Raw genomic sequence first — 125,434 nt, forward strand, 5'->3', positions numbered from 1 at the left:
GGGTGGCTTTTCCTCCCCTGGCATATTGCTGGTCATGCAGTTGAGAAGCCCCCTGACCTTTCCTCCCTAGAGATAACATCTAGGCCTCAGCTGTATTTCGGCTCCAGGCCCAGAAAAGCAGCAAAATCAGGGAGGTGATGCCAGAACAAGCTGCGATGACTAATGACCCCCTTCCCTGGAACCAAACAATCAGTGGAGATCACAAATCTGAAAAAGCACACCTGGAAAAGCTGATGAATATTTTACTGAGATCCTTCCCTAAGACCTCCCCGAAACTCCCAGCCTTTAAATTTTTTATTGATTGATTTGAGGGGGGACATCAATTTGTTGTTCCACTTATTCATGCATTCAATGTTTGCTTCTTGTATGTGTCCTGACCAGAGATCAAACCTGCAACGTTGGTATATCGTGATAACGCTCTAACCAACTGAGCTACTAGGCCAGGGCTAAACTCCCAGCCTTTAAAATCCTCAAACCCTCAAGACTAGGGCTCATCTTTCTTAAAGCTTTGAAGTTTTCAATACTATTATGAATGTTAAAATAATGAAAAATTTGCTTTATGTACTTATCTTGTAAAGAATAAGATATGGCCCAGCCGGCATAGCTCAGTGGTTGAGCTATGAAAAGCAGCAAAATCAGGGAGGTGATGCCAGAACAAGCTGCGATGGATCCAGGAGATTGTGGTTCAATTCCCGGACAGGGCTCATGCCCGGGCTCGATCCCCAGTAGGGGGTGTGCAGGAGGGAGCTGATCAATGACTCTCTCATCATTGATGTTTCTCTCTCTCGCCCTCTCCCTTCCTCTCTCTGAAATCAATAAAGATACATTTTTTTAAAAGAGAAAAATATATATATAGTTTTTAATTCAAGTTGACATACCATATTGTATTAGTTTCAGGCATACAGCCCTGTGATTAGACATTTAAATAACTTACAAAGTGATCAGCCTGGTCAATCTAGTACCGCCTGGCACCATACGTAGTTACTACAATTATTGACTATGTTCCCTATACTGTACTTTACATCCCCAGGACTATTCCGTAACTACCAATCTGAACTTCTAAATCCCTTCATCTTTCTCACCTGAAAGCCGTCTTCTAATTGTCCAGTCCAAAGGATTTAGTCCCCACCTTGACCTCTTGGGAGCATCATCGCTGTTACACCATTCTAGAAGCCCGTTCCGTTACTCCTAAGACACCAGTCTCCCCTACTTTTCCTTCTCTGACCCGGTCTCCAGTCTCTTTCCCTTGCGCCAAGCCTTAAAGGTACCTGGTTCACAGGAATTTCAGCCTTAACACTTTTCTTACCTTACTTGACAGACTTTCTGGGGGCGATCTCATTATCCACAGCTGTAACTACTGAACCCACAATAGTGGCCCTCACCCTGCCCTGAACTTCCAGGTCCATAGTTTCATTTGCCTACAAGTGACCCCACCTGGGTGCTCCAGGGGCACGTTGCAATCACATGTTCCAGTCTTAACTCAGTGTCTCTGCGAGAGGCAGCCCCAGTGGTTTTCCTTGTTTGGTAAGCCAGTCACCAAGTCATCCCTAGACTTCATCTCCTCCCTGCCCTAGACTTCATCTGTTTCTCACCCCTGTGGTTTCTGTCTCCCTCACAGTTCTTAAGCCCGTCTCATTTCCACCTTCACTGCCCCCGATTCATTTGCCTGGGAGGCAGCGCTGAGGGACAAAGGGGACTGTGCTCCGAATCCCTGCGTGGGTTCCTTTTACATAAGCGCCCTGCCCGGCCTGTCCTGCAGAGGCTCGGCCCGCGCGTGCTCTGCCTGCCTGCACTGCTCTCCTTCTATCCTGTCTCCAACCCATCTTCCATGCTGCTGACAGAATGATCTTTCAAAACCTCAATACTGAGAGTGCGACCGGTCAGCTTAGTCTTTCAAAGGTTCCTCAGAGCCCTCAGGATCAAGTCCAAACTCCTCTGAAAACCCTTCATGCGTCCTGTCCCTTCCTGCCCACAGCTTCCACCGCATCGGCCCTTGCCCTCCCCTCCCCGTTTCTGGGTGCCCTGCACACAGCCTTCTCAAGCGTGGTGGCAGTTACTGTTCCTAGGACACCCCTCCCTTCCTTGCCTTGCTGTTCTCTCTCGGAGGACACCTTGCCTCATACCTTTCTGCTGGGAAATCACCTTGTTCAAAAAGCCCCTCCTGCCCGGCCAGGTGTGGCTCAGCGGTTGAGCATCGGCCTAGGATCCAGGAGATCGAGGTTCGATTCCGGTGGGCACATGCCCGGGTTGAGGGCTCGATCCCCAATGACTTTCTCATCATTAATGTTTCTGTCTGTCCCTCTCCTCTCTCCTTTCCTCTCTCTGAAATCAATAAAGATATATAAACATTAAAAATAAAAAAGCTTCTCCTGACTTTTCCAGGCAAGTAGGTGTTTCCTGGTCTGTGTTTCCACAGCATCTTGATCGTATCATGATTCTATATTTATTATCAGATATTGTAAGTATTTGTGTTTATACAATGCCTCACCCATTAAATTGTGACATAAAGCCTGGGACATAACATGTACTAAACAAATGCCTACTGAATAAATTTTTGAAGTGATTCAGTTTTAATTCATATCTTTTTGATTGCTTAAAGTAACAGTGTTTAACATAACAAAAACAATACTACTTTCAGGATAGCATGCTCTTTGAATCCCTTTTAATAATGACAGTTTATATTTGAATAGTACTTTAATTTTTCTTTTTTTTTAATATATCTTTATTGATTTCAGAGAGAAGAAGGGAGAGGGGGAGAGAAAGATAGAAACATCAATGATGAGAGAGTCATTGATCAGCTGCCTCCTTCACGCCCCCGACTGAGGATGGAGCCCGCAACCCGGGCATGTGCCCTGACCGGGAATCAAACCAGGATCTCCTGGATCCTAGGTCAATGCTCAACCGCTGAGCCACGCTGGCCGGGCAGTACTTTAATTTTTCAAAGTACTTTCCCCCAACACTTTATTATGAATATTTCCAAACATATGGACAAGAAAAAGAATTGTAAGTGAACATCTATTTATCACCTAGATTCCAACTTAACCTTTTGTTATTCAGGCATACCTCCGAGATACTGCAGTTTGTTTCAATTTGTAAAAAAGAAAAAAGCAACATTTGTGAAGCCCTATACAACAAAGCACAAAGAACCTAGGTATGCCAGTATTTGCAAAATGAGCTAATTTTATTATTACCTGTTACTTCTAATGACTAAGGTATCATTCTACCTGTTTTATAAGTATGAGACTAAGAGAGTTTAATGACCTGCCAAGGAACTTGCCTCTCAGGAGTTGTGATCTTGGGTCATCTGACTAATCCACTCCTTCTGGGCACTGGGTATGTTGATGTAAGAATGTCTGAACCTGTAGAGGAGTTTATGAGTCTGTTTGAACCAAACTGACAACATATGCTGGGGAGCAGGATTGCCAATGCTCTGGAGATGAACAGTTTTGCAGTTTCTTTTATGCATTTAAAATTACGGAGGTGGTGAAATGCTAAACCGGGATAGGACAACAGGATAGTTAACAAGATTATGTGCTCTCTCCGAGCCAGCCTGGCTCAGCGGTTGAACATCGACCTAGGATCCAGAAGATCAAGGTTCGATTCCAGGTCAGGGCACATGCCCAGGCTGCAGGCTTGATCTCCAGTGGGGGACGTGCAGGAGGCAGCCGATCAGTGACTCTCATCATTGATGTTTCTATCTCTCTTTCCCTCTCCCTTTCTCTCTCTGAAATCAATAAAGACATATTTAAAAAATAAATAAAAAATTATGTGCTCTCTTAAGGGTGGTTGGATTTATTTCAAAGGTGTGTTAACCTAGATGCATAGAAACAATGACCAGAGTTTGTTTACGGCAAAGATAAACCTTTTATAAAAAGTTATGTGCCTGGGGTATGACTACCCACCATGACCTGCCCAGTTAGGAATTTATGATCAGATCACCCTGTGAGGTCACTTTCCATATAACCCAAGTCTGAAAAAAATAGGAGAATCAGCAAAATCATGGGACAACCAACAAGAAAATGTTTGTAGCTCATAAGTAATTCAGAGAGGTATCCAGTCTTGGGCTCCCTCCCCCTCACCCCGCTTCCATTCCTGGCTAGTCATTTCCTGCCTCATCTGAGATGTTTCCTCCACCCATTCTTTTTCAGTACCAGAAGCAGGTCTAGAATATCTTTCATCTCAGGTGGTCTACTCTTTCTTTTCATGTGCCAGAGTTACAAGTCCTCCAGTGAAAGCAGGGCCCTAATCACATCCTTGCCCAAGTCACAGAACATAGCAGCTCACCTTTTCCTACCAAATTAAGCCTATTTTAATCTCTGCCTTCCACAATGTAACCTACCCAAGCATCTGTCTTCTTACTTCTTAGCTTCCACCCTACATAACTGAAAAGGAGTTGTTTCACCCAAATAATACCCAGGGCTTTCCGCTTCTTTCCTTTCTTCGTGTGTAAATCACCCCACTCCCCACCCCAATTCCACACGTGTAAATTTTAGACCTCCGCGTTATGGCCCAGCTCAAACGCCCATCCTTCTCATGAACCTTCTAGGAACTCCGGGCCCGTTATAACCCCTATCGCCAAACTTGTGGCATCGATCTTAATCTACCTTGTGGAGCCTAATGGTCTCATTTCTCTTAGCACCTTCTGCCCGCTTTGCCCGAGTGAAGCATCCCGGAGGAAAGGGGCACTGCCATAGTCACCGTCGCCCCCACACAGTTAGCGCTTTAGGGTGCTCAGTTTCGTTTAACGTAACATATTCCGCCGAAAGGGTCGGGAGCGGACGCCCTTTGCTGTATTCACACACACATTCACACGCACACACATGTGCTGTCTCCCGGGCACACACACGTGTCCCAGAGCCCTAGCGCTGGGACGGACTGGGAACTCCCACCCTGAGGGCGCCTCCATTCCAGCTGGCTGGAGGGGAGGCTCATTTCTTTAAAACCGCCCCGTCGGATACCTGTGACCTTGGACCCCCTACAGCCTTCCCTCCACAATGAGCTTATGATCGTTTTCGTTTCAAAATAAAATGCCCCGGGTTTTTGGAACCCGAGCCTAGCCCCGCCGGGCTCTGCGCCCACGGATCCCCCCCGGGTCGCAATTGGTAGCGCCCGCCTTGTCCGCGCGCCGCTCACCGGGTACGGTCCGAGGCTCGCAGCCCGCAGCCCCCAGTCCCGTCGCTGCCTTCGCCGCGGCAGCTGCGCTCCAGCCTCTCCCGCGGGCTCGCCTGCCCGGTACGGTTCCCAGGGTCGGAGCTGGGCGAGGAGGAGCCCGGAGCCTCCGCTCGGACGAGCCGAGAGCCCGCTGCGCCCGCCCGCCCGCCGAGGCCGAGCCCCGCTCCCAGGGCGCGCGGAGCCGCGGAGGCATGTATCAGAGCCCGCGGCGGCTCTGCTCCGCCCTGCTGCAGAGGGACGCGCCCGGCCTGCGCCGCCCGCACGGCCCCGGCCGCGGCCAGCGCCGCCCGGCTTCCCCGCGGGCGGCCGCGCCCCCACCCGCGTCCCCCAGACTCCTGGCGGCGGCCTCGGGCGCGGCGGCGCCGCCTCCGCGGACAGGTGAGTGCGCGGCGGCTCGGGCGGAGGGCGCGGGCCGCGCCGCGCGGAATGAATGGGCGCCGGGGGCGGGCTGCGGGGCGGGCTGCGGGGCGGGGGGCTCTTCGCTCGGCGCTGCCCGCTCGCCTTTCGGTGCCTGCGGCTTGCATCCGGAGCGTCGTGTTCGGGCTCATTGTGGTGGACCTTTGGATGCGGTGCCTTCAGTATTTCTCCGCCTGGATCTACCTTGAATTTCCCCCTTTCTGAGGCCAAAAATAATTTGTGTTGATTTTACTTATTTCGCGAATTATGCAAAAAAAGAAGTCACTGAAAGTTATACTTATTTGACCGTGTGGCTTGCATGCCCTCGATGTTCAGGTTTTTGGGGGTTTTTTTAAATAATTATGTTAACAATGTACTGTAGCACGCAGTCACTCGTTTTACATTTATCTGGATTTTTTTTTTGGAGGCTCCGCCAATACTTACGTCATTCTGTGTCCTATATACCTCGGTGAAGATCTTGTAAAGGTGTGATGTCTTCCTTCTCCAAGAGCCAATTTTATACATCACATACCTGGGACTTTTTTTGCCACCTTGGTTTCTGCCTGAGGACACACTCCTGTGGCCACAAGTTACATACAAATTAATCATACTTTTAGAATGAGTAAGTTCCTCTTTCAAACTGGCAGTTACTTCATCACACTAAAAAGTGTATTTGGGTTGTGCTCAAGTTAGGCTGTTGCTGTTTGAGACATTTATGTGACCATCCTACATTATAAATATCTACACTTCACTCCCAAAAGTTTTGGAATCATGTAAGGTCAAACTGAAAGAATATGCTCAGTGTGGCTTTCTTGAATTAATGAAAGTGATAATCCAAAATGTGATTGAAGCCAAGACTTGAAACTCTATTCAGATTATTGGCATATGTTATGCTGAGGCACACATTCATTTATTTATTTTTGCCATTCTTTTTTTTTTTTCCCCTCCATTGCTTTTTAGAGTGGAAGGGAGAGGGCGAGAAAGAGAAACATCGGTGTCAGAGAGAGACATGGATCGGTTGCCTCCGGCAGGAGCCTGACCAGGGCCAGGATCAAGTCGGTAACCAAGGTACGTGCCCTTGGTCAGAATCGAACCCGGGACCCTTCAGTCTGAGGGCCTACACTCTAACCACTGAGCCAGACTGGCTAGGGCTATTTTTGCCGTTCTTGAGGACCCAAAATTACTAAAGACACAAATTTATTACAAAGCTAACTATGAGTTTACCTATTTGTAGAACGTGAGCAGTATAATTATACATTTACAGGCTGAGGGATACTTTTAAAATTAAGACGTTAAATTGGTAACTGAGACTCTAAACTCTAGATTATTCTTTAAAAAGGGTGAACTTGACCGCAGTTCAGATTTTCCCCCAGTTCTATAGGAATTTGACACACTGAAATAACTGTTAGAATGGGCACCACCATGTAAGTGTTTTTTCTTGCTGGAAATTTTCAAGAGGAAAATTGTTAGGTTTGGGGTGGGAGAAGGAAAAGAAAACCAGTTGGTGTCTTCTGTACTGGCTCATATCTTCAATTCCCTCTAAGTCCCTCTGGGGAGAGTTAGTAGGTCCATCTTGGAAACACAGATAGCTTGTGTAATACAGATGTACATAGCTGTGTTGTTACCTGAGGGAAAAAATGGTCAGGTCAGCTAGAACATTCAGAATGTCAGGCTGTTGGCACAGAAAGGTGTTTAATGAACTTTTTGAAGTCCTCTGAAATACCCTAGTTTCACAGATAAGTTATTATGGTCTTTAAACTATTGTAGACAATTAACTACAAAATCTAGGCAATCTTCCTCTTTCGTACACTTTTAGGGTCATCTACTTGTTAGGACATTGATTGGTTTAAGGGTTTCACTGTCCAGTAAGACAAATGAGATTTGCAAAATAAGTAACTAATGAGATTAGACACCTTTTATTCTAAGATAAAGGTTTACAAATGGTGCTAGGGTGTGGGAGATGAGGAAGTCCTTTCAGCAAAGACCATCTTTTCAGGCTCAAGTGTTTTCCATGATCATGAATGTGTTTTTCCTAGGGAGAGGCTCACCCATTGCAGCCCACAGTTGGGCTTTAATTAGAAGAAAATAAGATAATCAGTTAATCCACAAGTATTGAACACAGTACACTTAAATGGCAAAATACTGCATTGTGTCTCATGACTATTTGCAGCAGCAATGGACAAAGAGAAATCAGTGTGGCTGGATTTGGGGGGGAAAACTTTGCTTTCAATAGGTGAAGGGAGGAAGAGGAGACCTCACTGTGCCTGAAGAACGTGACAGGTATGGGAGCAGTAATGTAAGCTCCACTCCTTATTTCCAAAGGTACTTATTCCTGGAAAGTTTGAGGAAACTGGGAGAGGATTCTGGGAAAAAGTTAACCTCTTCAAGAGATCCCAGAGGAAGAACAAAAGCAGACTTGAAGAAAGGGAAGGCATTGGTGTATTTATGGAAGTTCAGTGAGAAAAAACCTGAGATGGGAAACCAGACAGCAATGGGTCTGGGCTGTCTGTCACCACTTGAGCCAGTTAAGCAAAGACAGTTGAATCATATATAAGTGTTTATTCCAATATTGTGGGCAATATAGGAGAGCAGTAAGGTCATTCACAAAAATCTGCTCTAACCACCCCACCCCCAAAGCCAGTTGCTTATATTGGGTAGAAGGACAAAGAAATGCATTTTTCTAATTGGAACAGAACAATCACAGTTAACAGAACATGATTAATAATTTCTTATAACTATAGCTAACAGTAATGGTCAACAGAGCATGATCAGGATGTCTGCCCCCAACAGAGGGACATTGTAATGGAAATGTATCAGTGTGGCTGAACAACTTATGGAGTAACTAGGTAGATAAATTTATCATGGAGGTTTCTGTGATGTCTACTGAAAGAGAAGTAAGTGGGGCAGTTATATTCTGGTTTCTTGGAAGGAGGAGGAGGGAGGGAGGCCTTTGCTGTGAGGAGTCACTACTCTAATCAGAATATATAGGACCTTGGGACAGTATGGATAGACCTGGAGAATATTATGCTAAGTGAAATAAGCCAGGCAGCGAAAGACAAATATCACATGAACTCGCTTATACGTGGGATCTAAAGAACTTAATAAACTGATGAACAGAATAGATTCAATGACATGGAAGCATAGATGAGACTGACGAATGTCAGAGGGATGGAGGAGGGCGGGTGGGTGGAGGAGGAAAGAGTAACCAAAGAATATATATGCACATATGCACAACCCAAGGACAGGGACAGTGGTGGGGAGAGGGACTGGGGAGGGGAAGGGACAGGGTGGAACAGGTCATTGGGGAGAAAAAGGGACATCTATAATATTTTAAACAAAAATAAAATTAAAAAATATATATATAGGACCTTGATAACCACTTGAATGGTCATCATACTTTAGTAAATAGAAATTCCAAAGATGACATCCTTGGGTGTTTGGCTACATAGGAGAGCCACCTGTGCTTTATCAAAAAGCAGCTAAAATATTTAGGATTTATTTTTATTTTTAGAAGAGGGGAAATCATACTTCCCATAGGAAGAAGTAAGACCTCAATTGAAATCTTAGCTGGCTGTCCTGTTGTCTCTGCATGGTCTCAAAGCGACACTTGAAAACATACCAGCCACCATGAATTTATTGACAGGGATGTGGGCAGGAGAGTGCCTAGGGGAAAGAGAGCTAAAGAAAATTATTGCCATCAGATTTGACTGATTCTGTCAAATCTTTTTTTCTCCTTCCGCTATCAAAAAATGGGTGGGCCCTACTCAGATCTTCTGAGTTTTCATATCCGAGAATGGCGCCTGAGCATCTGATGTACAGCCCGGTGGACAGCCAGGGAGGACACTTGTTTTACTAAATGCTTAGATGCCTGATAGAAGTTTCTCACTAAGTTTCTTATTTTTATGAGAAGTCAATGAAAGTGAGTGCCCCCAAGTTGCAGGCAGCCAAAATTATGGTAAAGAATTACTGCAGTGGGATGTCTGAGAAGTGCCTTAGACTTGTCACACCCTCCCCCACTGTCTTCTTTCCCTTTTCTTTCCTTTCTCCTAATTCTTTGTACTTCCAGTACTTGGGGCAGGGCCATCTGACAGGCTGCCCATCTGCAGATATGCAGATACGCTCATGACTCATATCATAATGCTTCGTCCAGGGCGGTGTGCAAAGCAGATTCTAATGATACCTTGGATATATGGTTTTGTATTTCCTTTCAATATTTTGCTTTCATGGATGCTAACTGTCATGGAGGGACTGCCAAAGGAAGATGTCATCTTTCAAATTATAGGTCAGATTTTATGGATTTGGCTGACATGTGCTCTACAATTTCTACCATGATTTTTTTTTTTTTTTTTAATTTTATTTATTGACTTTAGAGGGGGCGGGAGAGAAACATTAATTTGTTGTTTCACTTACTTATGCCTCCATCCATTGGTTGATTCTTGTACGGGCCCTGACCAGGTATCAAAATCATAGCCTTGATGTATGTGTGAGGCGACGCTCTAACCAACTGAGCTACCTGGCCAGGGTCTAAATAAATTTTTTTTTTAAATTACAAAAGTAACACATGCCCATTAATAACAGCCTTTTCCTTCAGAAATTTAAATCTCTTTGTATGTATTATCTCTAGAAGCTCACAGGATTTTTCTTGTTCTTGTCCAAAATTCCATCAGAATCAGCATCTCAGCATCGGTGAGCCATCTAAAGACGTACCATTCTTTCGCACAAGAAAAATGTCTGTTATTTCTTGGATTATTTTGCCTACTCTATTGTCTTGTTCTTGTGTTCTTAAACTCTGTTAGACAGATTGTTGGCCATATGGATCTATCCTCTGTCTCCTCTCTCATTTTTTCATGTCTATCTCCTATTATGTGAGATTTTCTGAACATTTCTATTTCACAGTCATTTTAAATTCCTAGACATTTTCTGGGTTTCTGATTGCTCCATTTTTCATAGAAGCCAATTCGTGTTTTGTGTCCATAATATTCTCCTGTATTAATTTTAGTAGGTAGAGATGTGTGTGCCTGTTTCTCAGGCCTCTCCTGAAGGCGGGAGAGGCTGTGCAGGAGGGTGGACAGCCAGGCTTTCCATCCACCTGAGTGAGAGGGAGCGGGCTGGAGACCTCCACCTCGGCCGGGGCAAGGAGGGCTTCTTTCTGTGTTCTCCTATCTGTTTAACTCCTCACTCCCCTTTCAGAAATAACATCCCTGAGATCCAGAGTCAGCTCGCGGTCTGCTTCCCACTGAGGCCCTTCCACAGTAGGCAGCCACCCTGCCCCTTCTTTCTGTGGCAGAGGAGTGGTGCTACTCGCCCAGCTGATCCACATGCCATTCTTGAATGAACTGTCCTAACACTTGGCCCTCAGCGTCTCCTGCCTTTGTCTCTCTTGACTCAGCTTAGTTTATTGAATCTTCCTTTGGAAGAACCATGTTTAATTTACCTCTGGGAGTTAGGAAGTAGTTCAGGCTTTGTAGGCCATGGCTTGCCTCTGCCATTGCAGCGTGGGGGCAGCCACAGATAACTAACCCATCAGCTTTATTAGACACTGAAATTTGAGTTTCATAGAATTTTCACATCATGAAACATTATTGTTCTTATGATTTTTTTTTTTCTTTTCAGTATTTAAAGTGTGAAAGCTCAGAGGCAGCCAAATGCACAGACAAGCACTGGCCAGATGTGACTCGTGGGATGTAGTTTGTGAACCCCTGATCTAGAGGGAAGAACTCTGTACTACTGTCTGCAAAATACTCCTTTTAGCTTTCATATTTACATTCACACCTGTAAAAATGGACCATTTCCTTGAGTCTCCCAGGAATGTTAGTGGTGGGCATCATGTCCTAATGCAGGCCTGAGGTCCAAGTAGACAGCCATTGTCCCACCAGTGTCGTCTGGTTTCTGCCTCTTCACATTCCACTGCAGAGCCTTATTTTGCTAGAAAAGCCCAACATGTGCAAATGATTGGCTGGCCAGCCGACGACTGAGCACCAGCTAAAGGTTCTAACCAAGGCCTTTATTGTGGGGGCATTTCTTCCAGAGTAATATTTTCTAGGTGAATCTGGCAGGACCGAAGGTACAGCGCAGCCTTTCTGGAAAACACTTTGGCCGCCTTGCCTGTTCTGTGACTGCTGCCTAGCAAAGAAAGGTCGTTGGGATTGTCGCTGTGTCTAGGTGCTTGTATTTTTAGACACGTTAGGTTGAGAGTCATGACCTTTACTTGGTATCTCTAGCAGTGCCACGCGGGGCATTACACTGCTCTGTACACTCTGTGCTGTGCCAGCCGGTGTGCTGTGATGGCAGTGACGTCAACAGGAGGAGGTGGAATTCGACCTCTGTTTATTCCTGTGCGTGTCCCTGGCCGGGCTCCACTGCCGTCGTCCTGACTCGGGGCCGGCCGAGATCTGCTGAGCGGTCCAAGGTGCACGCAGCCTTCTCCGGCCCCAGGTGCCTGGTTATGTAACCCGGAGAAAACTGCAGTCTCTGAACCTGTCACCACACCTGCGAAATGGCGAACACAGGACCCGCTTTGCCGGATTGTTGGGAAGAGGAATGAAAGTACGTGGAAGGAGTATGGCACGTGCTAGGCTGTCAGATGACAGCAGCCTTCTCCTGAACCCCAGAAAGTGAACTTCACTAGGTGGAACAGAATAGCTAACATTTAGCTGACCACTTTGGAAGTGCTGGGTATAGTTAGTTTAACCGAATTTTCACAGCAGCCCAGTGAAGTAGGCTGCACACTGATCTCCAGATGAAGAAACTGAGGCACAGAGAGGTAAATAAGTTGTTCCGGGAATGCTATTAGTGAAAGACGGAGCCAGAATTTGAAACGAGGCAGCCTAACTTGAGTCATGTCTTTGAATGATTTGCCTCTAGAACTGTAGCCTGATCTTGCTGAGAAAAGTCAAAGCTTTGGCCATGAAGCTTTCACTTACTAAGGACTGCAGGAATGCCTGGCACAGTCTGTTACCAGTACTCAGTAACAGACATTTGAAGACTGGTTCCCTGACTAAAATGTCTCACTTTTACTTACCAGAAAAGGGTGTCTTCCTAAGTTGGCACTTAGAATCCAGTCTCTAGGATCCAGGAATTAATGTACTGCAGCTTCACACTCAGCCCTGGGATGGGTAAGCAAGGTAAACAGTCCCTGCCCTCTTGGAGCTTACAGTCTAGGGAGTAAAGGACAGGAATTGTTCAAATATCAAGAGCAACATAAGAGAAGCAGACAAGGTGTCAAGGGAGACATGGGCATGTTTTGTTTGTTTTTTAACTATATCTTTATTGATTTCAGAGAGAGGAAAGGAGAGGGAGAGAGAGAAACATCGATGATGAGAGAGTCATTGATTGGCTGCCTCCTGCACGCCCCCGGCTGGGATGGAGCCTGCACCCGGGCATGTGCCCTGACTGGGAATCTGGATCCTAGGTCGATGCTCAACCACTGAGCCACGCCCAGCCATGGGCTTGATTCCTAAAGCTGTGCAGGCAGGGGGGTTAGGAATCTTGATTGATTTCTGCAGTGTTTTAAATAAAGATGCCACAAATCCAGTATCCAGGCTGCTTTATGTCAGTGGTTATCTTGTGAGAGCCTCGAGGGTGGCCGCGTTTATTCCGGAGCCCGCCCTGAGGGGCCTGCCGCTGGGCGGGATTCGCCGGCCGCGCTGGCTGAGGCGGCTCAGCGCGCGGCCACCAGGTGGCAGCACAGCACCGCTCGGGGGCGCCTTCCTGTGACGTCTGTCGTTTACAGTTTTTGTGCACTTTTACCCGTCAAGGTTTCCGTGGGCCCGCGGCGGGTCAGCTCCGCCGCGTCCCGGGTGTGTACCCAGATGACCTTGGCTCTGGTTGAGTTTTTGGTTTTTAATTCGCGGTTTTGCCAAGCCCCGGTTTGAAGAGACTAAGCTCCAACTTCACGGTGAGAGAAATTATTCACGGACCGAATGCTTTGGGCAGACTCGGGAAGAAGCAATTGCTGGGTCACTGGAGGAGGGTATGTGGGCAGAGGTCCCTCCGCTGTGATTTGTGGGTGCTGTCAGGGCCGCGGGGAGTGGGGGTCCCCGTCGGTTTGGGTCTCAGCTGATAGGGTTCTTACCGGCATTCTGATCATCAGCCCCTGATCGTTTCCAAACTCGTGCTCAGCCCTCTGGGAGCTTGCCTTGCGGTCTGCTTTTGCTCTGGCCGTGGTGACGGGCAAAATGAAGGGTAACATGTATTCTACATAATCTGAATTCTCTGGCACATCTGTAAGTACTATATCATAAGGGTAAGGAGGGTTTTTAACTCCTATAAAGTAAAAGAGCAGCGAGGAATTAGCAATAACGCACAGCGTGAAGGCATCCAGTGCTACACGTGCAGGGAAACATGCTTCTGGAATTAGGCAGTGGCAAGGGGTAGGCGTGGTGTTGCTAAATGAACAGCCAGGCATAAGAAATAAAGCGATCTTGATCTGCCTGTTGCCTGTATAAATGATATAACACATATCACAGAGAATGATGGCTGATACTTTTTCTCCTGAAGTGGCCCAAGGGAAAAAGTATTGGTAAAAAACCGGATACAATATGGGGTTTAATAGAAAATACCCATATCCAAACACATATAAAATTGGAACCTAGAAGCCAGTATGAGTGCCAGATTTCAGCAGAGGTTTTATCAAGATTTTGTATTTTTCAATCTCTTATCATCAAACCCTGATTATTTATTTATGCGCTCTCACCTCAGGAAATCGGCTTTTGGTGTTGAGCTATTCTGAACCTTTGGCAATTTTTTAATGTCCTACTAAAGCATAACTTCAGTAGAATGGCTTGAAATATTGCAATCAGACGTGTTTATGGGTGAAAAGACTTTTTTTTAATGGTTCAAACTTTAAAAAAAGTGAATGTTTCTAAGAACAGGTGAGAGACAGTGAGACTTGTTACTATTTCCTCATCCTAAAAGCGGCATAATAGGAGTAGCTACCTCCCAGGATTGTGATCATTGAAAATACACTAAAAGCCCGCAGAATCTGTGAATGGTGCATGTATTAAGCATTCAGTAGTCATTAGCTGTATTGTCACCAGCGTCATTCTTAGGATGGGAGAGGGAGAGAAAGGTGCCCCATAATCTTTAGCCTTTTTTTGTTTTCGTAAATGGCCTTACTACATTGCAGTTCTTAAAGTGGGTCTAAGTCTTGGTATTGTGTTAAAAGTATAAAAATAGTATGTGGAGTCTTCATAGTGTTCTTGTTTAGTTATTAATTCCCAAGCCTGGGAATTAATTCATTTGTCAAAGTCTGTATCCCCTCTTGAGATCCCCTGCATCTCCTGGCTGACATTTGAAATGCGTTTGAGATCCACCCATGTTGCATGGATGAATCTTGCAAGTCAACAGCTTGTTTCTTTTTATTACTGCATACTATTGCATTGTATGGGTGTACCAGTCATTTATCCATTTGCACGATGAAAGGCTCCTTGGTTGCTTCCAATTTTGGCAATGATGAATGAAACGGCTTATAAACATTTGCATATGTAGTTTTGCATGAACCTAATTTTTTAGTTCACTCAGGTAAATACCTAGGGGCATGAATTCTAGGCCATATGTTAAATCCATGCTTGATTATAAAACTGCCAAATTGTCTTCTAGAGTGGCTGTGCATGGGAAGTACACTGGAGTTTGTGAATTATTGGTATTCTTTTTCTTTTTATTTTTCCCCCATTGCTTTTCAGAGAGAGAGGAAGGGGGGGAGAGGCATGGATTGGTTGCCTCCCGCCCCAAGTGGGGCAGGGATCAAGCCTGCTACCAAGGTATGTGCCCTTGGCCAGAATCGAACCTGGGACCCTTCTGTCCACAGGCCAACACTCTTAGCCACTGAGCCAAACTGGCTAGGGCGGTATTATTTCTTATTTAAATGTTTGATAGACTGACCAGTGAAGCCACCGCAACTTGGGCTTTTCTTTGTGGGAATATTAACTTAATAACTCCATCTCTTTGCCGCCCTGGTTGAATTAGTGCCACAGATCGGAGGGGGAGGAAGGGCGGAATGTCTCAGAGTAGCGCTGTTCTGACCTGAAGCTCCTGGGCTCGAGGAATAAGCGCGTCCCAGTTTGTTGCATGCCTGTGGTCCATACCCAGGCCACGGGAGCAGCTGGTTTTGACATCTCTGTCCAGGTTTATGGTTGCCTTTTGGGGAGAGGATTTGACAGTATCCTCATGCTGTCCTGCCCGAGTCCTGCTTCATTGGGTTCCCCTCCTGCGTTACCCCAGTTGGCCAACAATAAACATGGTATAATAGTTTCCCCACATGCTCTTGCCTCCATCTCTAGTCACTACCCCATTTCTCTCCTTTAGGGGCCAATTTTCCGCAAATACTTCTCTCTGTCCTATTTCCTCATCTCCCCACACCTCCACCAAACCCCAGAATTCGCTGTTAAAATCACTGGCGTTTTCCACGTTGCCAAATCCAGGTCTGTTCTCAGTCTTCCTTTCCCTTGCACTGCCCTGTATGTAGCACATGATACAGAAGATGACCACCTCATGGCTGAGACACTGTTTCCAGGAAGATCAGGCTCACCTTGCTTTTCTCCTGCTTCCCTGGCCATGCCATCTTTGCAGACATTTAGCCCATCTTCCCCAGTCTGCCCCAGAACTCAATCCTGTGACCTATTTTCTCTCTAAAGTCACTTTGGTGTGCTGTCCACTAACATCTCCCAGACATTGGTTTCCAGTTTGTGCCTTTCTCCTAAACATCAGTCTCATCTAATTACCAAACTCTTCTATTTTCTGCAAACTCACCAAATCTTCCCAATGGGTATTGGCAGCTTCACCCTTCTAGGTGCCCGACTGGCAACCTTGGAGGCAGGCATTTTTTAAAAAATATCTATTGATTTCAGAGAGAGGAAGGGAGAGGGAGAGAGTTGAAACGTGGATGATGAGTTGTCATTGATTGGCTGCCTCCTGCACGCCCCCAACTGGGGAGCAAGCCCACAACCCCGGCATGTGCCCTGACCAGGAATCAGACTGCGATCTCCTGGGTCCTAGGTTGATGCTCAAGAGCGGAACCATGCCTGGCCGGGCGGGAGGCAGGCCTTTTGACATGACTCCTCATGTCCAAGTCATGAACAAAACTTGCTGGCTCCAGTTTCGATTTACTCAGAATCCCACCACTTTGTTACCACTAGTCCAAGCTACCAGTGTCTGTTGCCTAGATTATTATAACTGTCCTCTAATGGGTTTCCTATGCCTGCCCCTACTTCCCCACAGTATAGTGTATTTTTAATACATCAGCCAGTGAGGTTTTTCTTTTAATGTAAATCAGATCCTCACTCCTTCCTAGAATTGTCCACAGCTGCCCATCTGAGATAAAGGCTCAAGTCCTTAGAATGGCCAATGAGGCCCTGCTTGACCGGCTCCCCTGTCCTCACTGACCTCATCTTCTAGTTACTCTGTAAGTCACTCCAGTCCCCTTGCCAAGCATGTTCCTTCCTCAGGCTTTTGCATTTGCTATTCCTCTGCCCAGAGTGTTCTTACACTGGATCTACGTGAGACTTACTGATTTCCTTACCACCTCAGGTCTCAGCTCACATTTCACCTTTCAGTGAGGCCTCGTTGAGCCTATATAAATTAGCAACTCCGTTTGCCCTTTCTCCTTTGTTTTTCTCCATAGCACTTTTACCATATGACAAGCTATCATCTTGTCTGTCTTCCCCCACTACAACATAAGCTCCTTGAGGGCAGAAAGTTTAATCTGTTTCCTGATATATCTCCAGTGGGTTATAGTAGTGTCTGGTGTCGCGTAACAACCTTTAAAACCATTCTTAGCTCAAGGACTGTGCAAAAATGCCTCTGGCTGTAGTTTGCCAACCCCTGCTCTAGTAGTTTCCTCAAGAAGGGCTCCTAAAGTCAACATTCCTATTTTTCGCTGGATATAAAATAAAATTGGGTCACATATAGATGAGCTACATATTATTTTCCTTATAAGTTACTTGCTGTTTTTGCCTAGATGCCCAAGGGACTTTTTTCTCTTTACAGTCCAGTTGGTGTTGGTCATTCTGGGTTGATATTCTCAGGTATGTGGTGTGCTATTTCAGTAAGTAGCTTTCAAGGATTGTTTTGCTTTACAATTTCTTTTTTAGAGTAACAAAGATAAGGCAAAGCTTTGTGCATTGATGTTTGATACAATTTTTAACTTGATTTTTTAAAAATTGTTTTTCCAGCTTTATTGAGGTATAATTAACAAATAAAAAATACATATTTAAGGTGTACATGTTTTGATGTGTATACGTTGTGAAATGAATACCTCAATCATGCTAATTAACATATCTGTCATCATAGCTATGTGTGTGTGGTGAAAACACAAGGTTTACTACTCTTCAAGATTTTGAATATATAATACAGTCTTATTAACTAGTCACCACGTTATATTTTAGAATTCCACAGCTTAATCCATCCTGCATGATTGAAACTTTGCACTCAAACTTTTGATTTATAGTTTTTAGGGTTTCATTTCTATGCATTGGTTTTCCTGCTACAAGAACTGTTATTCATGTGTTGGATCTTCTTTGCTTAACATAAGAACATAATACTTGCCACTTTCTCTCAAATGCTGTATCTCCCCATTTCTCTGTTTTCCCATTATGATTTGGGCCATTCTACCATTTTCTTAATCACCTACCACTCATTTTGCAATAGGGTACAGTTTTGATTTGCTTTCTGGGCATGTCTTTCTGGCATGCTTTCGTTGTCTGAACAGATGTTATTCTGTTCCATATTCTCTTATCTGAAGGTTTTTCTAAGTTTCTAGAACTGTGTGGTTCGGGCAATTTTTCTGGCTCACATAACAACTCAAACCTTGAACTCTCAGTGGACACTTACCCTCCTTTTCAGTCATTTTCACATGCTTGCTTTTTATCACAGTAACCACCCCAAAACTCAGCTTGCACAAATATGTCATCAAAGTGATGTAGAACAATCCTGTTGAAACTGAACTACATTGAGCTAGTAGTTCCTAGAGTCTGGCAGATGTCAAGTATTACTGTTTGCTTCAAATTTAAAACATTCCATTGGGCCCCTGTGACACTGGCTTATTGTTGTGATGCTGATCTGGAGACCACACTTGAGAAACCAGTAAGACTTTAACTACTTTTAAATATATGTATATATAGTAGTACAGAAAGGTCTTCAAAGTTGTACTGCCAGCCAAGAATATTTCTTCCTTTCGACCCTTATATTCAGACAGGCGAGCAGATATATTTGAACTTAATATATTTAAATCGGTTTTGAAACAGGTGTGTGTGTGTGCATTTGTGCATGTGCTTGTGTGTGAAAAAGAACAGTCTTGCTTGCTGATGCATGTACACTTAAATGTTGGGAAAACTGGGGTGTGCTTCTTTGCCTTAATCTAGTTTTCTTACTGGGAAAAAACTACTTTGAGTTGATGAAAAGGAATGGGACCGTGCTTGCATGTTTATTGACCTTGATGTTTAAAAGACGTTTAGTGGTAAATATTTGAATTTTCTCTTATGACCTGCCACAGTGAATTTGACTGACATCTAGTTTCAGATACAGCCCTTTGGGCTGCCAAATAATGTATTGTTAATGTATACATAAAATTTTGTGTCTTTCAAAAGAAGGCAAAGATATGGCTGTGGTAGGGAAATCCAGATCCTTCCACACAAAGGTTCGTCATGCACAGAATTTTGGAGGTAGTTCCAAGTAAAACATGCCCTTAAACTATACCACGGTGAAGAGAAAGCAGCAATCTACTGCTTGCAAGTGAAGTGGCAGGCACAACTTCCCTCATGCTAATTAGTTGAAGGTTGTGCTCTGTTCTCCTTAATGATTTATGATTAAGATAAAAAGCGAAGCACTGGAAAATGCTCAAGACTATGCCTCCAGTACATCTCCTCGCCGGTTCTCCCTCCAGGATCCCAGGAAAAGTGGGCAACTGTCTCTTACCCCCTTGTCTCTTCCAATCCCTTCTGATTTTTAAAAAATCTGGCAATTGATAATAGATTGTCGACTTTGTTGCTCAGTGGGGTTCACAGAAAGCCAGAGCCCTGCTTTACAGTTAACATCTATGAGAAATGGGGTCTGGGTTTAATCCAGCCATTTCTTTCCCTAACGGAGGGATCTGGATAGATGACATGCTAGAGCAGCAGCCTGCTATAACCTAATCTCTTCTCGAGGATTAACATGGGCTTTCTAACATCTGCCTCTTTACAAAACTGGTTTTCAAGTTCTTATTTAAATATATAGAAAAGAATGGGAATTTTGTTTTAGCCATGCTTTCCCAAGACTGTGTTTATAAATTATAAAGACAAATATGTTAGAAGCCGTAAACATCAAGGTGTATTTTTCTCTTAAAAGAATTATCTTAGTTCTCAGAGACCAATTTAAATAGTATTTTCAATTACCTGTCCTAGTAGAAAGGTAGAACATGAAACGCCTTTAACACATCTCTGTGCTAATGGCAGAACTGCCCTAAATTAAGGTCTTTGCTTCTATGGACAGTAAAAGCTTTACCTTGCAGTTGAGCTGGATGAAAATGGAAGACAGGCAGGAAAAGGAGCTGAGTGTGTAATTGTGCTTTCCTTTTCTTTCCTATAGCACGTTCCATGGGAAACGGTACGAGCAGACTCTATAGTGCTCTCGCCAAGACACTGATCAGCAGCCGTGCCTCCCAGCATTCAGAGTATTTGGAGTCAACTGACCCAGAACATCTGGAGCCTATTGATCCTAAAGAGCTCCTTGAGGAATGCAGGGCAGTCCTGCACACTCGACCTCCCCGGTTCCAAAGGGATTTTGTGGATCTGAGGACAGATTGCCCCAGTAGCCACCAGCCTATTAGAGTCATGCAGTGGAACATCCTCGCCCAAGGTATGCCTGATGCTTTTGTTCCTGAGCAGTTAAGTTTGTGGTGACTGCCTTTCTGCTTCTGCACATTCCCGGTGCACCAATGTCTTATGTGGAGGGAAAGGGGTGTGGGCAGATGCAAGTGTAGGATGGTGTGACAAGGACAGTGTGAGCTCCCAGAAAGGCAAGTTAGGAAAGCCAGTCATCAGGTTTTCACTAATAAATCCAGCAACTCAAAATTCATTCCTTACCTCCCATGTTTGTAAGGCCATCCAAGTAACAATGAAGGTCTGTTTCCCAGCACATCAAAATCGAAAGGGCCCTGTCTTACCAGCCTCAGAACTTTCTGTTGTCTCCACTTTTTAGTCCACAGCACTAAGATAGCATTTGCAAGGGAGAAACTGAGTCTCCTGAATGGGTAGCATGGAACTTTTTGCAGGGAATGGGAACCGTGTGTGGGTGATGCTGAACCTGAGTTCTCTTATGGCCAGATTCTCATCCATATACATCTGTATAATTGAAGCCAGAGATGTTGCTTCATTTCTCTGCTCATTAAGATATTAGATTGTTATGGCAGAAAAGAATCCTTTCCTGAGTCTGTTGAATTAAAAAATAGATGTGTCAGTCAACTTCCCGTAGTATATCTCATGTAGCAGTAGAAATTTTAAGAAAAAGGAACAAGGGCCACTTTTTGCCCTAGAAAAGGGCATTCTTGCTGACCCCCCAATCTTTGGTTCATTTATTTTTTTCCAGATGATCGTCCATAAGTAGGAAAAGCTGCCCATTTAAAGTGGGTCCCATCCATTCTGAGTGGTGTCTATCAATTCATGTGGCTTATTAGTCAATGTAGAGTTAAATATATTTATCTCATCTGACATAGTTTAGATCCCTGGAACTGCAAAGAACACCATTTAAAGCTAAAACTTAAAATATTATGTCCATGAAATAGTTTTAATGTAAAAGAAAATCAGTTGATTGCTTCATCTAGATGGTAAGAGGTTTTTTAGTTTGTTGGATTACTGCAGTTTAGGCAGTCACCTGAAGCAGGAAGTGCCGAGAGGGTCTTAAGTCTTATCAAACCCAAGGAGACTCCCAGGTACTTAGAAGTCATGGTTCTGTAGTAGCTGACAAGTGACAAAATTTTTAATTTCAGCTCTTGGAGAAGGCAAAGACAACTTTGCACAATGCCCTATTGAAGCACTCAAGTGGGAAGAAAGGAAATGTCTCATCCTAGAAGAAATCCTAGCCTACCAGCCCGATATATTGTGCCTCCAAGAGGTGGACCACTACTTTGACACCTTCCAACCACTCCTCAGCAGACTGGGCTATCAAGGCACTTTTTTCCCCAAGCCCTGGTCCCCTTGTCTGGATGTAGAACATAACAATGGACCAGATGGCTGTGCCTTGTTTTTTCTCCAGAACCGATTCAAGCTGATCCACAGTTACAATATTAGGCTGACAGCCATGAGATTGAAAACCAACCAGGTGGCCATTGCACAGACCCTAGAGTGCAAGGAGTCAAGTCGACAGTTATGCATCGCTGTCACCCACTTAAAAGCACGCACTGGCTGGGAGCAGCTTCGGTCAGCTCAAGGCTGTGACCTTCTCCGGAACCTGCACAACATCACCCAAGGAGCCAAGATTCCCCTTATCGTTTGTGGGGACTTCAATGCAGAGCCAACGGAGGAGGTCTACAAACACTTTGCTTCCTCTAGTCTCAACCTGAACAGCGCCTACAAGCTCCTGAGTGCTGATGGGCAGTCGGAACCTCCATATACTACCTGGAAGATCCGGACCTCAGGAGAGTACCGGCACACCCTGGACTATATCTGGTATTCTAAACATGCTCTAAGTGTGAGGTCAGCTCTTGATTTGCTCACTGAAGAACAGATTGGGGCCAACCGGCTACCATCCTTCAATTATCCTTCAGACCACCTGTCTCTAGTGTGTGACTTCAGCTTTAATGAGGAACCTGATGGACTTTCATAAACCCTTATGGTTTTTTTTAAATCACCAATCTTAACCAGGGATGTTTCAGGACACTGAAATAGAATGAGAAGTTGCCTAAGGAAGGAATCCCACTTTCTCTCACTTTACTTTCCATGTGTCCAGCATGCCCTTGGGAAGGAATCCCACTAGTTCACAAACCTTTTCCATTAAAACCTGCAGTGAAAAAGGTGTTTTGCACTCCAGTTTTGGCTTGTATTGTTTTCTTTCCCCCTAGCATTACATTTAGATCAATTAAGGGCATTAAATTAGGCTTGTTTTGACGCTTTCAGTTTGATGATGCTATATAAAAATACTTTGAGTCTTCCATAATTAACAAGTATGCAGGAGCAATTTCTCTAGACAGTATTTCAAGTTATTTGTGGTTTTAAATGTCAAGATATGCATGGCAATATTTATTTTTTATATCTTCATGTAAAACTAATAAATTACAGCATAAACATTTTTAAACCATGCAAATCATAAGTTATAGAGTAATTTATAGTAATTTTCTTAAGGCTTTAAGATGTTTTTGAGGTCTAACAAAGTAGTAGTGTACAAAGGAACTGTTTAGCCTGGAGGCCCTGGGTTTATTGTTTTTTTTAAGTGGAAATAGCTGGTCTTGATAAGTTCTTCATAGTAATTCTTGCTGTGCCTCCATGTTCCCCATTATTGTATTTCTTGAAGAGATTCCATGACCGGCCAGTCTTCAATCACATATGCATTTATAGTTTTCCATTGGAATGTCATTCAGTGTCATGATTTGCATTGGAATGTGCTTTTCACAATAGGTTATTTAGCTGTTAGGTGGCAGTGGCTAATAAAGTCAGTGGGACCTTCTTTTCAGAGATGGGAAACTAGAAAGCCTGTTTACGAGGCTGTCATTGCAATTTCCTCAGATAGCCAGGTGATTGGTTCAAAGCGTCTACAAAGAATGTAAAAGATAACCTGGAATTCTCTTTCACTGGGAAAGTAGTCAAGATAACAGGTGAAGCCCCTTCTAAACAAAATCCCAACAAATAACCTATTGGTAATAAATCAATGAGTATGTCTGTGAATTAAAGTTGTATATATTTAGATTAATAAATGGTCTCTTAAAATAGTACTTTTAGTATCTTGTCTTTTTAGTCCCAAAAGAATATGGGATAGATTTGATCTTTTACTACTGTGTGGCCCGCACTATTCATTTACAAACAGATCTTCATTTTTAAAGTGGACAACGGCAGATCTCTAACTGCACATTGAAGGCATCTTTGCTGTGCTTACACTTATGTTATCTCAGTGCCATGGTTCACCCAACTATTCTGCATTGGAACAACTTTTGAAACAAATGACATTTTTCAGTACTGTATACATAAAATGTTGGGGCTACCTGGAAGGAATGTCAAGCAGAAAGAACAACTGTACCGTTTGGTTCAAATCTTAGCATGACTAATAATCATGTTGGTGAGAAACACACTGATTGGAATACTTACAAGTACAAGCATTAACTATTGTTTACCTACCCCAAAGTACACCAACCTGAAGAGATTATCACAGCAGCCTTGAGTAAGCAAATCTGAATGAGAATGAAAGCCAAAGTAGTATGTGAATTTCAAATGTCCACCAATTCAGTCACCTGCTACCTTAATGATAGGGATATGTTCCAAGAAATGCATCGTTAGCAGGTTTTATCATCGTGAACATCGTAGAGTGTACTTACACAAACTGAGGTTGTTATAAGCCATTACACACCTAGGCTGAATGGTATAGCCTATTGCTCTGTAGGGGTGGGGGGAATGTTCCTTCTTTCCTTTTAAGGTTCTTGGTTGAGACATCCTGTAATAAAAGATGAACAGGAGAAAAACAAAGCAAGTTTAATAACATGTATACCTCCCGTATACATGGGAGAGATCCAGGAAAACACTTGTAACTCACCAAAATGGCTGAGGCCACCACCATAAATAAGATCTTCAGCTGAAGACAAAATATATTACTAGCGGTAGGGGGAGTCAGTTATGGGAGGTTACCAGGAAAAGCACAAGTAAGAGCAAGGTTGTCATGGAGGCTAAGGAGTAATGGGTTACTGGCAACATCATTTATTGAGCTAAGAGGAACAGATTTTAGACGGAAGAGTTCAATTGGACATTCAGGAGGAAAAGCCAGTTAGCAATTAGATAATCCCATTTAAGGCTTCAAGTATAGGCTAGAACAATATATTTGTAGTACAAACCATACGCATGAATGAGATAAACATTTACGTTGAGGTGAAATCATTAATAGTAAACATTTAATAGAGTGCTTGCTATGTGCCAGGCACTGGTTCTAAATCTTTAACATATTAACTCAATTCTTACAACTATGAGGAAGAACCCCATAGACATTAAATGGGAAAGCTGAAGGAGAAAGTGAAATGAACTAAGAAGAGTTGGTCAGGCAGGAGATAAACTGCAAGAGGGGCGTTATGGAAAACCAAGAGAATTTTAAGGAGGTTGAGGCACAAGATCATATGAAAAAAATATATAAAAATAAAGTATCTGTTTGACTTAACCAATAAAGTATCTGTTTGATTTAACCCCTCAACAAGAACTGTTTCTAAGCCAGAATTCAGACTTCAAGTTACTCAAGAATGATGGAACAAGGAAACCAAGTAGGTGAGAAAGGGAAGGAGATGCTGAGTACAGGAAGAAGGCACACCTGCCTCCCTCCAGAGATAGGTAACAATACATGCTGGAATAAATAGTCCTATAGCAAGGGTTCCTGAAAGTGGGGGAGTTTACAGCTCATGACCTCCCTGTTCTCTGTAAAGTGGTGTACTGGTCATTTGGTAAGCAGGGTGGTGAAGGCTAGAATTGTTGCTAGATTACCTGAGGAATAAATGGACAGACTGCTGATTAGTCACTGTTCAAAAGCCTGGTGAGGCTGGAAACTAGATTAATCAAGCTATCGTTAGGTAGTTCTCCAATATACTGGACACAAAAAGCAAGTATGATTTACAGTTCAAAAGGGTTGAGATTAAAAGCCATACAACTGGTAATGTCCATCACCAGACACACTCCAGTCAATGTATACTGTTGTCAATATGTTTCCAAATTTAGACCATAGGTATACTTATTCTGAAAGAGGTACACAAAAGTGTTCAGGTAGAGTGGTGGAGGAAGCTAGGTAGCCTTGGTTTCACCTAATTAGAACCAATTAATACAGCACAGGGGAAAAGAACTAAAAATTTAAGTTTCTTTAGCTGTCCTCCACAGAATAACTTATATTCTTAGCAAACGTTAGTTACCAAAATCAATAAATGTCCATGTCCAATATGCTCAGCACTTGGGGAAGGGTGTAGATAAGGTAGAATCTATAATCTTTGCCCTACAACAGTATTATGGAAGACATGACTCAACAAATGGAACTGCAGTGCAAAAAAGAATACAACTGGGGAAGTGGAGGAGCGGGAAGAGCGGGACTTATATGCATATATGCATAACCCATGGGCACAGTGAACGCCTGGGGGGGCAGGAGTGGGGTGGAGAGGGTCCGTTTGGGGAAAAGGGGGAGAACATCTGCAGTACTTTCAACAATAAATTTTTTAGAAAAGAATGCAGTTAATTGCCAAAGCATAGAGTAGGAAATGTTTAAAGAGATAGAATTTGAGATTAACTCTCAAATGGGGTAAGAATCAGGTGAGTTTTTCTTTGAGCTTTTATTAAAGTACCATCAGGAATGTTTATGGAAAAGATAAAAGATTACAAAAGGGAGTGGTTATAAAAATCTTTGTCAACTTTAGTATCAGAAGGAATGTACAATTTAAAGGCCACAAAATATTGTTTCAATTTATTTAAATTTCTAAAAGATGTAAAAATAGACAACTTTTCTTTTGTAGTAGAAAGCATTAAGATGTGGAGTTACACGACCTAGTCTGGTGTGAAATTCAGAAACTCATGTAATCCCTCTGGTACCTCCACTTCCTCATTTGTAAAAGGGCCAGAGTATTACTTGTTCTTCTTAACCCTCAAAAAGTATGATTGAGAAACAAATGGTCTTGATTTAAAATATAAATTCTTTAAGTGTGGCCAACATTAAAATAGCAAATTCATTATGATAAGTAGAACATTATAGTTCACGACAGTAATTAGAAAGTGGCTACTTGCAGGTATTTGCCAAATAGTAACATAAAAGAACAAAACAGAAGTAGGATTTCTTACGCAGTAGTTGGGAAGGAGAAGCAGGACTTCTTAACTAAAATGATGTCTCTACTAGCTTTTGAATAGTTATAAATATCACCAGAGACCAAAATGCAAGATAAATTTCTATATTTCAGAAAACCTACTTGAATACACTTTGAAACAAGAGTACAACAAAATAGAATATACTTCAAATGTTGAATATACAAACTATTATAGTTCAAATCTGAACACTGGTACTTTCCCTCTTAAACTTCAACTAAAAAAAAAAAAAAAGAAAAAAGAAAGAAAACTCCAGGTATTAAGAATTACCTGACAAAAATTCATGCTGAGCCTTAACTTCCAAGTGACAGGAGAACTGAAACTGATGTCTGCACAGATGACAGGGCTAAGTGAGTGACACAGGCATGTTACAGCAAAAGGCCAGAGCCAACTGTTAATTTGTCCACAATTAAGAAACTGACAGACTTAAACTACCATATAAAATGTTACATGTAAATTCTATAACAATACTGTGCTAGGTACAAGATTTTTAAAATTTTTCTTTTAATAAAAAAAGCTTTACACAAACAAGCCATTAGCTTATTTCAATAAAGAAAACCGAAAATTAGTCTAAGGCCTTTGTTTTAAATCAGCTTAAGCTATATGATATTTAAAAAAAAAAAAAAAAAATCGCACTAGATCTTTTTTGCTATCCTCTTTCTGAAGCTTTTGGATCCATTCTTCAATTCACATTCTAAAATACCTATATTAGCAGAGTCTTCACATAGCACCAGTTAAGTGAGTTCTGTGTGAACACAGTAATAATTGCTGGTATGCATATAAAATGCATCAAAAATTGCTATATGTAACAATGAGATCACCCATCCCAACCCCTCCCCACTGAAAACTATAACCTCTTACAGAACATTAGTGTTCCAAGTCTTAGTGTAACTTGATATTGTAGTGAGTTGCTTGGTCCCTTTCAATCCTTTTTATTGATGGGTTCAGTTGTTTCCTACTGTAAGAGGCAGTTTTCTGTCAGCATCTCAATATGTAGTTCATTTCCCACTGAAACATGGGATAGGTAACTTATTTCCAGTAAGTTTGATTGTTTTCCTATATGCATTAAAAATGTTTTAAAGTCTCCTTTTGACTTTTCTTGATGGCATCCCTTGCAAATATTTATGTTAGTACTATCACTAACAGTCTAAAGTCAAGGGCAGAGCTGCTATTTTATTTCTCACATGTCACTAGTCCTTCCGTTTTCATCGTTACAGGAAGGGCAATAGCTGAAGGCGCACTGACAACCACTACGTGGGTCACTGTCTTATTTCCATCTGCAGGTTTTTCTTCTTGTACCAGCTGCAAAGTTTTCACATCATGTTCCTGCTTTATTGCCACTGCCTCTGATTTAACCTCTGGCCCTTTTATGACCGCACTGATAACTCGGGGAGGAGTCTGGCCAGATGCCTGTTGAGCAGGCACTGATAGTCTCATTACAGGTGCACCATGGGCTATGGAAACAGGAGTAAGTGCTCTCACAGCCAGTGGGGTTCCAACGATGTTAATGCTTCCTGACCCAGTCAGATTTGACTTTGTCTGCAGTTGACACTGTGCAAGCTGTGTAGCTGGGATGGTGATAATTTTGGCAGGCTGCATGGTGATTTTTTCTCCATTTTCAGTAGAGGCTGGCATCACAGTAGGGATTGTCTGAATAACTACCTTTGGAGAGGTTGCTGTTGTTGGACTAGTGCTGGTTATTAATGGTGCACCTGCATTAACTGACTGAACTGCCACAGTTGAAATTTTCTGACCCAGCGATGTCATTACAACAGGAACTTGCATTGCCACACGAACTGTCCTAGTAAATTTAAAAAAAAAGAGACTGTATTTAATGCTAAATTAGAAAATGGGTTTCTTGAGCAAAAGATGAATGCAAATACAAAATATACACACTAGTGCTTCCAAATTTTACATATGTACTGATAATCCCTGACATATGGAATATTAACTACCATGAAATAAATATACTTAGAAAACTAAAGCCCACATTAAGTTCCATCTATAAAACCATAAAAACCAATCAGGTTAAATGAGACATCACCTATTTTAACAACAACAACAAAGTACATTTAAAATATCAGGTATATTTTCAATATCCTGACCAACAGTGGGTTGTTAGAATGCTAACATTAAAAAAAGAACATATTTTGCCAAGGAATGTTCTAAAAAGTAAATACAACTGACAGTTTCCCTCACATACCTTGGAGCTGCTGTTGCTGATACAGATGTGGTGGTAGTAGGAGACCTGGATGAAGCATCATGACCAGGGGAAGTGATATTCACAACTCTAGCTACACCCTTCTCTGCTCTGGAGCAGTTTAGAGGAGATGAGTTTTTCCCACCACGAACAGAGGTTGCTTTCAGGAGACTTTCTGCGGACAGTGACACTCGTTCTAACGATTTTTCATCAGTAGCTGCTGCTAAATCTTCATTACACGTTTCACTTTTGTCATCATCTATGACCACTATGTTTTTAGGCATATCCTTGAACTGATATACAAGCCTCTGTCCTTCAACCTTTGCAAGAATACCCCTTTGGTAGTAATATCTGTAAGGGAAAAAGTACTAAATGAATCAAGTGTATTACATTCCCCCCCCCAAAACCAAACAAAACCACCACCATGCAGAATGGATACTAACAGAAACATTCACTTGTTTCTGTAAGATAAGGAGCTGTTCCTGCCTGGATTGTTCAAATGGCTGAGAACCTGAAGTAGGAATGAAGTTGAAACCTGGTGCCATAAACCCTACAAACTTGAGATATATGAAATAGCTATAAGTTCATCCTAAAGGAAGTAATTTAACCTAAATACAGACTATTTTACTGTATTTTATGAACACTGGTAAAAATTCAACTCTGATTTACATAGGTTACAGAAACAATCTGATGTAATGTGGAAAAATTAACTAAGCTGTGCTTAGGAGAGATGAATCTGTGGGATATGTGAATACTGTCACATAAATTATGTAACAAGGACCCTTTATTAGAAGAAGCTATGTACATTACAAGTGTTGGGGTTTCTCAAACTGACAAAACTTAAGAGAAATGTTCATGCCAAGATAAATCCATTATAACAAATTTGCAAGAACTGAAGTAAATTAACAATTTGGAAACTGTTTCATTTGCGTTTTTCTTAAAGGTCTTCAACTTAACTTTATATTAAGGAATAACCCTAAATGCAAAAGCACATTTTCTGCAAAAATGAATTTTCTAATCAAGTTGAAATTTTAGACATTCAGACCAAACACCTCTTTCCCCATCTATATCCAAATCTAAGAAGCTCCTCTGGAATATCCCCCCAACTTAAAAGTTATAATAAATAAGGAATTTTTACAGCTTCTCTTCAAACAGCTGACAATAGAAAGAGATATATAAATTTTGTTTGAAAACTTGTTCCTTTGTGCTCTTACCTCAAAGCTCGTCCCATGGTTTCATAGTTCATGTCTGGCTTGTTCTTATGCTTTCCCCAAAGCTTAGAGACAGCCTTTGAATCCACGAGCTTGAATATGCCCTTTTCTCTCTGAGTCCACTTAATATACCGGGGACAAGTATTTTTATCTTGAAGTAGATCTAAAAGAAACTCCCACAAATAGGTTGTGTTTCCTTTGAAAACAATGATAGACAATGATTAAATTCATTAATATAATTAAACACATAATTAAAAGCAAGTATTTAATTGTGCTGGATAAAAATCAATTAATTTACTATTTGTGAAACACAAATGTACTATGTACTAAGAGTCTGTCATTAAGTACTTGACTATATTTGCAAGTTTTGTAGTGTCAAATAGTGTTGTCTAGTAAGTAATATAAAGTATCTTTCATTATAACAAAATTCATAAATATACTTGTTTGCTATATTTTTAAAATAATATCCTACGTATGTCTCCAGTTATGATACTAATATAATTGAGATCCTATATTTTGTGCTATCGTATATCACCCTATCCTAGATTTTGAGTTCAATAAAGGCAAAGGCATAAAGCATAGCACAAAGTGAACCTAAAACAGAATCATATTAATTTACAGATTTAAACTGAATAAATTTATTTGAACTTGTATATTTTTTATATAAGCTCAAATTCTATGATCAGAATTCATCAAAAGGCACTTATTAATTTATTGAAAAGGGATGGTTTTCCCCACCACACCCCACTCCTCTAAAATCAATTAAAAAAAGAAAAAAGTGCCTTTGAACTACATCACTTTCTACTACTATACATCAAGATATATAGCTGGGCCCGGCCGAGCGTGGCTCAGCGGCTGAGCATCGACCTAGGATCCAGGCGATCGGGATTCGATTCCCGGTCAGGGCACATGCCCGGGTTGCGGGCTCGATCCCCAGTTGGGTGTGCAGGAGGCAGCCAATCAATGACTCTCTCATCATTGATGTTTCTATCTCTCTCTCCCTCTCCTTTCCTCTCTCTAAAACCAATAAAGATACATTAAAAAAATAATAATAATAAAAAGATGTATAGCTGGGACAATGTTATTTTGATTATGAACAGGAGATTAGCAGGTACTATGAGCAGACATAGTATAAGTCAGCAGAGAACTTATTCTGGAAGAACTTTTTATACAACAAAGACAATGCCTTGTACGTAGTAGGGATTTGAATGCTTCCAGATCTGTTGAATCAGACTCATCTACACTCCTCAGGCTATCCTGAACTGTTCTGGCATAGTCATCATCCCCTCCCCAAGTAAAATTAACAAATTCTATTTCTGATTTTAAGGAAAACAGAATTCAGAAAGGGGAGCCTTCTCTAACAGACCAGGTAGTTCATTAAGCCTATGCAGAATTATAATAATTCAGGTGTGTTCTGGCAATCTGGTAACTAAAAATTTATCACTTCCACAAATAAAGGTTTTCAGACCAATATTCAATACTTGGATCACTCTGGATTAATGTACTCAAATTTATTCCATCCTCAACAGGTGGTGATAATTCTATAGAAAAGAAAACACTGGCTGGATTTTTAATTCAGGTGTGATTTCAATAATTTTAACCTTCACATTGCATTATATTGCCTCAATTTTAATAAAGACCAAAATTTTAAAGAAAGGTAATTTTATTGGTAAAAACAGACCATCACAGAGTTTTGCTTCATTGTTAAGCATAAGGTCTTCGAATACCAGAGATACCACTGATAATAGGAATTATTTAAAAAACAGTAATAACTATTTACTACTATTACGTAAGTTTTAAAGTTTTCCATATAAAATGAAAGATAAAACTTAAAATATCAGAAATGAAAATGACCAAAGACAGACAAGGAAATAAAAGTATCCTAGTACAGCTAGCATGGCTCAGTGGTTGAGCGTCAACCTATGAACCAGGAAGTCATAATTCGATTCCATGGTCAGAGCACAGGCCTAGGGTTTTGGGCTCCATCCCCAAAGGGGGGCAGCCAATCGGTGACTCTCTCCGATCAATGATGTTTCAATCTCTCTTTACCTCTCCCTTCCTCTCTCTGAAATCAAGAAAAACACATATTTTTAGAAAAGTATCCTAAATCTGTCCCAAGCTGAATTATTAGTTACTAAATACATTAAAAGTTCACTGTAACTGGATTTTTTTGGTCTAAATTTCTTGGTAAGCTTAGAGACTTAATGATCCAACTATTGAATACTGGTCTGAAAATATTTATTCATGGGAGTGATCAACTTCTAGTTATCAAATTACCAGAGCACACCTGAAACCATTATTAAAATATTACTTGACATCCACTTACCCAACAAATTAGGAGACAACAGAATGTAGGCGGCTTGTTGTTCTTTTTGTTTGTAATGAGAATATACAAATTCTAACGCAAAAAAATGGTAAATTTTTGTTCTGATTCCTGACTGACATGACTCAAATTTGTTGACTGGGAAATTAAATTCAGCTTGCCTTAAATTATTTCTTGCACTGCTTCTATCAGTTAAGAAATTACACATAAAAAATAAGTCTTAGTTGTAAACTTTCAATTCTAAGTGGCTCTACATGAGGACGAGTGCTGTTATATGTACATGTCCTCTAGAACAATGGCTCTTACAAAGGGTGTACATCAGATTGCACTTAGGGCCTTTTCCAAATAAACATAAACACCCACCCCTTTGCACTTCCCCTGTGTATCTATGGGTACGAAAACTCAGGCAGGTAGGGACTGGGCATAGAGTTTGAAAAGCTCCCAGGTAATGCTGATACATCCCTGTTAAGTACTACTAAAGGCAGTACTGCCATATAGGCATGTACTAGAAATAATTTTCTTACAAATGCAAAAATGTCACCTGACTGAAAAATCACCTCGCCTCCAAATTAGCTCTCCCCAAATTACCTTTTCCTTCTCTGGGTTTCTTCTTTATACCCAACTCAGGAGACCCATTGGAAATTGGTGATTGCTGGGTCTTTGGTTTACGGCCAACTGAAAAAATAAGATATTGAAACCATACGTTAAAAATAATAATAAGCATGATTAGCAGTTTCTTTGATAACACATTATTCATGAAACTGGAGACTAATTTGCAGATTAATATATTCAGTATATATAAGAAGTCTCATTTAAGAAGAGCATTAAAAACACTTCCACAATTTTAGATTAGAGCAGTTAGTTGGTAGTGATCTCAATGTATATGGCAAGTCAGGTACTACTAACCTATTATTTATATGGTCAGAGCCTCAGTTTGCTAACCTTTTCCAATAATGTGGCAATGGAAACATTCTACTACAATTTTTTTTTTTGTTTTCTGTTCTACAGTATTGTTAGAAAAAGCTTTACCTAGCTACTGCAGAGGATCTGATAATCTGCGAAGCCCTTTGAGCTCAAATGAGAAAAGGTAAAAAAATATAATTTTAAACACTCTCTCCTGCTCTGAGCCAATCAATTCACCAGAATTTAAGCATAAGTGTTTAAATTTCCCTCAAACATGCAGGTACATTATAACGGTAAGGAAATCTTCCAAGTAATTATGTCACATGTCTAATACATGTTTATGTCCTCACTTTTGTTTCTCCTTGCTTCTGTCAGAAGGCTCTCTCAGACTAACATCCACAGTGAACAGAAAAGTAAGAGCTATACTTCTCTACCCTAAAGAAGGCGTAAGCCTGAAGTGCATTGCATTCGATCCTCAGCACTGATGAATGAATACTGGCAGGTAAACAGAAGCCTCAACAAAGAAGTTGGGAGTATTCACATATATTATCCAGTAGTCCTCCCTTATCTGTGGGGGATACATCCCAGGTGGATGCCTGAAACTGTGGAAAGTGCTGAACCCTCTATACACTCTGTTTTCTCCTATAAGTACATACAGGCCTTTTCACTTAAAGGAAGCACTTTACGGCTTCTCTTTGGCATATCTGAATTGCCAGCATCACTACTCTAGTGCTTTCAGGCCATTATGAAGTAAAATAAGGGTGACTTGAACACAAGCACTGCGATACCAACAGTCAATCTGGTAACCGAGACAGCTACTAAGTGATTGACGGGCAGTGAGCATAAGCAGCATGGAGACACTGAACCAAGGGAGAATTCATGTCCAGGGCTGCACAGAGTGGGAAGGCTCAAAATTTCATCACACTGATCAGAACTGTGCAATTCAAAACTTATGAATCATTCATTTCTTGAATTTTCCACTTAATGTGTTCAGACCTAGGTTGACTGTGGGTAACTAAAACCATGGAAAGCAAAACCATGAATGAGGAGAATACTGTATTTTCAGATAAAATACATACACAACTTGTTTTATTGTACTCAGCTTTATAGCACTTTACAGACACTGCATTTTTTTTTTACAGACAGAAGGTTTAGAGTCAAGCAAGTCTAGTGACACCATTTTTCCAACAGTAACTGGCTCACTTAGTATCTCTGTCACATTTTGGAAATCCTCACAGTATTTCAAACTTTTTCATTATTATTATGTTTGTTATGGTGATCTGTGATCAGTGATTCTTTGATGTTACTATTGTTAATTGTTTTGGGGTGCCAAAATCACCCCCACATAAGCCAGTGTACTTAATAGACAAATGTTGTGTGTGTTCTGACTGCTTTGACTAACTGTTCCCCATCTCTCTCCCTCTCCTCGGGCCTCCCTATTCCCTGAGAAACAAAATATTGAAATTAGGCCAAATAACCCTACAATGGCTTCTAACTGTTCAAGTGAAATAATCAATGCAGCAAATTTTATTTTTGTCTTATTTTAAGGAATTGCCACAGTCACCCTAACCTTCAGTGAACACCACCCCAATCAGTCAGCAGCCATTAACATCGTGGCAAGCCCTCCACCACCAAGAAGATTACAACTTGCAGAAGGCTCAAATGATGGATAGCATTTTTTAGCAACAAAGTGTTTTTTAATTAAGGTATATACTTTTTTTTAAAAGATATAATGCCATTTATTGTGCCCTTAATAGTATAAACACAACTTTTATATGCACTAGAAACTAAAGTATTTGTGTCACTCACTTTATTGCAATACCTGCTTCATTGCAATGGTCTGGAACCAAACCCTCAGTATCTCCAAGGTATGCCTGTATATTATTACAGATTTGGTGATTGTCCATACACCTGGGATTTATGATGTCTCTACTCTTCATTAGCAAGCACTATTTATAGCCAAATAAAGAACTAAATTAAAGTAACTTAATTTATATTTTAAAATACATATATAATGCCCAGCCGGCGTGGCTCTGCGGTTGGGCATTGAACTTGGATCCAGGAGACTGAGGTTCAATTCCTGGTCAGGGCACATACCCGGGTTGCAGGCGCGATCCCCAGTGGGGCATGTAGGAGGCAGCCAATCAATGACTCTCTCAACATTGATGTTTTTCTCTCTCTCTCTCTCTCTCTCTCCCCCTCTCACTTCCTCTGTATGAAATCAATAAAGTTATGTTTAAAAACATGTAAATAAATAAATAAAAATACATAGATACTATGATCTAGGATTCCACTATGATAATTCTAATCAATAAGAAGTATGCTTTGCCAAAATTAAAAGGAAAAGTTCACTGGCCTCTTTGTTAAAAGAGAGCTTAATTTCTCAATGTAAATTAAATTATATTTATATGTACAAACCAATCAGTAATAATACAAACACCTTTACTGTCTCCTAAAGCACAAACTCCACACTTCTTTAACGGACAGGTTAGCCCATAAAGGCTTACTTTATTTCCTTGTAAAGCAGCATTTCCCAAATCACATTACTTGAGAAACAGGCTATTTTCATCAGTAGGAAAAAGGGTTCTATAGTCAAATAAAACTTTTAGAACACTGCATGCTATGTTCCCTTAGAGATTTACAACACACATTAAAAGCTCTGGAAATACAAAAGACCGTGATATTAAAAAATAACCTACCTAACTGTATGTCCCAAATATACTTAAACACAAACAAATAATGATGTTATATGTAATTCTTAAATTAATAAAACCATCCATTTTTAAATACATAAAGTCAGTATTAAAGTGGCAAATTATTTCCTGGTTTATATCAAACCAGGCAGGTTAATTCCACATATCAACCTGTTTATCTAGTGGTCTTGGTCCCCTAAATGATCCCAGCTTTTCATGGCCTTTTCCATCTTCTTTTAAACCTAAAAATTTCTTAAGTATTTTGTCATAGCTCCCATTGGATACAAACAGCCAAAGGCTACAGTGGGCAGTGGGTAAACAGGGCTATTAATATGTATGACTTTTGCTTTTAAACATTTATAGCAAGTAGTGGTTCTTCCTTCTAAATTCTCCCATTCATCTCTCTCTCAAGATACATAAAATCTATATGTACTATATGTGGGAAGGCACTCTGTCTTATTCTTCATTTTATCCCTCAGCAATAAGCACAGACCCATGAATATCACAGGAATTTGAAATACTTTAATAAATAAAAACATTATTTTTAATATGGTTTCCTATATTTTTGCCTTTGATTTTCCCCCCATTCTAAAATGTGAAGAAAGAGGAATCAGATGAGTACCCATTTACATAGGATTTCATTTCAAATTTTACCTTTGATTCAAACAGGAAAAGGACTCACTTGCTGCCCATCTCCTCAGGATGTTGGAGATATGCTGGAGTCTTGTGCCCCACCTACCGGGATCAGGTGAGTGAGTGGAAGTCTCAGCAGGAGACAACTAAGTGGAAATACTCTTTACCCACTGATGAGTTTATTTCACTTATAAGTTCCTACTGGCTATCTTGGTATTTAAAGGCGTGGAGAAGAAAATTGGGCTTTTAGTTTCATGCCCACAAAAGAGTAGGAAGACAAGATTATGAAAAATAAAGAAATATTAAATTTCTTTTAAAAAAGTAACCAAGTACCCAAAAGGACCAAAAATTAAGACAAATGTACCATGAATCTCTGATCTTCCTTCTGTGTGACCAACACCCATTAAAATACCATTTTCAGGCAACTACTTTTAGGGCTTAAATACTAACCCCTTTAAAACAGTATGAACATGTTAAAATACAAAATTAAAATCTCAATTTGTTGATTCTATGAGAATATCTAGTTAAGAAAACATCAACCACATATCTATAGTATATATTTCCTACATCCCTTCCCTTGATGCGTAAAATGATGCCAGAAAAAATTTCACCTACTTTTCCAGAAATTTATAAATATACTTTACCTTTTTTCTTTTTCATTGGTTCATGGCTATCTGGTGATGTAGGAATAGGAGAGGTATCCATTGGTTCAGATTCTTCAGTTGACACCTCCACTACAGTTTCTGTAATGACATCTGGCCTCATAGCAGCATGGATAAATTCTGGAGTTGATACACAAGGAGGGACAAACACTTCCACTATAAAAAAAAAAGTTGAAAAATTAAAATTTCCCACCCCCATTAATGCTTCTTAATGTGGACAATTCAATATTTCGTAGAGGTGAGGTTTACTAATAATTCATTGAAACAGGATAAGAACTTGAAGTTAACTTGATGAATATGCAATATGATCTAAAGTATGTAAGAGCCTGGCTGGCATGGCTCAGCGGTTGAGCACTGACCTAGGATCCAGGAGATTGCGGTTCAATTCCCAATCAGGGCACATGCCCCGGTTGTGGGTTCAATCCCCAGTGGGGGCGTGCAGGAGGCAGCCGATCAATGACTCTCTCATCATTGATGTTTCTCTCTCTCTCTCTCTTCTTTCCACTCTCTGTAATCAATAAATATATATATATATTTTTTAAAGTACGTTAAGTAAATAAAATGCAAGAAAAATCAACTTGAAGGAAATGTTAATCCTCTGGGTAAGAGGGGGATGAGTAGTCATCTTCCGTTCTTCACACTTTTATATACAGATTGGGGCAAAAGTCGGTTTACAGTTGGTTGTAAGGAAAATAATACAATAATTAATAAATAATATAAGAATAAACTCTGTTTTCAGTACTCACAACTGTAAACCTACTTTTTCCCCACCCTGTATTTTCAAGCTCGTTGTTGAAGACTGCATTATTTTGACAACAGGGAAAATATTTGAAAATAAAATGAGTTCTTTAATAATTACTTTCCTTCCATGTACCGGTAATTATTCTCTAACTAGTTAATTCATGCACATAGTATAAAATTTAAAACACTTAATAAATGTGATTTCAGTGATAAGCAAGCACTCACAATTCATTTTAAAATATGAAGAAAAAGAAAATCTGCTCATTACAGCCCAATGAATATCATCTTTAAATATATAAAACTTTATTTAATGGAGCAACCCTGATCTTGGGTCACTAAAACGGTACACATAGGTTGTTATTTAGCCCTCTATTACACACAATAATGTCATTCTGGCTTTCTTTCAATGGGCATAAATCATCAGGATGGCATTTCTATTTCAATTAAGAGACAGTTAATACCTACTCTCATGGATTAACACTGACCAATATGTCCTGATTTTCTTCTCATATTTGTGAATACATAGGATTCCTATTCTACTTTAAAAGTCTGGTTGCTCTTAGTATTTATTGTAAAACCCTGTAAGAAAATCCAAACTTATGGTATCAAGCCAAATTAACATCTGATTAAAATGAGGGCAAATGAAAATTAGGACAACAGAACTTTCAAAGACAAACTTGAAGAAAAAAGGGGCCCAAAAGAAAATGAAAACTCGTAGCCTGAAGGGAGTGTGAGGAAATGCTGGAAGTTTCCTCCTCTTTCCACAATGGACAGTTCCCTGGAGCCACTGCCTATTTATCAATAAATTGAAAGTGGTCATAGGAGGCAACTGTCCCCATCTGCCATTCGCTTAAGGACTGATGTACAAAGGTTTATACATTCACCCAGAGTTAAGGAAACAAGACATGACAGTATAAATTGCAACTTAATAAACTTCTGTCTATCTATAGTGGGCATTCACCTAATACAAAAATTAAGTATTTAAGAATTGGGAACTTTGACAACTAAATATCAATTACTGCTGTCACAGGTATTCATGTATAACAAATCTTGAGAACACCAACAATCCCCTTGTATTTTTTTTTTTAAAAAAGTCATTCTAGATACACGAAGTAGTGACAGGTTTAATATAAAAAAGGGCAGCAGTTCACATACCAGGACTTCTTGAATCCCTCAAGCAGGTAGGAGATTCCATATGAAGCAGGGCTTCAGCAGCTTCAATTGTCTTATCTGTACAGTGTGCATTACTGCTATGAACTGATGCTTCCACTGGGGGGAAAATAAGTTCTATTCAATTAAAAATGCACTTGCACTGAACACATTACTAAATTAAAACACTGCTGTAGAAGACATAAATACAAATTAACTCTCATGTGCATAACTCTGTCACTGATACACATTAGTTTATATAAATTATTTATAGAGATATTTTAAACACCAAAACAATCTAATATCCTCACTTTGTAAAATAAATGTTGATTATAAAGCAACTATTAAGAGTGACTAAAAATTACTGAGAAGTTCTTAAATCTTATCCAAAGGAAAACAAAGAAAAACTCTTGAAATTTTAAACCGGTATCAATTTTAGGCCAAAACTAACCTAGGGAGAAAAAGGATAGTTGTGGATTAACAATCCTATAAAGTCAATTATATATTTTAATATACTGTTACTACAATCAGGGGTAATGGTATCAGAATCAGTCAGAAACACATATTTCTAAGTTACTTTAATGAATTAGTTCAATTCCTACAGACCGTCCTGGGTGAGTGCATTAGCTGCAGCAAAGCACATGGGAATTTTCTTCACAATAACCTTGCTCTCTCTCCTTCAGGACCTCACTGGACTTTGCTGGGTGTTGCCCAAGAAACTTTTTTAAAGTTTTTATGGTGTTTTTTTTTTTCTTTTCATGAAGCTTTCTCTAATTTTACTACCTTTTTAACTCTCTCCTTGCACTTATTTTATGTTTTGCTGATTGAATTATTTGTGAAGCAGTAAAGTGTACAGCAGTGGTCTGGCCTTTCAGGTATAAGAGCTTGGGTTCTAGTCTCTGCCACTTATAATTTCTGTTACCCTAGGCCAGCAATTTAATTTCTTGTAAGGCTAAGTTTCCTCTTTCACAAAGCAGTAGTATTCCTTACCTCATTACAGTTGTAAGAACAAAGTGAGGTGACTCCCATAAAAAAACATACACATAGATAAGAATTCAATAAATGGTGAAAATTTATCACTCCTGTAAGAATATAAACTCTTTGAGATCAGAGGGGCTATATTAATTCATCGTTATATCTATTTTAGTTCCTAACAGAGACTTTTTATACAGTAGGCATGAAAGTATGTCTTTTATGTATTGAAATTAAGAACAACCCAATGACCTTACAAGAAAATGGGCAATTCAAGCACAAACTCAGTATCTTAACAAAATATTAATTTCACATCCCAACTTAAAATGTTGAATGTTTTACTTGGTAAAAGATTCTGAAACATGATTATGTAACAGGTTGTAATCCTCTAAAAGAACTAAAAGGAAATATTTATATAAATTCCATAAAACCATATTACAAATTCACAAGTTCTACACACTAAAGATATAAATCTTTTAAAACTGTTTCCAGGAAACTTTTAATTGAAAAAAAATCTACTTAGTCTCAAAATTTCCCAAATGCTCAGCCTTTAACACCAGGCATTTGGAGAGCGTTTATTAAAAAACCCAGTGACTGTTTTACCACCTGTTGCACATCACCCACACTCTCAACCAAGGTACTGGGTCTCTCCAGTTGCTCTTTCCATTTATGGAAATCTGTTCAAAGCTGACTGGTTCCAGAGAGGCAGCCAAACCTCTAAGTAAATCTATCTTTAGGTGACCCTGCTTACTCTTATCTGCAGCTTCACCGAGGCAAAGGATTCAGTCAGTCCTTCCAGCTCAACTTTAAGAAACTTAGTATTAGTAAGTATAAAATATATTACAATTCTCAAGTATTTTTTTTCAAAGTACCTCCCTATAATACTCACATACACTAAAGAACCCTGGTAACCAAATTCTCAGGTTTTTAAAATTTATACTAGGAACTTCATTCTCTTCAAGGTCTGCTTGTGTTGCAATTTAGCTGTTGTCTTAGGGGCTATTAATAAACCATCCTGGGTAAACTAATTCCTTATGTAATTGCATTAAGACATACCCTAAAAACTACCATATTAAAATTAGAGTTTCAAGCATTTGATAATACAGCAAAAGAATTTTATCAGATTTTCAAGTTATAAACAAAATAAACGTTGCCTAGCAGTCATATATTATGCTGCCGAGTTCTTACAGTTTGGGGTACATTTTCAAAACCAGAATTTTGTATTAATTATGTCAGTGGAAATTACTTTCTTGCTTATTATTATTATATTTCTGACCTCAACATATTATTTATTATATTTTCAAGAAACTTTGTATTTAAGATTAAAACAAAATACATACAAACTTAAGATTTATTCATACTTTAAATTTAGGATGAGAATGTAGAAAATGCATAAATTTTCTATGCAGTATCAATCAGAAGATCTAATACTCTTATGTACAGTCAACAAATGGTTGTTGAGCATTTATCGCAACCCTATGCTGTAAAACTGAGAGACAAGTGTGACTAGATTACTGGCTTCATGAAGCTTAAACTAATAGGTCAGAGAATGACAAAATGTAAATGGAAGTAAAATATTTCAAAACTAAATGAAAGTGCAAAATTAATTTAAAGTTACTCTGTAAGCTAAGTCTGTCAAAAAGAGCACTGATTTCTTTTTTTGATGCTTACTGATTTTGTCATTTTTATATACTAATATAACCCTCAGCACAATTTTAAAAAATGAATACCCAAGAACTCACACTTAGATCAATTTACAATAATGTGCCCATGATAGTTTCCAAGAATATTTCACCCATTTTGTGAAAGTGAGCACTCTCTTTTTTCTTTCATTGACATAAGTCAACAAGCCGTTTTTTATAACAGAAATTTAAGAAATATTTCTCTTCAAGTTTCTTCAAGTAATTAAAAAAAAATTTTAAATACTACTTATTCTCAATAATTCAAACACAACTTAAACTAAAAATTTTGCATAACTCTTAAGGATAAACATGAATATAACAGTGTTGTGCAATCAAAGTAAGCAAACTCTAAGCAAGGGCTGAAAATTCCTTTTTTCGTACTTAAATCCTGACTTACTGGTGTCTTTCTAGAAAAATATGAAAGGAAATAATAAACAACTCATTTTAAAAATAGAAACAATGACGCCAAAAGTAATCTAAGAGATATTTTCTAGTTAACACTAGTAGTTGGTGTTGCTGGTTAATACTCCTTGAAAAATAAATGTTATCAAATAAATTTCAAAACTATCTTAATTTTAATCATAGTACCATTAAATTTGCTTATGCCTTCTTTTACTATTGGTAAGAGTCTTCTTGTTCCATTCCTAGCTTTCTAATCAACTGGTGTTTGTATAGTAGACTATTCCAGACTCACTCAACAGCTGTTACTAAATACCAAACTTGGTAATTAAGTCTGACAAGAGACATACCTCTCAGCTTTGCAAGAGAATGCTGGCAATGGATCTAGTTCATAACAATGTTCTTAAAGTCAAAAATAAAAATTAATAGCAATTTAATTTGAGAGCAATGGAAAAAAATTAGGAAACACTTCATTAGGTGATAGTGGTATTTCCCTACAAGCAAGGTCATTACTCAACTACCAGACCCACCTCTTACCACACCTCGTCCTCTAATGCCCCAAAGCTGTAACATAACAGGTGAGTGAAGAATACAAACAAATGCCATGAAAAGAGGGAAACTGTAAGAGTCTGGGACACTCCATCTTCACCTGTTCCCCTTTGATTTTCTAATCAATAGTTGTGCTATAAGGTTTAAAAGGGAAAGAGAATAAAATTATTTTCTAAAGTAGAGCTGTCTGATAAAAATATAACCTGAGTTACATATGATTTTTAAATTTCCAATAACCACAGTAAAAAAACAGGTGAAATTGATACCCTTCATTAACCCAGTATATCCAAGATATTGTCACTTCAACATGTAATCAACAAAGTTTTCCACTGCTTCAGTTTTTACATTTAAATTTTTAAAAATTAAAAATTCAGTTTCTCACCCACATTTCATATACTCAGTAGCCTCATGTGGCTAGTGGCCACAGTACTAAAAAATGTTGACTAAATAAAACTACTTCAGCTATTATCAAACTTTTTTGGTAAAAAAACCCTTTTACATCCAAAATATTGAGGACTGCAGAGATTTTGTTTGTATAAATAGTCCTACGTGTCTTTAGCCTATTTGAAATTAAGTCTAAGAAAACTTCAAAATACTTATTTTGAAGTTTAATAAACTTCAAATAATAAACTCAATACGTAACTAATATTTTTAGGCAAAATAACGTTTCTAAACCTTTCTAAAACAAATAAAAATTTAGTGAGTAGCTTTCTTTTACACTTTTACAAATCTTTTAAATACATGGTAGAAAACAGCTGGACTACCGAATTTGCTTCTTCATTCAATCTGTTGTAATATCAAGTCACACAGCCTCCAGAAAACTCCTTTGAGCACTTATGAAAGTGAATAGGTAAATAATATCTTAGCATTATTATGAAAACAATTTTGACTTCATAGTTTCCCAGGATCCCTAGGTCAGAAATCTTAGTTTTTTGGAACTGAGCTGTAATTTTTTATCAGATGTAATTAATAAATACCCGAATTCTATCCTGTTTCTATACGTTTTTAGCTTCTAAACAAACATCAATGTATTGATGAAAAATTATGATTCCATTTCCATAAGCACAAAAGTATTTTATCCACTTATACATAAAATATTTCTTTTAAAGTTTTTCATAAATATTTTTTTGCACCTTTTTGAACATTTAATCTACAGGCAATACAAGGAGTTTAAATAATTATCAAGAACATTCTTGTGTGCCTGCTCCTCTCCACCAACCAAATTTGTTTCTGAGGGAAATTTGTTTTATGTTGAATTATCCTGATTGACTACACTGACATGACTCTTTAAATCAGTTTTTAGATGATTTTTGGTACTAATGCTGCACTGTATTCTAAAGAGTAATTTCTTAAACACATTTTCAAGTAAATTTTTTAAAAAATTAATGCCATCCTTTGTTTTATTTCAACATATGCTTCACTTTTCATATCCTGCTGAACTTTTTCCAAATTGATGATCTTTTCAAAACTGATTCCAGATATTCCAATATATAGTAAATTAGAAATACAATTTTCAAGTTCAAATTTCATGATGAACTTTGAAAACCAGACACATTTATTTTGTGAGTGAAAATACTTGGGCTAAATTTCCAGAAAAAATTTCCTCGTTCCATTTAATAACTGCCTTAAAGTAGAACAAAGCTTCTGGTGACCCTACTTCCCAATTCTCAAAAAGAAAGAAAAAATTCAAGGAAAGTATATTTGAGAAGGAGGAGGCAAAAATTTTAAACTGAAAATCTTCCACAAAACCCAGGCCATACGTACACAATACTTTCCCATAAATATTAAGAAAGTGACATTTGCTTTTTTCCTATAGACATCCATTTTTCCCATAATAAGCTATATGTATGTACATACTAGAAATGAGCCTAAATTATTAAATAAACTATATCATAGTCATATTCAAGTTCCAATTTAGCACAAAGACATGCTAAAAGTAAGTAATCTCCCAATTACATAACCTGAGACATATTCATTCACATGGTGTAATGTAAAGAAATCCAAGAATAAGAGAAGCCTCCACTTCCCATTAAATATTTCTGAGCCAATTATAATTTTATAACTTTAAAAGTTATTAGAGATCACCTAATCAATCCCAATGAAGCCTTAAAGAGGTTAAGTCACTAGCACAGAGATAGTTATTAGTGACAGTTAGATGTAGGTCCTCATCTGACTTCAGAGTTAAGGCTCTTTCTCATTTATCATGTTACCAGTGAAAGTTTTATAAAGTATGTCAAGTCTTCACCACAAAAATATTTTGTATGTCAAAGTGATTTTTAATAACTAAGTTTATTTATTTCATTCTTTACTCAAACTTCCTGTGACAGCATAAATGTTTATAACTAAAGCTAAAGTTGATAAAGTTGATAGTTAAGCTTCTAAAGGAGGAAAATAAAAGCAAAATATATCCTCTAGTACCTTAACATATTATAATAGTGGTAACATTAAGTGTTTTATACTTGCTTAGAAAAAAGTTATGCTAACAATATTCAACTTAAAAGCTTATCTCCTCCATAACTTTTCCTTAGTATCAGTTACTCTATACTAATCACCAACCCATTATAGCAATCACTGTATGTATTTATATATTACTTAGATTTTCATCTGTCTCGTCAATTAGACTGTAAAATCTCTGAGGAAGAATTATGTGTAACACTGTTTGACTTCCCTCAAAGGAATTAAAAAGGTATCATTCCTGTCCATTTTACAGTTACAAACATAAACTAGTCTCCCACTATAATTTGAAACTAGCAGCAATAAAAATTTAGATCCCTGGTTCTTCATTTTCTGGGCCACCTTTCCTCCCCAACTTTAACTCACTGAACAAACCTTGGGTAAATCAGCAAACCTATCTCAAGTTTCCTTCTAAAATAGGACTTGTAAAGGAGCTTCAGATTACATGAACATGATTGAGGAAATGATTTGAAAACAATTATATGTAAAACATATTCTTTACAGGACATTAAAATCATAAAGCAAACTTCAATTGTAAGGTTTGTATATACTAAAGAAATGCAGTAGGGCTGGAGGTCGCAATTAACTTAAAAAACACAAAAAAACCTTAAAGGGATATAAAATTTTTGTATTTTCAAACTGTAGGCTGTCTATATGTATCCACTCCAAGCAAACTATCTACAGGTCACATTCAGTTTCACTAATAATCCCAAAAGCCTATGAAAAAAATACCTTCCATCAGCAAAATTAAGCCCTTTACAATTTTCCCCCAAAATTCTAACTGCTGGGGTTATTATAAGGTTCTCTCACTGTGTTCAAAACCACTGGAAACATTTCTTGAAATGTACATGTTTATCATTCACAGAAATATCACTGACCCAATCCATCATGTAAAGCCAAAAATTCCAACCCTTAATTCATATTATGCTATTAGCGGACTGAGCATACACAAAGGAACCAAGTTCTCCTTGTATTCACTGTCTCTTATTCACTAATACTTAAAATTCTTGCTCTGATCATAAAATAACTGTCAAATGTGTTTTAATCACTAAAAATCAGTAAACTGATTTTTTCTTTGGGACCTTTGAAACGTTTAGTATTACATTTTATAGAATAAAGGCTGGTCACTCATTATTTGCTATACAATACATACAGTTACAGTATTCCAGAGTTCCTTTAAAGTTCTTCTGTTAAATTCAGAGATACGAATGTGTTCATGATTCCCCCCAAACGAACAGAATGTTTCACCAACCAAACTAATTTCATGTTCCCTACCTAAAAACAATGGATGGGAAACGGGGCAACATCTTTTACAGCATTACTCTTTGGCATTTCCCATCTTCCAATTCCCATTGATGGCGGTATGAAATAGAACCGGGAGGGAGGAACATGTATGTTTATTATTCCAGTAAGTAAATAGGATGCAAGCACTGCTGAATCGATTATGGGCCCTCGCTAAGCTGTCTATTAAGTAAAGCTGCTGCTTCTATGTAACTTAAGTCCGTGCCCTTCCGCTGCAGCAGTGGCGCTGCACATCCCCCACCCCCGCGGCCACTTCCGTGTTTACACTCTCCTTCCCTCCAATTCCATGCGTACATTGTCAGCTTCACTCCCGCCCAATCTTCATTGGCCCAGCGCAAGCCCGGAGTCCCGCCCCCAGAAATCAACGTTCTCATTTGGAACATCTCGGCGAGCAGATTGGAACCAGAGGCCTGTCAATCCCGGCCGTTCTGTCCTCTCCGAGGCGCTTCCGCTATGGTGGGAGGTTTGGGGGGGAGGGGGAAAGGGGGCAATTCCGTGCTGAGACTTCCCTAGGGCCAAGACTCCCTCCCGCCGCCCCACTCCTTCACATTCACCCACTGTTTACAAAAATAAACCTTCTCTGACGCCCCAACGCTCCAGGTCACGCGTACACAAGATATTCCGTGTCATTCCCATTCTCCCCCCTAAAAAAAAACAACCCACGAGGGAAGGGGCATAAACCTACTTCTTCACAGCCACCCATTAAATAAGGAAAGGGGGGAGGGCCGCCGAGAGAAACAGCATCCCGGGCTACTCCACATTAAGTGACCCTTCCAGAACCGTTACTCCTGAGACTGCACAAGGTGGGGAGGGTCAGAGCATTTTTTTGGCGGGTAGCGGTCTACCGGACATGGCCCGGGGCTGCCTCGTCCATGCGGAAGTCGTGGATCCGTGGACCGAGTCTGAGAAGAACGGGGCGGGGGTGGCGAGCGTTCACCCGGGGAGCCCGCCGCCCCCGACCGCGGGCGGTAGCGGCCTCTCCAGCCAGACAGCGTGGCAGGCGCAGCCGACAGACAACAGCCTCACTCACTTCCTGGTTCCTCGGCAACTGGGGTGAAGCGCACAACTAGTCCGCCCCCGAGTCCCCAACTTAACTGCGGCTCGGCTCCCCAGCACCCGCTGCCAGCGCTCCGCCCGGCAGCTGCCGCCGCTGCCCGCCGAACCCACCCTGAAGCGACAGCGCCAGATTCGAGGCAGGTTACTCTCCAAGGTGATCACTTCCTGATTCGTCGCCTCCATTACTTCATTCACTACCCCCCTTTCCCCCGGCCGCCCCAATGACTGAGGTGGACACTGTACCCCCGGCACTGACCGCCACAGGGGAGTCACCCCGCCTTCTGTGCACCCCTCTCCTGCTGCACCGATGCACAGGAGAAAAGTTCCCCTGTCCTTACCAGCCCGGATGAGCAGATCCAGCTGGTTCGTGGGTCCCTCATGCAGAGACGTCGCCATGTTTATCCCGGGGCTGGAGCTGCTGCTTCACATTGACTTACACCGTGAGCAGCGGCGGCAGGAGAGGAGGCGGAACCCACGGCCAGAGACACGCCGTGCGACCGACACACACTCACGCACTCGCACACACTCAGACGCCCAGATCCTTGCGCGTCCTCCGACAGGAAGCCGAGGCCGGCCCGCCTCCCGCCGCCGGGCTGAGAAACCCCACCACCTAACGGCAGGGGCGGCGGCGGCCGTCTCGGCTGGCAACGCGATCCTTCCGCCCCGCGCCCAGACAGGAAGTCCCGACGCCCGCCCGAGGGCGGCCCGGCCCGGCCCGGCCCGCGGCGAGAGGGACACCTGAGGCTGGAAATCGCCGCGGCAGCCGCGGCCAGGGCTGGGCCCCTGGGCAGGAAGAGGCGCATTTCACGCTCTGCGGAAGAAAAGTCTGCAATTGTCCCCACTCTGGAAAAGAGCTATCAGTCAAATTTTCTTCCTGGAAAAGATCTAATACCTAGCCCAGCAGCTGTAAATAAAGGTGGCTATTTAACTTGTTTTGGCCGTTTTAAAGCTTATGCAACACGTAACCCGTTCACTTGAAAAGGCTGCACTTTAAACCAGGAATACCAACCCCAAAAAGTCATACCCACAAAATATTCTAAAAGCCGTACTCAGAAAGTTAAGGCGCTTCTAACTACTTTCACGGACCGACTGCGTCCTTCTCCTGTTCCAGGCAAACTAAACAGGCACTTATTAGTAAACAACAGCGCATGCCAGCCTCTGGGAGATTCGATTATCCTTCCCCAATCTGCTGTCATGAAATTCAAGTACCCTTTCACTTATATTTGATTCATTTGGGAACGAATAAACGTATTCATTTATAACATAATCTTTCAAAAATCTTTTTGATAGGAACCTTATTACAAATAAAGTCCATATTAAAACAGAATAGAAGAGGGACATAAATTGCCATTTAGTGACTATAAATTTATTAACACAGGAAATCAAACCAGTAAAATGATTCCGATGAGCTTCGTTAAAACAAAAACAAAAGAAAAATGCTTCCCTGGTTTCGGATTTTCACAATATATAAAAAAAAAAAAAAAAAAATTTGAAACAAAATTTGCCCTAAAGTTGTTCCTACACAAAATTTGAGTAGAACAGTGCCTCCTACACAGTAAGTGCTCAATAAGTATTTGCTGAATAAACACAAACAAGATCTGGCAGTTACAAATGAAAAGGTATAATCTTTGTAATCTGAATTGAATGAACTGTGATGATAATCTAGAGAAAAATATTTTTCCCAGTGCTAAGATTAATGCAGTATCATTTTTCAAATATTTGCCCAACATGTCAGTGAAACCAGAATTTACATAGCCATGACTTTTTTTTCATTTCTTCGAAATACTCATTTACTCTTTGGGCCCTTTCCCCTGACCCTACCACCATGATCCCCACCCTCCCAAAACAAGAACCTATAGACCATTTCCAAAGCACAACTTCCCTGAAACCAAATAAGAATCTCTTGCATTAGGTAAACTTGCCAACCATTGGACGAAAGGAACTATATGACTGGAAGCTTTTCTTTTTTATTTCCAGTCAGTTTAAAATAAGGATCATCCATTGATAGGCAGCATCTTAGACAGTTTCCAGGTCTGAGATGATAAGGAACACAAAGGGAATTGCTGGCTTTAGGTAGATCATTGAAATTATAACAAATCTGAATTTCCACTCCTATCAGTTTTTCATGTATTTAGAAGGGAAGAGAGTTATGTAAGCCAAAGGTGGGTTTTTGTGTGTGTGTGTGGTTTTTCTCTCTGGATGTGACAGGTAAGCTTGGCTCAAGAAAGCGCCCTCTCCTCAATGTGGGAGTCAGTTTGAAGCCTGATACCTAACTTTTACTTTGCTATTTGCTTCTTGATCTGTATCTTAAGAAGAGTGTGTGTATTTACTTGCTATACATCCTAATTTTATGTATCCATGTTAGCCTTATATTTTATAAGGAAATAGAAGCTGTTATCTATTCCTGCATAATACTTCACAGGTATTATACACACACATATACTATATATGCATATGTGTGTGGATGATAAAAACTAATGCAGAAAACACTGATTCCTTTATATGTAATGCTCCTGTAAAAACACAGTTTCCTGGACTGTAAATGGAATTCTGCCATGCTATTTTAAGTAGGCTTTCAAAAGACATAAATACTTTTTATAAACCAGTAATACTATACTGGGAATAACAGTAAGGACAGGATGCTGCTGGAAATATAAATTGATACAAACTTTAAGGAAAGCAATGTGACATTGTTATGTCACAAGTATGAAAGAGGTTCATATATTATGACCCAGGAATTTCATTTCTAGGGTCTAGCTTAAGGAAACAAGACATTCGCCCAGCCGGGCGTGGCTCAGCGGTTAAGCATCGGCCTAGGATCCAAGCAATCAGGGTTCGATTCCCAGTCAGGGCACATGCCCGGTTGCGGGCTTGATCAATGACTCTCTCCTCATTGATGTTTCTGTGTCTCTCTCTCCCTCTCCTTTCCTCTCTCTGAAATCAATAAAGATATATTTTAAAAAAAAAAAAGGAAACGACATTCAATGGATTGTTCTTTTAAAAACATGATTGGACCATGTGGTTCAGTAGGTTAGAGCGTCATCCCCTATACTGAAAGGCTGTGGGTTCAATTCCCAGTCGGGGCACATGCCTCGATTGTGGGTTCGATCCCTGTCGGGATATATTCAGGAGGCAACCAATCAATAATTCTCTTTCACATCAATGTTTTTCTTTCTTTCTCTCTCTCTCTTCCTCTCTCTCTAAAATCAATAAATATATCCTCGAGTGAGTATTAAAAAAAACAACACATGTTTGAGGAATTTAACATGTCAAAACATTACAATTAGCCTGGCCGGGCATGGCTCAGTGGTTGAGCGTAGACCTAGGATCCAGGTGACTGGGGTTTGATTCCCTGTCAGAGCACACGCCCAGGTTGCGAGCTCGATCCCCAGTCAAGGGTATGCAGGAGCCAGACATCAATAACTCTCTCATCATTGATGTTTCTCTCTCTCTCTCCCTCTCCTTTACTCTCTCTGAAATCAATAAAGATATATTTTAAAAAAACATTAAAATTATAAATGTATATGATTTAAATATACATGTATTTTTCCACACAATATGACTCAAACCATGTAGCATATGTGAATATATGTATATGTAACATGTATATGTGTGTATATGCACACATCACACACACAATCTGTATTTCTCAAGTCTTCAAAGATTAAGAAGGTATTGATAAGCAGAATAAAAAACTGAGTAAGAATACATAGGTTAACATGGTAGACACTAGAGAGCAAAGTCATATTCTGTTAATAACATTACAGAGGAAATCCCCTATATCAAAGTTATTGCTGTGTCCTGGGAGGAAAAAATAACGTAAAAAATAGCTAACTCTTATTGAAATAAAAGCCACTATGCTAAGTGCTCTATCTTCACTTTTCTCAGTTATTCCTCTCTACCTTCCTATGAAATAGGTATTACTATTGTGCTCATTTTATAGATGAGGAATCTAAGGTTCCTTGACCAAGGTGAGAGTTATGGGAAGCAGGGCCAGGATTTGAACCTAAACACTTCTGACTCCACCAGAGCCCTTACCCTCAAACACTTCCCAACCACCAAAGTAACAAGGCCTGTTTATGTTATAATGCATGTAGTATCTATGGATTTTCTTGCCTGAAAAGTTCTCTTTCAGTGCTCCCTTCAGTAGGTGGAGCCTAATTCCCCCTCTCCCTTTGAGTGTAGGCTGGTCTTACTGGCTCACTTCTAACAAACATAAGAAAGCTGAAGTGATGGGGTGTGCCTTCAGAAACTCTGCTTGATCTCTTCCTTCCGAGTCACTCTCTCAAAGGGAGCCCACTGCCATGTCATGAGTACACTCAAATAACTCCGTGGAGAAGCCCATTAGGTGAGGAACAATGGCAGCCTGCCAACAGTCATGTGACAGAGCTATCTAGGAACCAGAACCTCCAGCCCTAATCAAGCCTTCAGATGGCTGCAGCTTTTTTTTAATTACTATTAAATATATTTTTATTGATTTTTAGAAAAAGAGAAGGGAGAAGGATAGAGAGATAGAAACATGGATGAGAAAGAAACATTGATCAATTGGCTGCCTCTTGTATGCCCCCTACTGGGGATGGAGCCTGCAGCCCGGCCATGTGCCCTGACAGGGAATGGAACTGGTCATCTCTTGGTTCATGGGTAGACGCTCAACCACTGAGCCATACTGGCTGGGCAGGCTGCAGCTTCTTGAAAGACCCTGAGCTAGAACCACGCAGATAAGCCACTCCCTAAACCTTAATCTCAAAACTGAACAATATAATAAATGTTTGGTGTTTTAAGTTGCAAAATTTGAGGTAATTTGTTAATCAGCAAGAGAATTAATACAGAAGGAAGAGCAGTTTAAACTCCCAACTTGTGACATTTCAAAGCTTAGATAAAGAAAGAACAGGGTAAAGTTTGTAAATGACCTCCGACTTTCAACTAGAGTGCTGAGCAGTTCTTTCCATTTCTTAATTTTTTTAAAAATATATATTTTTATTGATTTCAGAGAGAGGAAGGGAGAGGAAGAGATAGAAACATCAATAAGAGAGAGTCATTGATCGGATGCCTCCTGCACGCCCCCTACTGGGGATTAAGCAGGAAACCCAGGCATGTGCCCTGACCAGGAATCAAACCTTGATCTCCTGGATCATAGCTCAATGCTCAACCACTAAGCCACACCAACCGGGCCATTTCTTAATTCTTTATAGTCTGGGCATCAACTCTTTCATCCTCCAACCTCTCCATTTTGAAAACAAATCTTCACAATATAATCATTATCATTAAAGTTTAATAAGACCAAAAATAATTAGATACCCTTGGCTATTTCAATGATTTTATGGTCCTGTAGTAGCCATGGTGGAAAAAATTCTTGGGAGATATATAAATATTACAGTTGTAACTAATACTATATAGGTTTTCAATGTTTTTTTATTTTTAGTTTGCCCTGGTGATTTCATTTGTGTTTTTCCCTTTATCTAGTACACAGAATCAAAAAATGTTATGGTTGGAAAGGAGCCTAGAGACAACATCACCTAGAGGTTTTCAAAAAATAAGGAAACTAAACATCATGATCTCTTTTCCTGACTACCATAAATGAGATAATATATTACACTTTAAAAAGCAAACAGAATTGTGTGCCCTATCAGATACTAGTACAAGCAAGGGACAAAAGAAATTTTAAAGTTTAAAAAAATTATAGGTAGGAATCAAAGTGAGGAGATATTTTATCCATTAATGCTATCTTTTTATAGCTTGGGAGAAGAATGCCAATTTCCTATTTTAGTAGTAACAGCTCTTTAACTACCAATGGTTGAGTCATTTGAGAATCACCAATTTAGTCCAATGCCCTCACTTTACACATCAGGAAACTGAGGCCCCAAGAAGTTAAGTAATTCGACCAAAGTCGCACAGTATCTATGATCTCAAGGACAAAAATTCTACAAAACAATATTCATCTAAAAGACTTAGAAGTTATAAAATGGATGAAAAATTTAATCCATTTTACTGTAACATTTATGAATTGTTAATTGCAAAATGGTTGTTTCACTTTTTTTAAAAATACATATATATATATCTTTACTGATTGCAGAGAGAGGAAAGGAGAGGGAGAGAGAGAGATAGAAACATCACTCATGAGAGAGTCATTGATCGGCTGCAACCCACAACCCGGGCATGTGCCCTCACCGGGAATCGAACCCTGATCACCTGGATCCTAGGTCAACACTTAACCGCTGAGCCACGCCCGGCCGGGCTGTTTTGCTTTTTAATATCAAAAGCTACAGCAATGGTTAAGAGTCTTTCTGAGAAATTTTTTTAAATGGAAAAAAATTTTGAGCAGTGAATGGTAGAAGAACAATATGAGGCAGCCAAACAATCTATGCTTTTATTTTCTTTTTTAATCCTCACCAAAGGATATTTTTTCCATTGCTTTTTCAGAGAGTGAGTAGAAGGGAGAGAGAGAGAAAGAGAGAAACATCAATGTGAGAGAGACAGCTCAACTGGTTGCCTCCCACACAAGCCCTGACCAGGGATCGAACCTACAACTGAGGTATATGCCCTTGACCGGAATCGAACCCAGGACCCTTCAGTCCACAGGCTGACGCTCTAACCACTGAGCTAAACCGGCGGGGGTAGTCTAAGTTTTTTCTGATAAAACCAAACTAACGATGACATTCAAAGTTGGGGCGTGGTGTGATGGACATATTTGGGTGGTGTCAAGAAAACTGAGCAAGAAAAATGTCTGTCAAGAACAAGAAGCTGAATCAAGTGATTTAGGACCATTAAGTAAAGGCTGGCTCACCAACACTGGAAGATAGACAACAGATACAGGAATGCACTCTACAGATTCACAAAGAGAAAAATGAATTATTTCATGTTTTATACTACTGTTCAATTCTCTAGTTGCAGTTTTTATACTACTGTTTTAATGGTCAGGGTTTATAAAATATTATTAAAATAAAGGTGTTTGGACCTAAAGTCACATATTCATTCATTTATCCAAAACATAATTTTCCAGCACTTACTTTAGGTAAGTTTCTGTTGGGGCACCTATTACTACTACACCTGGTAGCATTAAATAACATGACAAAAGAAAAAAAATTAAGCCTTCTCAATTCACATAGAACACTCACTAAGGGTGAAATTGTTGGAGACAGTATGAGATACAAAATAGTTTAGTGGATTTATACTACATTTTGGACCCAGGAAAGTTAAATTATTTATATGTATAAAAAGCCTTTAGAAGGCATGGATTTTTTAATAGGGGGTAGAAAAAGGTAAAATTTTTTTAGCAAAATGTACATTTTCCTGAGAAGGACCATGGCTATTTTAAGATTCTACAAAGTTACTTTATCCTAAGTTATTTTTCCATATGCATTTATGGACTATGAAAACCTTATCATGAATAAGGATCCAGTATGTACCAATTTTGAGACTGATGATCTGGCTTAGGTTCATGTTTTCTGTATTTTACTTAAGTTTTAAGTATATACCACAGGATATACATACTCAGTACACTAAGAAAAATTCCCATTAATCAAATTAAATTTGATGCTTATAGGGAGGGAGACAGGATTATTGTATAGAGAAAGAGAATAAAAATCATCACATTATCAACTGGTAGGACAATTAAGTTGCCTCCATTTTTCACTTTTATAAACAATGTTGCAAAAAATCTTATCTAGGTTTCCTTAAACATTAGAGTCCACAGTATATACCTATGAATAGAAATTTAGTTTACAGAATGCATTTTTAATTTTATGTCACTCTCTCTTAAGTAGATGTGCGAGTCTAAAAATCCCACCAGTGGTATGTGATAGTTCCCATTTTTTTCACCTTCTTATCAATAAAAAATATGATCAGACTTTTAAAATTTTTGCCATCTGTTGGGTGATGAGAAATTTTTCACTGTTGTATTAATTTGCATAGACTTAAAAAGTACTGAAGATAGACTTTTTTCATACTTATTGGCCATTAGTATTTCCCCTATAAATTGCTTATTCATATCATTTGTCATTTTTCTGTGACATCTTTTGTATTACTGATCTGTAGAATGTTAACATATTCTAGATAATAAATCAGATATGTGTTGCAAATATCTTCTGCCAGCCTACTGTCTGGCTTTTAATTTGGTTGGTCTATGGTATTCTGTCCTACAAAAATTTTAAATTTTGATACAATCTAATTAATATATGTTTTCCCTTACACTGTGTGTTAAGTAGTCCTTGGAATAAAAAGGAAATCAGCCCGGCCAGTGTTGCTCAGTGATTACAGCACTGGCTCAAGCACTGAAGGTTTGCTCCCCACCCCAGGTTGGGGTGTGTGCAGGAGGCAACCAGTTGATGTGTCTCTCTCATATTGATTTTTTTTTCTCTCTCTCTCTCCCTTTTGCCCTCCCTTCCTCTATCTCTGAAAAGCAATGGGAAAAATATCCTCAGATGAGGATTAACCAAAAAGAAAGAAAGAAGAAAGAGAGAGAGAGAGGGAGAGAGGGAGGGAGAGAGACAGGACAGGACAGGACAGGGAAGGAAAGGGAAGGAAAGGGAAGGAAAGGGGAAAAGGAAAAGGAAAAGAGGAAAGAAAGAAAAGGAAATCAGCCTTGGATGGGTGGCTGGGTTGGCTGGAGCATCGTCCCATGCACTGAAAGGCTGCAGGTTCAATTCCCAGTCAGGGCACATACCCAGGTTTTGGGTTTCATCTCTGGTGGGGGCATGACCAGGAGCAGCCGATCAATGTTTCTCTCTTTCTTTCTCTCTCTCTCACTCATCAATGTTTCTCTCTCGCTCTCTGTATCTCTAAAATCAATAAAAACATATCCACTGGTGAAGATTAAATAAAATAATAATAATAAAGGAAATCATAAAGTAATTAAGAAATATTTAGAAATTAATTACAGTGAGAACACAATATGCCAAACTATGTGTGGCATAGCTAATATAGTACTAGAGTTCGGGAAATAAAAAGTTTAAAAAATAAAGATGCACAAAATACATTCAACTCATAAACATGGAAAAATTAACAGAACAAACAAAAAGAAACAAGAAGAAAGGAAATAATGAAGAGCAGGAAAAAAAAGGGAAATATAATTTTTTAAAAAAGATTCACAAAACCAAAAGATGATTTTTGAAAAGATTAATAAAACAGATGGACCCCAGCAAGAGATATCAAGAAAAGAAGGTGTAGACCAGCTGCTATGGTTCAGTGGTTGAACACTGACCATAAACCAAGAGGTCACCGGTTTGATTCTCAGTCAGGGCACATGCCCATGTTGTGGGCTCAATACCCAGTAGGCGGCATGCAGGAGGCAGCTGATGGGTGATGTTTCCCTCTCATCGATGTTTTTCTCTCTCTATCCCTCTCTCCCTTTCTCTCTCAAAAAAATAAATAAAAACATTAAAATATATATACATAAGAAGAAAGGTATAAATGTAATATAGAAAAGGAAGTAATAACTGCAGTTAAGATATAAAACCATTAAATCTAAATGAATTGTATAAAGAAACTGTATACATTGTATAAAAAAAAAAAGAATATAATAGTAAGTAGGAAAGAAATTAAAATGTAGTCCAAAATCTCTCCACAAAATAAAATCTCTTAAATGTCCCTTAAGGGAAATTCTTACAAGCTGTAAAATTCAAGAGAATAATATATGAAGGCAACCTGCGTTATTTAGGAGCCTAGTGTGATCTTGACTCTAAAATCAAATAAAGACAACACAACAGAAAATTACAGTTCTTTATCCCTTATGAAAGGCCCTTAACTTAAAGCAAACCACAGCAAAATGATGAGCAACACGTATTCTCAAAGGCAAGGAGAGTCTGATGTCTGACAATGTGTCAATTAAATGACATTAATGAAGGAGAAAAATCATGACTTATCAAATTCCAAAAAAGCATCTGACTGGACTCCACACTTATAACTAACACAAAACCAAAACCAAAACAATCGAACCTACAGCCTTTTAGTGTACAGCAGGACGCTTCAACCAACTGGGCACACTGGCCAGGGCTTGATTTTTTTAATTTATACTTCCAGATTATTTTCTCCTGTTGCCCCTTGTTAGGGCGGTCAAGCTTACGGTATTCCCTCACCTACCCCCAACTTAGTATTTGGAAGCTATACCTTCTATTTCTATTATTTTAGTGTGCTCTAGTTGCTTAAAATAAATGTCCTTCTTTTCACTTCTCATCTTCTCCAGATCACGTTTCACACAGTTCCTGTTTTATTCAAGGGCCACCACAACCTGGTTGCACTGTTTTTCTAGCCTATTGTGTCTCAACCATGTATCTTTACAACGTCTAATTTCAAGTTAAATTACATTATTTGTCAGTCTCCAAATAAAATACAAAATTCCTGGCATTCTCTTCTGGTTCATGATGTCTTCTCATTTACTCCCTCATTCAACAAACACTTGACCGAATACTTGGTATCTGACTCTAAGCAAAACCAGTAAACACAATGGATATAGTCTCTGGCTGTATGAAACACTGTGTGGAAACATTAAACAAATAAGTGCAAATTTAAATATAATAGGGTAAAACGTCATGAATACAAGAATCCAAATAAGTCACCTCTAACTGCCTCCCATCTTTCATTCTATCCTTGAACAACAGTCACTGGAGTACACAAATACCACCAGGTGGCACCAAATCACAGCAGGACCTTAGACTCATTTGGATACCTCAGTGTGAACCCTAGAACCCAATCCACACACACTTCATCCTTCACACAAGGCAGACTATTGATATATGCAATGAAAACATTATAGAAATGTAAAAATAAAAATAAAAATTAGTCTACCTCATCTCCTAATCCCACTCCCAAAGTGTAACTAACTACTGCAAACAGGTTGAGTTCTTAGCACTGTCCCAATTTTCTTTTAAATATGTTTTTTTAATTGATTTTAGAGGGAGAGAGGAAAGGAGAAGGAGAGAGAGAGAAACACTGATGTGAGAGATAAACATTGACCAGCTGCCTCCTGCACAGCCCTCCACTGGGGATCGTGCCAGCAACCTAGGCATGTGCCCTGACCAGGAATCGAACTGGTGACCTCTCAGTGGGTGCATGGGACAACACTCAGCTAACTGAGCCACACAGGCCAGGGCTGGTCCCTGATTTTCTGTGAATAGGAAAAAGAAGTCACTCATGTGTTTTGATGGTACTGTTTCCACACATTAAAAAATAAAAATGGTGAGATTTAGAAATGTTTAATTCTATTTGACTTGCTCCTTTGCCCCTAAACCCACAGGCCGTAACTGTCAATTATGCCCTTATGATGAGATTTAAATATTACCCACCACATTAGCAATAATGCAGTCTGGAACCTTGAGATTAGCTACCATATTTGGCAATTCTTTGTCTTTCCTCACCTTTCCCCAACTATGTCTACTCTATACAAGTATTTCCTTGAATGCTTGCTTTTTTCAACTTAGTTGGCTGGTAAACTCCTTTGAGGCCAGGCACCATGTCTCATTCAAGTTGGGGACCTAGGACAGTACTTTGTGTATAAAAGGTAGTTTTTACATTATAAATATTAAGTTTACCAGTATCTCAACTATACTTAATAACTGTCACATGGAGAAGAATTTATCTGCTGCTACAAATGCTTGAAAAGAAATGATTCTTGAGTTTATTATTTTAGCTTAATTGAAAATATTAATTCAAAGAACAATTTCAAGAGTTAATTTATGTATTCTGATTTGTGACAAAGCAATTCTGCAGTATAGCGACCTTACATGTTTCTTCACTAGATTCTAGGCACCATGAATGCAGAAATATCACCTGTTTTGTCTACAGCTCTAGTAGCCCCATGCCTTAAAGTGTGCCTGGAATATAGTAGATACTCAATGAATGTTTACTAATGAATTAATAGTAGTAACGCATTATATCATCTCATATACCCCTGAAAGAATTTTAATATCTTTTCACCCCCAATAACAATCTTTTGTCATGGGTATGTTTACAATATCAGTTGGGTTTTCACAATGGCAGCAGCTCTCTTTTGGTGCCATCATTCCCAACAGTCTAGGTAATGTTTCTCAAAGTCTGAACCCTTGGTACACAGCATCAGCATCAGCTGGGAACTTGTTGAAAATGCCAGTTCTTTTTTTCTTTTCTTTTCTTAAATATCTTTATTGATTTCAGAGAGAGGAAGGGAGAGGGAGAGAGAGAGAGAGAAAAAAATGAATTATGAGAAAGTCGTCACTGACCAGCTGCCTCCTGCACACACCCAACTGGAGATCAAGCCCTCAACCCAGGCATGTGCCCTGACCGGGAATCAAACCACCATCTCCTGGATCCTAAGTCGATGCTCACCCACTGAGCCACGTCCGGCTAGGCGAAAATGCCAATTCTTGAGTTCCACTGCAGACCCACCAAATCAGAAATTCAGGAGGTGGGGCCTCCAGATGATTCAAATCTATGCTCAAGTTTGAGAACTATCAGCCACAGAAATTTCTGTCACAGGTATAGAGGGGTTCTCAGACCAATAAGAGATCGTAAAATATTAAATAAGCCTTTAAAGAAATATATTATATGTTCAAACATAAGAATGTTGTATAATGAATTAAATTAAGGCAATCAATTAAGGGGCATGAAAAATTACGACTACCTAGTTGGGAGACTTTTGGTTCCTTAGCAGGGAATCTAAGGCTATATTCAATAAGTGACACATTTAAAATGGCTTTCAGATCACTATGATGGATTCATATTAGGGAAAAGAGAAAAGAGTAGGACAGGGTCTGGAGGAGGAAAGGATGAAAAGGTGGATGAAAGTTAAAACAATAGGATGAGACCTGGGAAAAATGTTTTTTAGATTCTAACTGAAATTTAGAATGTTAATTTTTACGAAAGGTACAAACCACATTAGTTTTGGCAGTATCTATGACTTCATGACCAATGGAAATCAAATATTTTCCTATCATAATACAGTTGTGACAGATATCTCAAAATAAAATTTATGGTCATCACTACTTTCAAATTACAGCAGTAACTTAGATCTGCCACTAGGTCTTACTGATGCATTCATTATTCAAGAAGCATATGATAGTTTTTCTCCGTGGTTAGAGCGTAGGGCCGCAGACTGATCCCGGGTTTGATTCTGGCCAAGGGCATTTACCTAGGTTGCAGGCTCGATCCCTGGCCCCAGTCAGGTCGAGTGTGGGAGGCAGCCAACCAAGGTGTCTCTCTCTCATCAGTGTTTCTCCCTACCACCCTTTCCCCATTCCACTTTCTCTGAAAAGCAATTGGGGAGGGGGGGGCATATGCATTAATATAGCACAATTAAAACAGTCTGAAAGCTGTATTTCAATACATTTGGTTCTTGGTAACCCTAGGTATTTTATATATTTTAAAACACTGTTCTGGGAGGAGGTCCACAGGCCTCACCATATGGCCAAAAAGGACAGTGACACAAAGATTAAAAACTGGTACCGAATTAACAGTTAATGCCTGTGTTAAAAGTGTTCATGACCTCCTCTAAGCGATGAATCTAAGAAAACTTACAGACCGTTTTCCCAGTTTACAAAAGGCCATGTAGGATGCATAAGAGACAATGATTCCTCCTCCTCCTGAAAGAGCATTGTACCAAAGCACCTAGCTTTTAATCCCAAAAAGAAAAGCTAGCTGGGCAGCTACCTCATCTCTATATCTTTAGCTCAGTACAAGCAATGAGCACACGTACAGCCCAAATCTGTAGAGGCAGATAACAGAGAGGAAGATGAATAAGAAAAGTGAATGGAAACAGCCCAAGTGCTCATCAGTAGATGAGTGGATAAAAAAGCTGTGGGACATTTACACCATGGAATATTATGCAGCTGTAAAAAAGAAGGATCTCGTACCCTTTGGGACAGCATGGAGGGACCTGGAGAGTATTATGCTAAGCGAAATAAGCCAGTCAGAGAAAGACAAGTATCACATGATCTCACTCATATGTGGAATCTAAAGAACAATATAAACTGATGAACAAAACAGATCCAGAGATATAGAACAGACTGAGGGATCTCAGAGGGAAGGAAGGGAGGGAGGAGTGGGTGGGGAGAGATTAATCAAAGAACTTATATACTTATAAGCATAACCCATGGACACAGACAATAGTGTGGGGAAGGCCTGGGGGTGGGGTGGATGTGGGGTGGAGGGGAACAATGAGGGGAAAAAGGGGACATCTGTAACACTTTCAACAATAAAGATAAATTAATAAAAAAAAAATCCAAAATGAAAAGTGAATGAGGAGCTAAGGCATTCAGACTCTGTTCAAGTGAGCAAGGAAGTAAAGCGTTCAGACTTTATTCTAGGTGATGCTGTGCCTTATTTTACTCTCTGTTTACAGTACTATTTTGGAAACAACTAAATTTGTATAAAAAACATACTTTAAAACTCTTAAAAGGCAACACTCAATCACATGGAGGCTAAATAAAAAAAAAGAAAAAAACCTCTTAAAAGGCTTCCCACTGTCCTTAAGGCCCAACAAACAAAGTTTACCAAACCCTCAGCAGTAAGATTTTTTTTTTTACCTCTTCAGCCTCACTTTAATTCCCTTTCCTTCTCATAATCCACATTCTAGCCACACTTAATTCCTTTCTGCATATGCAACAGGCCATGATCTCTTTGAGGCTTTCAACCATGCTACTCTCAGCTTGGCTAATTACTTCAAACCCATCAAATCTGTTTAAATGTCACCCCCTCAGGGAAGCATTCCTCTGCTATATATTCTTCTAAACTTTCATTAATCCTATCGTCAACACTCATCACATTTTTTGTCATAATGTGTTTCATTGCTCACCTTCTCCACAAAGCTGAAAGCCTTGCAAAGACAGGGTGTTGTTTACCACAAGATGTTCAGCTCTGAGCCTGACATGCTGGAGCAAGAGCTGGCAAAGGATGAATGTATGAATCTGTCTGGAGAGTTTTTGAAGCATCCCTATTTGTATATCTAAGGACGCTGAGCTATCCCTTCTAGGCAATACCTGTAACCCTGAGCTATCCCCTCTATACCTATAACCTTGTGTGTCACCCATTTAAAATTATAATTTGTGCCCTGGCCAGTGCTTCTCAGTGGTTAAGAGTATCAGCCTGTGCACTGAAGGGTCAAGGGCATATACCTGGGTTGCAGGTTCATACCCAGCCCCAGTCAGGGTGGTGTGGGAGGCAACCAATCAATGTGTCTCTCACATTAATGTTTCTCTCTCTCTTTCTTCCTCTCTCTCTCTCTCACCACCCCCTCTAAAAATCAATGAAAAAAATATCCTCGTGTGAGGATTAACCAAAAAATAATAATAATAAATAAAATAAAATTATAATTTGTATTTAGCCTTCTCCTGTCTGAATTAATAAAATTGTATTACTTAGATGCATTGTTAGATATGTAAACTTGTTACCTAGTGTTTTTTTTAAAGTCTGAGTGTAAAGAAATAGATTCTACTAGTTTCCAAAACCAAACAAAAACCCTTTAATAATCTATTTCCTAGATATATTTATCACTCCCCTTATATAAAATAAACTTTTCTTGAAAGGTACACAAATGCCATTTAAAATCAGTTCTTTTCATATCTGCTTAATTGACAGGTAGTTCTTTGATTTGGCCACTATTTTCTTCTTCACATAATTAATAATCTGTAAAACATACAGTATTCAAGTGTATAAAAATCAGTAGCTATTTTAATGAGCCTTTAAAAGATCCTGTTTTAAAACTATAGTTTAACTCCAGCTGGTTTGGCTCAGTAGTTAGAACATCAGCCTGTGGACTAAAGGGTCCCAGGTTTGATTCCAGCCAAGGGCAGGTACCTCAGTTGCAGGCTCAATCCCTCTAGGGCTCGTGCAGGAGGCTACCGATCAATGCGTCTCTCACATCGATGTTTCTCTCTCTCTTTCTCTCTCCCTTCTACTCTAAAAAGCAATGAAAAAATATCCTCCAGCAGGGGAAGAAAATTATAGTTTAGAAAGCAAAAGCTTCATTTTTATTTTTAGATCACAAAACCCAATTAAAAAGTGACAATTACGATAAAACTATTTATTGATTTAAGTAAATGGGTTATATTAAAATATTTTTCATCTTCTATACTCTCTATAATTTAATGCTATGATTATTTTGTATATTTTTACACAATACAGTTAAGTGATTTATTTTACTTAAACATCTTCTCTTAAAAGACAGTAAAGAATTTAGCGATCTTGGGAGGTCGGGGCGGGGATGAAGAGCGTAAAGGGGTCATATACACAGTGATGGAAGGAGACTAGACTTTGGGTGGGGAGCACACAATGCAATATACAGATGATATATCACAGAATTTCACAAGATTCATAATTGCATGATAACATATTTCATTAATTTTTTTTTTTTTTTTTGATCCTCATCTGAGGATATTTTTTCCATGGCTTTTTCAGAGAGAGTGGAAGGGGGAGAGAGAGAGAAACATCAATGTGAGAGAGACACATCAACTGGTTGCCTCCCCACAAAAGCCCCAGCAGGTGCTGGGGATCAAGCCTGCAACCAAGGAACTTGGCCTTGGCCGGGATCGAACCTGGGACCCTTCAGTTTGTGGGCTGTCATTCTAACCACTGAGCCAAACCAGCTAGGGATCATTAATTCTAAGATGTTCATTTTTTCACATTTTGACAAATGTGAAATCAGGGTGTATCTTACAATTGATGGTCTCCTAAAATTTATAATTGGCAGCATTTTTTTTCTTTTAGTGGTCTAAAAATGCTGTTTCTTACAATCGATGGCATCTTAGACAAAATGAAATACAGTTATTAAAATATTAAAACTTTTCTCTAATAATGCTCTTTTTTTTTTTTTTTTAATATATCTTTATTGATTTCAGAGAGGAAGGGAGAGATAGAAACATCAATGATGAGAGAGTCGTTGATCAGCTGCAGTCCGCAACCCGGGCATGTGCCCTGACCGGGAATCAAACCCCAATCTCCTGGATCCCAGGTCGATGCTCAACCACTGAGCCACGCCCGGCTGGGCTAATAATGCTTTCTAACTGATCTAAATCACAGTATAGTTATAATTCAAAAAACTCTAGAATCAAAACTAAATGAACTTAAGATTCACATTTTTATGTCTTTAGAAAACTAGTGACTAGGCTAAACTCAAGAAAATAGATAACTGGAAGAAAATGCTTCTTTAAAAAAAATTTAGGAAAATTCTAGATTAGAAGCAGAAATATCAGAAATGAGAATTTAAAAAGGCTTGAAGATGTTTAGTGGTAGCTTCCAAGGAAGTAAAGGTGAAAAGCCCTAGAACTTTATCTATAAAAAGAAACAAATGTTAGGAACATGGCAGAGGAGAATTCAGATAGCAAACTGTTTAGGAGGAAAAATACTATATAGTATTATTTCTCCCTCCATCAGTAAGAATGAATCATTGTCACCCTTCAAATAAAAATATGGTATAGGCAGCTGAAATAACTGTAATTAAATGTAAAATTGTATATGTTCTTAATAAATTAAAAACCAACCTACCAGCATTGTCTTCCTTCTGGCTCAATCTGTTTCCCCTTCAGGTAATCCTAGGATAGGGGCTCCTTTTCAGATCCCCAGTTTTTCATGTTGATCTTCTACCTCCCTGTGGCAACAATATTTTCTAATTAAAAGAGTCCTTTTGTGCCACAGGGAGGATTTCTGATGATATAACAAATAAAAAAATTATCACAGCTCATCATGAAGCCAACTTAGTCTTGAGATTCTTCAAGAAACTAGACTTCTTATCTTATTTTTCAAGAGAGAAATCTGGTTTTATTTTCTTAAATTGCATTTTTAAAAAGCTAAACTTTCATTTTTTTAAAAAAAAAAGCATGGCTTTCCTGTTGAATTATATAAAAATTCTTATCATCCATCTGTCTTTTCAACTAATCTCTAATTTCGTTTTTAATTGATTGCAGAGCGAGGAAAGGAGAGGGAGAGAAAGAGACAGAAGCATCAATGATGAAAGAGTCATTGATGGGCTTCCTCCTGTACATCCCCCAGTGGGGCTCGAGCCCGCAACCCGGGCATGTGCCCTAACCGGGAATCAAACCGCAATCTCATGGATCCTAGGTCGATGCTTAACTGCTGAGCCACACCTGACCAGACTCAACTAATCTCAAAACACAATTTTGTTGATCACAAAAAAAGTTTTCTGTGTTTTCTTGATAATTATTTACTAACTCCAGCTTTTCATGTTTTAATACCTGGTTAAAAACCAAAGTTCTGTTCCCAATGATCAGAAGACAGAAGGAGGAAGCTATCAGACCCCTTTCAGCCAATGTTTGTTAGTAAAGATTAGTAATTATACTTGTATTACATAACACAATGTTAATTATACTTAAAATAAACATTTTTTAAAAAAAAGGCCAGCAGGAAGTATAGAAAAGCAGTAGGTTACTGTCCTCTCATTGCTAAGATTAAAGGTCATTTTCGCTGTTTGTTTACTCTTTGCAATACTTCTAAATTTTTCCAATGACTATATACTGCTTTCATTGTGAGAGAAAAAAAATTTAGGTGTAAGCAAGAATGATTAAAATCTAATGTGATTTTAATGTATTAATCTAAGTATGACATTATGCTTTGATATATTTTAGATGACCATATTTATGTTTTTTGGGTGACTACCTTTTTATATTTTAAATAACCCTAAGGTATTCAATATTTAGCATATAAACAAAAATATTTAAGATTTTACATAGATAGTTCTTGATTATACTGCAATGTAAGTCAAAACTCAATTTGCTTCAATCTGTACTTCCTAAAAGCTATGTATAGTATAATACACTACGTCATATACTATACTAGACAAAATTAAAAAATATGAGCTCTCTTCAAGGGACTTATACACTCACTTTGAAAACAAAAGGAGTATGCACACAAGAACAGTGTAAGAAAGTGAGTGGTCAGATGCGTAAATCCAGGTAGCTTGACAGAAGATCAGGAAAGGGAGTGTTTAACGTAGGCCACAATCACCATGGAAAATTTCATGTAGTTGGGCCCTAAAGAATGGATAATACCTGAACACATTCTTGACAGAAAACTATTTGAGCAAAAGTTCAGAAGCATAAATAGCACTGTCCATGCAGTAAGAAAAACAGCAAGAATACAGAGTTTCAGTAGATAGGAAGGCCAGATTAAGAAGGAGCTATTTCTGGATGATTCTGTGGGTCACTGAATTTGGCAGAGGAGTGGCCTTTGAAATCTGATAAACAAAGAGCTTCAGAAGAATGATAAATGTAGTTGCCAAAGCACAGTAAGTTAAGGAAGAATGACGAGAAAAAGTACAGACTGAAGGTACAAAACATTTGTTTTTTTTAACAAGTGGAAGTGAAAGGAAAGAGATAAACATAACAGAGAAGTAAACACATGTTCTGTTTTAATGTATAAAAGACCTTTCCATATTTGAAGGCACATGGAAAGGTGTTGATGAAGTTAAGAGAACACTTATGGAGCACTTAGTATATCATAAGCACTATGCTTTTCAGGAGTGGGGAACATCCAGCCTGAAATCATTTGGTCTGGCCCGCCAAGGCCTCACCAAAGAGAAGCAGTTCCAACCATCACATTAGAGGTGAGTTAATTAAGTGTTTCACCAAATATAGCAGGCTAATTTTTAAGTTGATAATTTGTATGGTCTGAGAATGATGTTATAAATATCGAAATGGTCCTTGGCAGAAAAAAGGTTCCCCTTCCCTGCTTATATAATTATTTTATGTAATCCTCACAACCCTGATGTCCTATTTTATGTCAGTGAAACAGACTCTGAAAACATTAAGTACTGCCAAGTAAGTGATAAAGTGGAAATCTTAAACCAGGACTAACCAAGCCAACCAATATTCTTCCCTTTCCTACTAACAGGAGCTACTTAAAAGGCTAAAAAGAAAAAGAAAAAAAAAAAGCTCAGGAATAGTCACCCAGAATTTTCTGACTACTCTTCGGCTTCTTCATGTTCCTTGAAATGTAAACATTCCCTGAGGTTAATTCCTTAATTCTGTGTCCTTTGTTCTTGGATCATAGAGAGACAAATATCGAATTTAAATATCTTCTCCCCTGGGGAAATCTCTCCAATACCTTTCCCCATGGAGATTTCATTTATTTCCATGGCTTCAATGAGAATGATTTGACCTTTCTTTACTAAGCTTCAGTTGTACCAGATGACTTCCATTTGTCCCTCCAGATCTACTCTCCACCTTTCTTCACTCTGCTGTTGGTCCCAGGAGGCTGACTTAATCAACAGAATTTAATCAACAGGTTCAGGCTGGGTTTGGTCAAACAGAACTCCTTGAAAGGGGAATGATAAAATTAACATTCCTTAAATTATCCTAATTTGAGTATGCCATCTCTTTTGTGATGAGACAGACGCTGACTATCCATTTGTCAGGGTCCTATCTTTAAATACCTGAATATGTCCCCTTAGATACTCTGCTTCAATTCAAAATCAACACACCTATTACCAAACTTACCTGCCTCCTGAAACAGTCTTGCCCTTCCTCAAATCCATATATGATACTATCACCATCACTTACTGTCAAAAAACTGAGTAATATTTTAACTATGCCTCTCCCCTTAATCTGCCATGTCTTATTAGATCTCACATAGCCTATATGAGCCCCTTCTGTTCCTATTGCTTCTAACCTTGTTTTAATATTTCTCAAGTCATCCCTTGAATCATACAATAACTAGCCTTCCGGCCTTGTCTTTTCCCATACCACTCAAAACTTTTCAAATATTTCCGCATTTTATATACCTAATGACTAACTCTTGGGTTCAAATCACAATCTAGTCACAACTCTTAATGGAACCACCTGTCAATGTTTTATTTACTCAGTATCATCTAAACAAACCCTGAACTTCAATATTCCACCCATTTATTAATGACATTTCCCTTAGTCCAAAGTGCCTTTTGCCAACTTCTTACCTGTCCATCCAAATCCTACCAACTGTCCTCCTCCGCTTTCTCTAAAACATTCCCTAATCCTGCAAATTGAACTTTCTTCTGAAACATGTTGAAAACAGTGCACTTGTACATAAAAAATGCGATGTACTCATTAATATGTTCTCATAAATTTAAGTGAAAAGTTAAGAGAATGTAGTAAGTTAACATACAAGATGAAGAGGCAGAGCCTAAACAGCTCAATCTTCTTAGACAAGTCTTAAAAGGTTTCTACAAAAAGTTATATAAGATTTCTATTATTGCTCTGGCTAGGTAGCTCAGTTGGTTGGTGCTTCATCCTGATGTGCCAAGACTGAGGGTTCAATCCCTAGTCAGGGCACATAACCAACGAATGAATAAGTAGAACAACATATCGGTGTCTCTCTCAAATGAATAAATACAAATTAAAAATTTTTTAAATTATCTACGATTAATTTCACTGGCATAAACCTGTTACTCTTTAAATAGTAATCTGGCCCAGCCGCGCATGGCTCAGCGGTTGAGCATCGACCTAGGATCCAGGAGGTCCTGGATCGGGGTTCAATTCCCGGTCAGGGCACATGCCCCCATTGCGGGCTGCAGCCGATCAATGACACTCTCATCACTGATGTTTCTATCTCTTTCTCTTCCTCTCCCTTCCTCTCTCTGAAATCAATAAAGGTATATTTAAAACTAAGATAAAATAAATAGTAATTTGTAACCAACATTTAAAATTTACAGTCATATATATATATGTATATATATATATATTTTTTTTTTTTTTAACTGCATTTTCCAATCTTAGGGGAATTCAAGAGATTCCTCTCCACCTCCAACTCACACCATCAGTCTAAGGAGCAGCCTCCAGAACTGGTGGAGTCTGCAGCCCCTGACAGAGGTATTTCCTGCCTGCCAGTCAAGACCACCCTTTATCCAGACTGCATTGCTATTCCTCAAAGGCTATTTATGACTACTAATCCTAAACTATCATCAAAAAGTAGTTTGCCTGGCCAAGCATGGCTCAGCAGTTGAGCATCAACCTAGGATTCAGGGGATCATGGTTCAATTCCTGGTCAGGGCACATGCCCAGGTTGTGGGCTCGATCCCCAGTTAGGGGTGGGTGGGTGCAGGAGGTGGCTGACCAATGACAACTCTCTCATCATTGTTTCTCTCTCTCTCTCCCTCCTTCTCCCTTCCTCTCTGAAATCAATAAAGATATATTAAAAAAAAAAAAAAGCAGTTTATAGGTTTGGATGAATATGCCTATTTTCAAAGTTTCAAAACATATTTGGTTTTTCCTATAAATTTTGAGAAGATTACTATTACACATAAGCTCTGTAAGAGAAAAGTAGACTTTTAGTCTTTAAAAGGTGAAGCAAAATAGCCTATAATTACATGTAACAAAATTAAAAAATCATTTTATTCACAAAATAATAAAGGTGGCTAAATATACATCATTATATGATTTTAGTACTCCTGCCTGGATGATATCATGAAACTGTTTCTGGTGTGGGTATGTACATATGGATATATAGGAATAATAAAAAAAAAAAACTTATATAAACATGCACAGAACTGACATACAGATCAATAAGTATAATTATGAACATTTTTATAACCTAAGTTGTAATGTAGGAGCATTCCAGGAAGTGTTTCCTAGATGTACAAAAGGAAATCTTATTCTATATGAATTGTGTTTCCTCCACCAATTCCCCAAATAAAAACTGATATAACCATGTTATAAATATTCCTTTGCTTTTCTTCCCACTCAGCTTCTCCAAAATTTACACATGTCTGGAATTTAAGTGAAAACTTTATACTACGAGAAATGAGCCTGATCCTACTCTACAACCTAAAACAGGGGCGGGGAACATCCAGCCCAAGGGCTGCATAGGGCCCGAAAAATCATTTGGTCTGGCCCTGCCAAGGCAACCATAGGCAGTATTCAAAATTCAATAAAACTAGGAGCTTTATTTCACAGCTAATTTTTAAATTGATAATTTTGTATGGCCCACGAATGATGTTATAAATACCCAAATGGCTCTTGGAAGAAAAAAGGTTCCCCACCCCTGACCTAAAAGGAAACATGTTAGGACAAGTCATAACAACTTCCATTCATTTGCATACGTTCTAGATGTTAGATGTCAAAAGAATGAAAATTTATTCAGATTTTACTCATTTAAAAATGTATTTGATTTTTTTAAAATATATCTTTATTGATTTCAGGGAGAGGGAGAGGGAGAGAGAAAGTTGAAACATCAAAGATGAGAGAGTCATTGATCAGCTGCCTCGTGCACGCCCCCGGCTGGGGATCGAGCCCGCAACTGGGCATGTGCCCTGACGGAATCTCACCGCGATCTCCTGAATCCTAGGTCAATGCTCAACTGCCAAGCCACACCTGGCTGGGCATTTGATTCTTTAAAAACAAAATTAAGCTCAGATTAACTATTCTAAACTAATCTCTATATATTAATGATCCTTATAAAGTTATTAAAAATCCATGAGCTATAGGATTGTCAAATAAGTCAGTATATTATAGACTCTATGGTTTACACGCCTTATGATAAATAAATACAAGTGTTTTAAATTGTTGCGACTACATGTACGTGCCAGCAGTTTTCAGTATGAATTTGGCATTGCCTTTTTAAAAGAATTATATCTGAATTCTAAGTTTTATGGTGCTGTTCTATAAAGAGAGACAAGAATAGCTATACTATATTCTTTATTCTTAGAAGTAATAAAGCAAGCATAGATTTCATTAAAAATCCATGAGCCAGTATGTAATTAAAAATTAAGATGAACTTCTCAGCACATTTAGACTATTTTAGAATAATGAGTTATTTACTAATATTTCCTTTTCAGTATTTTTTTAAAAATCTAAAAAATGTTATTAAGTGTTCAAAAACCACTTTTAAAATATCACAAAAGTAGCTGTTACTTTACCCAGACTTTGTATATCCTCTTTGTCAGTATCACAATCACTCATATCTCTGCCCTGCAAATGATATCATCACCCTCAGAGTTCAAGAAGACTAAGAAAATAAAATTATTAAGTGGATTATATTTGCTTCCTATTTGGAATTGCTTTTTACCTAAGTAACTTAAATTGATGAAGCACTGGCCACCAACTGTACAACCAGTAAGATTTGGATGTCCTGCTCTGGTATTTTAATGTGATAAATATTTTGTGATAAAACAATTTTCTACTGATGCAAACTTGGCACTGTAATTTTCATTTTTTTACAATTCCTAATTTGCTACTAAAATCAGTCTTCCTTATGTTTTTGAATATTTTCCTCAACTTTGCTATCATACTTTTTGTTCTTACGCTATTAGTTTTCTGTTTAGTTATGCTCTTATAATAAAATCAGTTACAACAGCTACTTCATCATGCAGAATACTTTCAGCTGTTCTTCCATATTGTTTTCCTCAAGAAGAAAATTCATCTCTGCCATTAAACTTCTAGCTTCTGACTGGAAAACTCTCCAAACTCTCTGAAAAACACATGTATCTTCCCACCACTTGCATGATCTATCGTTAAACCAAGTACCAGCACAGGCTACAGTCACCAAGCCCATCTGAAGCGTTTGGCAACTTGTTTTGAAAATGAACTGTTCACATGGGTTTGCTGGCATTGTCACCATTGCTTTGAAGAGCAAGGGAGCTTCCAATCCCTCAGCTCAACAACAAATAAGGCTGGAGGAAGAGCAGCTTTAAGCTAGAAGAAGCTAGCAGTCCTAGGGAGTGCTACTGGGCCTCCGCAAGCAGAAAGAGTTCAAGTGCTCACAATGTTTAATCATGAGACTTTGCTACATTTATAGGAATTTATCAAAATACTTAAGAATTTTTATTAGGTTTGTACACCAAGCATATGGGTTCTTTTTCACCATTAATAGCTAAAGATAAATTTTAATGTTTATTATTATAAAAGAGTCACTACAATCCTGTGGTAAAATACTCTTATTTTCTTTATGATCAATGGCAAAAATTAAAAGGTTTCTCCAAGAATTACACACTAATCCCTAATTAAACATACAGTTATCTCACCGCAGACACACTGAAACACCACAATTTCTAAGACAAAATGGGAAGAGAAATCTGATAGACTACTGCAAAGATGTTTCTGACCTAAGAAAAAAGCAATCATACTGCTCCACCGATACTGATTCAAAGAAACTCAATCTGTTATAGAATGAGAATACCATACTTATTTTTAAATTTAAAAAAAAGTTACCCTCATATACTAGCCTACTGACCTCTATAAGTAAATAATAACTAGTTAATTTTTGCACTCCCAGAAAAAAAATAAGTTTATTACTGTGGGCCTGTAATTTTATCCTTAGGGCCCATGAGATAAGATTCTGTTACACCTCAAAAAATAATATAGAACTTCTTATATCCATATAAATTCCCTTAAAAAAGAGAAGTCCCACTGGTTTCCAAGCTATACTAAATAGCATTAAAAGGAGGTTTGTCTGGTATATTATTCATCTGGCAATAGTAATGATGACTTACAAAATGAGAAAGTTATAGAAATAATAAACATATGATGAGATGTCTACCTGTTTCCACATTCTCGGTCTCAACTTCTTGTTCTTCTGCCACATCTTGCATCATATAAGTCTCATCATCATAAACCAGAACCTGGGCTGCATAGCCCTGCTCTAATCTGGCACTTGGTACAGGCTCCACAATCACTGCTGGATATTCAGAAACCTTTTCACTTTCCTACAAGAGCAAATTTAAAAAACAATCAACCTTTTTATTCACAAATGCCGGGTTTACTTATAAACTCTTGAGTTCATAGCGTCTCAAGGAGTCCACACAATGAGTTTCATGTATTATAAATATGAATGTAAAAACCAAAACAAGAGATGGAGCGGGCTAACTTTAATGATCTGTTCAAGTCTTAAGAGGGGAGACACAGACTAAACATTTTAAATAATCAGGGCTTTAGGATTAAGATGGCAAATTAAAAACATGCATATAATTTTATTCTCATGAAAGCAGTAAAAGAAGCAGTAAGGAGAAGAGATAAAAGCTACAAAGGAAAAGAGATAAGGGTAGCAAAACCTTGGAAGACTGAAAGTGGATGGGTGTTAGTAAGTGGTCTAGCGGACCCAGGAAAGCCAAATCAGAGCGTGGCAGCAGAGCCAGTTGAGAAAGAGCACAGGACACTGGAGGATCCACAGAAGGCAATCCCAGTGACTTCTGGAAATGGAGCAGCAGCAGGTGGGAGAGAGAGGAGGTGGTTCAGACAAGGAAGATCCCATTAAACCTGTTTGAAAAGCACTTTGATTCCTAGACTCGCTCCCTCCTCCATGATGCTAGGCAACCAGCCCTCCCCACCTCAGCAGAGGATTGCAGAGGGAGAAACAAGAGAATCTCTGAGGTCTATTAGGCACATTTGCTAGTATCAGTACTGTACCAAAAACAGTTTCCAATCTGCTTTTTAGTCCTCACCTTTAAATCATGAGCAGACTGCCAAGTATTACTAGTTATCTAAGACAGAATATATACATACATGCACACATATATATTCATATTCCTCACAGAGATAAGATATTATATCCATAAAACAAGAACAGAAAACAAAAATGACAATAAAAAAGAGTTCTTAAAAATTAAAAACACGATAGCTAAAATGAAAAGACAGAGGATCAGATGATAACATTGAGGCAGTCTTCCAAGAACCAGAGAAAAAAGATAAAGCAATGTAAAGTTAGGAGAGAGAAGAGAACAGCATTAGGGGACAGTCCAGGAGGTCTAATACCTGAATAACAGGAATTACAGAAAAAAGAAAATGGAGAGGGAGGGGGAGGTTGGAAAGGAATCAAAGAATTCTAGAAATTTTTCTATAGCTGAAGGACCTAAGCTGTCCATTTGAAAGGACCTACCGAGGGCTTAGTATAAAAAATTAAGGGAGACCTACGCTGAGGCACACCATTGTGAAATATTATAATCCTGGGGGCAAAAAGAAGATTCTACAAGCTTCTAGAAAATATACACGTCACACACAAAGACTCAGGACTCAGTTCAATCTTCTCAACCATAATACTGGAAGGAAGATGACAACAGAGCTGCTTCTTCAAAATTTTAAAGGAAAATTATTTCCAACCTAGAATTCTTCACCCAGTCTAACCATCTTATGAAAGCCGAATAAAGGTTTTCTCAAACATGAATGAGCTCGCATTTACCTTCCCTGCATCCTTTCTCAAGAAGCAGCTGGGAAGTGTTTTCTATCAAAAAAAGAGTAAATTTGTAATTTATTAATCCTCACCTGAGGATATTTTTTTCCATTGATATTTTAGAGAAAGTGGGAGGGGGAGAGAGAGAGAAACATCTATGTGAGAGAGACACATCAATTGGTTGCCTCCCGCACACGCCCTGACAGGGCTGGGAATCGAGCCTGCAACCAAGGTACGTGCCCTTGGCCAGAATCGAACCCGGAATCCTTCAGTCCACAGGCTGATGCTCTAACCACTGAGCAAAACTGGCTAGGACTAAATCTGTAATTTAAAAAAAAAAGATGACTTAGGATACAGAACATAGGGGATCCAATCCGGGAGAGAGATGGTAGTGATCTTCAGGGAGGCCTGTGAAGGGAGGTTTCAGGATGCAGCTGTGCACAGGATTTAAAGGGCAACCAGTTCAGACTGTAGCAGTGTGACACCTAAGACAGGATGATAAACTGCCATCTCCAAGATAAACACTGACACTGTTCCTAAGTACAGAACACCCAGATAAGCCTATTCCAGATTTTCGTTCCTATTGAGCTGGCCTTGATGTACCCACTGACCCCACCTTGCCTTGCCACCTGGATCAGCTGAGAATACTCTTTTCACTTCCCAGTGTGTTCTGCTTTGATACAGTCCTAAGTGCTGAAACAAGACCACAAAGAGGGTAGAAATCAAAACTAAAGAACAGCACTCTTTCCATGCGACCATATACCTGCTGCATGAACATGCAATATAAGGTCCCTACTGAAGCCCTGCCTGATTCCTGACCAAGATGGCCCTATGTTTCCAATAACTAAGTCGTGACAATGCTTACTGATCGCCTGAGTAGAAGCTCTTGAAAATCAGTGAACCCAATGCCAAACTAGTCAGCCCTTTTCCTGGAAGCCTTCATATAGCTGTGGAAATGCTGTCCTCTCCTAGCATAGTTAGCTTGGTACACTATTCATTTTTTCAAAGTAAACAGTACGTCATTTAGGAATATATACACAGGCAATGATACTATAAAGAAAAGAAATAACATATAAGACAGGATAATGGCACCTCTGGGAACAGACAGGGTAGAATATGGGAGAGGGACAAGCTCAGTAAAATACTAGTGATTTCTATTTTTTAACCTGAGTGATAGGTAACATGTATTCTTTCTGTTATTCTTAGGCTGAAACATATATTTTATACACTCTTCATTTTGTATCAAACATTTCATAAAAAATTTTAAATAAATTACAAAACAAAGATACAGCAAATTAAAAAAGAAAGTACATGCTGAATATTAACACTGAATTTCCTACTCTGTATAAGGTAAAATATGAGTCCAACTTTTTACCATTAAAAAATATTCTTTCCCACAAACTGAATATAGTAACAGTCAAATCACCATGCCTCTTGCTCAGCTTTATAACCACAGCCTACAGGCAGCACCACCCAGCTAGAACATAGCTGTTAATGAGAAGCATGGGACAGGTAAAGATAGATGAGGTCTCCATTCATTAGAAACTCAGAAAGCAGCATCATAAGTAGCAGCTGAACTAGTATTAACCCAAGCAGTGAGTATTTTATTTACGTATAACCCACGGGACTTATATTATAACTTCTTTCATCCCTCTGAAATCGGATAGTATATTTAACAGTAACATTAACATGAGATTATTTTATATTGTGAACCACCCATCCCCACCCTACCAGTACAAAATCAGTCAAATTTCCTAAACCATGAAATACTTGAGGATTAGAATTCTGTAGAAGGCCAAAACTCCTTTCCCCACCAATTAGGTTTCTGGACCACTCTTCTCTCTGTTTTGATATTTTAATGGTTCCTTCCATTTAACCATAAAAAGCAAAAATTTTTTTATTAAAAAAATTCAGCCTGGCCAGGTGGCTCTGTTGGTTGGAGCATCATGCCATACACCAAAAGGCTGTGGGTTCAATTCTGGGTCAGGGCACATACCCCAGTTGCAGGTTCAATTCCTGGTCAGGGCATATATGGGAGGCAACGAATCGCTGTTTCTCTCTCCCTCCCTCATCTCTCTCTAAAATCAAACATATCCTTGGGTGAGGATTAAAAAAAAAAATTCTCTCCTTCCTTTTACCTGAACTCCAGATCTCTGCTCCTGATCCCTGTGTACACCTCATAAAGACAGTCTAACACCCTGATTCATTTTCTCTATGTGCCTGTAATCTGGATTCCACCATCTCATTGACACTCTTCACTCAAAATGTCACCAGGGACCAAACTCTACTTCAGTCTTGATCCTCCCTGCCACTCTGCAGACTACACACTGACCACCACCTCATTTAAAAAAATCATCCCTTCTATCTTTTGTCTTCTCTTTCAAGAAACCACTCTACTTTTAAGCGTCTCCTCTGACTCTTCTTCCATCCCCAGGGACTCAAATGTAGCCAATTTGCTACGGTTCTGTCCTCAGCATCTCCTTTCTTCTTACTCTATACTACCATCCCAGGCGAGCCTACCTATTTTCATGGTTTCGAATAACACCTCTATACTGGTGATTATTAAATATCTGCTTTCCACTCTGACCCATCTCCTGAACTCCAGACCCATATTTTAAACTACCAACTTAACATCATTACAGGAATATTCAGCCAATACTTCAAGCGTAACAGGTCTAATTGGGAACAAATGATCCACATCTCTTCCTATTCCCCCACCCTGTGTTTTTCTCTAAACCTCAGTTTCTTATTTAAAAAGGAGATTATAGCCCTAGCTGGTCTGACTCAGTGGTTAGAGCGTCAGCCCACAGACTGAAGGGTCCCGGGTTCAATTCTGGCCAAGGGCACATACCTTGGTTGCAGGCTTGATCCCCGACCCCAGTAGGAGCTCGAACGGGAGGGGAGCAAACAATCAACGTATCTCTCTCACATGGATGTTCCTCACTCACTCTCTCCCTCTCCGCACCCCCCGCCCAAAAAGCAATGGAAAAAATATCCTCGGGTGAGGGCAAAAAAATAATAAAAAATTAAAGAGATTATAATATTCATACTTAAAGTCCCTTGAAAATTAAATATGCACAAATTAGTGACAGCTATTTTACATGGTAACAATAGTATTCAAACATACTATACTTGCCCTCAACTTTGGAGGGCATCTTTTCATATTACAATCAGAATTCTTTGTGCAAAAGCTTTCATGATTCCCCATTGTCTAAAAAGAAAGTTTAACATACTAAACAATGGTTTTTAACATTCTTTGAAATATAACCCTCAATCCACCTATTAAAGGTTGAACTGTGTCCCCCCAAAAAGATGGTGAAGCCCTAACCACCAGTACCTGTAAATCTGAGCTTATTTGAAAATAGGGTCTTTACAAGGTGATCCAGTTAAGATGAGATTAGGATAAACCCTAATCCAATGGGAGCAGGTCCTTCTTAAAAGGGCAAATTTGGACACAAAGAAACACACACAGAGGCAAGATGATGTAAAGACACAGGGAAAACACCATCTACAAGCCAAGGAGCTCTGGAAGCTACCAGAAGTCAGGAGAGAGACACAGAAGAGATTCTCCCTTACAGCCACCAGAAGGAACGTACTCTGCCAACACCTTGATTTTGAACTTCTAGCCTCCAGAGCTGAGACAATAAATATCTTGTTTAAAAGCCACCAGGTTGATGGTACTTTGTGATGGCAGCCCCAAAGAACAAATAAATAAACTTTACAGCCGTATTTCCTGCATTATGCTACATAACTTTTCTATTACTTGCTTTGCCTTCAATTCTCAAACATGAGAGCTTCCATGACTGTTTTTCATGTTATTTTATGGCCTAATTACCTTCCATATCTGTCGAAACCCTTTCCACCCACTAAGGGCCAAGTTCCAGGGAGTTGTCTTATAATCCCCCAATCAGTTTTTCCATCCAAGTACTTCCAGAACAAGTCGTCTGCCCAATAGTACCACTGTTCATTATCCTGTATTATAATTATCAGTTTATATATCCAACTCCTTGACAAGACAGTAAGATGTCTGACAGCAAGACTGCTTAGCTCTCGGTCAACTTTTATATCATCTTCAACAATATGTACTTCATGTAAACTGAAGTGGCACTTATGTATTCGTAGCTCAATGCATTTAATATTAACAGGTATTCAGAGACTCAACATTTGCTAATCTACAATGCCAAGTAACTTCATAAGCTTTTCCTCTGCCAAATGACGGTCCAGAGGCCACTGCTACAGATATGCAGATAATTACTGCTTTGTACTGTGTACAGGAGTTAGTGATTTTTACTGGGAAGGAGCGTGGAAAAGGAATCAGGAATCTTCATTTTATAAAAATAGAGTGAAAACTCACACAACCACTAAGTTGTTTTACTTAGGATCACTATAATCTTGCTCAACTCACCAAAATACGCAATCATTAGAATGCATCAACTCCAGATTCAGTGGGTCTAGGCACAACCTGCTTAGTTCCCCATAAGCTAAGGTTGTCAGACTTAGCAAATAAAAACACACAATACCCAGTTAAATTTGAAATTCAGATAAACAATGAATAATAAGTAAAAGCTGTTCCATGAAATATTTGGAACATACTTAAAAAGTTATTCGTTGTTTACCTGAAATTCAGATTTAACAGGATAGCCTGTTATATTATCTGGCTACTGTAAGCACTATCAATGATCTCAAAAAACTTCCATTCAAGGAGAGCCATTCTTAGTAAAAAGAGGCAGGACAAGCACAACAGTGCAGTGCTTATCTAAAAAGCATTTTCATAATGCACTCAAGTCAGTGCTCTCCAGGTAGCAGAAGTTTCCAAAGATAAATACCATAAATGGCTGAAGGCAATGGTATTGTAGTCCTTTTATCACTGTTAGAAATAAATTGAAAGACATGAAAGTTGGGAGTATATTAAAAATATATAAATCTGTTTCAAGTTTCTTCTTTTGTGGTAGAGTAAAGCCACCTTCAAAGCCTTATCAAAAATGAAATATACAGTGTGGCAGACACAAGGGGACTAAATCTCTCCCCAACTGTTTACCCCCAGAAGCCACTCCAAATAACTATGTCACTAAAATAAATTCAGTGTGCTTGCTATGCAAACACAGTTTTAAGACAAGTCCCCTAACCAAGATGGTCATAATGGGGATCAATGGGGGGATATCTGTAATACTTTCAACAATAAAGATACATTTTTTTAAAAATACACACATCAGAAATGGATTGAATAACTATTGTATATTTACACAAGTTAAGGGAGATATGTATGTATTATCATGGAAAAATATCAGTGATACAAGTAAGTGGGGGGGAATGGGTAACAGGACAGTACTGTTGTATAATTCTATTTATATATTTATTTTACACATGCATTAAAAAGTCTGGAAAAATATATCTCAAATTAATAACCTGATGAGAGCATACTCAGATAAAAGGATTTTCATTTTCTCAGTATGTCTGAGATTACTGGGTTTTACAATGATCCTATATAACTAATAAGAAAAATCAAAATACTTTTTTTTTCCATTGAAAAATAACAAATGGAACAAGAACCAAAAAAACCTCTAAAGCCTATAGGGGTAATTTGAAAACTTTAAAAAGAAATACCATTTGCATAATATGGTATTTATAAATGTGGGAGAATCTATCTCAACAGATAAATCATTTATTTTTAATCAATTTTACCTAGGTATTTTCATAAATGTAGACATCCCATCAATTACCATCACAATCAAGAAACAACATTTCCATCAACCAGAAGGCTCCTGTGCACCCCCTGTACCAGTCAAACCCTCACCACAACCACCTACCCAACCAACTATGCACAGGGGCCCAGGCAACCACCAATCTGCTCTCTATCCCTATAAATTTCTTTTTTTTTTTTTTAAATATATCTTTATTGATTCCAGAGAGAGGAAAGGAGAGGGAGAGAGAGAGACAGAAACATCAATGATGAGAGAGTCATTGATCAAGCTCGAAACCAGGCATGTGCTCTGACCGGGAATCAAACCCTGATCGCTTATATCCTAGGTTGATGCTCAACCGCTGAGCCACACCCAGCCGGGCTATAAATTTCATTTTTTAAAATCTCATATATGTGGAATCAATAGTTCATGCTGTTTTCGGTCTCAGTTCTTTAAATTAACATAACATTGAGATTTATACATGTTGTTGCTTGTATCAGGAGTTCATTTCTTTTTATTGCTGAGAATTCCACTGTGTGGATATAACCATTGTTTATCCATTCACCATGTTCATATGGCTGTAATGCTCCAATTAATGTCCTGCTCTTCCTCCCCTCTTCCATTCCTCTCCATTCCACATTTACCTATGAGACAAATTACTAGACCAAATGGTGCTTGTACATTTAATTTTAAAAGGGTTGTCAAATTATTTTCCAAAGTGGCTATTTTACATTCCCACTAGAAACATACAAGAGTTCCAGTTGCTCTACAGCCTTTCCAACACGTGGCATTACTGCTGGTAATAGTCACCATTCTGTTTAAGTATGTAGTAGTATCTCCTCGTGGCAGACACAGGGGGACTAAATCTCTTGTGGTTTTAATTTGCATTTCCTTGATGGCTAATTGATATTGGGCATTTTTATATGTGCTTACTGGCCATTCGTATGATTTTCCTCTTCAAATCATTTTCCTATTTTAATGGGTTATTTTCCAAGTTATGACTTTATATATTCTGAATGCAAGCTCTTTGTCAATATATGTATTGCAAACATTTTTTCCCAAATTTCTGGTTTGCCTTTACATTTTCTTAATGGAATTTTAGGAGAAGTTTTTAATTTAAATGACATTCGACTCCCAATATTTTTCTTTTAAAGTTCTTTTTTGGTATGTTCAATCTAAGAAATCATTGCCTATTTCAAGGTTGAGACAATTTTCTTGCGTTTTCTTTCAGACGGTTTTATAGTTTAAACATTTAATACTACACTCAATTTTGCGTTAGTCACTGTATATGATGTGAAGACTGTAGTGCATTTATTTGCATGTGGATATGCACTTGTTTCACTATCATTTGTTTAAAAGACTATTCTTCCTCCACAAAATGACAGTAGCACCCTTACTGAAAATCAATCAGCCTATGGGGGTCTCCATTATGTTCCACTGATCCATATGTCTGTTGGTTTATGAATACCACACTGTCTCATTACTGGAGTTTCATAGTAAGTCTTTAAATCAGGAATATAAGCTCTCCAACTTTGTTCTTACCCGTAAGTCTTCCGATCCATAAACATGTATTTCTCTCCATTTATTCAGGTCTTTAATTTCTCTTGATATTTTGTAGTTCTCTGTGTACAGATATTTTATTTATTTCATTAAACTTATGGCTATGCTATTTTGACGCTGTTAAATAGTATTGCCTTTTGCTATAGCTGGTTTGGCTCAGTGGTTAGAGCGTAGGCCCTTGGACTTAAGGGTCTCGGGTTTGATTCCAGTCAAGGGCACGTTCCTGCAACGGAGGCAACCAATTGATGTGTCTCTCTCAAATCGATATTTCTCTCCCCCACCCTCACTCTCTCTGAAAAGCAATGGAAAAAATATCCTCAGCTGAGGATTAAAAAATAAATAGTATCGCCTTTTAAATTTCATTTTCCAGTTATATCTTGCTAGAATATATGAGCACAATTGATGTTTTACATATTCACCTGTTCTAAATTTATTTGTTAGTTCTAACAGTCGTATGGATATCTTAGGAATTTCTATGTACATGATCATATCGCTTAGAAATATAGTTCTATTTTTTCTTTTCCAGTCTGTAGGTCTTTTATTTTCCTTGCCCTGTACCAATGTTGTGGTGTTCAATAGAAGTGATTAGAGCAGACATCCTTGCTTTGCTATCAACCTTAAAAGGAAAATTCAGTATTTCATAATTAAGCATGACGGTGGTTGTAAGTTTATCACAGATGCACTTACCAGGCTGGGGAAGCTGCCCAATATTACTAAAGAATTTGTATAATAAACAAGTGTTCAGTTTTAACAAGTGGGTTTTCTGTGGCTATTGAGATGATCACGTGATTTTTCCTTTTTACTTAATATGGTGAATATACTAATTCATTAAATCTATCTTACTGGGATAAAACCCATTTGGGACATACGACCCCTTTTATATGCTGCTGGATTAGATTGCTAGTATTTTATCAAGAATGTTTATTTCTGCCCTAGCCGGTTTGGCTCAGTGGTTAGAGTGTCAGCCTGCAGACTGAAGGGTCCCATGTTCAGTTCTGGCCAAGGGCACGTACCTTGGTTGCAGGCTCAATTCCCCGCCTAGTCGGGAGATGTGCGGGAGGAAACCAATCAATGTGTGTCTCTCACATCAATGTTCCTCTCTCCCCCCTTCCACTCTCTCTGAAAAGAAATGGAAAAAAATATCCTCAGGTGAGGATTAAAAAAGAATGTTTCTTTCTAAGTTCATGAAGGATATCAGTTTGTAGTTTTCTTTTTCTATATCTTTATCTGTTACTGGCATCAGGGCAATGCTGTCCTCATAAAATGAGTTAGGAAATGCTCCCTTGTCCTCTACTTTTCTGAGTTGTGTAGGATTAGTATTATTTCTTCCTTAAATGCTTGGTAAAACATCAATAATGCCAGGTAGCCCTGGAGTGTTCTTTGCAGATATGATTCTGATTAGGAATTTATTTTAAAAATAGCGAGCTATTTATACTTTCTATTCCTTCTGTAGTGACTTCCAAGTAATTTGTCCATTTCATCTAAGTTTTCAAGCTTATTAGCATAAAGTTGTTCATATTTATTCTCTATAGCAGGGGTGAGGAACCTTCTTTCTGCCAAGGGCCATTTCGATATTTTTAACATCATTCACAGGCCATATAAAATTATCAACTTAAAAATTAGTCTGCTATATTTGGTCAAACATTTAATTAACTCACCCCTAATGTGATGACTGGAACTGCTTCTCTTTGGTGAGGCCTTGGCAGGGCCAGACCAAATTATTTCAGCCCGCAGGCCAGACATTCACCACCCGATCTATAGTAATGTCTGATTCCTGATATTAGTAATTTCTGGGGGGGGGTTTCTTGTGCAGTGTATTTAGACATGTGTCAATTTTATTTATTTTCTTCAAAGGATCATATTCTAGTTTAATTTCTCTATTCTCTGCCCACTTTCTACTTCACTGATTTTTTAAAAATGTTTTTAGTGATTTCAGAAAGAGGAAGGGAGAGAGAAAAGAGTAACATCAGTGATGAGAGAGAATCATCGATCTGTTGCCTACTGCATGCCCCTGTGGGGGATGAAGCCCACAACCTGGGCATATGTCCTGACCAGGAATCAAACCATGACCTTCTGGTTCACAGATTGACGCTCAACCACTGAGCCAGACAGGGCAGGCCACTGATTTATTTCTATTTTCATTATTTCCTCCCTTCTACTTACTTTGGGTTTAATGTGATCTTCATACTCTAGCTTACTGTGGTGAAAGCTTAAGCGATTGATTTTAGATTTTTCTCCTTTGCTAATATAAGTATTTGAAACTACAAATTCTCCTCTAAGTACATTAACTGCATCCCTCAAATTTTTATATATTGTTTTCATCTTCATTCAGTTTGAGTATTTACTAATTTCTCTTGTAACTTATTCTTTAATCCATAAGTTATATAAAAGTGAGCTGTTTAATATCCAAACATTTGCAGATTTTGCAAGTATCTTTTTGTGCTCATTTCTAACATGATTCTGCTTTGGTAAGACAACTTTTTCTGTATGATTTCAATCCTTTAAAAATTATTGAGACATAGAGCCTGACATATGATGTATCTTGGTTCACTGTCCATGTACACTTGAAATGAATGTGTACTGTTAGGTAGTGTTCCATAAATGTCCATTAGGTGAAGTTGGATGATAATATTGTTCAAATCTTCTATTCTCATTGATTTTCTAATTGTTCTATCAATTAACCAAGAGAGAAATGCTGCAATGTCTAACTAATACTATAGGTTTACCTATTTCCTCTTTCAGTTCTGTCAGTTTATGCTTTATATATTTTGAAGCTCTAATACTGAGTACACACACATTTAGGGTTGTTAAGTCTTCTTGACGAATGGTCCTTTCATCATTTATGAAATGTCTATTTTTATCCCTGGTAATAATCTTGTCCTGAAACCACTTCAGCCTTTTTATGATTAAATTTACATGGTATATATCTATTTCTATAGTTTTACTTTTAAGCCGTGCTGTCAATACTTAAAATGAATTTCTGGTATAAAACATAAAACAGACTTCTTTTTAAACCCCATCTGGCAATATTTACATTTTATTTGGACTGTTTAGAATATTTACAATTAACATTATCTACAAAACGGGAGTGAAATCTACCATCCTGATCTTTGTTATTTGTTTCATTTATTCCTTGTTCTATTTTTATTCTGTCTTCTTTTGAATTGAATTTTTTCGTATCCATTTTAATTCATATATTGGCTTGCCCGGCTGGCATGACCCAGCTGTTGAGCATTGACCTAGGATCCAGGAGATCGCGGTTCAATTCCCAGTCAGGGCACATGCTTGGGTTGCGGGCTCGATCCCCAGTAGGGAGCGTGTAGGGGGCAGCCGGTCAATGACTCTCTCATCATTGATATTTCTACCTCTCTCTCCCTCTCCCTTCCTCTCTCTGAAATCAATAAAGACATATTTTTTAAAACACATAAATATTTAAATCCTTTTTTCCCTGCATTAATCCTCTATTTCTGCGAGACCTACCTGCTACACACTTCCTTTTCAAAAAGTGCTCTGGCCATTCCTGTATGTTCACTCTTCCAAGCAATCATTAGGTTTATATACTCAATTTTCCCCAAAGTCGCCCTAACATTTGATAAAGATGGAATTAAATATATGGATTAGCTGAAGGAAATTGACTTCCTCCACAACGCTGACCCTTCCCACCTCTCTAAGTATTAAATATATCCCATTGTCTATTAAAGTCTTCTTTCGTGTACTTCAACATCAATAATTTTCTTCAAATAAGTCCCATATATCTTTTATATTCATTCCTCAATACTTTATATTTTTGGTTAATTTTCTGAAAGGGATCTTATTCTCCATGATCTTTTCTAACTAATTACAGTCCTTACAAAAAAAAAAGCTAAATATTTTTTGTGTTAATTTTTATCTGCCAAACTTTCATTAGTTTTAATGGGTTTTCATGGATTCCCTCTGGTTTTCCCGGGTAGAGATTCATATTATCTACAAATAATAACTTGATCTCCTTTATAATATTTATATTTTCTCATTATCTTGCCTGATTGCAGAAAATATTAATAGTAATGGTAGTACCTACACTTATCTTCTTTCCAATTTTAAAGAAAATACTCCAGTACATTATAATTAAATAGGATTAAGGCTACTGATTTGTAACAGTTATTTTTTATCATGTTAAGACACCTATATTTATATTATTAAGAGTTTTTATCTGGAGTGGATACAGAATTTCATAAAACCTATTTCATTAAGTATTTTATTCCCACTAACGTATCTTATGTCATATGTCATATTGGTGCGGAGATATAGTAATGATTTTAATATTGAATTAGCCTTATATGTCTAAATCCTATTTGGTAACTCGATTTTTCAACATATAATTGCATTTTGTATATTTATTACTATTTTTTATGATTTTTAAATCTATACTCATAAGTATGACTAGTTTATTTTTTGGGTATCTTCGTGAGAACAGAATTATCCTAATTTTATAAAATGTGTTACTTTTATAAAAAGAAATAAAGTTATAAAAATAAAGCCTGAAAAATTATATTAATAACTCTCCAAACGCCCACCACTTTTTTTTCGCCAACTACTATTTTTTTAAATTTACTTTTCAATTATAGTTGGCATATAATATTATATTAGTTTCAGGTGTACAACACAGTACCCACCACTTTTTACACATTTATTTTTTCTTCAGATTCTGAAGTTATGATTATAAAATCTTGACAGGTCATTTTTTTCTCTCCAACCTACATTTTAGAGTATAGATATTACAGATATATATTATAGATATATTCCTGAAAAGTTGCTTATAAGAAAAAATCTATCTTTCAAATATCACTATCTCCAAAACTACCTTTGTAAAATTAGAAGATTTTTCAGATCCCAGAGGCTTTTCTTTCTTCCTGGAATTCTCTTTCCCCACGTTTCTATTGCCCAATCCCTTACTTTATTTAAATCTAAACTAAAGTATCATCTCTTCAGAGAAGCCTTCCCTGGCCACCCTACGTAAAATACCCCCTGCCACCCCTCCCTCCATTTCTAGCCCTAATTTACTTTTCACAGCCATTTTAACCCTAGTGCCTAGAAAAGTACTTGACGCAAGGTAAGTGGTCAGTTAATATTTGCTGAAGAAAAAGTTCCCCAAGAATAGTTTACCGCACTCTCGTTCCACGCTACCTAAAATGCTTGTGACCACCCTATAAAGCTACCACATTAATCATTAGTCAATAATGCCTTGATAAAATGACTTCATTTATCAGATTCTTCCATAATAATCAGTTCTCCAGGCCAAGAACACTCAGGGTTCCATGAGAAGTAAAAAAATAAGTCTTCCAGAAATAAACTGTAGTACTCTTTTCCCATATTGACGGTACCCAATCAACACAAGGTAAATTAAATATATTCTGCCTATTGTTCTTGGCGGCTCCCTTCATAGGGTTAGATACCAACAGAGAAAAACTATAATACAAAGAGAAAGCTCTTGAAGAAGCAGCAATAACTGATTTGTGTGATATGGATGGAAGTCCCCCAAGTCCCAATCTCTTTAGTTTATCACACCTGGAAGTGACCGTACAGGAAGTAAATCTTCAAGGAGGAAGTAGACATTGGTTACGAGAATAAAGTATGTTCTGTAGCTGTGGCTTCTCTTAATGGACTTTGAACCAGTTTTAGATTCCAATACGACCAGAACATCTGAGTTATTACAAGTCCATTGAGAACAAAGGAAAAGTTGTAGCCTTCGCTTTATCTCCCTCCCACTGAAGTTGTCCGTAGCTATCTTAGAGGACTGACAGACACCAAGAAAGCAAGAAAAAGAATCCAGATTCCAGAACACACAGCCTGATGCTCTAACTTGTTTCTCAGTCATGTCACTATACCACTATGCTGGTAATGAGTACCAGTAACAGCAGTGTCTTTCACAGAATACAGGGAAAATAGATTTTCTAAATATAGTAAACTCTTTATTTTCCCACCTCATGTCTGACCAAATATTTGTCCATTAGTGTGACAGCATTATTATATTTTAATTTAGCTCCTTCCCAGTATTCAGTATTTACTGAATGGTGGCAACAGAAGCCAGACCCTGGAAATTCATATATTTCTGGTACTGTTATTTTTCTACTCCCATCTCTTATTCTTTAATATTATCGATAAAAAGAAAACACAAAATTCTAATAATGTAAAAAATTCTGTATGTATAAAATTTCAAAACTCGAGTTTCTTTTCTGATTTACAAATTATCTAAAGTCTTAAATATATATACATTAGATTAAAATATGGATCCCCACACTGAATTAGATAAAACAAAATAATCAAAAAACAAAGATGGCAACTAAAGGAGATACAAAATTCTAATTTAAGATTAATTTAATTTAGGTATGCTATATACCTATAACACTCTATAATCCAAAACAATAAATTTTATCAGGAATTTAACTCTCTCTCTCAACTAATATTACAGTATTCTTTCTTTCAATTTTTTCCTCCCAGTTCATTCCAATATATGCATGTTCCAAAAACTCAGGTGAGCCTGGCAGTACATTCCCTCAACCTTCTATTACCTAAATTATATAAGGACACGTGACATGTACATATACAATTTCATGCAATGTACATTTCTATTCTCAAATACCTGTTTCCCATCAATTTCAAAACTAGTTCATGCATTGAATTCTATGAACAAAACAATAACATAATACATTGGATGCCTAACCTCTTGATTTTCTACTCCACTGCTGGAAAGCTCCAAAACAGAACCTCCACTGTCAACCACTGCTGATGTCATTGTTTATTCCCTGAGGAAGCGTGAAACGCTATTAATCAGTACAATTAAAGGTTCATGGATGATTGCCAGTGTTATAGGTTTGCATTATCATGTCTTAAAAGTCAATAGAGGAGTGGAGTAGATATCCAGAAATCCATTCTTCTAAAGATGATTAACCAGAGAGCCTAAAAAGAGGAAGAATTTGAAAAGTTATTAAAAATATATAGGAAAGATATAAAGCACAACCTGCTCTGCAATCTAATTTTTAACATTTGTATAAACTAAAAAAACAGGGGAATACCCTTATACACCCATGTCAAAAGAGGGCAGTAATGAGCATTCTACTTAGCATTGTCAAGTTCGGGAACATAGTGAAATTAAGTTCTTACCAAGCTACTGCACATTCGTGGCATTATGATATTTACATTCTAAGAGGTAAAATGTTATAACTTTCAATCTTTATGAAGATGTACTTTTATTCCTGAAATATTTTCATAGAAATTTAAAAAATATTTTATGCATTAAAAACACGAAATGTGCTGGACCAAGCCATCTTCTAAAATTATTTGCCCATATAGCAAATTAAAAGATTTATCAGTCTGTAAATATTTCACTCCTTTTCCTTTGGCTCGTTTGATTTATTTGACAATTAGACAATTAGAATTGTCTACGGCAGCGATCTCATTTTGTGTTCATATTTTGAATATTTTATAAGAACTATAAAACAGATTATTTGAGTAGCTTATACTTTCAAATATAGTAGTTTGAAAATAGTGAAATCACTTGGAATGCCTTTAATATTATTTATCATTCTTTTCTCAGTAATTTTTTTACTATTGGTTCAATATGCAATATAGCAAATGGTTTGAAGTAAACATAATTCAATTTTCCCCAGTAGAGATGAATTTCAATATATCATCTAGAGTTACGCATTAGAATATTCCCAAAAAGTTACACTTTATTTGATTTGGTATGTGTTAAATTTTTCATAGAGAAATTAGATATTTCTAACAGGATTTTTTCATATAAAAATTTAAAAAAGCAGAAAATTAAGTATAAAGAGAAAATACATTTCTTTCTTTTTTTAAATAAATAATTTTACAACTAAACAGCATTTGACACCTGCAAGATGGTGATATCTTGCAGCTTTGACCAGGTTTATTCACTCTCAATTTTTCAACAGTGCAACTTGGAGATAATAATAAAGTATTTCCATAAACTCCTACAATAAAAAGAAATGCCTAGGGAAAAAAAAAATTTTTCACTTCACTACCTAAGACCAATTCAATACTATTAGTATCCTTTTTGATCCTTTTAGTATCTTTTGATCTTATCAAAAGAAAATAGAGGAAGTATTTGTGAGCTTCCATCTGTAATTGGCTGCAGGCAATTAATTGAGATAACTCACTACTTTCGGACCAGCTGAGGAAGTATTTGTATCCTAATAAAAATTAAGAAAAACAGCCCCACACACAAGCTCACCATTATCATATAAGGTAATGACTATTTTCAGTTTCTGTTTTCTAAACATATAGATAATAACAGAAAAAATAAATTTTACTTACAATTTGAATGTTAAGTAGTCTATGCATCCTTCACTATTTTCACAACTTGGCAAGAGCTAAAATATAAACCAGCAGTTCTCTGGAACTAGTAGAGGGGGAAAAGACAGTATTAATATAATTCTATTAAAAATATTCTTGTCCAAAGTACGTGTAATTCAGACAATATGTACTTATTACAAACCACCTCCAAAGCCTGGTGACATACATTATATAATACACATAATAAAAAATTATTTCTAGGTTATTGAGGAATCAGAAATTTTTATCAAACTTAAAATTCCAAGTCACCACTAAATAACAATTACTGAGTAAGGACAGATTCAACATACACAGCGGATGCCCCATATTGGGGCTTATATTTCAAGTGGCTGCAGGGTATAATCCTTGATCCCTAGAAATATAAAATCAGTATTTTAAAAAACTAACCCAAAAAACTACTATAAAGCAATGTTGATGATATATAATTCCCTATTAAGTCACTTTCCTTCTTCCTCACCCTCCAAACATTCTATACACATCTATACATCCCACGCCTCCTCAAAAGCCCTCCTTTCAAAAGCTAATCCGCTGACCTATGCACTGGAGCTTAGGCCTTGCTCCATCAATTATTTCCTCTTTTTCCTTAACCTTATCATTTTAAACGATGGGTTCCTTTCCCTCATCATCTAAACATTTACAAGACTCATCTTAAGCATGGAAAAGTCCTCCTCAGTGACCCTGCATGCTCCTCCACCTACTGGTCTAGTTCCTTTCTTGATAATGTACTAGAAGAAAAGTCTTCTATGCTCTGTCTCCACTTCCTAATTAGGTACCCCTCCTTCTATAGAAGTTTGTCACCCATCACCACCAACTGAAAGTTTTACTAAATTCTGGTTGTCCTATCCAATGGGTACATTTCCGGCTTCATAGGACTTAATGGCTCTGAAGCACTTACAGTGGCTCATGCCCTCCTTGAAACTCTATCCTGAATTTATTTCTCCCGCCCTAGCTCCTCCTTTTCAACTTCCTCTTAGAGACTCAGCCCTAATTTTCAAGGAGCCTGGAGTAAGACTATAAATGGGAGCCTATATACCATATGTATAAATATTTTAAAGTTATAAATCAAGCTAACAAGCTATTAAATTATCATTCTATCTTCCTATTTTGGCATACACACTTTTATAACAATCTAAAAGGCTAAGTTCTGAGTTGGACTTCTCAGACTCCCTCAAATTCTGTGGGGGCAGGGCAAAACCATACTCCCCACACACACCTGGCCTGCAGCCTGTCTCCTTTTTCTCTTCCCAAATTTGGCTCCACTCCATACTACAGGGAGCCTCATATACATACATGTGGCATCCCAAGCTCTGGCCACATGCCTGCAAACTGCTACCCTTTGGCCATCCCTCAAACCTAGAGAAGCCCATACATGTAGTATGGTCAAGAGAAGAGAGAATCAGAAAAGAGACCTGTGAAAGGCCACATGGGCAGGGGTTCAAATACTCAGAACTTGATCTAGAAATAGGTACCAGATGGACTAGTTCCCTTGGCACCCCCATGTCTTACTCTTATCAAGAGGGGGGTAGTTGGAGGAACGCCAAATGAGGAACTCTAAAACACAGACAGGGCCCAGAGCAGGGTTCCCACTTGGCTGAGTCTAAGGACAATGCTACTTACTCTGTGGTCAACCCTTACATGGAGGTATTTTGGGGACTCCATCCCTAGTCCTCTCTGACTCTACACTCTCTAAGATGTCTCGTATATTGCCATGGCTTCACACCAATCTCTTTTCCAGTCTAAACCATTTCATGGGCTCCAGTTTGTCTACTAGACACTTTCTTGCCTCTACTTCTTTATGAAATTTAATAGGGTATAATAATTCATATACATCTATTCCAGGATATCCCAGGCATGTCATTAATTAATTCAGTAAATCAACAAATATTAACTAAGCACCTATTATATGCTAGCACAGTTTTGGGTGCTAGAAGTACAGCAATGAATAAAGCAAAAGTCCTTGTCCTTATGGATCTTAAATTCCACTGGGGAGAGATAAACAAAATATATACAACACACATGTAGATGGTGATACAGGCTAAGGAGACAAATGAACCAAAGGGAGAGAATATTCAGCAGCAAAGAAGGTTGCAATTTCAAACTGAATGGTCAGAGAAAGATTGACATATGGCTAAATACCCAAAAGTAGGACTATGCCAATAACTGGGGGGAAAGCCTTTTTCAAAGGAAAGAGAAACTTCAAGATCTGCAACAGGGGGCGCACCTGACTACTTCAAGGACCAGCAAGGAGGCCAATGTGACTGGAGTAGAGTAAGCAAAAGGAAGAAAGATGATGACAGAGAGGCAAAGGGCCACAGAGGCCTTCAGCAAGGACTCTTTCAGGAGGAGGGTTTTATGTGGAGGAAGGTGACCTGATTAATATATAAGGATCATTCAGAGGCTGGGTTAGGAACAGACAGGGGGCAAGGGCATGAGCAGGGAGGTTAGAAAGCGAGTATAATAATTTAGTGAGAAATGACAGTGGCTAGGATGAGTGGTAGGGTCTGGCGAAAATAAAAACTGTTCAACTTTTAGATATATTTTGAAGGTAAAGTGGAAAGATTTGTTAGCAAATTGGATGTGGGGTGTGAGAGAAAAAGAGTCAAGAATGAATCCAAAGATATGTCACAGCACCATCAAATGGAATGGGGGAAAGCGTGGGAGGAGACTATGTCCCCAACTAAACTCATTTTTTCATTAGCTACCTTCCTGAGAGTATTACCTCTCCCACTGTGCTTAGCTCACTCAGTAGGTTACCCCAACACCACACAAGTTGCCTAAAAAACATTAACACCACCATACTCTCACTCTTGACCTCTTCTCTATAATCTCATACCTTCTGCCCTCGTTGAGGTCCTGATTATCATTTCTCTATATGGTTGTAGGGCCTCAGAATTTGTCTCTTAGCCTTTCATCTCCCCCCCCTTCCAGCCCACCTCCTGCAGTATCAAGGTGGTCTGAAATAGAGGAACGTCGTGCCCCTCTCAAGTCTTCAGGGGTTCCTCATCACCAGCAAGATGAAATCCCAACCTCTTTGCAAGCATCCTGATTTAGCAGGCAAGCAAGAGGTCTAGGTCTATTTTCAGAAGTTAAGAAACATTATTCTGATATGTTCTGGTATGGAAATCATGTCTCTAATCCACACTCACTTGGCCGGCCTCACCTTCCTTTACTCCCTCCATCTAACTTTATACCATAGCTGTCTGTAGTTTCCTATATTCTTTTCTCCTTCCCCTGCTTAACCACTGGGTCAATTCCTAGCTGTCTTACAGGTCTCAGCTCTAATGCAACCGCATCCCCTCAGAGCTCATTATCATTTTCTGTAATTCTCATCCCTCAATCACATTAGATACCTCCCTCACTCGAAACCCATGGGAAATAAGAGCCTCCACCAGATCATTCACTTGGCACCTCCTATCAACCACACCAAGCCCAACACCTATGCCTTTCCTTCAGTACTCTCTAAAACCTTGCTCGCTCCTCTTTACCTCCTTAATCTACTCCTTACTACTTCCAAAAGCACCAAGTTTTAAAAGTCAGTGTAGCCGTTTTGTTGAGATCTGTGGTTTCACCACCTAAACCAGTGCCTTTCATGTAGCAGGCACACAGAAAGCTGTGACGAATACAATAATAAGCAAACACGCTCCAATCAGAGGAGCACCTCCACTGTTCACTGCAGGCACTGCGCCCACTCACATCCCCATGTCTTTGCTGGTGCTCTCCTATCACCAGGGATGTCTTCTTCATTTCTTCAAATTCCACTTGTCCTCCAAGGACAATTTTTTCCCTACACTGACATCACCTCTTTCCTATCTCTTACTACACCAGTTCTTCCAATAATATTTGTTGAGCACTTACTATACACCAAGCAGCACTATGCCAGAAACACAAAAATGAAGACTCAGCCTTCAAACAGCTTAGAGTCTAGTAAGGAGAAACATACAGAAGAATTACAATGTCAATGCCATAAAGGAAACTACAAAGTACAGTGGGGACATAAAAAAGGAACACCCAAGTTGGCTTTGTGAGTTTCTAGAGAGACTTCAGAAACAAGCCACCATTAGGTCTGGAACTTAGAAGGAAGGGATGAAAACTGGCATGGCACTAGTAAGGCAAATAACTTTGAATAATGAATACTAAGTGAATTATCAGGACTGAAAAGCTCTGTTGAAAAGATAGCAAATCTAAGTAGCACCCAGAAGTCAATTCTGCTCATACTACAATTAAGTTATAGTACAGAGTACTATAACTAAAGTACAGACACATTCTCGTCAAAAAGTTTATGTGTATGGTCTTATTTACATAAAGTACAAAAACAAGGAAAAGTCAATGTATGATATTAGAAATAGGATACTATATCGCAAAGAGCTAATATTACTAGTATATTAAGAACGCTTAAAATAAATAAAGAACCAAAAAACCTCAAGAAAAACATACAATTCACAAAAAGATATAAAGAGGGCCCTTAAACATATGAAAAGAAGTTCAAATTCACTCACATAAATTTTTTTTTTTTTTTTTTTGCATAGCATGAATTTTAAACATTAGTGTACTTTTTAAATGACCATTAAATAATGCCGGCCTCTGGAATGCAGGAGCTGTAAGGTAAGGGTGAGATTATGCATTAATTGCACATTTATGAGCCTAAGTAAACTAGGGACTGAAAACTTAGTTGCAATTATTGGGAAAACACATTCAGGACTGAACTGCAATCCTTGGCTCCTTGCCTACAGCCTTTACTAATCAAGAGAAATGGCAGCAACAGGATAGGCTAATAAGTCTTTGGCTCAGGCTGATCTGGAGGGTGGTTCCCAGGGCTGACAAGAGGCTGGAAACCTAGTTGATGGCTGCAGCTCAGGTCCAGGATCTAGGGCAGAACAGTGGGTAGGACTTTCCCTCTCCTTAAACCCTTTTTCCAAAGGCCAGCTTGATGCTTTCCTCAAACAAGGCACTCATAGAATTTTTTTAAAATGATATATCATTTCTCTCATCCATCAGATTGGTGAAAATTAAATGAATGACACCATATTCTGTTGGTAAAATTGTGCAAACTTATTTATACATTGCTGTTTGGAAGACAAGTTGATACAAAACTGTGAGGGGAATTTGGCAATATCTAACAAAACTGCATATGCATTTATCATTTTTTTTTAAATTTTTTTTATTGATTTCAGAGAGAGGAAGGGAAGAAGAGAGAGAGAGATAAGAAATATCAATGATGAGAAAGCTGTCACTGATCAGCTGCCTCCTACACACCCCTGACCCAGGACCAAGCCCGCAACCTGGGCATGTGCTGACTGGGAATCAAACCATGATCTCCTGGATCCTAGGTTGATGCTCAATCACTGAGCCATGCCCAGCCAGGCTGTTTATCATTTTTTAAACAGCTTTATTGAGATATAATTAGCATAAGTTCACCCACTTAAAATGTATAATTCATTGGGGTTTTTTACTTTTTATTTTATTTTTTTATTGATTTTAAAGAGAGGGAGAGAAACATCGATATGAGAGAGAAACATTGATTGGTAGCCTTCCACACAAGCCCCCAACCAGGTATCAAACCCCAAAATCTGGGTATGTATTCTGATGGGAATCAAACCCACCACCTTTTGGTGTTTGACACAACACTCCAATGGGCCAGGACTCGATGGTTTTTAGTATATTCACAAAGTTATATATCACTACAATCTAATTTTAGAACATTTTCAGAACCCTCCGCCAATCCCATGTCCATTAGCGGTCACTCCCCATCCTTCCCCAATTCCTATTCCCTGGCAATCACTAATCTACTTTCTGTATCTATAGATTTGCTTGTCTGGATATTTCATATAAATAAAATAATATAATATGTGGTCTCCTGTGACTGGCTTCTTTCACTTCATGTTTTCAATATTCATCTATGTGTAGCATGCATTAGTATTTTACTTTTTTTTATTGTTTTTTAGAAAGAAATGTTGGCCTGCAATTCTGTATTAGCAAGAAATTATTCTTAGATACAGGCCTTATATCCTAATTCAAATTTACCCATATTTCAAGTAAAAGAACTACCTAGAACCAAAACATAAACTTTTTCACAGTGCTAAATAAAAAAGCCCCCTATAAAAGCAGCTAGGAGAAAAAGTACATCTAGACTCCCATTAAACTATTTACAAGATTATCTCCCTTTACCTAATTAAGCCAAAGGTTTACAGCTTCCTCCATTGGGCCTGAAACATAGGTATGAATGGGCCTGTAGGTCATATAATAAATGGATGAATGAACAAATGCATGCTTATTTTTATTTGAAGGACTAAATAGCATCTTCTCTATTGTACCTGGGACTCTAATCACCAGGCAAGGGAACTAAAGTTCAACCACAGAGGTTGAAATACAAATCTACAGCCTCACCAGGGCAGAATCTTTTAGTCTTGAAGAAGTGTGTCATGAGTCTCACAGAATTCAGCATATCATTGTACTCATGGCTAGAGGAAGGATATACAGCAGGTTACAAGAAAACAGACATAGGTGGAATCTGAAGGAATCAATCTGCAAGCTTCCTATGTTCTCTTCTTCCCATGAAAGGTCAGGCAGAGCTTACTCCTCTCCCAGCAACAAAAATGCACCAAAGTGTGTGCAGTGTTTCTGCCCAGGCATGCCTTTTGGAGACTCAGCACCCAAGGTTTCACTGCAGGCAGGCCACAGGGATACCTTCTGCCTTATGTATACCAAAACTCCAGACTCCCAAAAGGAAAGCAGGTGTTCAACATAAACCATATTGTTTGCACAAACAGTCTAGGCACAGTGAAATCACCCTTATCAGTTACTGGGAACACCCTGAGAGCCAAGTTCCCAGATGCCAGCCAAGGGCCAACCTTGCAAGCAGGCCTTTCTAAGGATAGCGGTTTCAGACCTGCTATGTTAACAATTTTCTGAAGAGCAAGTTATTAACCTCTTGAAATCTCAGAAACATGATGATCTGGAATGTAGAGGACATGGACACCGTCTTTCCCACATATAATAAATGGGAGGTATAAAATGCTTTATCATTATAGAGTGATATCATGATTGAGTTTAAATGCTTAGATATGACATAGTAAGAACAACATCTCCAAGTCCAAATATTATGTAAAGATTTATGAAGGCAGACTTTCTGGAACATTCTCAACTCGTTGAAATTATAAAACGTAAAAAATGAACTTGCACTGAAAGTTTATTTAAGCACACTATTAGAGAAAAAAACACAAGATGAAAACATTTACTAATCCGTTCTAAAATGAATCTACTTTCTAGTTCTTACTAATTATAATCTAAAATTAAGTGTAGATAGCCATGAAATTTAGAGTTTTGAGTATGACATGTTTAACACAGAATTGAGTTTTATAAGAAAAACCTATTTTAATTTCATGTATCCATATTGTAAGGGTATAAATAAAATTACTCAAAATTTGGTCAGGTTACTCATGAAAACACTGGAACACTAGCCTTCGAGCATAGATAGGAACCCAAAAGATTCTGAGTTTTAATATTAATTCTGCAATCACTATACTATTTGCTTGTTATACCCCCAACACATGAATGTGACCTTTTTCTTAAACCAATTTTAAAGCTTAGCTTTATAATCAACCTCCCACAATGCTCCTCTAAGTTTCATTTTCATTGATTATAGCTGAATAGGAGCCTACAGACAATATAAATTATGAAGTTTTTTGGGGTTTTTTCTTTGGCCACATTTATAATCCAATAAAGCAAATTAACATATGCTAGCTTGGAAACCAAGACAGGTTAGCTTTTGATTAGGGATTTTTTTTTTTTTAAATGATTTTTTTTTTTTTTTTTTTTTTTTTTGAGAAAGGGAGGAAGGAAGGGAGGGAAGGACGAGGGGGGGAGAAATACTGATTTGTTGTTCCACTTATTTATGCATTCATTGGTTGATTCTTGTATGTGCCCTGACTGGGGATCAAACCTGCAACCTTGGTATATATCAGGGTAAGACTCTAACCAGCTGAGCTATCCAGCCAGGGCAGCTTTATCCTATTTTAAATGAGTCATATCAAGGACATTAAAGATTGCAGGCAAAAAACAGAATATTTTTTAATTGTCTAGATTTTATCAGCTTTTTGTAATTCCTCTGTAATAAAGTATAAAGTGAGATTTTTTATTTACAGTAGTTCCCCCCTTATCCATGGAGGACACATTCTGAGACCCCCAGCAAATGCCTGAAACTACTGATAGTATTGAAAAATATACACTATTTTTTCCCTATACATACATAGCTCTGATGAAGTTTAACTTATAAATTAGGCACAGTAAGAGGTTAACAACAATAACTAATTATAAAATAGAACAATTATAATAATGTACTGTAATCAAAGTTAGGTATGTGTGACATTATGAAGTAAAACAAGGGTTATCTGAACACAAGCACTGTGATAACAGTAGATCTGATAACCAAGAGGGCTACTCAGTGACTAAGGGACAGGGATCTAGTGCTGTGTGGATATGCTGGACAGAGGAATGATTTACATCCCGGGCTGGACAGAGCAGGGAGGCTCAAGATTTCATCACAGCATTCAAAACAACACACTTAATTTAAATTTGTAAGCTCTTTCTTTGTGTAATTTTCTATTTAATATTTTTGAACCACAGTGAACCGCAGGTAGCTGAAGGCATGGAAAGCAAAACCACAGATAAGGGGGAGACTACCGTACAAGCACACTGCAAATCTTTCTACCCATCCCACCAACACAAACTAGAATATAAGCTCCATTAGAGCTGGCTCATAGCTATTTTATTTTAATTTATTTTTTAAAATATATCTTTATTGATTTCAGAGAGAGAAAAGGTGAGGGGGAGAGAGAGAAACATCAACGACGAGAGAGTCACTGACTGGGTGCCTCCTGCACGCCCCCGACTAGGGATCAAGCCCACAACCCAAGCATGTGCCCTGACCAGGAAAACTGAACCACAATCTCCTGGATCATAGGTCAATGCTCAACTTCTGAACCACGCCAGCTGAGCGGCCCATAGCTATTTTAATCACCACTGCATATACACCTCTCAAACCAGTATCTGGCACATAACAGACAAGTTTAACCCCTGGCTCAACTTATTCTTGTTCCTGGTTTCCTTCTTCTGTTTTATTATCTCTAATATATACAGGCATACTGCAGAGATATTGTGGGTTTGGTTCCAGACCACTGCAATAAATCAAGTAACACAATAAAGCCAGTCCTAATCTTTTTGCTGGTGGTGGGTCTTGCCATCAATTTGTAAAAAACATAATACCCGTGGAATGCAATAAAATGAAGTATGCCTGGCCCCACCTGTGTGGTTCAGTGGACTGAGCGTCCTCCCATGAACCAAGAGGTCACTGGTTCGATTCCCAGTCAGAGCACATGCCCGGGTTGAGGGCTCCATCCCCAGGAAGGAGAGGGTAGGAGGCAGCTGATTGATGTTTCTATCTCCTTCTCCCTTTCCCACCCTCTCTCTCTCTCTGAAAATACAAATAAACAAAAAACAAAATATGCCTGTGTGTGACTAAAGGGACAAGAAATATATTCAGCTACACATTATAAATCAACATTAACACAGAATTAGCTGGAGGGAGTGAGCACAGAGCCCTGGCCACGCCATGCTACAGTCCAGTACCACAGAGAGGAGCAAGGCAGCCCCACTCGCTGATAATAGCCTCTTCTTTAAGAATGAAGCTGGTCACTACATTTCCCCCTTTCATGATATTCCTCTGAAGGCAGGCTTTATAGAGGGAAATGGCTTTCCTACAAAGAGAGCACGAAATGATGAATACGAGAATTTGTTTTGAAGGACCTCTGCGGACAAATGCTAAAATGGAGATTGTAAGGGAGGAGCCACTGAATCCTATTAAACAAGACATCAGTATAGCAAGCTATACCATGTGGCGAATATCTTTCCTCACAAGGGTTATATATGGAATTACAATGTCATCCCTCAGACTTGGGAAGATCCCCATTAAAAAGATAAGAGCACAGCCCTAGCCGGTTTTGCTCAGTGGTTAGAGTGTTGGCCCTCGGTCTGAAGGGTCCCAGGTTTGATTCCCCCACATACCTCAATGGCAGGCTCAATTCCTGGCCCTAGTTAGGGCAAATGCAGGAGGCAACCAGTCGATGTGTTTCTCTCACATCGATGTCTCTCTCTCGCTCTGAAAAGCAATGAAAAAAAATATCCTCGGGTTAGGATTAAAAAGTAAATAAATAAAATAAAAACCATAGGTTTTAGTTTTTAATAACCAATAATGATACTTTGAAAGGGTAGTTTATCTTAACAAATTTTATTCACATAAAGCTTTGAAAGACTATTCCACACTGTCTAAACTGAGGTAATTTTGAAGTTATAATTTTATAACTTCAAGTATTTTAATATTTTCAGGTTAGCCAAATAAAAATAACTGTGAGTTTGTACTAGTGAAATAGTGAAAGAAAAAATGTTTACATACCAAATTACTTAGAAAGTCAGTCATCACACAACTACATGAAGTTTTCTGTATCTTTTGGGCCATAATTATAGTTGAAAATATAATTTTATAATACTAATATAAATTGGTTGAAGTTGTTATCACAAGAACCTTTGCCATTGCTGTACATGTACTACAAATTTAAAGTTTTGTACATATTGGTATTTTATTTTATTCTTAGAGGGTTAAATTTCAAGGAAGTTATTTTCCCTGATATTCTTTATAAAGCTAAAATCATTTATTTAAAAAACCCTACATATATTTACTCACACTCAGGAACTGTTAAAGGAAAAAACTGAATACTGAGCTGTAAATAAACTTGTAGTCAAGAATCAAGGTCACTGCAATATTTTTCCAGTGGGTTCCCACCCCTCTTTAACATGGTCTACATAAAGACCAACCCAGAGCTAGCCCACCCAGCTTCTCTGACCTCACTCACCCCTCATCTCTCCTTCACTGGCTGGCTGAGGACCAGCCACACTGACCGTATTCCTACAACAGACCCAAGCTTATTCTGAACCTCCTGTTCTCTAGGATACAAGGCTCTTCCAGATCACTGACAGGCAGAATCCTCCCCACCCATCATGCAGATCTCACCTCAAATACCACCCCTGCAGAGAGACATTTCCCCCTTGGCTCTCCTCCCCAAAATTATATTCCACTTTCATGTAGCTGCCCCATCATTCTCTATTTGATATCACATTACCCTGTTTTCTTTGTTCATTATATTTATCACACTAAAAGTATCTTATTTGTTTATATGTTGTTTTTGTTTGTTTTAAATTTTTACTGAATATACTGCAGTGAATATGGCTAATAAAATTATATATGTTTCAGGTGTACAATTCTATAACACATCCCCTGTATATTGCATTGTGTGTTGACCACCCAAAGATATGTTGTTTTTAAAAATAATTTTTATTAATTTTTAGAGACAGAGGAAGGGGGAGAGAGAGAAACACTGATGTGAGAGTGAACATTGATGGGCTGCCTTCCACACACCCCCAACTGGGGATTCAGCCCACAACCACAGCATGCGCCCTCACCAGGAACTGGTTTAATGTCTGTCTCCTTAAGCTTCATGAGAACAGGTACTACATTATCCTGTTGACTGCAGTCTTTCAAGAACCTAAAAGAACGAATACTATACTATTAAATGTGCACAGTGATATGAAGATTTTGATATGCTGTAACCATTCTAACACATTATATTGCTCTCTTAGGCTTCTTCTGTTGCTTTTCCCCCTATCTATTTAGCACCTACCATGACAGAATTAGTTAACAGCAGGAAAGTGAACAAGTAGATGTTATACTGTATAATCAGTTCAGAGACTGACCTAAGGTTTCAGAAGTGTATTTGAGATGACAAAAAGGAGTTGGAGAACTTGAAGATATATCAATAGGAATGACCAATTCTGAAGAACATAAAAGAATAAATAATTATAAAAATACAAACACAGCCTCAGGGATGTATGTGACACCATCAAACATACCAACATACATATAATGAGTCCCAGAAAAAAAGAAGAGGGGAAAAAAAGGACAGAAAAAAACATTTAAAGAAACTACCCTATGGTCAAAACTTACCAAATTGTTAAAAAAAATTAATCTATAGATTTCAGCTTAATTATTCCAAAATAGAATAAACATAAAGAGATCCACACCTACACACATCATAGTAAAACTGTTGAAAACCAAAGAGAAAATCTTAAAAGCACAGAAAAACAAATCATCAGAAACAACGAGACTAGTAAGCAGGACATGACATATTCAAAGTGTTGAAAGAAAAAAATCTGTGACAAAGAATTATATAGCCAGCAAAACTACTACTGAAAAATAAAGGGAAGATAAAAAATAATCGCCCCCAAAAAAAGACTAAGATAATTCATTGATAAGATTTGCCTACAAGAAATCCTTAAAGGAAGGCCATTAGCTAAAGGAAATAACCAGACCATAACTCAAATACACACACACAAAAAATAGTACATTAAAAGATAAATATATTTGCAAATATAAAAGAGTTTAAATACTTTTTCTTTTCTTAACTGTTTTAAAAGACTTACACCTGCAAAAAATTATAAAACTATTGCAGGGCTTCTAATACATACAAGTTTAACATACATAACAATACTAACAGACGGGAGAGGGGAGAAAATAAAGCAAAGTTTCTATATTTTACCATTAATTGAATTAGTCAATCTGAATAGGCTGTGATAAATTAAGATCTATATTGTACCCTGGCTGGGTGTCTCAGTTGGTTGGAGCATTCTCCCATACACCAAAATGTTGTGGGTCCAATTCCTGGTCAGGGCACATACCTACATTTCGGGTTCTATACTCAGTTGGGGCATACATGGGAGGCAACCAATCGTTTCTGTCTCACAATGGTGTTTCTCTCTCTCTCTTTCCCCCTTCCCCTCTCTATTAAAAAAAATGAATAAAAAACATATTTTCGGGTGAAAATTAAAAAATTTAAAAAGATACATACTGTAATTCCTAGAACAACCTAAGATAATAACTAAAAAAATCTAATGAATGTAAAACCCTGGAAAATATCTATTAACTGTAGAAGTGGCAGCAGAGGATGAACAAAAACTAGCAAAACTGAAGACAAATTTGACTATCAGTGATTACATTAAATGTGAACAGAATAGCCCGGCCGGCGTGGCTCATCGGTTGAGCATCAACCTAGGATCCAGGTGATATAGGTTTGATTCCTGGTCAGGGCACATGCCCGGACTACAGTCTCGATCCCCAGTTGGGGACGTACAGGAGGCAGCCAATCAATGACTCTCTCATCACTGATGTTTCTGTTTCTCTTTCTCTCTCTCTCTCTCCCCCCTCTCTCTCTCTCTCCCCATTCTTCTCTCTGAAATCAATAAAGATATATTTAAAAAATAAAAGTGAACAGATTAAACCCTCCAATCAAAAGGCAGATATGGTCAGACTTTTTTTAGAAAGCATTTCAACTACATGTGGTCCACAAGACACATTTTAAATTAAAAAAAAACACACACAAACAGGTTGAAAGTAAAAGGATAGAAAAAGATATGCAATAAAAACAGTAAGCATAAGAGCTACAGTGGCTATACTTACGCCAGGCAAAATATTACTATACAAATAGGGATCTTTCATAATGATGAAAAGGTCCATTTATCAGTAAGATAAAACAATTATAACTGTATACCATACCTATTACCAGTACCCCAAAAACATGAAGCAAAAAGTGAGAAAACTAAAAGGAAAAATAGATACCTCAATAATATATATATATATATTTTTTAATCCTCACTCGAGGATATTTTTTCCGTTGCTTTTTATAGAGAGTGGAAGGGGGGAAGAGGGGGAGAGAGAGAGTGTGAAACATCAATATAAGAGAGACACATGGATTGGTTGCCTCCCGCACGTGCCCAACCAGCGTCAGGGATTGAGCCTTCAACTGAGGTAGAACTGAACCCAGGACCCTTCAGTCCAGAGGCCGACAATCTACCCACTGAGCCAAACTGGCTACGGCAATATTTTAACATCTCACTCTCAATAATTGATAGAACAGCTAGACAGAAAATCAGCAAAGACATAGAAGGCCTAAAAACTATCAACCAACTTGACCTAACACCTACAAACCATTCAGACCAACATCAGAATATATATTCTTTTCTAGCACAGATGAAACATTCCTCAAAATAGATTGCATACTAAGCCATAAAAATGTCTCAATAAATTAAAAATGAGAAAAATCATACAAAGCATGTCTTCCTACTAACATGGAGAATTAAATTAAAAATCAACAACAATAAATCTGGAGAATCCACAAATAACTGGAAATTAAACAATACATTTCTAAGTAACCCAACGATCAAAGAAACAATCACAAAGGAAATCAGAAAATATTAGAACTGAATGAAAATGTTAAAAAGCAGAACATATAAAAATGTATGGGGTGCAGCTAACACAGTGTTTGGAGGAAATTTTATAGCTTTAAATGCCTAGGTAGGCCCGGCCAGGCATGGCTCAGCAGTTGAGCATCTACCTAGGATCCAGGAGATCGCAGTTGAATTCCCAGCACCGCACATGCCAGGATTGTGGGCTCCATTCCCAGTCGGGGGGGCGTGCAGGAGGCAGCCTACCCAGGACGACTCTCTCATCATTGATGTTTATCTCTCTCTCCCCCTCTCCCTGCCTCTCTCTGAAATCAGTATTTATTTTTAAAAAAATAAAAAATAAAAAAAATAAATGCCTAGGTTAAGAAAAGATAATCTCAAATCAATAACCTAAGCCTCTACCTTAAGAGACTAAAAAAGGGCAAACTAAACCCAAAGCAAGCAGAAGAAAGGATATTATAAAGATTAAAATGGAAATCACTGAAATAGACACCAGGAAAACTGGAAAAAAATCAATTAAACCAAAACTTGTTTCTTTGAAAAGAGCAACAAAATTGACAAACCTTTAGCTAGAATGATCAAGTAAAAACTAGAATAGATACATGCTACCAATTTTACATATTAAAGGAAGACATCACTACCTTCACTGGCAAAATTAAAAACATATATAGGGATATTATTAACTATATGTCAAAAATATTAAATAGCTTAGATGAAATGCACAAATTCACAGAAGCACAATTACTAAAACTCAAAAATTAACAGAAAATATGACTAAGTAAAGAAATTAATAGTTAAAATTTTCACAAAGAGAAAAAAAAACAGGCCCAGATATTCAAGGACATAATACCAATCCTTCAGAAACTCTTATGAAGAAAGTTGAAGGAACACTTCTCAAATCACTCGGTGAGATATTACTGATACAAAATCCAAAGATATCACAAGAAAACTACAGGCCAGTAGCTCTCATAAATATAGCCACAAAAATATTCAACTAAACATCAGCAAACTAAATCAAGCAACATATAAGATTACATACCACAATCAAGTGAGATTTATCTCAGGAATATAAGGCTGGCTTATTATCTCAAAATCAATTAATATAATACACCATATTAATGTAATAAAAGACAGAAACCACAAACATCTCAGACACTAGTATGACCAACTATACTGGTTTGTCCAGAACTGAGGGTTTTCCCAAATGCAGGACTTTCAGTGCTAAAAACAGGAGAGTCTTGGGCAAACTGCAACAGTCACACTAACAGATGCAGATACAGCACTAGACAAAGTCCAACGCCCATGCATGATAAAAACTCTGAATGAACTAGGATTAAAAAGGAGCCCTCTGCCAAACATACAAATCTGCTATAAAACAACGTGCCTATATTTAACAATACTGTATGTGCACTTAAAAAGAGGGCAGATCTCATGTTAAGTGTTCTTATCACAATAAAATTATTTTTATTTATTATTTTTTAATATATCTTTATTGATTTCAGAGAGAAGAAGAGAGAGGGAGAGAGACAGAAACATCAGTGATGAGAGAGTCGTCAATGACAGGCTGCCTCCTGCACGCTCGCAACTGGGGATCAAGCCCGCAACCCAGGTATGTGCCCTGACCCAGAATTGAACCTAGAACCCCTGGATGCTAGGTCAGTGCTCAACCGCTGAGCCACACCTGGCCGGGCAATAAAATAATTTTTAAGTATAAGGTTTGTACACTGAAAACTATAAAACATCACTGAGAAAAATTAAAGATCAATAAATGGAAAGAAATTTCCATGTTCGTGTATTAGAAAACTCAATGTTGTAAGGTGGCGATTCTCCCCACACTGATCTACAGATTCAATGTATTCCCTATCAAAATTCCAAGATTTTTTTGCAGACACTGACAAGCCAATCCTTTTTATGTAGGACCCAGAATACCCACAAGTTTTAAAAACAAGAACAAAATTGGTCCTAGCAGGTTTGGCTCAATGGTTAGAGCGTAGGCCCTCAGACTAAAGGGCCCCGGGGTTCAGTTCCAACCAAGGGCATGTACCTCCGTTGCAGGCTCAATCCCTGGCCCTGGTCAGTGGGCAAGCAAGAGGCAACCAATCGATGTGTCTCTCTCACACTGATGTCACTCTCTCTGAAAAGCAATGAAAAAATATCCTTGGGTGAGGATTAAAAAAAGAAAAAGAACAAAATTGGAGGGCTAGCACTACTTGGTCTCATAAGTTACCATAAAGCACATTAACCAAGACAGAGATGGTACTGGCATAAGAACAGGCATAGAGATAATGGAAAATAACTGAGAGTGCAGAATAAATCTTTACAATGGAGAAATGACAGTCTTTTCAACAAATGGTGCTAAAACAACCCATATGCAACTGAATTTAGACCCTTATTTCACATCATACATAAAAATGAACTTAAAATAGATCATAAATCTAAATATAAGAGCAAAAACTATAAAACATATAGAAGAAAATAAAGGAAAAGAGAAAATCCTCGCCCAGCCGGGCATGGCTCAGCGGTTGAGCATCGGCCTAGGATCCAGGCGATCAGAGTTCAATTCCCTGTCAGGGCACATGCCCCGGTTGGGGCTGCAGCAGATCAATGACTCTCTCATCATTGACGTTTCTGTCTCTCTCTCTCCATCAATCTGAAATCAATAAAGATATATTAAAATAAAGAGAAAATCCTCAAGATCTTGACTTAGGCAGAGGGTTCCTATAACAAAAGATTAATCTTGCCTGGCCAGGCGTGGCTCAGCGGTTGAGCGTCAACCTAGGATCCAGGCGATCAGGGTTAGATTCCGGGTCAAGGCACATGCCCGGGTTGTAGGCTGCAGCCGATCAATGACTCTCTCATCATTGATGTTTCTATCTCTCTCTCTCCCTCTCCTTTCCTCTCGCTGAAATCAATAAAAAAATATATTTTAAAAAAAAAGATTAATCTATACAATAAAAACTTGGAAAATTAAACTCCATCAAAATTTAAACTTCTGCCAAAAGAAATTAAAACTTTTGTGCTTCAAGAGTCCAATAAAAAATGAAAAGACAAGCCACTGACTTGAGATAAAATATTTGCAAATCATCTATGTAATATAGGACTTGCATCCAGAACATATCAAGAACAAATATACAACTCAATAATAAAGACAAAAATGCACAAAGATTTTAATATCTATTTCACCAAAAAGGATATATAAATGGCTAATAATTATATTAAAAAATGCTCAACACCTTGAGTCTTTAGGAAAACACAAGTTAAAACCACCACAATGAGTTAACCACTTCATACACACTAGAATAGCTATAATAAAAAAGATAGACAATAGCAAATGTTGGCAAGAATGTGAAGAAGCTGGAACTCACTCATACATTGATGTTAGGAATGTAAAATGTATGGCCACTTTAGAAAACAGGTTGGCAGTTTCTTAAAAAGTTAAGCAGATGACACAGCATTTCTATTCCTAGGTATGTACCCAAGAGAATGAAACCATATGTCCACATAAAGACATGCACTCAAATGCTCAAGCAGCATTATTTGCAACAGTCAAAAATTGGAAATGGTCCTGGTGGGTGTGGCTCAGTTGGTTGGGCCTTGTACCATGCACCAAGGGGTTGCCGGTTTAATTCGCTATAGAGGCACAAGCCCAGGTTTCAGGCTCAATCTCCCATAGGGGGCATGCTGTGTCTCTCTCTCCCTCTTCCTCTCCCTTCCTCTCTCTCTAAAAATCAATTAAAAATCTTTAAAAAGAAAAAAACAAAATCTGGAAACAATTCAAATGCCCATCAACTGGTCAACAGATAAACAAAATGTTGTATATCCATACAATAGAATACTTATTCAGCAATAAAAAAGAACAAAACACAGATACATGCTACAACAGGATAAACTCCAAAAATATTATAAGTGAAAGAAGCCAGATGCACAAAACTACATCTGGTATGATTCGATTTATATAAAATATTCAGAAAAGGCAAGTCTATAGAGACAAAGCACAAATCAGTGGTTGCCTAGGGCTGGGGGTGAAAACAAGGGTTAACTACAAAAAGGCTAGAGGGAAATTTTAGAGGTAATAAAAATGTTCTAAAACTGGTTTGTGGTGATAGTTTAACACTTCTACATATTTACGAAAAATTATTGAATTGTTGCACTCAAAATGGATTAATTTGGGGTATTACTTTTTTTAAAAGTGGAGATACTCAAAAGAAATGAAAACACGCCCACATAAAAATCTGTACACAAATGTTCACAGCAGCATTATTCATAATAGCTAAAAAGTGAAAACTCAAATATCCATCAACTAAGTGATAAATAATGTGGTATATCCATACAATGGAATATTACTCAGCAATAAAAAGAAATGAAATAACGCAACATGCTACAACATTGTTGCTTTGAAAACGTTATGTTAATTGAAAGAAACCAGTCACAAAAGATCACATATTGTATGATTCCATTTATATAAAATGCCCAGAATAGGCAAATCTATAGACAGAAAGTAGATCAATGGTGCCTAGGCCTGGGAATGTTGGGGGGAAATGGAGAGTGACTGTTAATGGGTATGTGGTTCCTTCCTGGGGTGCTGAAAATATTCTAAAATTGATTATGATGATAGTTGGCACAACTCTGTGAATATATATTTAAACCACTGAACTGCTCTGGTGGGGTGACTCAGTTGGGTGGAGCATTGTCCTGTACATCAAAAGGTTGCAGGTTCAAGTCCCTGTCAGGGCACATACCTAGGTTTTGGGTTCTATCCCTGGCCTGGGCCCAAATGAGAGGCAAAGGATGGACATTTCTTCCTCTCTCTCTCTCTCTTCCCCCTCCCCCCACCCCTTCCCTTCTCTCTGAAATCAATAAATCATATCCTTGGTTAAGAGTTTAAGAGGAAAAAACACACCAAACTGTATATTTTAATTGGAGAACGGAATGGTATGTGAATTATGTCTCAATAAATCTGTTAAAAAACAAACAAACAAAACAACTTTGGTGTAAAATCTGTGAGCTAGTAAAGGCCATCAAGACTGGTAGGCCCTACCACAGCCACAGTTACCAATCTATTAACTTTGGATAGAAAAATCTCAAAGTTAAAAAAATTCTTTCTAACGAAACTCTGATTTTTTGAGTATATATGTAGGAAATGAGAAGCAATGATTGCTCAATTAGGTAAGTCACTAAGCTTAAAAACAAGCTGACTTAAAAACAGGTTGACATTCAAATTTCTGATGCCCAAGATATTTAAATTTTCTATTTCATTTGTTTACTAGGAGGATACTTCAATAATATTCATATGAACACACTGTGTAAACTGTGTTGCACTATACATAAACTTTAATTATTCCTAAATTCCTTTAAATGTAATTTAACAGCTTCCAGTTTTATATGAACTCATTCTACCTTCTGAGGAAAGAAACTCTGAAACAAAAACATCCAATCATATCTTAGTAAAGGGTACATACATTCTCCTGTGATTCGGGCACTCTTCTGTGATTATGGCACTAGAGAAAGTGCTTAATTTACCTTTCCAAAGAGACTCACAGACAAAAAGGAAAGTAAATCTGATTACCGAACACACGACTACTGTACTCTCATCACTGGATTAAAACTTAAACCACACATCTGAAGTAAATGCTCATTACCACAAGAAAGGAGGAAAATTCTACAGTTTTACAATGAAGTGTCCCTTCATTCATTTAATGAGGTACTAAAACTTGAAGGCTATTCTGCAGCGAATCTAAAAAAAGAGAGCCCAGGATACTGGCCCATGAGAAACATCAGAAACTGTGCAGTCTGGATTACTCTTGGCGTTTTAGGATATTTTTTCCGTCCTTTACTGACATGCAATAAAAATGCCCAACTGGAGCAAGAGAAGGGCTCGGCTGCCCTGCTCGCAAAGCTGCTGGGGCAGCCCCAGCAGAACCCTCCCCGCGCTCCGCCCGCGCCCCCCAAAACAGCCGCTAGCACGGTCCCCAAGGGCCAGCTTCGCGAAGAGAGGATCCAGAAGGCGGTCACTGGGCGCGCGTGTTACAGAGCCCGTTTTTGTTTTGTTTAAAACTGATTCCTGACAGAGACAAGCCTCCCTACCCCCGGGGAGTAGGGGAAGTGGCAGCAGAGGGCCGGCGGGGAGCGCGAGAATAAAAGAACGACCGAGTACAACCTGCCGTGCGAGCCAGCAGCCTGGGGAGGGAAGGTGGGAGGCGGCGGTCAAGCCAGCGGGAAGGGAACTGCTCTCCAGCCCTGCAAGCCACCCCGAGCAGCCCGAGCCTCCCAGGTCCCGCCCCGAGCTGGCCGCCCTGCCCCGGCGTCGGCCGCAGCCTCCCGCCCTACCGGACCCTCCCAGGACGCGCTTCCTCCGGAGCCGGACCCCCGCCCTGGCCTCCCCGCGGGAGAAGGCGGGTCAGTTCAGTCCGCTTCTCGGCAGAGGTGACTCGCGCGGAGATGTAAACACAGCGAGCCCAGCTGCGCGCGGCCCATCCCCCCCGCCGGGGTCCGTAACCTCTTCCTCAGCCCTGCCCCGCGCCCCGCACTCCCCGCGGGCGGCCGCGGAGCGCGCCTTCCCCTTTCTCCGAGTCCCGCTCCCCGACCGTTGCCCGAGGGCACCCACCCCCTTCCCCCTCGGCTCCCCGCGGGTGTCACCGCCACTGCCTCCGGAAAACCCCTCCGCAAACCCCGGAGCAAACAACACAGGCGCGGGGCGGGGGACGCGGAGGGAGGCGGCGGCACTCGGGACAGCGAGGTCTCATCGCCGCGCCCTCCGCGCTTCCTCCCACAGCCTCTGCTGTCCGCGCTCTTACCTGCTCTCCGCGTCGCCCAGAAAGACCGCGGCGTCGCTTTCCCTCCCGGCAGGGCCGCGGACTCGCCGCCGCCGCCGTTGGCCGGGCGTCCGGAGGGAGCCGGGCCTCCCCGGCAGCCCGAGACGCTCCACTGGGAGAGGAGGAGACAAAACACCGCGCGCCGCTCCGCGCAGCGCCCCCCGCCCGCACCGCCCCACCGACCCCCAACCGCCGAGGCGACGGCGGCGACACAGAGCCCGGCGCAGTGAGCAATGGTGGCCCCCGCCCTCGACCCGCTCCTCTCCCTCCACCCCCCGCTCGGCTCCTCCCCCTCGGCCTCCTGCCGCCGCCACCAGGACACTCGAGTCCGCCTCCCCCACCCCGCCCGCTCCGAGCGCTCCTCCCCTCCCCACGCGGCGAGGGGGGGCAGCACCGCCAGTCACCGCAGCGCCTGTCAAAGCCGGGCCGGCTATTTATACCCGGCGAGGCCCGCCGCCCTCGGCCCCCACCAGCCCGCCCAAACCTGCCGCCGTGGCTCTCTCAGATCTCGCCCGCCCCTTACCCCCCAACTTCCTAACCCGCCTTCTCAGGTGCTGACTCTCCCCACTCGTCCCGCGCCCTGCTCGGAGTTCCCCCATGCCGCTTCCCCGACTGGCGCAGGGGCGGCGGGGCCGCGCGTGCACCTGCAGCGCCCGCCCGCCTCTCCCAGCCGGCCGGGTCCGCACGCACACACACACCCTCTCCACTCTCGGAGCGGCCCCGCGGGCCCCGCTCGCACCCCATCCCCGGCTCTGGACTCCCGCCCTTCTCCTCCCGGACTGCCGGGCACTCGGGCAATCTGACAGTTACTGGGGGCCGGGGTTGGAAGACTCCTATCCCGCGTCCCTCCCGTCTCCACTTCTCAGCCGGGCTAAGAGAAAGGTGGGGACGCGGGCGGGTAGCAGCGCGCCGCCAGCCCGGCTCCCGCCCCGCCCCGGCCGCTGACGCTCGTGGCGCCCCGCCCCGCCCGCCCCGCCCGCCCCGCGCCCCTCGGCGCCGCCCGCTCCTCCTCCCTGCCCAGCCTCTTACACCCGGGGACCCCGCCCCGTTCCCAGAAATTACCACCCGCCCAACGGCCGGGCGGCGCGGCGGTTGGTGCCCGCGTTTGCTGACTGTCTGGCGGCGGGGCTCAGCGCGCAGCTGCGGAGCGAGGCGGGCGGCCCCTTGGCGCGGCTCCCGGAGCTGCGGGCGCCCGCACCGAGCCATTGTCGCTCTTCGCTCGGTCAGCGACGGAGAAGTAACTCAACTACGAGTATTGTTGGTGCGGGAGTGTATTGGTGCGGGAGTATTTTGGTCCAAGAGCCTACAATTCGAAAATGAAAAGCCAGCAGTAGCTGCACGCTTTTGGTTTCCCCACTTTCACACAAAGAGGAACCTCTGAGCAAGGCACTCTCACTCGCCTTCAAGTGCACAAAGCCAATGACATGGTGCCCCGGGTTGTCCTGCGTTTGAAGCGCCTCATTAATGACCTTACTTACGCGCAGTTATGCATACAAACGCCCCGGTCTGTTCCCACCACCGCACTTCCCAGCCGCCGCATTTTCTGGTACAGTATTTGTTTCATTAACAAAGAGCTGTGTGTGACTGCCCGGTGCGCGCGGGGGGCGATTCCGTTCCCCTCCGGCTCCTGCAGCCGCACTTGGATGGACCTGGCGCGGTATTCACCACGTTCATTTCTGGACACCAGCTTTACTCCTTTTGCTGCTCCACAACCAGTCCTGAGCAAAGAAGAAACCCTGGGGAATATAAGTGGTAGTTGTTCTTGAAAGTAACGTGGGGACCACGGAAATAACCCTAGAGTGGGGCTCAAATGTCAGAGAACTACAGGAGTCCCCGCCCATTTAAGTCCCTGAAGAACCGGAGAATTTAATGATCTTCTCTTTCTTTTTTAAAGCTATTAATGCCTCTGTTTATTGGAGACAGGAGTGTGATTCTTCCTTTCCTATCTTAAAAATCAACTCTGTGGACTTTTTTTTTTAATTAAGAGACTTTTACTTTTAAACAAAGGGAAACCCGGATAACTGAGAGGGTTAGTCAAAAAGATCCTCTTAATTCTAATGAAGTTTTATGGGTTCCTGAGTTGTAAAACATGACCAGTCTTAGCACCATTTTCAACTAAAGAATTTATAAAGGCTTATAACATTCAAACCATTAATACACAGTCAACAGAATACTACAAGCACAGCACCCTTTCTAGGGCAGTATTTCTAATCCCCTATTTCCTGTGAAATAACCTATCACTTGTGGGAACCATTGTCCACTTTGATATTTGAAGGAATTAGTAATCAATACTACTTCATCTCCATGACAAAAACATGGCATATTAAGGAGCATGCAAGGACAAAGCCTGATTTCTAGAGTTAGGAGCAGATCTCACCTGCAGGGTCAAATCATTCCTGTTGTCAGCTACTATTAGAAGAAATATATCTCCCTACTGCCCATTGGAAGTAAGCTGAAAGGTCCCAGGTGGATAACCTTGCTAGATAACATTATTCTCCTCAATTCTTCACTACTCCAGGCACGTGTGCCCTTTGAAATGTGGCTTTATAGTTCCTCTCTTTAGAGGTAGAATGTTTCTCCACTCCATTGAAGTGCGCTTAGGTCATTCCACTTGCTTTTGGCCAAAGGAATATGCAGAGAAGTGACAGTGTGACAATTCTGAGCCTGACCTTAATAGGTATTGCATGTTTCTGCTTGCCTCTCTCCACACCTGCCTTTCACAATGTGAAGAACATTCCTGGGTCATCTTCTGGTCCAAGAAAAATGAGAGACATGGAGCAGGTTTGGAACCATCCCGGAACTTGGATCCAGTGACTTACAGAAAAAAAAGATTGTTGTTTCAAGCAGCATGTTTTGGGGTGGTTTTCTACCCACAATTAGTGTTGCAGTTGTTGACTGATACAATTGGAGACAGAGGAATCTGCTCCTTGATATTGGCCTTGAAGGTGCCAAATGATAGCTCCAAGGCAACTCTTTGACAGCGGGTCTTGGAAAGATGCATCTCTTGTGGAAGCTGACCAAGAAAGAAACCCAGAAAGTTTGCAGCATAGCATTCTAAAGAGTCAGGTTCAACAAGAAAGTGCTGATGTGGCCAAGGAGTCCTAGAAACATGCTCATAGAATTGGAGGTGTCTATGTTGTAACTAGATTGCTTTCACTTCTGTATTTTTTATATTGTACAATTTATTTATAATTATACAGTGGTTCATTAATATACTCTGATCATCAATTTTCAAATAATACAAAATAGATATTTTTAAAAACCAAGTCTCCTTTCCTTCTCTGCTTTTCTTTCTAATCCTCGTCCTCCATACACACCCAGCCATACCATACCTCTACTCTTCCACAGGTAACCATAAATGATAGATGAGCACTTAAGCTTCCAGACTTGTTTCTGTGCATTTGTATACATACACATGCATTTATAGGGATTAAATATAAATGAGATTATATAATGTGTATTAGGCAGAATGCTTTTTTTAGGTTTTTATTGATTTTAGAGAGAGAGGAAGGGAGACGGAGAGGGAGAAACATCACTGAGAGAAACATTGATTGGCTGCCTCCTGCACACCCCCTACTGGGGATAGAGCCCACAACCCAGGCATGTGCCCTGACCTAGAATCCAACCAGGGACCTCTTGGTACACGGGACGATGTTGAAACAACTGAGCCACACTGGCTGGGCCAGGCAGAATGCTTTTGTACTCCTTGTCTCTGTTTATTTCCCCTTTGTTTTCTCTAGTTATCTAAGATAAACTTTTTAAAATGTCAGCCTGTCTTCAATAAGATAGGTTAACCCAGGGAAGAGGTTTTCCTGCTTTTATATCATATTTGTATATGTTAAAATGGGAAGAGGACTCTTTAGGGCCCCTGTTTGGGGATGGGAGTGATACTCAATGTTAGGAACACAGAAGACTAAATTCTTTGGGTAGCCAGGGAATTATTTACCCTTCCCAAACTGGAAATGCTCTTTCTTAGGCTAATCCTTTGTAGTTCTCAAAGTGAATAATTCAAGAGAACAAGGGGAAGCTGTGCTACCTTTTCTGACGTAGGCTCTGGAGTCACAGCCATCACTATGCCCTATTCTATTGGTCATACAAATCAGTCCCAACTCAGTGAGAGGTTACACTGCACAAGGACATAAATACCAGGAGACGAAGACCACTGGGAACCATGTTGGGAGCTGGCCACCACAAGGGCATGCGAAGTAGTGAATTTTGAGTGACTGACACAATCTTTAAATTTCTTGGATTCCCTCATTACAGGTGCGAAAATCCCCAGGTTACCAAGAACTGTGTAGACTTTGCAATAACAACCAGAAAAATCTCTTCTTTTGCCTCTCCTCAAAGAATTTGTGGTTCCAGGAAATTGTCCAGTTATATTCTGGTGTTAGCTGACCTTATTTGTGAGCCACTTTATCCCTCCCACAGCCCCTTTCTGGGCTTCTATAAAGATGATTATTCATAACTCCCATACTCTGGGTCTGCAAAGGAACCTAGTCCCCAAATTCACTTTTGGTTTTAGGTATCACACTGTCTTTTATGAATCAGAATCTCTCAAACATTATATATTAAGCAAGCTATGACAAACCTGCCTTAAAGAATGATAAAAACCAAAATAATTTGGGGACATGTTAAGTTTCCAGATTCCAATGAAACAAGTCTTAAGAATGACATTTGTGTCCAGCTAGTGTGGTTCAGTGGTTGAGTGTTCACCTATGCACCAGAAGATCCTGGTTCAATTCCCAGTCAGGGCACATGCCCAAGTTTCTGGCTCCATCCCCAGCAGGTGGCATGTAGGAGGCAGCCGATCAATGACTCTCTAGTCATTGATGTTTCTATCTCTCTCTCCCTCTCCCTTCCTCTCTAAAATCAATAAAAACATTTTTTTTAAATGGCATTTGTGCCATCAAATGCAATCATATAAAATAAGCAGAAAATATCAAGTTTTGAATATAGAAGGGAAATTGAATCCTCATGAGTTGCATGTGTAATTTTACCATGTATTATTTCTAGTAAAATAAATACTTAAATTCATTTTATAATTTTAGTTCTTGATATATTTTAAAAGCAAACTTCTTCTTAAAATAGTACTTTAGGTGGAAGCATTTTATTAATTCTATCCACAAATAAAGAACATTTTATAGCTTTATTAAAATATTTAAAGTATTTAAGATGGATTACACTTTATTCTAATTAGAATTTGACATTTTTTCAATATTAAAACCAATTTTTGTAAGCAGAATTTGCCTCCTTTATTATAAAATTAAAAGTCCAAATGAAATGTATGTGAAGACATTTTACTAGTGATTTAAGATCATATTAATCTTTAAAGTTTCTGAATAAAATTGATTTCTTAATAAAATTGAGGATAAATGCTATAGTAGTTAATTAAAACACAAAGATAAATGTCTTTCCTGGGGAAAGATCTGAAATAAATGTCTATATATGTGAGCTGACTAGTATTCAAGGGCATTTAGCTCTGTTTCTTCCATGCTACTAAGTTAAAATGAGTTAATAGAAATTTCTTTTCTATTTTGTTTGTCAATTTATTTAGTTTGGTTGTGTGTTTTCTTAATTTATCTTTATTGTTGAAAGTATTACAGGTGTCCCCTTTCCCCCCATTGATGCCCTCCACCCCACAACACCCCTCTCCCCCACCCCACAACACCACCCCCCCCCTCAGGCCTTCACCAGAGTTAATAGAATTTTAAAAATTTATTTCCTGGATCACCTTAAAGATTAGAAAAACAAACCAAAGCCTTGTTTTCCCCATTATTTATTGCTTTCTTCTCTGGAGGTTTTTTCCTATTGGCAAGCTAATCAGAGTGGTGGGCATTATTTCAGTTATAGTAAATAATAACAGCCATAAAAACAATACTATTGCCCACTATCAGTATACTACTAGATACTTCCTGTTCATTAATCTTATGAGTTAATTATCTTCATCTTCACACTGAAGTTCACATTGAAGGTCAGAGACCAGCCACTTGTTCAAAGTTACAGAGCAGACAGTGGAGCTCAAGACTGAACCCTTCTTCAGAGCCTGTGCTCTTAAACACTAGTACTTGTAAAATGCAGCCTTGCTTTAACTGTTCTTGTCCAAACATCAGGGATGAAAAGTATTGCTTTCTGCGTCAGCCTTGGCACCGGCCTCAGGTCCTACGCCCCCAAACCCGCGGGACACTGCTGCCACCTCGCAGCCCTCCTCACCTCTGTTTGGCACCCCTGCTCTGCCTAGCAGGGCAGGCACCGTGGCAGATGGCTGGGTGTTTCTGGCCGCGCTCCCTCTCTTCCTCTCTCCAGACCCTCCCTTCTCCACCGGCTATCAACCTATTCCCTCTACTCCAGCCGCCGTCCCGCATCCTGTTCTTCCCGTTGGCCTCACCACGTCTGAGTAGACTTTCCATATCTGCTGGTGGCAGACTGCTAAGCAGAGAGAGAGACATTTAAGGTCAGGATAAGAAGTCAGTCAGTATGGAGCGTAAAAGGTCACAGGAAGACCGTGATTAAAATGTGAGCACCAGGCAGAAAAGGTGGAATTACTGGGAAGAGGAGTTGAGAGTTTTAAAATACTGGGAATCTACATGAAAGACTGTTAACTTCCCTGATGTAAAGGATAGAGAGAAATAAAAATAGTTCCATGGTTAAAATTAATATTCCAGAGTCCATGCATAGGTGTAGTAATTGATAATATCAGTACTTACATTACATGTGGTCAGGGGCCTAAGTACCAACAGTATGCCTTTGAAATTTAGTATCATCTTAAACAGTGTTGACTGAGTCTGTACTTTCTATTTATCTTCTCTTTTAATCCTCGTAGCAACCTGTGGACGAAAAGGGTCCCCATGCTAGCCTGACTAGCTCAGGGAAGGCCTTTGTGGCAGCCTTGCAAACTCAGAGACCTAAAGTAACCACAAAGGATGGTCTGAAACGAAAACTTTTTAACTAAAAGCATTTATGATGGGTAGCTATGTCCTAGGCCTCCTAGGCTGGTGTCAGTTTTTACCTTAATTGAGCCTGCCAGTTGTCTTGTTGGAATGTCAAAGTAATTTTCCCTTTTTCGGACCCGTCAAATCACAGGCACCTGCTCTGGGAAGACCACAAATCTCCTCATTGTCATTGAGTTAATTGTTGCCTGTTAACTATCCTGTGCCCACCTTTGTAAAAGAAGTATGTGTCTATCGTTTTACTTTTTATCCAATCCCAGAGGTTAAAATTAATATTTTAACCCACCCCTGCTTTTGTTTCCCTCCCTCCACCCCTGCTTGTTTTCTCCCACCTCCCTAATCTATCACCATTGGATTTCATGTAACTCCTCTTTTGGTCATAATGTATACAATAAGGTACAAGACTGCCATTCTCCAGAGAACTCTCTCAACCCATTGAGATTTTGTTTCCCTGCAATGTTGACTGTTTTGGCTCAACACACAAAAATTCTTCAGAGGCTTGAATGTTTCTTACGTTGACAAACCCAATCAGGAAGATGTCATTGCTGGTTCCAGACTGTGTTCTTCACAGGGGCTCAGCTTCCTCCTGCTCCTCCTCATTGTTGCCCCCAGGGGTGAAAACAAGCTCAGGCCAGCTTCTCCCTGTCCTGTGCTCTCCTTATGAATAAGTCAATACCTTTGACATGTGATTTGAGGTAGGGGAAGGAGCCCAGTCACAGCTCAACAAGCCTGAAAGTGGCATATATATTTTAATGTATGCTTTTCAAAAGGCACTCTTTTTTTAAAAAATATATCTTTATTGATTTCAGAGAGAGGAAAGGAGAAGGAGAGAGAGACAGAAACATCAATGATGAGAGAGTCACTGATCGAGCCCACAACCCGGGCATGTGCCCTGACCGGGAATCAAATCCCAATTCCCTGGATCCTAGGTCGAAGCTCAACTACTGAGCCATGTCAGGCTGGGCAGTGGCTTATATTCTGCTAGTAGAGAATTTCAGAGCCCACTTACAAAGTCTGCATTTTCATTTGGTTACATGGGTGGAAAAATAAATATGTTAATAAGGATTAATTCTGCTACCACCCAGTGTGACTGAGTCCAGAGTAGTTCCTTTTGCGATCAGTACAAACTAGAGAAGTAAGCTTCCACAGATGGACGAGGCAAGGTTGGAGTCCCCAAGCTCCAGCTTTTAGTCTCTTAGAGCTGTCAGGAATATTATATATTTACTCGAACCTAATCATCCTACAGTTGAGGACTCTGAGGCCTAAAAAATTAAGTGACTTGCTTTTGTTAATACAACTAAGCAGAGTTGGAATTTGAATCCAAAAATTTTCTTATTTTTTATAAGCTCCCTTTTCAGAGTCACTGAGATAAGAGCTGGAGAAGATGCTTTGGAAATGTTGATGCCCTTGAGCCTAGTGGAAGGAGTTCAGCAATAACAAACTCCCTTTAATTGACTAGATAGGGCCAAGGAAAGAGAGGGAGAGACTGAGTGAGCTGGTGGAGGGCAGAAAGCCAGGCATAGAATGACAGAAACGGGCTTGGGTCTAGTGAGCAGGGACAGAGTAGGGAAGTCAGGGAGCTTAGGCAAATCATAGAAAGAGCTAAAATTGGTTAGGCAAACTGTGGACTCAAACGGAGATGACAATTTTGTCTATAGCTAACGATACCCATATGTTCAAGATTATTTTGGTTTTCACTTTTTCCTTTGAATGTCCTATATATTTTTATAAGGTGATTTACATTTACTATAAGCCAATTTTGGTATTTTTCTAGCACTTATGTGATGAAAACCTAGTTATTTTTATGTTATTCTATTGATATTTTCAGTCTTTAATATTTTTAATTTGTCATTAGCCCAAAGAGCCCTTCAATCATTAAGGTAATATTTGTGCAGTTAGTCAGGAACTAGATACCAGAGCAAAGGCACTAAATCCTGACTCTCAAGCACTAAAATACTAACCTTCCAAATGACAGCATGCTGAGAAGAGCAAGGGACAGATTTGTATTGAAGATGCAGTTCTGGTTATCAGACCAACTGGGTAGCACTGAGTCTTTTTGAGTGCAAAGTTTCAAATGGCAACAGTAAGTTTTACTGTAAATGGTCTAGATATCTTGAAAGGAGATTAATGATTAATTCACAAGAGTGTAGTGTATGTGATTGACTTTGTGGAACTCTCTCCCCACAAAAATATCTTAGCCAGGACCCTGTTTTCCAGTAGCAGGTTTTTGGGGTGGCATAAGTGAATAGGATGAAGGAATGAAAAAGTAAGATAAGAAAGCAAGAGTCTTTTGTGTACACCAGGTATCTGTTCTTGTGGGGAAAATATTTCAAAGATCTGATTTAAGAAAAAAAAGAGAAGACAATTTCAGTAAATATACATATTTTACCAGAGCCTAAGGCCATTTAGTATGCTAGGTAACAAACACTTATTTTTTTTAATTTTAGAACTTAGAGTTAACATCAGTCTGAAATGATAGTATTAAGAAGGTAGCATATGCCTGGCCAGGCCTGTCTTAGCGGTTGAGCATCGACCTAGGATCCAGGAGATCACAGTTCAATTTTCCCGGTCAGGGCACATGCCCGGGTTGCTGGCTTGATGCCCAGTTGAGGGCGTTCAGGAAGCAGCCCATCAATGACTCTCTCATCATTGATGTTTCTATCTCTCTCTCCCTCTCCCTTCCTCTCTCTGAAATCAATAAAGACATATTTTAAAAAAGAAAAAAAAGGTAGCATATGAAAAATCTTGATGAGCTATAAAGAGGTAAGACGTTTCTTTAAAAATATCCTTACAGCATATATGCGCAGTTCTTTCTTTCTTTCTTTTTTTTTTTTAATAAGTTTTTATTTATTTCAGAGCGAGGAAGAGAGAGGGAGAAAAAGAGAAATATCAATGATGAAAGAGTCATTGATCAGCTGCCTCCTGCACACCCCCTACTGGGGATTGAGCCAGAAACCCAGGCATGTGCCCTGACTGGGGATCAAACTGTGACCTCCTGGTACATAGGTCGATGCTCAACCACTGAGCCATGCCAGCCGGGCTATTATTTCTTATGTGCTATACAAATACTTGAAGGTTAATTAGCAGTATAACTAAATAGTAATGCTGCCAGGCTCCTTCAGACAAATAATAAAAATAAATAAATAAATAAATATCCTCACAAATAACAAATGAGCTTTGAAATATTATAAGGGAATATGGCCTCCTTTAATCAAATTTATCAAAGCCTCCAAGGATTAGCCCAACAAAGAGAATTTCCTGATTAGGAAGGGCAACTGATTTACCTGCTACAGCTCTGAGAATTCAGTCTTCCCCTGTGACCCTCACTTTGGTTATCACTGCCGTCCCCACACTGAGCCATAAAGGGTGCTCCTCCCACTTAATATTCTTGTTTTCCTCCCCACTCTAATTTCATCAGTTGTGAAACTCTTTAGCTTTTCCTTCTATTCTTGTATATTTTCATTTCTACTCAGCACCCCTCTAGTTCAACCTCGATGTGAGCCAACCCTATTCTCTGACAACCAGGCACTGACTGGTCCTGCCCCCAGCAGCCATGCTGATGCCATGTGACTTTGTTCTCTTTGGCTATCACTGACTGATTGAACCAACAAAGTGCAACTCATCTAAACTGGGCCTATCATAATCATTCTCTCAAGAATTTGGAATTGGGACAAATGGGTCATCTACAGCCTCTTAATGTGTCTGGAGCCTTGTATACGTGTGTTGGTAGTTGTGGGGGAGCCATCATCTGCCATATGCAAACTGAGAGCAGGAAAAGCCCTTCAGCTGTGGCACAGCCCCAGGGAGGAGCAAAACATTAGAGAGCAAGAGAGAAGTATGTGGGTTCTTGGTAGCCTCCTGGATCCCATTCATTCCAAACTTTCATAGGACCTGATGCTTATACAATGTGAGGGCCCGCATTTAAAAAAAAGAAAAAGAATTGTTTATACAAAATTAGGTATGAATATGCATATTTGCTTAGAATGGGAAATAAATCACAAAAATTATAGATTTTTAATTCATTACCTCAAATATTATAAAACCCAGAAAAATAAAATATACTGTACTTTTTTGTTAATCAACTGTCTGGCATACCTCTAAAATAATATTCCTACATTCATTGCCTACATACTATCACATTATTTCTTAATGTGATGAATTTTGAAGTATTATTTTCTGTGGAGAGAACAGAAAGATAATTAAACTTTCCTTCTAGCTTAGAAAATTTTCTTACTATTGATAATTTAGAATAGTTTCTATCAGCCTTACACCCTGTTATTGGTAATGTCATATAAGATTTTAGGATTGTTTTCAATTTAAGGGAACTTCTACCATGTTTGTCTCATGTAGAAGCAGCATGTCAGCACATTCCAGTGGTTTTATGCAGTGACCAATCTTAAATATTCTTTGAATTGAAAACACTCACTAATTGTTTTGCTATTAGATGGTCAGTGAGTAGTCATTATGAGTCTTATGGTATCTCTGTGATGTCACTATTTAATGTCAAATCACCCACATCTTTACATCTTGTGCTAATGTGTTTCTATAACTCACCCTTCTTTGTCAATTGTGGTATGAAGTAATCTAGAGATTACTCATTTTCAAATTTATCTTACTGCTTTCGGCATGATCTGAAATTATGATCTTGAATTACAATTTTTTTGTATGACTATCATTTTTTATCACTTTTGTTTCTTTAATTGTCTAAATATACATATTCAAAAATAAATAAATTCAATAGATACAGTTTTATATGATAGAAGAAGGTACCCTCTATATCCATTCAAATCAGTCTAGTCTTATTTTCTTGAAATGTTCCAAAATATCTGTTCAAATTACAGCTGAAATACACACTCAGGCTTTATCGCCTTTTTGAATGAATATTTTAGGTCTTGTTTGTATATGAGTTTCTCTTCTAAATCTTCAAAAAGTGTGTTTTAGAATCCCCAACTTGTCACTGTGCCCACAATGCAAGGCTTGAGCAGTGTTATTACATGTAGATCCTAAAGCAAAATCCAAGTTGGCATGTGTTTAAATGCTCCATCTAAAGATTAGAAATGGTTCATCTAAGACATGAACCTAAAAAGAAAATACATAACTGTTGCAAAAGACTGAAGTAGTGCGTGATTTCAGGTACTGTGGAGTCAGCTTTCCCCAACTGTCCCAAGAGAAAAAATAGCCAGTAGTGGCTGATACAGACTCTGTCAGCGAGTAAGCAGAGGGACAGTGATCTCCATTCAATAAAACTGTAGTTAAAATGACTTACTGTTACAAATTTTATGAAAACACTTGACAATGTGAGTATATATTGCTAGGGCCAACCCAAGTTCTCTATAGCAGTCAGTTTAAGCTAGAAGCCCTGAACTTATACCATATTAACCTGGGGCCCAATTGCCCACCTGAATCACCTCAGTTCCCTTATAATATACTCTACCTTTCATCTTCCGCTACATCAAGTTGGTTCCCATTTTTTGCAAACCAAAGGGTCTCCTACAAGACTCCATTATATTTTCCCCAGATTACTGCATTAGATCTGTAACTGGTATGCTTAATGCTGATCCCAGTTCCAACTGCTTTTACACCTCCCTGTCAGATTAATCTTCCTAAAGCAGAGCTCGGATGATGCCATGACTCAGAACCTCTGAGTACAAGCTCCTCAGCTTGGCTTAGAAGGTAATGGTATTCAGGACACACTGCCCCAGTGCCTGGCACCTTGGCACGGTGAGTATTTTATACTGAAGGAGTTTGATAAAACAGCAGAAGCAGGAAGCTCACTCTGGCCTCCTCCCCCAACACACCCCATCTTCCCTGACACAGGCCATAGAACCCTCACAGGAGAGGTGCTCCCTCTGTACCTGGAGGAAAGGAACAGCTTATCTCTGAAGACAAAGGGACAACAAGAAGGACCCTTACAAACCTCCTCCTACTCCGTAGTCTATCACATTCCTCCATGACCGTCCACCCTCCACCAAATCTAGCATAAAATACTCAGGTCTGTTTCTTTGGGTTGTCTTTGCCTTATGAGGGCTCTCATGTCGTGTACATTAAATAAATTTGTATGCTTTTCTCCTGTTAATCTTTGTCAGTTTACCTTTCAGACAGAGCCAGGGACCCCAAGAGGGCCAAGGAAAACATTTTCCTCCCTGACCAAGGCTGTGTGAAGTGGCCCACTGCCTATCTTTCCCGGCTCACTTCCCACCACTTTTCTCAGCGGAGTCCTGGCGCCAGCCACAACTGGCTCCTCGCACATCACCCCCTGAGCTTTCCCATCCATGTGTCCCTCCCTGCTCAGGAACCTCCTCCTACACATAACGCCCTCTCTCTGGCTGTCAGGGCTACCTGTCCTTCAGAGTATATCTCAAATAGCCTCTCCTTCCTGAAGTTTCTCCTGATTTCCCAAAGAACCTCCCACCTGCACACTACAATGATTTTTTGCCCTTCTTTGACTCATCATAGCTTTTGGTCCTTACTTTACAAAAGACGCTATATTTTGCCCTAGGCTTTGATTATTGTATACAGCAGCCTTACATCTTACACAGGGGTTAGAAGTCAGTGAGCAAGTTAAAAGGTTAACTCCAAAAAATTCCTGGAAATTACTTAATAAGGCACCAAATTAGAGAGCAACTTACTGCTCCCCCTAGGACAACTGCACTGTCCTCCAGCACTAAAAGACATCGCTGTTGCACCCCAGATGAAGTGAATTGGCCGACATAAGTACTACAAAATCTTCAAAACTGCAGTCACCCTCAGTTTGATGAAACGTCCACACTCTGAGAGTCACAGAAACCGAGCAGGACAGTTCATCCCCCATAACACATTCCCTCCAAAGCCTGTGCCGACTGAGTAGAATGAGCAGAGGACCTGCCTTCCCCATTGAAGCTATTCTCTTGGCCCCTCAGTGCATATGGTTGAATTCATGTAAGTTAAATGCACATGGAATGGGATTTTATAGTAGAGAAAGTACATTTAAGAGTGGTTAAGATACAGACTCTGGCATTATACTAGGTGTGTTTGATTCCTGGCTCCATCACTTACTAGATGTGCAACCTTGGCCAAGTTATTTAATCACTTATTTTCTCTGCACCTCAGATTACGTCTGCAAAAAGGAATGCTAACAAGGTCTAATTAATAAGCTTGTTGTAAGGATTAATATAGTTAATATGTAAAATAACATTACATTCCTTCTAGGCTT

The 125,434-nt window shown here is 39.2% G+C and overlaps 2 protein-coding genes and 1 non-coding gene across 7 annotated transcripts; 2 read left to right on the top strand and 1 right to left on the bottom strand.

Moving 5' to 3' along the window:
- Positions 1-5,363: 5,363 nt before the first annotated feature.
- On the top strand, positions 5,364-23,467 carry NOCT (nocturnin). Of its 2 annotated transcripts, none has more exons than XM_087816487.1 (3): positions 5,364-5,550; positions 20,131-20,400; positions 21,530-23,467. In XM_087816487.1, exons 1-3 carry the CDS (start codon positions 5,364-5,366, stop codon positions 22,363-22,365), a joined length of 1,293 nt encoding a protein of 430 aa, XP_087672613.1. In that variant the 3' UTR covers positions 22,366-23,467. The 2 variants fall into 2 exon arrangements, with proteins under 2 accessions (XP_087672613.1, XP_087672614.1); XM_087816488.1 differs by lacking the exon at positions 5,364-5,550 and adding an exon at positions 13,288-13,465.
- A 957-nt stretch (positions 23,468-24,424) lies between these two features.
- On the bottom strand, positions 24,425-111,367 carry ELF2 (E74 like ETS transcription factor 2). 4 transcript variants are annotated; one of them, XM_016210196.2, is made up of 10 exons: positions 111,278-111,367; positions 90,099-90,183; positions 88,483-88,718; positions 72,916-73,081; positions 39,083-39,196; positions 37,169-37,306; positions 32,884-32,970; positions 29,976-30,168; positions 28,765-29,112; positions 24,425-28,362 (listed from the first exon to the last, which is right to left on the bottom strand). In XM_016210196.2, exons 3-10 carry the CDS (start codon positions 88,552-88,554, stop codon positions 27,735-27,737), a joined length of 1,746 nt encoding a protein of 581 aa, XP_016065682.1. In that variant the 5' UTR covers positions 88,555-88,718; positions 90,099-90,183; positions 111,278-111,367; the 3' UTR covers positions 24,425-27,734. The 4 variants fall into 4 exon arrangements, with proteins under 4 accessions (XP_016065682.1, XP_016065681.1, XP_016065684.1 ...); XM_016210195.2 differs by having other exon boundaries at positions 37,169-37,342; XM_016210198.2 differs by lacking the exons at positions 72,916-73,081; positions 88,483-88,718; positions 90,099-90,183; positions 111,278-111,367 and adding an exon at positions 47,829-48,097.
- Positions 111,368-121,252: 9,885 nt separating this feature from the next.
- On the top strand, positions 121,253-121,370 carry LOC148093253 (small nucleolar RNA SNORA19). The gene has a single exon (XR_015714464.1). It is a non-coding gene; the product is annotated as a small nucleolar RNA SNORA19 (small nucleolar RNA).
- Positions 121,371-125,434: the final 4,064 nt, after the last annotated feature.

Source organism: Miniopterus natalensis, chromosome 4, assembly GCF_054644295.1.
Source record: "Miniopterus natalensis isolate mMinNat1 chromosome 4, mMinNat1.hap1, whole genome shotgun sequence".
Classification (NCBI taxonomy): domain Eukaryota; kingdom Metazoa; phylum Chordata; class Mammalia; order Chiroptera; family Miniopteridae; genus Miniopterus; species Miniopterus natalensis.

Excerpts from the sequence above, each read along its gene's own strand:
- NOCT (XM_087816487.1), top strand. The coding sequence starts at position 5,364 with ATGTATCAGAGCCCGCGGCGGCTCTGCTCCGCCCTGCTGCAGAGGGAC. Across the intron at positions 5,551-20,130 it reads GGCGCCGCCTCCGCGGACAG|CACGTTCCATGGGAAACGGT; the intron begins GTGAGTGCGCGG and ends TCTTTCCTATAG. Across the intron at positions 20,401-21,529 it reads GTGGAACATCCTCGCCCAAG|CTCTTGGAGAAGGCAAAGAC; the intron begins GTATGCCTGATG and ends TTTTAATTTCAG.
- ELF2 (XM_016210195.2), bottom strand. The coding sequence starts at position 88,554 with ATGACATCAGCAGTGGTTGACAGTGGAGGTTCTGTTTTGGAGCTTTCC. Across the intron at positions 32,971-37,168 it reads ACCAATGAAAAAGAAAAAAG|TTGGCCGTAAACCAAAGACC; the intron begins GTAAAGTATATT and ends TTATTTTTTCAG. Across the intron at positions 28,363-28,764 it reads TCAGCAACAGCAGCTCCAAG|GACAGTTCGTGTGGCAATGC; the intron begins GTATGTGAGGGA and ends TAAATTTACTAG.